At 37.1% G+C, this 121,896-nt stretch overlaps 1 protein-coding gene and 1 long non-coding RNA gene across 7 annotated transcripts; one reads left to right on the forward strand and one right to left on the reverse strand.

Annotated features, from left to right (window-relative positions):
- Nucleotides 1-39,914: 39,914 nt before the first annotated feature.
- MUSK (muscle associated receptor tyrosine kinase) lies at nt 39,915-115,021 on the forward strand. Of its 6 annotated transcripts, XM_037494376.2 has the most exons (16): nt 39,955-40,033; nt 48,055-48,181; nt 50,261-50,412; nt 52,394-52,521; nt 54,156-54,297; nt 72,635-72,664; nt 77,309-77,433; nt 88,352-88,511; nt 99,756-99,762; nt 102,977-103,240; nt 105,882-106,057; nt 106,727-106,750; nt 109,877-110,078; nt 111,059-111,250; nt 112,381-112,529; nt 113,675-115,021. In XM_037494376.2, the coding sequence occupies exons 1-16, from the start codon at nt 39,955-39,957 to the stop codon at nt 114,355-114,357; spliced, it is 2,640 nt and encodes an 879-aa protein (XP_037350273.1). In that variant the 3' UTR covers nt 114,358-115,021. The 6 variants fall into 6 exon arrangements, with proteins under 6 accessions (XP_037350276.1, XP_037350278.1, XP_037350279.1 ...); XM_037494379.2 differs by lacking the exon at nt 72,635-72,664 and having other exon boundaries at nt 39,915-40,033; XM_037494377.2 differs by lacking the exon at nt 106,727-106,750.
- On the reverse strand, nt 98,590-110,038 carry LOC129144882 (uncharacterized). Its single transcript, XR_008549679.1, has 3 exons — nt 109,875-110,038; nt 108,751-108,832; nt 98,590-98,710 (listed from the first exon to the last, which is right to left on the reverse strand). It is a non-coding gene; the product is annotated as an uncharacterized LOC129144882 (long non-coding RNA).
- Nucleotides 115,022-121,896: the final 6,875 nt, after the last annotated feature.

Raw genomic sequence — 121,896 nt, forward strand, 5'->3', positions numbered from 1 at the left:
TTCATCCTTTCAGTCCAATATTCATCAAACAGCTGTGTCTGGATACTATGTTAGTTTCTGCAATGAATTATTAATAGCTTTAATATTTTAAATAAAATTTAGCTATCATCCTTAGATACAACTGAACACCCATCTTGTAGCATTTATAACCTAATTCATCTTCTACATACTAGTCAGAATTATCTTGGTAGTATTAAAATTATACGATAAAGTTCAATGTCTCTAACATAGTTTATAAAGACCATTATGGTCTCACACTTGCTCACCTCTCTGGTCAGGCCGCTGCACCCTGCTCTCCAGCCATGCATGGAAGTCCGGCTTTGGAAGGCTGATTCCAATGTCCAAAAGTTCTTCCTTCTCTCCTGGCCTCTTTCCTTGCCCCTTTATTTTCTAGTCTAAACATTTTCCCAGTAAAAACCTCCAGGGAGTAAAACATGGTCAGGTGAGCCTCTTATGAATCTCATAACACCTGAGCTTTTCCATCAGGTCACCCCTAGCAGCAAGTTATCTATTGGTGTGTTTTTTTGTAGAGTGTGTCTACACTCTACACCTGGGGAGGTCAGGTGCTACTGCTCTTTGCTGGAGAGATGTCAATATGTGCAATCGGTCCTCGGCACATGGATAGCACCTTAGCACAGGCTGTTGATAATTTGCTGAATGAGTAAATGAAAAATTGGAACCTGTATTCTTCCCATTTTTTTAAAAGATTTATTTTATTTATACAAGAACCAGGGTACAGTCCAGATGTGTGGGAGGTTGAGAGGATTCACCAGAGACAGAGCAGGGAACAGAAAAGGCAGAATGACCGAAATACACTGCTGAGGACTGTATAACAATAAATAAATCTTTAAAAAAATAAAGTAAGTCAATTATTTTTTAAAAAGAGAAATATTTGATGTTAAATGCACACATCTAAAAATATTCTTTCTTCTCCCATATCTTTTATTATAATTTATTGTTAAAGCACTTTATATCGACATCAGTAAAGCCCCAATCTTTCCTATCTAGATTAAGTGGCTTATTCTAGGTTTGAGGTACTACAACTCAAAATACAAGGTTGCTCCAAAGGTAACTTAAATCCCTTTTTTTGAAAGCATGATAAGAAGTAAAAATTACGTAATCTAAAGAAATAAATACACTCTTATTAAGGCAATGAGAACTGTGTTAATCTGGATAAACTGCTTTGAACTGTACAATACAGTTTTTTTTTCTATTTTTTAAAATGTATTTATTTTCTCACATCATTGTTAATTTTCGACAGCATTTCATTTCTCCCTTCAGATATAGTCCCCATATTTCTCCAGAGTAATCTACTTTTTAAAGCTTTATTTCAGTGGTATCTTACAAAACATTATTGATATGGGTATTTCATGCTAATGTTATAGTGTGATTTTAAAGCTTTATAGATTCCAAGATCAAGTCTGTAAATTAAATAAATATCTATGCATTTTGACTGGAAGGAATTGCATGAGAGCGAGAATGAGAGAGAGAGAGAGAGAAGTAGATATGGATATTCTGTAAGCTTCTTGATAGTTTTAAAATTCTATAATTTCAAGACTTCTCAATTATCATATGCAAAAACATAGGTTTCAATCCATACTAGATACAGCAGAAATTCAAACAGAAATGTTGTCAAATGTTCTTTCACAATAGAAATAATTTATGAAAATGTTTACATATGACCTTGCTCACAATGAAAGTGAATGTTTTGCACATAAATAAGCCTCAGGAGTGCATGAATAAATCCATCAATTGGTCAATGAACATGTATGAACAAATCCATCAATTGGTCAATGAACAGAAAATAAAGTTTGTGAATTAAAATGCTGTCTCTGCTGCCCTCCTGTGGCTAGAAAATTTATATCTGAAAGACTTCAAATGAGAAAATCGGTGTCCTTTAGGGGAGTCTGAAAGTTCGGGCTTGGTATTTTTCTTAGAGTCTCTGAGACAGATATTATCTTAATCGATCAAGGCAAAATTCCCAAGAACTAATGCACTATCCATCTCTTCCCACCTACAGAAGAAACTAAGTAATTGTTACAGATGGAATCAATAGTCACTAACATTTGGGTAATCACAGTTTATGGAAATTTTTCATTTGTGCTATCACATAAAATTCCTGCTAAGAATAGGCAGTGATAATAATGATAATAATTGCAGCTCTTTTTATTAGAAATAGTCTTTATAATCTTCTATATTTTGGTTCACTACAATTTTGCTTCTTTTCTCATTCACTATGAATATAAGAGATGCAGTTTACCTCTTTTTAAGTCTTATCTTCTCCCCAAATTTACTCTTTTTGAATTAGTTCCTTACATCCTATGCACATTTTATATTCCCTTCCATGAAGTTAGTATTTTTTTTTAGTATTTTTATACTTAGGGTTGATTTTCTTTCTCTGGGAATGATTTTTAGATCTGATACCCAATTAGTCTTTCTTTCACTCAGTTTTTTTTTTAATATTTTATTTTATATAATTTTTACATCATTTTTCATCTTTCCACAATGTATGAATTTCATTATGGTTATATTCCCCATACAATTGCAACCCCCTCCTTATTTTAACTCTAGTCCTTCCTCTCCCCGCCCCTCCCCCTCTTGTGTGTCTCTGGTTTATAGTTGCTTGTTGATTTTGATTTTTACTTTGTATTGATTAGTCTTTTTCCTGGTCTCTTATTTAAGTTTTCTAAATTCCTGCTATGAGTGAGACCATCCGATATTTTTCTTTTTCTTTCTGGCTTATTTCGCTGAGCATGATCCCTTCTAGCTCCATCCATGTTGCTGCACACTGCATGCATTTATCTTTTTTGATTGCTGAGTAATATTCCATTGTGTATATGTACCACATCTTCTTGATTCAGTCATCTATTTTTGGGCATTTGGGTTGTTTCCATAGCTTACCTATTGTAAATTGTGCTGCTATGAACATAGGTGTGTAGGCGCCCTTTGGAATTAATGTTTCTGTGTCATTTGGGTAAATACTTAGGAGTAGAATTGCTGGATCATATGGAAGCTCTATGTTTAGTAGGTCCAGAAATCTCCACACAGCTCTCCATAGTGGTTGGACCAGTTTGCACTCCCACCAGCAGTGCAGGAGAGTTCCTTTTTCTCTACAACCTCGCCAACATTTGTTGTTGCTAGTTTTTTTAATATGTCTTTCACTCAGTTTTTTTTTTTTAAATTTTTAAAAAATTTTTTAAGATTTATGTATTTATTTATACAAGAACCGGGGTACAGGCCAGGTTCGCAGGAGGGTGAGAGGATTCACTGAAGACAGAGCAGGAAGCAGAACAGGCAGACTGAAGAAATACACTGGTGATGGGAGCAGCGGGCGAGACAGGAGAGGTCTGCTCGCTATGTGGGACCCTCGCCTGCCAGCCGGGATTGAACCGGTGCTGCAGAGGCTACAGACAGCTTCACAGCGCGGCATTCAACTGCCTGAGCCACCAGGGGAGGCCCTCACTTAATTTTTAAAGGTCTGCTCTGGCTTTCCATGAATACTTCTATCAGGAATGTGATAGTTCACTGTGTTTTTGGTTATAATTTGAAGCTTGAATAGTCTCTTTTACTAGAGTTTTGCATGGTTTTATTTGTTCTTCTGACCTTTTTTTTGGGGGGAGGGATATGTTGGGAGGATTGAATTATATCACTGTCATGCTTGAGTGTCCGCAAATTTCCCTAATTTAATTTTTAGTGTTGGATTTTAATATATATTGTCATCAACTTAATTAAAACTAGCTTTTAAAATAATGTATTTTTAGAGCAAAAATGTTCACAAACCTGAATGAGATGCTTCTCAGCAAAAGATATGTTTTAGTCTTCAGGATTATAATCATAAAGGAATTGCTATTGAGATACCAAAATCACTACTAATGATTTTTTTTTTTTTGCTTATCACCATTTTTTTATGTTTTATTTTTTATTTTTTTAATTTTATTTTTATATTCCCCATACAATTGCAACCCCCTTATTTTGACCCCAACCCTTCCTTTCCCCGCCCCCCCCCCATAGTATGTCTCTGGTTCATAGTTGTTTGTTGATTTTGATTTTTTCTTTCTTATAGTTATTCTTTTTTCTGGTCCCTTATTTAGGTTTTCTACATTCCTGCTATGAGTGAGACCATCCGGTATTTTTCTTTTTCTTTCTGGCTTATTTTGCTGAGCATGAGCCACATGGACAGTTGCAATATTGCAGGAGGTTAAATATGGTTGAACTTTTCGCAAAGTGAAAGATGGATTATGGAAGATAATTTTTAATCTTGAGACTAAATAGGGTTATCAATGATTATTTCGAAGGTGGTTTAGAATTGCTAAACTGAAAAACTTCTTGAGCATGCGTTCATTGTGAATAAAGACTTCCAGGTTAGCTAGACTATTTTTTTTTTTTGACAGAATGGACAGATTTGGGAATTATTTAAAGGTAATGTACCTGGAATTGAGAGGACATTTTACAAATCTTTCATTATGTCAGTTTGGACAAAAGTGGGAAAAGATAAGCTCATTCTGATATCATTATAAAGTCCTCTCTTTCTTACTGTTTCCCCTAAGTTATTACATCTCCCTTCCTGTCAACTATTCACTCTGCCACATACAAGGGCCCACCTTCTTCTTCACTGCAATACCCTAGATATTTGTCCTTATTTGTTTCATGTTTATTTTTGTCCCAACTCTCATCTTAACTCTTTTTCCCATTTATGGCTTCACCTTGAGTTTTGGAACTATTCATTACAATCTTCTGGCTAGCAAATACATTTGGCTAGAATTCATTTTTTCTCTTCTATTCCTTCTACAAAAAGGGTTGACTATAAATTGTGATGATAAAACTTGTATAAAATGAAGAGATACATGGGTAGAGTCCATATTCGGATTCTGAAAACTGTTTTAATGATATCACTCCAGAGTTAAACTAAGTAAATTTCACGAGATTTCTTCTTATATGTTCCTCTATTATCATAAATATCTCATAATATTTAATTGTGATAAGTACCATTTTGTTGTTTTGAAGAAACACTCCCAGATGATCAGCAGATGGCACTGCTAACTTGAAAAATCAATTCTTGGAGGCACTGAAATTTGGACACCTGCCTTTTGAAACCATTAACAGACACTAATTTTTCAGTGCATATGTGTTTTGTAGAATGATGAAAAAATACAGGTAAGCATATGGAAAACATTTAAAATCATCCATAATTGCAGATAAAATCACATTGAACATATAAATATGTTGCCAAGTTTTATTTTCACATGTTTAACAAAAATGGAATCTTTTCTATAGGTTCTGAGCAGCCAAGTTTTTTAAATGAACAATGAATTGTAAACCAGTTGCCATGTCGTCTTTTTCAGCAACATGGCTTTTCATGGCTATTAAGTTCTACTATACTTTAGTTAGTCAATAAGAAGTCTGAAATTCAGGTTATTTCCAATTTCTTACTCTTATAAATAATGCTGTCATGAACATCCTTATTCATAATTCCTTATTTATAGGGTCACATACTTGATTGTCTCTACTGGATCACTTTCTAGAAGTAGAACCTCTGCTTTAAAATATATCTATATTTTTAATGTATTCATTTCATATTGGTCCCCAGATAGGACATACTTATTTACACTTTCCTTTGATTTTTATACAATGAACATTATATCAAAAATCATTTGCTCCAATATAAATGTAAAATATAACTTAAAAATTGTCTTTGATTAAATATTTTCAATTTTTTAGTGTTATGATCTACTTGATTTTTGGAATTTCTTATTACTATCTTATGATCCTTTAAAAAATGGAATAATTCATGATATCTCTAATTTTGTAAGCATGCTCTATCTATTAAAGTTATCATTGCCATTATTGTTATTCTCAACATCCCGATGTCATCAAACCAAGAGTTATTTAGAAGAATATTATTTTACTTTGGAAAGAATACATTTCTTCTTTTTGAAGTCCATGTATTTTTCCTTTGAGTGTAATTTTATGATCAAATTTAATAAACATGCATAGAGACTATGAAAAGGATTAGTCTATATTTGTATGCCATGGAATTCAAATTTTACATTTCTGGTTTACTTCTCAAGTTTTCGATAGAATGTAACTTATTTTTTGACCACTTGATTTCTCATAGAGTTGCTAAAATTTCTAACCATTATGTTTCTTTTCCCTTACATTTTTTTCTTTATATATTATTTTTTGAAGTAACATAAGTTTACAACATTGTATATTATGTTTTCATTGTGGGTTTACATTTTGGCTTAAAAAAGCTCCTTGCCTTTTTTCAGTTATTTATTCCTTTTTTCAAAATTCCAATTGCACCCAGTATACTTTGTAATTAATGTGTCAATTATCGCTTCTCGGCCTTTTGGCTAAGATCAAATGTAATTAACGTGTCAATTAGTGTGTTATTAGTGTATCAATTAATAGATGGTTGTAAAGTGGTGGAGAAGCTTGATCTTTTCAGTAGCTTTAAGCATTTTACTCAAAGTCTTCTATGTTTTTGCAAAGGCTCCCACAGGCCCATGTCATCACATATTGTAGATGAATCGGGTCTTGAATTCCATAGTATAAATACTGTAAAGGAGGACATGTGTGTCTCTTACGTAATCATCGTTTAGAAAGCTGCCTGTGATACAGAGTTGTTCCCATTTAAATTAATGGCACTTTAAGTATAATGGTCTTTCACTTAATGACAGGGTTTTCAAGAATAACTTAAAATCTTTAAGCAAAGGATAGGTGTATTTGCCCATCAAAACACTGTTGCTATTTATGCTATTACTATTATTATTATAGCATTTTAGAAATGAGGGAAGAGAGATCAAGTTACTTGCCCAAAGTAAGACAGCCAGGATCCAAACCCACACACAAAAAAATCTGAGTTTGTGCTTTTATGACCACAATCATGCCAGAGAGAGAGAGGGCTGCAAATAAAAAATGAAAGTGCTGACTTTGTTTAAAACTCTGTAAGATGGTGGTGAGCGATGCAGTATTGGTTTGCTATGCTTGGGTGCCTAGCAGCTGCCCAGGCCACTACAGTGATTGTTTACACAACTTAGGGAGTATTAGAAGAGGTTGGCTTGGCAGGCGTGGTGAGCTCCTTACAGTGACCAGGAGAAGCAATGGCTGTAATGGGGGCTCCCACAACTGAGATTTGGCAAGATCCTCATTAAAGGAGGGTGGGCAAGAGAGGAAGAAAATAGCAGATGTGGAGATAGCTGAAGAGACTTAGTTGTGAATTCAAGAGCAACCTACTGACCCATCCCAGGACTTCCAATGGACATGATAGGACCTATTGCCACATGAAGAAATGAAGCTGAAAGTAGAACATTTTGCTTGTTTCTTGACAAACAGTCCTTTTACCTGTGTGCTAGCATGGCCTAAATAAATAGTATTCTTCTAAGGGGAGAAGGCAAAGGCAATAGAACCCAGTTGGCAGGAGACACATCCAGAATATTAAAGGATGGGTTTGCACTGGGCATAGCTCAGGCCAAGCCAGCACGGCTTTACAACAGCCTAGATCCAGCAAGCCTGAACCTGAACCCATAGTCCTTCCCCCCAGGGCACCGAGAAACGACAAACACAATCTGGGAGGACAGTTACGCAAATGCAAGATTTAAAAGAATCACTCATCACTTACACACTATAGTGTTTTATGAATGACTACTAAACTCATGCAAGTGTTTATGGTTTCACCTGCAGCCTGAGCTCTGTCTGCTACCCCAGCTTTGCAGATCTCAGGGAGAGCACATGCTGATAGCCACGGTGCAGCCACAAGGGACAGATCTTCCACGTGACGCTGACCTTCAAATTCAAGTTCCTGTCTTATTGGTAACACTAGTAAATGCTGCACATGAACAGACATTCTCTTACAATTTGCCAATGAGAAACAGCAAACCAATTCTCATTGGTGCATTCTTTGATAAAACTTAACATCAGGAATTAGGACATTCTTACAGTCACCAGTGGCTGATTGGCAAAAGGTGTTCTTTATTTTCACAATACCATCCACACATAAGCTAGCAGATCCTGCTTGTCTCTCAAAGATGGAACTATAACATAAAAAATGTCATATATGCATGCATGTTTATTATTTGTATTTCTTTGAATAATGAGATTATGAGAATACTGAGATTATGAATACAGAGATTATGAAACACCTTAACTAGGTGTCTGAAACTCTGTGAGTTTTCCTTGTCCTTAATTCTATTTTCGGTTAAATTTTTTTCTTATTAATTGATATAAGTTCCTTGTGGACTATAGTGAGTAGCGCATTGAAATTTCTGTAACGAATATTTACCCAATGGTTCTACCTCGCTTCTGATGTCCATGAGTGAATTCTACACACATAGATTCCTGGGCATTTTCTGGCTATTTATTTCTGAGAGAAAGCACTGTGATACTGCCATCTAAGTGATAACTTTGGGAGGAAAATGCAAACAGAGACAGGCCAGCATGCTTTCAATTGTTTTTCTAGCTGGAGAGCAATCTCCTCTCCCCCTCTCCCAAGGAGACAAGAGGGACAGGTTGAGTTTTTTCATGCCAGGCATTTGAGAGTGGGAGGTTCCACAGGTGAGGGCCAATGTTGGTCCAAGGTGATCCTGAAAGAGTGGCAGTATCTGCCTTATTCAGGGCCTGTATATTAGTAATTTCCGCTGTCTACCACTGACCAGCAAAATTCTCCCAACATTAGCTTAATAACAATAAAAGTGACATTTGACCTCCATCTATGATTCATTACCTTTATATTCAATTGGTTCATAAATTGGACAGAGTAGAGAGGTACTAGTATTTATTTTCTCTTTGGTGTTTGCTTCTTAATGATGTAGTCTTCATAATATAAAGTACTTCAAATTTTGTGAAGTCAAATTTATTGCTGCTTTTCTTTATTCTGTATGTGGCTTTTATCCTTATAAAATCTTTTCCTCTGTTAAGAACATCCAGAATGATCTGTTTTCATCCAGCGTTTTCACAGTGTGATATTATTAAATCCATGTGAAATAGTTCATGTACATCATGTGAAGATTTCTTTTCCAGATAATTTAGAAAACACACTGTCGTGACATTTTGGATTATCCTTGTTTACAAAATTGCAATAACTTTATCATAGACCACATGTGTCATATAATCCTCAATCCATCAAGATCTGGGAACTGTGGGGGTAGGGGGAGATTAAGACCTGCAGGGCCACCTAAATGGAGCCAGAGAATATTTTTCAGAGACCAGGACATCTGGATAGGGAGTCTGGATGCTTGCTTGTGGTCCTGGGACCTAAGAATGATTGGGGAATCCTAAGGATACCAACTCAAGTCTCAGATAGTGAGACTGTCCTTCTGCCTGCAGGGAGGACTGGGTGCTGGTGGGAAGAATCAAAGCCAGCAACAGCTGCAGCACATACAGATGGGCAGAAACATGGGGTGGGGGAGTGGTATAAGGACAGCACCAACCTCAGGTCCTCTCCCGTCAGCCAGGGGTGGGTAAGCATTGGGATGGATGACCTTACAAGCTTGCTCATGGAGAATGAGGGTTCCAGGTACCTCAGATCTCCTCCATCACGCACTGTGATGTTTTCCCCCAACATCTTCCTGACAGACCCAGTATATCAGATCAAATCAGGTACTGAGGCACTTGTCACTGTGATACCAACTCAGGGTCCCAATTTTTTATCTCTTTCCCCCAACAGGAGGCTGCAGTCATGATGAAGAAACATGGTGGATCTTTCCACCATCTTTGGCAGTGAAGGATCTGTGTGGTGTACAGGTATATTGTTGGTGTAAAAAAGCAATCAAAAAATGCATATTATGTATATATGTGTGTGGGGGGGTTATATACAGACTAGTATATGTCATTTCTCTAGACTGTCAGCTACATACCCTTAATTGTTCATTTGTTTGCCAAAGTTCTATTTTTCAATAACCATCACTACATATTTTTTCATCAAGTAAGGAGAGTTCTACTTTGCATGATATGAATATGTGATAATGTGCTATCAAAAAATATCATTTTCAGCTATCAAGTTTACAAGTGAATGTTAATTTTCTAAAACAAGCTGACTCTTTTTTAAGTATGATATTTAAACATCACTCATGTGAGTGAAGAATGAGGACCCTACTACCTGGGAGTCAGGTCATAGGCTGCACTGTGGATTGTGCTACCAGCTGGCCTGTTGCATGACAGGGAATGGTCACACTAGTCACACTAGTCACAAATTACATCTGTTTATGCTTCTATTTGTTAGACAATCTGGCACCAGCAACAGCTGAGAAGAAAGATCTGAAAACAGCTTGTTTGATTGATGTGTCTCAAGTTATCACGAAGTCCAAATAAAATGTTAAGTGCTATCAAGAAATCATAAATCAGGCAAGTGTCTCTTTGAGCCAGGGGAAGGTCTTGCTAAAGCTTGCATGACACCCTGTGTGGCTTGGATTCAAAAAAAGAATTTATAACTGCTGTTCCACACAATTAATTAGGTTGCATTTTGAACCTCATTGAACTGTGAAATGTATCACGGGGCCTAGTAGTAAGTGAGTATGATGAAACTATTGGTTTCAATCAGGTAGGAAGATTATAGATAGCATCAACCAAGAATGCAGAGGGTGACTGTAGCAAGGAGTATGCTGGGAGAGCTGCTGTGATCAGATCTATTTATGGGTGGCAAGACACCATTCAGAATAGGTAGGAACCATGCAGGGTAGCTAAGGACCATCCAGTAGGATGTCAGCTTGGGAAAGACCCCAGAGCTGAACCTTCATGGATTGTAAGAAGTTTTCACATTTTTGTATCTGTGAAAAAGCTAAATGCCCATGAGAAAGCAACTATACATCTTCATCAGGCAAAGCTTTTAAACAATGCCCTGTTCTGTTAAGTTAGATGCCACCAAATAATTCCAGCTCTGCCTAATTTAGGCTGAAAAGTAATTACTGGGGAAGCTCTTTAAGCTCACAGAAAGGCTAAAGAATCAAATGAAAAATGAGTAAGAACCAAGGAAATTTAGGCTGGAGGCACTATATGAAAATTATGGCCCAGGAGCAGTTGGTGACAACTTAGCACCTGTGCTTCCAACCAGAGGCTGCCATTTCCATGTGCCTTTTGCTTTTGCTGACTCCTTCAAGACTCTAGGTCATGGCCAGGAGATTCTCATTGACTGATTGCAGCCATTGCCCAGCACCAAGAAGAATCTTGAACCTTGGACTCCTCTAATGGAAGGTAGTGCCTTGAGTTCTTAGCAAGACTCTGATAAGAGTGGGAGGGGAGAGAGTCTGGATGTTGGATCTTAAAAAAAGGAAGGAAGGGAGAGAGGAAGAGAGGGAAAACTATATGTAAATATACCAACAATGGATTTTCCTGCCTTAAATTTCAACATTTTAAATACTCTTAATTATTATTAAAACGTATTTGTCTAACTGTTTTTAAAAGTATAGCTCCGAAGATCTAGTTTTTACACTTTTGGTGTAAGAAATCACTAGTTTATCATTTCATAAGGATCTAGAAATCTCATTGATAATTTCCCTAGAAATAGGGCACTTAATATTCCTCTGTATTTCCCTAAACTTTACTTGGATCTTTATAAAGCAGGCTGCTCTCTGGTTCCTTGATCCAGTAGCTCAAATTGAGTGCAGAGGAGTCTGGGGCAGTTGGCAGTCCTGGCTGGTAAATTTCCAGAAAGTTTCTTTTTTGTGACTCTCAAAACTTACTCGCCAGGTGCCACATCCTCCATCCCGTTCCTGGTGTACCACAAGTCTAGGAAAATTGACATAAGCGTGCCACCTACAGGAGACCATTCCCTATTTCTATTCACCATTCACCGCATTTAACACCCTGAGCAGTTGGTGGCCTGGCTCTTGACAAAATTTTTCTGATGTCAACAGGCCAGCACCCAGGTCCTTGATAAAGCCCAACCATGACTCAGACCTCTCAGGACAGCTACTCTCAAGTTCTGTTAGATTTCCCTGAAACACCTCCACCACTGAAGCCAGTGATCAGCAGCTGCCAAAAGCTCTCTAGAAGGTAGATTTTCAGTGATCTGATCGTCCACTTCTAATTCAAGCCCTAAACCATATAAAATAATGTATGTCTACAGTATTCAGAAAGTCTCCTTAATTTTTGAAATACTCTAGCTTCGAAGGCAAGAGTTTTGCAAATGAGTCCTGATACACGTTCTGTGAACAGGTCTCACGTACTCTGCAATTTACAAATTCAAATATTTGGATAGGAACTTTCCTTAGTTTTCTTTTCTTTTTTTTTTTTTTTTTTAAGATTTACTTATTTATCCACACAAGATCTGGGGACAGGCCAGAGGTGTGCGGGGTGAGAGGATTCACCAGAGACAGAGCGGGGAACAGAGCAGTCAGACTGAAACACACTGCTGAGGGGAGCAGCGGGCGAGACAGGAGAGGTCTGCTGTGCCATGTGAATTGCTCCCTGACTGGCCGGGGATCGAACTCATGCTGCAGAGGCTGCAGATTGCTTCATAGTGCGGTGCTTAACCCCTTGCACCACCAAGGAGGTCCGTTTCCTTAGTTTTCTATATGACTGTAGTTGTCTCCACTTCTTGGCTCCCTTCTCTAGTTACTGGGATGGGAAATGCTAGACATCTGTTGTCAAGTAGCCACCTTCCCACAGATGGCAATGAGAACCACAGTTGTTCCTTTTATATTTCATTTCACCCCTTCCACTGAATTCTTGTCTCATTACTCTCTCTTTGGCATTCATAGATATGAGGCAAACAGAAATTAGGCAAGAAAAGAAAAAGCACATTTCTCTGATAGCCACATATCTTGGAGAGACGGTTTCCTGTGACCTCTACTGCTCTCTTAGCTCTTACATCAACCCAGTTAACTACTGCTCTGCTTAAGTGTTATCCTCTTGGGTGTCGTCTCGGACTGTCCTCACCATGACCTGACCCCTGTCAGTGGCTACATGCTATTCCCCCAGAGTGCTCTAAACATGTGTCTCTAACATGTATTTCTTTCTATCATAATTGTTGATGTATTCACCCATCTCCCTAGTCAGACTGAATTCTCAGAGAGAAATTTACCCATCACTGTGCCCCCAGGGTCAAATTCAGTTAGTTAAGTGAAAGAATAGGTTTAGAAAGGAAAAAGACAAGAAGAAACATTTTCTTAGGACCTCTAGATTTTTCCTAAATAGGTGACATTTAAGACCTCTCAAGCTTTGTCGAACCAATTTGGGAAGACAGATGAAAAAAAAACAAAACAGAATTATTGAGCTGATAGCTACTTTTGTTTATATTCTGTTAAAAGCACAGTGTCTGTGTTAGACACTGACTTACTGATTGTAAATAACTGTTGATAGTGAACAACTATATAAACATATTTTTGATAATAGTTCCTATATCACTGTTTTTATAAGTTTCTGTGTCACGTTTTTACAATAATTGCACTATTCTGCACTGCTAGAAACACTAATTGTTAACTGTGAAAATGCTACCCACTAACATCTCTGTCCCTAAACAATACATGGTCTTGTCCTTTATGGTTCTCAGCTGCATACTGCTTGGAAGATACTTTAGATATGAGCCAACTTTTTACATCTAACAAATGCCCAGTAAAATGTACTTAGAATTCCAGTTGGACTGAACTTGCCCCTTCTCCAGAGGGCACATAAATGAATAAATACAAGGAAATCCCCTCCCGTGGTGTGCACGCATATGCACGCATGCAGCCCTCGGAGCAGCTGTGTTATATTATAAATTGGAGGCCTTTTGTTAGTTCAGATGTTTCAGGTCGGCAATGGCACTCTAGAGAAGAAATAAATCTTATGAGTAAGTCTCCTTTCCATGCTTGTAGTGGGGAAACACTTACTAGCACAGTTTACTACAGTTTTATACTAAAACAATCTCGTAAAAGAATACCAGCATTACTCACTCAGCACATGACTGCTAAGACAAGATGGTGTCTGTTTGATTCCTTAAATATTCAAAAACATGATTTCATTCAGACTCTTTCCCAGATGGACATTCTTTTCAGTAAAACTAATCAGAATAATCAAGGATCATGTGCATGAGAAATCTATTTTCCTTTTGCATAAAGCATTCATCCTTCTTTTACTTTGCCAAATATTACATAGCAACAAAACTTCACAAATGAGATCAGATAGAAGTATTTGAATGATCAAAGGAAAGGCAGGTTGAAACAGGTGGGAAATCAATCTGGAATCCAGGTTATTCCATGTAAGAATTTGGTCTTCTGCTTTGAAGGCTCAGAGTCTGAAGTTGACAATTTTTTTATTTAAATCAAGAAGAGCATTTACTGGAGACTGAGATAAATGCAAATTTGATTCATTGAGGAGAATAACCACAAGCTACAATTCTATATGATCACTGCATTCCCTTCATATTGTCAAACTATGTGTGTAGCCAAAATATAAGATAATTTAGTTAAGGCCTCCCTGGTAGTGCAGGGATTAAGTCTCACCAATATCAAGCTATCACCAGCCACTGTGGCCTGAGTTCAATCCCCAGCCAGGGAGCTACCCACATGGCACAGCAGACCTCTCCTGTCTAGCCCACTGCTCCCCTCAGCAGTGTATTTCAGTAGATCTGCCTGTTCTGCTCCTCACTCTGTCTCTGGTGAATCCTCTCACCCCTGCACCTCTGGCCTGTACCCCAGTTCTTGTATGCATGCATGAAATTATTATTTAATGACAACAAAGTCAGAACAAAGGTACATGGAGATATTTATTTCAACCAAGAGCCTGGTATGTCCTATGAGGTCTTGTCAACAGGATTGGAAACATCTTGCCATGCTCTTCCCCAAACCTGGTAGCTTCTTTCCCATTCTTCATTAACTTTTACTAATCCAGCCAATCTTAGCTTAATTATTATTTCTTAGAGCAAACTTTTCTGGTCTTCTCATCTAAGAAAGGTCACCCACTATATATATATATGTGTGTGTGTGTATATATATACACACATATACATACATATATATGTATATACATATACATACATATGTATTTATATACATATATAATATGTAAAATAACATTCTGTAATTTCCATTTATAGCCCTTTCCTTAATTTTTCCTTAGACTTGCTTATTGCTTGAAGTTCTTTCTACCTCTAGAATGTGACCTCCAGGAAAGCAGGCACCATGTTTGTTTTGTGTCCCAATAGGCTCTCAGAACCAAGCCCACTGTCTGACACATCTACAAGCATGCATATTTGTTAAAATGAATAAATTAATGTTAAGGAGCTGCATGGGGAGTGTCTAAGAGCACAGGTGCTGGAATCAGCCTTCCAATGGAAGACCTGGATCTTAATGGTTATGTGAGCTTGAGCAAATTAGAAAATAAAATCCTTACACATAAAACCAAACCCAAACAAATCCTTAGAATCTGACTCCAGAACTGAGGCTACTAGAAGGGGAAGTGGAGAGTGAGGAGCAAAAATGGGAGGAAGCCCAGTGAACCAGGGTGCAGGATTATTGGTGCTTTGGCAGTAGGTGTGGTGTGATTACAGAAGAGGTGTGAGCCTGCACCCCTAAAACATACAGCATTGTAAACCAAATTTACAGAGTTGTAAACAACAATTCAATAAAAAATAAATTAAAAAAGATCCCTTACTTGTAAAATGAAGAAGTGATAGTGTCTACCTCATAGCACTCTGAGGATTAAATCAGTTAATAAATGGAAAATAGAACAATGACACACAGAGTAAACACTCAAGCAGATTAAGCTCTTGCTATGATCTTACAAAGAAAATTCTAGAAAAAATGGAAGCCTGTATGCTAAAACTTAATTTCCCTAGGATATTACTGGGAGGGGGATGATCAATGCTAATCTCCAAAAATATTTGTTGCCATGGAATACTAAAATCATCTTTTTAACAAAAAATTCTTTAAGTAAATATATTAAAACAGATATCTTTGTCTTTCCAAGCTGGAATCCACTTTTTCTTTTTTTATTAATGTTTCATCCCTGTATGGATCCCTTATACATGGGTGTCAGAACTTGGCTCTGATGGCAATGGTATTAGCCTTATTTCTGAATTCTTGGGATGGACATCTCTGTAACAGTGAATTATGGACATCAAAATTCACAGAGGAAATTTTATAAAATTTAGAGAGGAAAAAAGCACATTCCTATGGCATTTTTCATTGAAATAGAAGAAACAATCCTAAAATTCATTTGGAACCATGAAAGACCCCTGAAGTTAAAGCAATCTTGATCAAGAAGAGCAAACCAAAAATAGATGACTGGATCAAGAAGATGTGGTACATATATACCATGGAATATTACTCAGCATTCAAAAAAGATAAACACATGCAATTTGTAGCAACATGGAAGGCGCTGCAAGGGATCATGCTCAGCAAAATAAGCCAGAAAGAAAAAGAGAAATACCAGATGGTCTCACTCATAGCAGGAATCTAGAAAACTTAAATAAGGGACCAGGAAAATGAATAACTATAAGAAAGTGAAAATCAAAATCAACAAAAAACTATGAACCAGAGACACTATATGGGGGTTGGGGGCGGGGAGGGGAGGGATTGGGGTCAAAATAAGGGGTTGCAATTGTATGGGGAATATAAAAATAAAATTTATTTAAAAAAATAAATAAAATAAATCTTTAAATAAATAAATAAATAAATACATACATATAAAATATATCTATCACATATATATGTGTATGTCCAGGTGTGAAAAAAAATAAAATAAAATTCATTTTTACTTGTAAAAAAAAAAAAGAAGAGCAAAGTGGGGGCATCACATTTCATTATTTCATTATTTCATTATTATAGCTCTACTCTAAAACTTTAATAATCAAGTTATTATGACATTGGCATTAAAAAAAAAAACAGAGAGAACAACAGAGACCCCCGGAGGAGACCTGCACACAGCCCCAGGCCTGATGGTAAGCTTGCGCGGAAAAGCGGCGTGCTTGAAAAGCAAACGCGGATCGGGATCGCAGCTGCCCAGGTCCCCGTGCCTGCGACCTAGGCTTGCGGGGAGACATGCGGGGACCCTCATTGAGGTGAAAGTCCCTCACTGAGTAATCAGGAACCAGGCACCCAGGCACGGGAGTGGAGGGGGCAAAACACGCCATTCTTACAGACATTGAACAGGGCTATAGCCCGCGTCCTGGACCTGAGGGCTTTGGAACTGAGACCCGGGGCACAAAATTCGGGGCGTGGGTTCTCCACGACGGTAGGGCATAAGGCAGACACAGCACCCCAAAGCCATTGAGGTTTACCCTACCATTCCCGCTCTGTTCCCTGTCCCACGGGGTGAAAAAACAAAAACAAAAAAAAAAACCAGCTCACCAAGGGCTCTAGGAGAGATCTCTGGCGCCACCTAGCGACTTGAAACCAGCTGGGAAGTTAGCCCACACCAGGCCCCTTCCGACCAGTAGTCTGAGCCCACAGTGGGAGCGGGCACCCATGGCCGGGGCAGACTGGGCGTGCAGAAGAGTGTGCCTGAGACCGGACGCGCAGGGAGTGTGTCCCGCATCACCATTTTAGAACAGGGACACTTCTTCAGTAAAGACTGCCTGCAGAAAGCTCCCTCAGGAGCCAGAGGTGAGCGGGGGAAGTTCGCCCACGCCAGGCCCCCGCTGGCCTGCAGTCCAAGCCCAGAGGGGGAGCGGGAACCCACCACCTGGGCAGACCAGGCGCACAGGGGAGTGTGTCCCCACATCGGCATTTTAGAACAGGGACCTTTCGTCAGTAAAGACTGCTTGAAACTGACAGATGGCTCCCGGAGGAGCAAGAGGGGAGCAGAGAAGTTCACCCAAGATGCCGGCCAGTCCCAGCAACACAGTGTCCCAATGCATACGACAAATTAGAAAACAGACAGTAGGGAATAGAAGAACCACACGCAACCTAACAACTCCTCAGGAAAAAAGCACACCATAAAAAGAAAACCACCCCCCAGATTGCAACAACAGTAACTTGGAAGAACTTCTGAGCCTTCCAGAAAGAGAATTTAAAATTGCCGTGATTAAAAAAATGACAGAACTCATAAAGGAAAACAATGATCAGAAGAAGGAAATTGAGTCCCTAAGAGGGAAAACAAAAACTGATGGAAGTCATTAAGGAAAACAACACTCAGAATAATAAAATTGAGTCCCTAACTGAGGGAAGTAAAAGAAATGCAAGAGATCAAAGAATTAATAGAGGCACTAAAGAACTCTGGGAAAAGCAATGAAAGCAGAATAGATGAAATGGAAGAACGAATAAGTACTCTTGAAGACACAGAAATAAAAAGAACCAAAACAGAAAAGGAAAGAGAAGTACGAAGGAAAAAGAACGAAGAAAGACTTTGGGAACTATCTGACACCATGAGGAAAGGAAATATTAGAGTTATAGGAATACCAGAAGGAGAGGAGAGAGATGTAGGAACAGAGAAAATATTCAAAGAGATAATTGAAGAGAACTTCCCAAATGTGAAGAAGGAGCTGAAAATTGATATACAAGAAGCAAGAAGAACACCAAACTTCCATGACGAAAGGAAAAATACAGCAAGACACATAATAGTAAAGCTCCCAAGAATCCAGGACAAGGAAAAAATAATGAAGCTGATAAGAGGGAAGAAACAGATAACATTCAAAGGAAAGCCAATCAGGCTGACATCAGACTTCTCCGAAGAAACACTACCGGCAAGGAGAGAGTGGAGGGACATGGTCAACAGACTCCAAGAAAACAGATGCCAACCAAGAATACTCTATCCCGCAAAGCTCTCCTTCCTCTATGAAGAAAGAATAAGGACCTTCCCAGACAAACAGAAACTCTGGAATTTCATTACGACTAAACCCCCACTCCAAAATATACTACAAGGAATCCTAAAGCCAGAACCTCAGAGGGACGAATAACAACGAAAGAAGGCCAAAAAAAAAAAAGTTATTAAAAGAATAAATAAATAAAATCAAAGGAAAGACAAACACAATGGCAAATACAGATGCTAACATATCAATATTAACTCTAAATGTAAATGGACTAAACTCTTCAATAAAAAGACACAGAGTTGCAGCCTGGATTAAGAAAAAAAACCCAACCTTTTGCTGTCTCCAGGAAACACATTTAGCTACAAAAGATAAAAATAGACTCAAAGTTAAAGGATGGAAAACAATCCTACAAGCAAATGGACCAAAAAAGAAAGCAGGAACAGCTATACTTATATCAGATAAAACAGATTTCAAACTCAAAAAGATAAAAAGAGACCCCAATGGTCACTACATTATGATCAAGGGGACAATACTTCAAGAAGAAATAACACTCATTAACATACTCACCAAACGAAGGAGCACCAAAATATATCAGACAACTGTTGTCATCTCTGAAAACAGACATCAGAGAAAACATATACGTAGTGGGAGACTTCAACACACTACTATCAACAATGGATAGATCAACAAGACAAAAAATAAGTAAAGAAACTAAAGCTCTAAATAAGGACTTAGAGCATTTGGGCTTAACAGACATCTACAGAACACTAAACCCCAAAAAAATCTGAGTACACATTTTTCTCAAGCGCACATGGATAATTCTCCAGGATCGATCACATACTGGGGCACAAGACAAACATCAACAGATACACCAAGATTGAAATCATACCAACCATCTTTTCTGACCATGAAGGCATCAAACTAGAAATTAACCATAAAAAGAAGGCAAGGAACTCTCCTACCTCATGGAGATTAAAAACCACACTACTGGAAGACCACTGGACTAATGAGGAGATCAAAGAAGAAATTAAAAAATTCTTTGAATTGAATGACAAGGAGGACACCAATATCCTAAATGTATGGGATGCAGCAAAAGCAGTAATAAGAGGAAAATATATAGCAATAGAAGCTCACATCAAGAAACAAGAAAGAACTCAAAGAAACAACCTAATCTCGAAGCTCAAAGATCTAGAAAAAGAACAACAAAAAAACCCCAAAACCAGTAGAAGAAAAGAAATAATAAAAACCCAAGCAGAAATAAATGAAATTGAAACTAAAAAAACAATCCAAAAGATCAATGAAACCAAGAGCTGGTTCTTCGAAAAAAATCAATAAAATAGTCAAACCCCTAGCCAGGCTCACAGAGGAAAAAAGGGAGAAAGCACAAATAAACATGATCATTCATGAAAGAGGAGAAATCACAACAGACACTGCAGAAATCAAAAGAATAATCAGTAACTATTATGAATAGTTATATGGAAACAAGTTCAACAATCTAGAGGAGATGGACAAATTCCTACAACTCTACAATCACCCAAAGCTAGATAAAGAAGAAATAGAACACCTAAACAGACCAATTACAAGCAGCGAAATTGAAATGGTAATCAAAATCCTCCCCAAAAACAAAAGCCCAGGACCTGATGGATTTACAAATGAATTCTACCAAACATTCAGAGATGAATTAGTGCCTATCCTTCACAAACTCATCCAAAAAATTGAGAAGGAAGGGACAATACCAAACACATTCTATGAAGCCAACATTACACTAATACCAAAACCGAACAAGGACAACACAAAAAAGGAAAACTACAGGCCAATCTCCCTAATGAACACTGATGCAAAAATCCTCAATAAAATTTTAGCTATCAGAATCCAACAATGTATCCATAAGATAATTCACCACGACCAAGTAGGATTCATTCCAGGGACACAAGGATGATTCAACATCTGAAAATCAATCAACATTATCCAACACATCAACAAAAAGAAATATAAAAACCATATGATAGTATCAATAGATGCTGAGAAAGCTTTCGACAAAGTGCAACACCCATTCATGATAAAAGCCCTTGAAATTCTTGGGATACAAGGAACATACCTCAACATCATAAAGGCCATCTATGACAAGCCAACAGCCAGTATCATTCTCAATGGTGAAAAGCTGAAAGCAATTCCATTAAGATCTGGAACAAGACAAGGATGTCCACTCCCACCACTGCTCTTCAATATAATACTGGAAGTCCTAGCCAGAGCAATAAGACAAGAGAAAGACATACAAGGAATCCAAATAGGAAAAGAAGAAGTCAAACTATCACTATTTGCAGATGATATGATAATCTACATAAAGAACCCCAAAAACTCTGCAGAAAAACTAATTCAACTCATCAATCAGTTCAGTAAAGTGGCAGGATACAAAATCAACACGCAAAAGTCAGTAGCCTTCCTATACACAAACAATAAATCTGAAGAAGAACAAATAAAAAAAACCATCCCTTTTATTATCGAAACAAAAAAATCAAATATTTGGAAATAAATCTAACAAAAGAGGTAAAGGACCTATACAAAGAAAACTATAAAACACTGTTAAAAGAAATAGAAGAAGACACAAAGAAATGGAAAGACATCCCCTGCTCATGGATTGGAAGAATAAACATTATTAAAATGGCCATCCTACCAAAAGCAATATACAGATTCAATGCTATTCCAATCAAAATTTCAATGTCATTCTTCAAAGAAATAGAGCAATTATTGATGAAATTCATATGGAATCACAAAAAAACCCCGAATAGCCAAAGCTCTCCTGAAAAAAAAAGAAGGGAATGGAGGCATCACACTCCCAGACTTCAAACTATACTGCAAAGCCATAATCATCAAAACTGCATGGTATTGGAACAAGAACAGACATACAGACCAATGGAATCAAATAGAAAATCCAGAAATAAATCCACAAATTTATGGTCAACTAATCTTTGACAAAGGAGCAAAGACTATGCATTGGAGCAAAGAAAGTTTGTTCAATAAATGGTGCTGGGAAAACTGGGTCGCTACATGCAAAAGAATGAAGCTTGACCACTACCTCACACCATACACAAAAATCAACTCAAAGTGGATTAAAGAACTAGACATAAGACCTGAAACCATAAAATACATTGAAGGAAATATAGGCAAAACACTACGTGATATGCACATCAAAGACATCTTTACAGACACATCACCCAAAGCAGTGATAGTGAAGGCAAAGATCAACAGCTGGGACTACATCAAATTAAAGAGCTTCTGCACAGCAAAAGAGACAATAACAAAAACAAAGAGAAACCCCACCAACTGGGAGAACATTTTTGCACACAACACTAATGATAAAGGACTGATCACAAAAATCTGCAAAGAGCTGATGAGACTCAACAACAACAAAGAAAATAAACCAGTCAAAAAATGGGCAGAAGAGCTAAAAAGAAACTTCTCTGAAGAAGAAATGCAAATGGCCTACAGGCATATGAAAAAATGTTCAACATCACTTGTAATCAGGGAAATGCAAATCAAAACTACCATGAGATACCATCTCACACCAGTGAGAATGGCACATATTAAAAAAACTAGCAACAACAAATGTTGGCGAGGGTGTGGAGAAAAAGGAACTCTCCTCTACTGTTGGTGGGAGTGCAAACTGGTTCAACCACTATGGAGAGCTGTGTGGAGATTTCTGGACCTACTAAACATAGAGCTTCCATATGATCCAGCAATTCCACTCCTAGGTATTTACCCAAAGGACACAGAAACATCAATTCCAAAGAGCACCTGCACGCCTATGTTTATAGCAGCACTATTTACAACAGCTAAGCTTTGGAAACAACCCAAATGCCCAAAAATAGATGACTGGATCAAGAAGATGTGGTACATATATACCATGGAATATTACTCAGCATTCAAAAAAGATAAACACATGCAATTTGCAGCAACATGGATGGTGCAGGAAGGGATCATGCTCAGCGAAATAAGCCAGAAAGAAAAAGAAAAATACCGGATGGTCTCACTCATAGCGGGAATCTAGAAAACTTAAATAATGGACCAGGAAAATGAATAACTATAAGAAAGTGAAAATCAAAATCAACAAAAAAATATGAACCAGAGACACTCTATGGGGGGTAGAGGGCGGGAGGGGAGGGATTGGGGTCAAAATAAGGGGGTTGCAATTGTATGGGGAATATAAAAATAAAATTTATTATTAAAAGAAAAAAACCAACCACAGATCAATGGAACAGAATAGAGTTCAGAAATAAATTCGTGCATGTATGTTCAACTAATTTTCCACAAAGTTGCCAAGAATGCACAATAGGGAAAGAATAGTATCTTCAATAAATGGTGTTGGAAAACTTGAATATTCATACATAAAAGAACGAAACCAGACCCCTATTTTATATCACTCGTGAAAATTAACATAAAATGGGTTAAAAACAATCTTAATGAGAACTGAAAGTGTAAAACTCCTGGAAGAAGATATAGGGGGAAAGTTCCATGATATCAAGCAATGCTTTTTTGAATCTGACACCAAAAGCAAAGGCAAAAATAAGCAAGCTGGACTACATCAAACTAAAAGGCTTCTACATAGCAAATGAAGCCAACAGAATGAAAAGGCAACTTATGGGATGGGAGAAAACATTTACAAAACATGTATCTGATGAGGAGTTAATATCCTAAATACATAAAGAACTCATACAATTCAACAGTGGCAAAGAACAGAATTTAAAAACGGACAGAAGCTCTGAGTCTTCCCAAAGAAGACATACAAATGGTCAACAGGTACATGAAAATTTGTAATAATCAGTGATGGTGAAATGTAAGCAAAACTTCATGCCTTGTGCTTCAAATTTTATTCAACGTATTTTCTAAGTATGTAACAAGAAAGAAGTTGTGAAGCATACATCGTAACAATGTTAATTTCTATGTCTTGACACTACTATTAAATGATTGACTTTTCATATTGTTCACATTTTTTTATCGCTGCTTTCTTATGGCTATAATTAGAAAAAGATTTTTTTAGAATATGAAAGATTAAAAGTACCTTAAAATCACATCGGGGTTTATTGCAGTCCTTTAATATTTCCTGATCCAGGATGATAAATCCAACAACTTTCACCAGACTATTGCCAAAGAACCATCTCAAAAATCTTCCTCCAGTCATGAAGACAGAAAACCAGTGTGTCCTTGGGTATGTATTGTAAAAATGGATGCAGGCCTGTGTGACTCTCTAGGGCTTTCCCTAGTTAGCACAGTTCTATCTGGTCCCTGCCCTCTGCTCACCTAAAGCAACCTCTGCACTGGTTGGTAGGTCACATACCCCAGCTTTGAGAAAGCACCAGTAGGGGTGATTTGCCTCCTTTAATCCTAATGATTACTAGGACATTACAAAAATAAGACTTATCTGTGGGTTTATATTGTTATTAAATTAAATCTCCTGAGAATGTCAGAGTTATGCATAAACCATGGTTATTAATCCTTGCATCAATTCCAAAAGATCACTGCAAAAATAGACTGTGAATAAACCTACCACGTCATACTGATTCAGAGGGCAGTGTCACTTTCCTCACATTATAATGTGCTGCTGAGCTGCTGAGCTGTTGAGGGACGAAATGAAGGTTTCTTCTTCCCTGAGGTTCTATATTTCTCAAAACTGGAAAATTCCTTTCCAGCAGCCTTGTCATTACTACACACTTCCTGAGGCTTTATTTATCCAGCATGGTCACTATAAGAATAGGGCACTATTTATAAATGTTAGAAAATGCTCCTAGCATCCTTTTGAATTTATTCAAGACAAAGAAAATCCATCACATGAGGAGATGCACTTTCATAATTTGTGCAACTGGCAAGGAGAAGGGAGAACCATCTGCATTAATTGTCTAATGTTTTAGTCGCTTTGAAAAAAAAAAGAGGGGTAGTAATTTTAGGAAGTAATTTGCAAAGCTACTTTAAATATGGTGTTAACAATTCAAATGCATTATGTTTCAGTTTTCTGAAATGAGTCCATAAATCAAATTAAATCAAATTAAATCAAACTGAAATTGAATAGAGCAGGATCTCCAAGATTTGTCTTGTGAAATGTTGTGTTCAGCCTTGTGTTTCTGTGCTTATGTTAGCCCTTAAATCTTGGAGCTTGTATTCTTTCTGTCAAGGTCACCAGCAATCACCATAGGACCAAGTCAGATGGGCACTCCCAGGCCAACACCTCTCATCATCTCAGCAGCATTTGACCAAGCTGACCCCTTTCTCCTTGAGGAATAGCCTCCTTCCTCTCACAATCAGCACACACCCGATTTTCTCCAATTTCTCTGGCAAATGTTCTCATTCTGCCTCATTAACTCATTAACTGGCTCTTTCTCAATTCAGTCTCTAAAAGTTGCCATTACTTACATCTCAATCTTGGAGCCTCCTTCTTGCTCCATCTTACTCGCCCATGAAATCTGTGTTGCCTAATGATTAAACATCAACATGCTGAAAACTCCCAAATTTATACTCAAGTTTCCTTCTGAACTTTGGATTTCAATCTGACTTTCTTGGCAAACGTTTTTATTTGGATAACACATAGACATCTCAAACTGCACATCCAAATCCCAAATCATGATTAAGAACATTTTCCGACTTAAACTGTCTTTTTTTTTTTTTTTTAATACAATCTTTAGCAACTGAGTGAATGATACCACACCATGCAGGTATTCAATCCAAAAACCTGGAATCATTTCTGTTTTACCTTCTGCCTCACCAAGTCCTGTTGTCCTGAAACCCCAGATGGAAACAGCAATCTTTTTATAACCTAATCTTGGAAGTGACAGACCATCACTTCTGTTATGTTATGTTCACTAGAGATGAGTCATAAATCCAGACCACACATTAGGAATGGAGATTCCACATTTGGGGGTCCACATTGAGGCAGCCTACAACACTCCACCACTGTCCTAACTTGGCCAGGACTGCTCTGCTCCTGCTGTAATGCTCCAAGCTTTGCCAGTAGTGTCTCTCCTTACATGGCCTAGTGGAAACAGTTGTCGATGTTTCTCTTGGATTGCAGCACCTGGCATAGGGCCTAGCAATGATGTACTGAGTTGAATGGAACTGTCCGTCTCTAAGCCATGGTTAAGATATATAAATGGTGCTGATGGGTGGAACGAAACTGAGAAATAATACTCGTAGGTCCATGTTTCCTTTGGAGGTGATCTAATGCATTGTTTTCCTTTCATTTCCACAGTGCTTTAAAACCACCCCTCTGATTTTTGAGGAGCATGCTAGGCATCTGGAACACTCATTAATGTAATGAAAGAAGAGACAGGTAGTGAGAAATAGGCATGAATTTGTCATCCTGGCAGGGGTTTAAATGACAGTTTTCTTTTCTGTGTTTCTTCACAATTTCAGGGAACTCTCAATGAGGCCCAGAATTGCAGCAGGGAGATGAGATGAGGACACAGAAGGAAAGCCACAGGGCACTCAGGCACCAGTTGTATTATAAGAGCAACCAAGGAAAGGCAATTGCTTACCACTGCCCTCAGGTTCCCAAATAACAAAGGCCAGAAAAGGTCCAAATTAAACTGACTCCATCCTTGTAAACAAACTTTCCAGAGTGCCTGCCTGCCATTTTCCCCGTAGTGAGCCTTGTAAATAACACAGATAATCTCCTTTCACCTCTTCCAAAAGCATAGATTTCAATTACCTAGCAACACGCAGCGCCAGTTCTGCTTCCTTTCAGTGTTGAGTATGCCTCCAAACAATTATTTTCAAGCTACAAAGCATAACTGCATATGAGCTAACATTTTAAATACCACTCAAGAAGATAAAAAATAAGACGTGAGAGTAAGTGCAGAAAATCTCTTTCAATGCTCCCCTCTTCTATCAAAAATATATGGGGTCTCCCCGGTGGCGCAGCGGTTGAGCGCTGGGTTGTGAAGCTGCCCGCGGCCTCTGCGACGCCGGTTCGATCCCTGGCTGCTCCCCGGCCACCGGAGGAGGGTCCCACATGGCGCGCAGACCTCTCCTGCCGCCCGCTGCTCCCCTCAGCAGTGTACTTCGGTCCTTCTGCCTGCTCTGCTCCCCGCTCTGGCTCTGGTGAATTCTCTCACCCTCCCGCGCTTCTGACTGTACCCAGTGCTTGTATAAAAAAATAAATAAATAAATAAATAAATAAATAAATAAATAAATAAATCCTAAAAAAAAAAAAAATATATATATATATATACCGCCAAAGCCTACATTCCTAGGGAAGAAGGGCATGGTTTCATTTATTCACTCTTTCATCATAAAGTAGGTAAAGGTTTCCACTGCCTCTGAAAGTACAGCATTTCTATGAAAGCTTTCATACGCCAAAAAAGCAGAAGCAGTTACCGTGAATGCATATGGAAAATTTTTCAAGCATTCGCAGATCCCCAGGAATAGCAAACCAAATCATACCAAATAGTACATAAAACTTCACTCACATATGCTAAGAGCAGGGATGATGTCATACACATGCAGCCTGTATGACGTCATACCCCAGCAAGGAGCTGGGCAGGTCGCTCTCACTGCTTGGAGTACCCGGCGTCTCCGTGCACGTTGCTTTAAAGCAAACCTAAACATGGCGGCTGCTTTTCCATCTTTTTAGTCACAAATTCTCTTTGAATTTAGTCGAAAATCCTCTTTGAATTTCTTTGTGCTGAGAAAAAAGGTACTAACCTAGGCTTTTTTATAAAAGTGAGATGGCATAATGTGAATTTTCAAAAAGTAGGGGATTGGTGTAAGAAGCTCTACAATACATGAGAGTTCCGCTAGCTATGGGAGTCACAGCGATAGAAGACAAAAAACTCAGTCTTTCATAGAGAGATGCAAATACAGAATGGCGACAGAGAAGAAGACATCCCACTTGGACTGGGGATGAAATGAGACATCTCAGGGATGTAAAGAGTAGGAGGAATCTTAAAGGACAGCCATGAATGGATAAAAATAAACAGGGGGACTAACATTCCAGCAGATAGAAAAACAGGTTGAACGTCATGGAGGTCAGACAGAGCTTGGTGCTATCAAATCACTGCAGTTTTGCCTTGAACAAAGAATGTGAGGAAGTGCAGACAGGAGGAGCAGGAGGAGCGGTAAGCAGAGGATTGTCATGTGACTATGTGTGGAGTTTATCCAAACAACAGCAAGAAATTATAAAACATTCCAAGCCAGAGAATGCTGTGTCAGATTTTTATAGTAGAAGGAGCTCTCTAACATTGGTGTGGAGAAATGACTGGCAGGGAGAACCATTAGGGGGCTGTTATAGTAAAGAGCTAATAAATTAATGAGTGCTTAAAATAAGACAAGAAGGAAGGGATAAATTAGAAAGGCCTTCAGAATGTAAACCTGATAAGACTCAGATTAAATACAGGGTTAAGAATAAAGAAAGCACTGGAAGGGATCATGCTCAGCGAAATAAGCCAAAAAGAAAAAGAAAAATACCGGATGGTCTCACTCATAGCAGGAATCTAGAAAACTTAAATAAGGGACCAGGAAAATGAATATAAGAAAGTGAAAATCAAAATCAACAAAAAACTATGAACCAGAGACACTTTTTGGGGGTGGGGGGGGGAGGGGAAGGATTGGGGTCAGAATGGGGCGTTTGCAATTGTATGGGGGAATATAAAAATAAAATTTAATATTTAAAAAAAATAAATAAATAAATAAAAAAAAAAAGAATAAAGAAAGTCGTCAGGATGACTCAGTTTAATGGCTCAGGAAGCTGCATAGAAGATGATGATAGTCACTGAACTGAGATCAAGGAATTCCTAGGTTTCAGGGAAGAAGATGTGTTTGCAATGGGCATACTGATGTTAGAGGACTTTGGATCAATTTTGTCCGGTACCATGATCTTGGGTTTATTTAAATTAAGACACATTTTTCATTATTTAAACTCTAAATGTTCAGAAAACATTCTAAATCAGATTTTATGATCTCTGAAATTATAATACCTTCCCAAGTTCTCTACTACAACTCCCTATAATAACATCCCTCATCCAAACAGGGATGACATAGCTAGAGGAACAAATAATGGAGACTATCTTAGCTTGAAGATACAGCTTGCCCTGTTGGGTTAGCTGTTCATTTCATACTCTCTTATATAGGACAATCTTGAGCCATGTAAATTTGGAAAAAAACCTGAATTTTACATGACTTTTACTTATTAAATGTATTCCACGTGCCAGTCCCTATTTAAAGTGTTTGCTTTAACCAATAAGAAGCAGCTACAAGTTGCTCTCTTTTAGTATCTAAATTTTATTTCCAAGGGAGATTAGCACTACAATTATGAACTCTGACTATATGCATGTAAAATTGAGGTCCCAATGGAAAGGGAAATATACTCTTTTCTCTGTTTAGAAGAAAGCAAACCCAAAATCCTGTCCACACATCCAACATTTTAGATACTGATATACCAAGACAACTAAGATCCCAAAAAGTTCATAATTAAAATTGTTTTGTAGGCAAAGTGATAAAATCCAGTCATCAAGTCTCCCATTCATAATCCTGCAAGTTGCAACAGTAATGTGAACCCAATAGTAATAATTCAATAGAGAAACTCTCAGGTTTCTAGAGTCAATAGTTCCTGATGCTATCATTGCCTGTCCTTTGAAAGAAGTCATTACCTCCTATATCACCATAGGTAACTGGAATACTGAAATATTGTCTGAATAATGCCTTCAAAATTGAAGGCAGTTAAGTCCTGAGGTTTTTTTCTTTACTAAGGACCCAGGAAGTAGAAACCCTGCATGAATTGTCTGGTCTCCTAGAGTTCAGGCATACTTAAGCTGTGCTTGCTGGGAAAGTAACTTTTGGTCCCAGATAAAAGGAAGCATGTACTGACCTGCCACCCCAAGTTTAGATTAAGTCCCACCAGAACCCTGACTGATCTCATCAGTAACTATGCATATATATTTGTTCACCCTCTAAGCCAGGTTTCCTGCTAAGATTATTGATATCAATTTGTAAAGAATCCCGGACAACTCATTCACATGTGAAAGAACATATTCACTGTGGTCTTTGCAAAGCACACACCTCCCCTAATACTGGATAACCTTGTTGGCTGTTTCCCAGAATTCTCAGTTGCACTCATGAGAAGACAAAATCATCACTTAACTAGTTTAATCTCTACCCTTGGTTGGTCATTCAAACATCAGTCTATAATATGAAGTGTATATCTGAAATTTAGATGCAGTGGTTTGGGGAGAAAAATTAATACTCAGTGGTCAGATGGACTTACATGAGAATTCTGCCTCATCACTTACTAGTTATGAGATTATGGACATCTCTTAACCTGTCAGAGTTTTAATTTTCTTGTCTGCAACACAGACATTTTTTATTGCAATTCATAGAGAATGACTCTGGTTAATTTGGGAGAAAAAGAATTATCCTTTTGGAAGGATAATAGGTAGTGTATGGAATCGTTGGAACACTGGAGGGCCAGGCAGGAACTAAAGACAGTCAGGTGGCAAGCACTATGGCCAAGATCTCAGCAGAAGAACAGCCTGGTCAGGGTGACACAGCTCTGCAGCTAGACACTGGGCCGAGCCAGTCACTGCCATCTCCAGTTACTGGGTACTGCGCCAGCACTGCCACAACTGTATCCTGCTCTTGGCACTACTGCCAACAAACATTTGATGCCACCACCACAGCAATGAATTCTAGCCCCTTCATTGTGTCCAAAGTCCCAGCAAAGGCTTCTGCTTGTCTGAGGTTTGGTCACTTATCCATGTCCTGCTAGCAGGGTTCACAAGAATAAATATTCACTTGCTCTTTCTTGTAGTGAGACCAAGGAGCTGCCTCCTACTGAAACTCACACAAACTTAGGAAGAGGGTAAGAATGTTGACTTTGGCCTGTATGGAAGACAATATGGAAGTTTCTCGATTAAAAATAGATCTACCAATCAGATCCCACAATTCTACTTCTAGGTATCTACCTGAAGAATGCAAAAACACTACTTCAAAAGGATACGTGCACGCCTATGTCTGTTGCAGCATTATTTATTATAGGCAAGTTATAGAAACAACCTAAGTGCCCAGCGACAGGAATGGGTTAGGAAGATGTCGTGTATATATACACCATGGAATACTACTCAACCATTAAAAAAAAAAAAACAGATTAACTCTTGCCATTTGTGAGAACGTGGATAGAACTGGAGGGGAGAATGCTAAGCTGAAAGAGAAAGACAGTGTATGGTTTCACTTATTTGTGGACTAAAGAAAAACAAAACAAAGGGTCAGACAAAACCAAGCCAAAAACCAACCCTAGAAATCTGTGTGTAAAATTGAAAGGGGGGAGAGGGATAGCAAAACAGGGAGAGGGGCAAATGGACCACGGTGCCTTGGTGGTGTGGCAATGTATATCTGAAGAGGTGGAGCCTATACCTGTGCTCTGATTATTTGCCTCTTTCCTCCCAGCTCCATCCACCCCAGAAACCACTAATCTTTTCCTATTGTCTTCATAGTTTTGCCTTTACATTGTTGTAAACCAATGTAACCTCAATGGAAAAAAACAAGAACAACAAAACTTCACTATAGAGGATCATACTTTTCTTTCAAAGATATTTTTATGACTTTTACTTGATCATAAAATGACATCTGTAGTTGTTGACTATGTGTATAAATATCCCTCAATCAAAACATGAATTGAATAATATTATTGTACCTGACTACATAAATTCTTTTTTTAACTTATTTTTTAGAATAGATGACTGGATCAAGAAGATGTGGTACATATACACAATGGAATATTACTCAGCAATTAAAAAGATAAACACATGCAGTTTGCAGCAACATGGATGGAGCTAGAAGGGATCATGCTCAGTGAAATAAGTCAGAAAGAAAAATACCAGATGGTCTCACTCATAGCAGGAATTTAGAAAACCTAAATAAGGGACCAGGAAAAAGACTAATTAATACAAAGTAAAAATCAAAATCAACAAGCAACTATGGACCAGAGACACACTGGGGGGGGGGGGAGTGGAAGGATTAGGGTCAAAATAAGGGGCGGTGCAATTGTATGGGGAATATAACCAAAATGAAAATGCATACATTGTGCAAAAATGAAAAGTGATGTAAGAATTATATAAACTAAAATATTAAAAAAAGAATAGTTTTAAGTTTACAATAAAACTGAGAAGGTAAAGAGATTTCCCCTTCACTAACTTACCCCACATATGAATACCTTCTCCATTACCACATCACTCACCAGGATGGTACATGTTTTACCAAGAATGAATTTGCACTGACACATTACAATCACTCTAAGTCCAAAATTTCCAGGGTTCATTCTTGGTATCATACATTCTATGGGTTTGGATCAACCCATATAGCCATCATTATATCATACAGAGTATTTTTACTACCCGAAAAATTCTGTGTGCTCTGACTATTCACCTCTTTCCTCCCAGCTCCACCCACCCCCAGAAACCACTGATCTTTTCCTACTGTCTTCATAGTTTGGCCTTTTCTACAATGTCAGGTAGTTGAAATCATACAGTTGCAAGCCCTTTCAGATTGGCTCTTTCTCTTAGTAATAGCAGTTAAGTGTCCTTCACGTCTTCTCAAGACTTGATAGCTCATTTCTTTTCAGCAATGAGAAATATTCCACTGTCTGGATGTGCCAGTTTAATTATTCACTCACCTAGTGGATCATTGCTTCTCTGTCAGTGACTAATTGAAAACAGTGTTTTGGTTGCTTCCAAGTTTTAGCAATTATGAATAAGGCTGCTATGAACACCTATGTGCAGGTAAATACCAAGGAACATGATAACTGCATTGTATGGTAAGACTATGTTTAGCTTTGTAACTTCAGCATCTTTGAACAGTAGCTACATTTAGGACTTTGCACAGAATTTTCAGGCTGATTTCTTGATATTGTCAGTGGGGCCGGATGAATCAGAAAGAAGTGCTGATTTGAGGACAAGGTAAACAGGTTAGAGGTCTCAGAGAATCGTTTCACTGTCCCTGTAACACACTGGAGTATCAAATAGACAAGGGTGGTACCTAGAGAAGCAGTGTAGTCCATCTGTGGGGGCAAGAAGAGAAAGATGTGAAAATGTGACATGCTAAATGAATGACTCAAAAAATAATTGTTGTGATGAGTGGGAGTCCTGGCACACCCCTCTTATCTGCTCGTTAGAGGCCAATTTGGATCTTCTACCATTTGGCTGTCAGATCCCCTTCTTCCTGATTTATGCCTATGGTAACTGTTCTATGAACTCATCTACAGGCTCTCTTGCCTTCCATTGGGTCTGGCCAATGCCAGAATTAAAGGTTCTCCCATGATGTTACTGTATTCCTCAAACAAAGATCTTAGCTCCTATTACGAAGCTCATCTCAACACAGTCATCATTGCCTTCAGTTTCCAGTAACTGGTTTTATGGAGGTGGTTAAGAGCAACTGTTAGTAGTTCACAGCTTCTGCACTTTTTCTTGAGTTCTTGGCATCTTCTACCTTTGTGTATCTCCCTTCATTTATTTGAGTGGGTCATCTACTTAGTGTTGGGACCCAGACAGCAGGCTCAAGACATACAGGCTATAAATCAACCATTTCAATAGGCAGTTTTTCTTTTTGGAAGTTCCTGCTAATATATAATTAAATACTCCACTTTCTACATGTGCTCATTTTTCACATTGGAAATCTGGTATTCATTTAGACTTTATGATCAAGTCCTTCCGATTGATCTTTGCATATCTGTCTCAAATCCATCTTCTCTCCATCAATTCTATTGCAACCCAGTGTCCCTTGGGAACAAAGACAATGGCCTCACAGCTGGTCTCCACTCTGAGAAATGAGCTTAACTATCCATTAGCAAAATGGCCCCAGGTGACCATTTAGGCTATGTTCCCATGGAGAACTCCCAAACTGGCATAAACCTGTTCCCACTGCTGAATCACTCCCTTTACAGCCCTTGCTTCCATTGTCCATTTCCCCACCTTCTTTATCCTGCCAGTATCATCACCTGTTGACTGACTAACTCTCTTCTCAATACATCCACTTGGCTTGCTAGTGTCATGTTTCATTTTCTCTTCTGGAATGCTACTTCCTTGGACTTATATATCACTAACAAATACCCTTTCCTCCCCCAAACCCCAAAATAAACCTAACCATTCAACATCTGTCATTTGGGAAGTTGAGAAGTTCCCAAGGGGGTAAAAAACCCACACCAGGTTATATGAGTACAAATCAGTGTCAATATAACTTTATAGCAAACAATCTCAACTGTCTGCTCTCATCCTCCATAATAAGTTTGAAAGCTTCATTTCACCTAATGCTTTTTAGAGATAGTAGAGGAAGGATCAGTGAACTCTGCCATCCCGTCAACAAATTTCCCTATTCATCCTTTCCTGACCATGGTCCATTATAAGACCTTATGCTCAGATTCCAGTCACTCCTGCCTTCCTTGAGAACTTGCACTATTATCTCTCTTCTTTCCTGTGTCTATAACCTCCTTCATGGCACATGTTAAAAATAAATAAGGGCCTCCCTGGTAGCACAAGGGGTTAAACACAGCACTGCGAAGCAATCTGCAGCCTCTGCAGCATGAGTTTGATCCCCAGCCATCCAGGGAGCTAACCACATGGCACAGCAGACCTCTCCTGACTCACCCACTCCTCCCCTCAGCAGTGTATTTCAGTCAGTCTGCCTGTTCTGTTCCCCACTCTGTCTCTGGTGAATCCTCTCACCAGAGGATTCTGGTGAGAATCCTCGCCCCTGCCTGCACCTCTGGCCTGTACCCCGGCTCTTGCATGCATAAATAAATAAATCTTTTAAAAAATAAATGAAGATTTCTGTCTTCATCCAACCTCTCCCTCTAGCTGCTGCTAAACTTTGTCCTGTCCTTTATAGTCACTCTTTTACAGAGAAATATATTCACACGCTGTCTCCATGCACACGCCTTATTCTATCTTCAATCTATCTACCACTCTGGTTTCTCAGCACACTCTCCATTTCTCCCTGACACTCCTTTTTATCAAAGCCATTACTTTATATGACTTCTGTGTTGCTTTCTCACAGGAGAGAAGAGAGATAATAATGCAAGTTCTCAAGGAAGGTAGGAGTGACTGGAATCCTGAGCATAAGGTCTAGTAATGGACCATGATAAGGAAGGGATGAATAGGGAAATTTGTGGACGGGATGGCAGAGTTCACTGAACCTTCCTCTACTATCTCTACTTGACCTCTCAGTAGCATCCAACATGCTTCTGGAAAGCATACTTTCCTTCTGAACATGGCTCTTCTTTTCCTTTAGCCTTGGTGACATGTTACTTAAGTCTCTGACTCACCAGCTGCTATTTATCAGTCTGTTTTTCTAGTTCATTATTTTTACTTATTTTTAAAGTCTGCAATGTTAATGGCTCAGCCACATGGCTTGCTCTCCTTCCACCTTCTCCCCTAAGCATAATTGATTCACTACTTTATAGCTCTAATTGTATAGCACTATTTATAGCTCTACATTCTCATGGCTTTTCACTGCTCTTAGGATGAAGTTCCCACCGAGCCATACAAGATCCTGAATGGCCTCCCCTCCCTGCCTCTGTGGCTTTTACCCTTACTTTCTGTACTGCAAACACAGTGACCTTTCATTTCCATCACATGGCCCTATTACTTCATGTCCTGAGTCATTTCCACATTCTTTTCCCATTACCTGGTACGATCCACTCCCAGACCTCCCAAATTTGGCTGCCTGACTCTTACTTATCCTGCAGGCCTCAGCCTCAATCACACTTACTCAGGGAAGCATTTCTTGAGCCTTCAGACCAGGTTGAATAATTCTTTAATATATTTTTAGAGTACAATGTATCTCTTGAGAGTATAACTTAATTTTTCATGTGATTTTTTTAATATTCACTCCTTCACTGGACATTAAACTCTATTGCATGTTTCTGAATATCCAGCAATGCATTCACTCCTTGAACAACAAATTTCTTTTAAGAGTTCCTCCCAATTTTATAAAGTGTAGGCCCCCAAAATATTGATGTGCTTCTAATTGCTATGCTAAAATTTAATGGGGAATGCCATTCTATTTTTGAAAAAATAGCTCCTCCAATTTTTGGACTCCACAGGAGTTTTTTGGAAAGGGCAATCCATATGACATGTTTGACCCACTGTCTGCTGACCAGTGAGAAAGAGCATTAGGTCACTGCCCTTTGTGATAACAGGAAGGAGCCCTTTGTGTGAGAGGTGGTGCCGGCCAGATGTGTGAGAGGTGGTGCCAGCCAGCAGCACTAACCTGGCAACATGCTGACTCCAGCAGGAATGAGTCTGGTCTCAAAAGCTACTGTGCAGCCAAACCCCTATGCCTAGTTCAAGATGCGGCTCAGAGTGGTGTAACTGGCTCTCTGAGCCTACGTCTCAGCATCCTGGCCAGCTTCTGAGAGAAAGCAGCACAGATACCAAAGGTGGGAAGGCAAGCTTAATTGCTGGCAGAGTGTATTTTATTAAAGCGGAGAAGCCATCAGTCCCGATAGCTTCAGAAAGAACCCAAATAACTGGCTGGCACCCAGTCCCCACTTGCTGCATCTGAATCCACCTGCTATTGTAAGGAATAGATTCCTTTGTATTATGGGATGGAAAGCCATTGGGTTTCTGCTGCAAGGAACAGGACAGGCCAGCAGCCTCCTGTGGCACATGTAGGACCTACTGCAGTTCTCATCATGTCTACACGGCACTCTCCATGGGCTTCTCTTGGCCAATGATTATTTTTGAACCAACACTCTCCCTCAACTTCTGGTTTGATTTTTCCCTCAACAGAGTTCAGTTCTCCTTAGCTTTGCCCAGTTCCGTTGTCACCTTCAGGCTCAGGTTGTGGTGGAATTTGAAATAATGGATAATTTCCCAGGGTCACTGGTCTACTTAAAATTAAAAACAATGGCCACCATCAAGTCTTGTTCTATATTTTAGGGAAAAGGGAGAAGATGATAGACAAGACTCACTCACTATTCCTCCTTCTTGGCATTTGAGTGAAGAAGCCACTTGCGTGGCTCACTTTGGGCTTCCCTTCATGGAGGGTTATTACTGATCCTGAGTTGAACTTCAGCTCAAAAACTTACAGTGATATCAAAATTTCCAGGAACTTCACTGACTTAGTGCTTCTTATGGAAATGACAGGTATGCATAATGTTCATCCTGTTAATGTCCAAATGCAGGATGCTAATCTTACTGATATCTAAATGTCATAAACTTCCCATGAAATACACAACATTTACAGAATATTCTTAGAGGAGAAATCTATATTGCTTCTAGTTAAATTACATTAGAATAATTTTGATTTCAATTTAAGGACCCAGACTCATACCAGCCAAACATATCCCTACCCCAACTTTATTAATTTTAAAAGCAAGGAAGTTTGATTAGTAAATTTGGTCTTGCACATTATTTTTGTTAACAATAGGTGAAGGACACCAACAACCCTAGTTTATCTGGTCCTAACAGGTAGTAATCTAAGAGGGAAGAACTTATTTTCCATTAGGTCCAATAAAAGATCAGGGAGATCTTGGATTGGCCAGTTTGAGTCATAAACCCATCTCTGAACCAATCACTTACACAGGTAGGAAAGGGATTTAACATAGAAAGTTTTTGCAAAATTCATAAAAGCATAATCTATACCCCAGGTATTAAAAATGCATGGACTTTAATAAGTAAAAAAGAAAAAAAAGGAAATAATATCAAAGGGTATGTAGTGAAAAATTAATTTTGCTCTTGCTCTGGACACTGAATATTTTATTACCCAAGGCAGCAGTTACTTACTTAGAAAATAAATATATTTATAAAATAAATGTTAATTTATATTTGTAAACCTATCAATCTAACCACAATAAACATGTTACTTACTTTAGTTTTTTCTAAAACTATTTTTCTATGTAAGTTTCTCCAATGACAGCTCAGGGTTTAGCATAGTAACATATGCAATATACTATTTCCCTGAAACATCATAATAATATATGAATTTGTATGCATGCCAATTTATTCTTAAGTTCACTTTTTACATATCAAAGTGATATATAAACATATTTTTAAAGTTCTCCTTCATTTCCTGCTCCTAAATGGGGACTCTTTTTAAAGTATTTCCCTTTTTTTGTAACTCCCTTTATCTAGATTGCTTTCTTGATTTTTAACAATGAAACATTTTAAACTACCAAATGAAGTCAATGTACTGTGTCCTCTACTATTTTTTTTGTCTTTGTGGATTTGAATTAGGGAGAGAGTATTTCCTTTAGTACTATTTCAAGAAAGACACATTCAAATCACACAATCTTCAGGAAGTGTGTTTATGTGTAGAAGGTAAGGGAGAGGGGAAAAAGGTAAATTCTTGTCTTCACAGTAGGAAGTAATAGCTAATGCCAAGAGCTGGAAAAAAAAATCAAGAAATAACAAGACAAGCATGCTGTTTAGGAAAATGCAGGTAAGCAGAAAAAAGACGAATTAACCATTTTTGCCTCTGAGACTTTAAAATAGACTATCAAACACTCCTATAATATTTTTAGCCCTGTCCCTATCCCCACTTCCAGAAGTACCTGTTACTTCCAGTCCCTGGGCTCTCTGAAAATTCTATTGATATGGTACCAGCAGGTTTCCCCCGGCTTTCTCCAAAAGCAGCCCAGGGTTTAGCATGATCAATTCTGCTAAGTCTTTTCCTATTCAGCCACGTTCTTGTAAGCTTTCAACCCAAAATTGCTACTGTGTCCTCTACTATTCTTTTTGTCTTTGTGGATTGAATTAGGGAGAGAATATTTCCTTTAGTACTATTTCAAGAAAGACACACATTCAAATCACACAATCTTCAGTTTTATCTGCAAATAATTAACCTGATTTTTCAAGTAACCCCTTGTTGTGAACTATCTTCCATGCTATTAAATATTTTTCTGCATCATGACTTGAAATATTTTAAATGTTCCATTATCTAGATGTAATATACTTAATCTACCTCCATTGTTGACTATTTCCATTTTCAATTTTTGATATGAAAAATTACAACCAAATTAATAGCTGAATTCCTATAAATGAATTCATGAAGCCAAAGAATGAAGAGCCACAATCACAGGGAGAAAATAATCTTAAAACAATGAGGTAAGGGCAATGATGGAGGTGTGTGCAATTTATTATGGAAGCTGAGGAGGCAGATTTGATGCATCTTTGGGAAGGTATGGAATTTTTGGTCTGGGATGGCTCCTAGGAGGTGATGATAATTAAACTGAGATAGGTGTTAACTGGTGGGAAGGAGGGGAACAGCATTCCAAGAGGGTGGAATAGTATGAGTAATTCATGGAAACAAGGAACTATCAGTATGTCATTTTAGGAAGGCTGGAGTAAGTTTTTCTGTGATGACAACTTCCTGAAGGCTTTGAGCAGGACAAGCTATATGAAAAGAGATCCGAGGATGATGAGAACAAGGTGGAAAGAACAGACACAGACTCTCACTGTCATTCAGTGACGAATGTTTAAAAAGGAGGCTGGGGCCCTCCCTGGTGGTGCAGTGGGTTGAGTGCAGTGCTGTGAAGCTGTCTGCAGCCTCTGCAGTGTGGGTTCAATCCCGGCTGGGCCAGCGAGAATCCCACATGGTGCGGCAGACCTCTCCTGTCTTGCCCGCTGCTCCCCACAGCAGCGTATTTCGTCAGTCTGCCTGTTCTGTTCCCGGCTCTGTCTCTGGTGAATCCTCTCACCCTCCCGCACCTCTGGCCTGTACCCCAGCTCTTGTATAAAAATAAATAAATCTTAAAAAAATAAAATAAAAATAAAAAGGGGGCTGGGATAACATGATAGAATCAAAGGAAGGGGAGAAATCAAGGACTATACACTGGCACAATCTGTAGGAATTGGCAATGGGTTGGATGTGGGGGATGGAGTGAGAGATGAGGAGGAGTCACAGTTAGAGACACCCAGGTTCCCAGGTTTCTGGTTTGAGCACAGGAGAGGTAGTGAACTGAATCAAAGACCTGGAAACCTACACACAGGGCAAACAGTGACGGTTGCAAAAGGCATCTGGTATTGTCCTTCTGCCACTGTCTTAAAAGGGATTCTAAAGGGATTTTCTTTCCCTTGTTCCTCCAGCCCTACGCTTGCATTACCAGCCTAAGTGGACACTCACCAGCTGCTGGTGTCCATCACTGCCGCCAAGTCTGAGAATTCCTGATTATACTTAGAGCCGGTGGAGCTGCTGACACAAACAGTCATTAGCAGACGACCCTTTTGGAACAAACTATGCTTTAAAATGTAAACTGTGGGGGCATTTTCCTTGCATTGTCCAGAAAGAACTTTCTCCTGCCTGAGTCTGGATTAATCATGAGAGAGCTCGTCAACATTCCACTGGTACATATTCTTACTCTGGTTGCCTTCAGCGGGACTGAGAAACTTCCAAAAGGTTGGTCTGAGCAATCTTGTCTTCTTGCTGCTTTGTCACAGTCTGAAGTGCTTGTGTGTGCTCTGATCACAGTGGATTGATCTATGGCAGCCTTGGGCTTTATGTGGGGAAGTAGGAGTGGAATCCGCGGAGAGGGTGAAAACTGTATAAATGCACAATTGATCAATGATCTCCTTTCTACTGACATTCCCTTCCCATAAGTTCTGCAATTGGAAGTCTAGCCATGCAGTGCATGCAGAGCCCTCAGTTCTAGAGGAAAAATAAGCAGGTAGACTGCAAGTTATCAAGGTCTGTTTTATGTGTATGTCAGAGTGCAGGGTGGTCTAAATGGATGATGAAAACCATTTCATGTCAGGTTAACTAGGAACATAATCAAGCCTCTCCCAGAGTGTTTTCTTCTGAACAAAAATAATTTCTACTTTCAGATTTTGTTTTGAAGAACTCTTACTAAATATCTTAGTTCTTAAAAATTGAGAATTAGAGAAAGATACACACAATTTGCCTATGTCCTAGCAGCTTAAAGACAACGGGCTCGATAACTTTGAGGCTGGAGTCATGATTTGGCTTGGCAAGAGATTGCAAAAGTTTTTTTTCAGAGTCTTTGGAATGTACCGGAAATAACACCACCTCAGGGAAAAGGAAAGCAACTTAAGAAACCGACAAACACCTGTTGCAGTAGCAAGAATGTCCACAGTGACATGGTTTCTGGCCAACGTATTATGAAACTGAGACTAGTATTTCAAATCAGGAAGGCTGATTTGACCAAGGCTTCACTGAAATCTTTTTTAAAGGACATGAGAAAGCAGACTGAATGGTATCAATTAAAGAGTTTTCAAATTAAATGTATTGTAGTAAAGTAGAAAAAGGTCTGTGTTTTATAACACACTCAAGTTTCCCTTTATATTACCTACCAAAGAACTGTGTATTGTGTAGGTAAGTGAAGGTATCATCTGCATGGGGACTGGAAACATAACTTAGATTTTGTGGTCCCCAAACTTTCTGGAGCCACAGGTCAACAATTCATATGCTAGTAAGACATGACTTCCTCCTCAGACAGTTTGGCTTCACAGATTTGTGTTTGTCTTCTTGCTTTCTTTTCCTATTTCACAAGAGCAGAATGGCACCTACAAATGTAGTTCAATGTTTAATTGCCTACTAACACTGGTATCTCCAGATAAAAGAGAATCTGGATCTTTCCAAACATCTAATAATAGTCAGAAAGACTTAACATTGGCTTCCTGATCATACAGCGGATGTCCGGTAAGGCAGCACCTGGGTGTAGGATTTATGGATTGTTCTAAGTCGTGTTGTATGTGTGTGTGTGCCATTCTAAATAATGAAGTTACATAAAAATAAGACGGTTTAATGCTAAAAATTTACTAATATTCAGTCTTAGAAGGAGTAGGACAAATTGGAACTTGGTACACACATTCACACACAAAACAACCTCCCCGGAGGAATAACTCCTAACTTACATGATTATATAAAATGGTATTCATTTCTCCAAACTTTATAGCTAAAGCCCCTAATTCAAATGCACACTATCCCTATTTTGAAAACTTTAAAATATGATGGCATATAGGTAACAAAGTAAATATCCTGATTTCTAAATAATCATTTTGTTAATCAGTTTTGTTTATAATTTATTTACTGCTATGGTTAGATTGTAAAATCAAAAAAAACTCCAAGGCAGCAAAACAAACATTCATTTACTATACATGAGTTCTGAAAATAAACTTTCTCATAAAAACACAATCCTTTTAATTTTAAATATTGAAGTGCATAGGATATATTGGTACAAAATCCCACAATAATACGCTATTATTTTAATACTATTAAAAGTAATGTTAAAATTTCCCACAGTTGTTATCTCTGGGCAGAAGGCAAAAATATTTTTTTTTAAGATGTTCTAACTTTTTCCCAAGTCTTTTATCATGAACAAATCAAGGAATTTGCACAGTAATGTACTGCAAAATAGACTCACAGATTTAAAATAGTGCAAAAGCATTCCATATTCTTATTTGTCAGTACCACTTCCTCTACAAAATTAATAATTTTGTAGAATTAACAGTTTGTTGCTTTAGTTTTAGTTTAATGAGACTGCTAATGTTCAAAGAAAAGGAGAAAACTGTCTCTGAATGGTTTTGATCAGGGATATTTTCAATGACAAGCTCAATGTCACAATCCACAAGAAGGAGAATTTTATAAGCACTTAAGAATGAAAGTAGCCAGGTTTCACCAAAAACTCACATAATCCAATAACCACATAATCTAACTGTTTAATAATTTATTGGGGACTATTAAGTGTATGGTGGGATTTAGGTTCTTGAAGGTAGACGAGTTCTTGTGAGCAGTAGTTTGCTTAATAGGCATGAACTGTCCAAATCCCACATTTGAAATGATCCCATTTATTATCACATCTAGACGCTTTTGACTCCAAATAATGTATCATTAGATATATTTGAGTAACCTCCTCTTCTGCATTGTATGTTTACAGACATAGGATTCACATGACTAACTCAGAGCAGGCACAGCTGTTATTGAAATCCAGGACACCAAGTCCTGGGTGAAAGTTTTAAATTGACATACATTGAAAGAGTAACTCATTGTTTGTTTGGAAAAACATAGTTGCTTTAAATATCGTTGACCTTAGAGAACAGAAAAAAGACCAGAAATGTCGAGATTTCAATCATATTTTTAAAAGTGAAGTGAGCAACCGGCCTTGAGTGGAACAGGCCTTGAGGTCACTAGGGAAGTAACAAGTGAGGAGTGAGTAGAGGGCCAAGTGGTCCTAATCAGGAAGATCAAGAGGCGTGGACTAAAGAATGCCCAAGGGTTACCCCGCCAGCTGAGGACCCGGCTGGAGCTAGGGGCTACACCTTTCTGGTGGTCCTGGTCTGTATGGTTGTTCTGCTTTATCCCACAAAGTACTAACATGCACATAGGAGCAAGGACATATGATTTGAATAATTCAGAACTGGGACATTCCAGGGTCAGTTCAGGTAAAGGAGCAGAGTAAGGAGTTAAGATTATATGGGAACATACCATGCAGGCTGGATTGAATAATACAGAAAGTGAAGCAAGGACATTTAAGGTCTGGAAGAGAATGTTAATATCAAGTTCCTTTTCCTACTCTCCAATGTCCTGTGTGTCCTGAGGTCAAGCACTAAGTTACTGTGAGCCTTTGTGTCCTCATAAAATAAAGAAGTGTTTTCCCATGCTCAACATATAATGTTATTTATGACGTTAAGGGTTGTCAATCATTGGTGTAACGATCACTCCTGGGTAACATGCACATTTTAGATCTGTCATAAAAACATATCAAAACCTAAAGAAATGTCCCAGGACAGTCAATTCTAGAAATTTGAACATGCTGAGCCAGAATTCCTACTTACCTGAACCCAGTGCCGTTCCTGAATTCCAGGACCAAGAATGTGTTCTATGACAAAGAATTAATGATACAGAATTAGTAAATGATTATGCAGATTACCAATCAACCATACAAGTTAGAAGACAAAAACGCCATAAAAAATGACTTATTTTATTATATCACCAGTAGTATAAATCTGCCAGTTTCTAAGATATGCCAAGTGATAAGCAAGACAGAATATCTTCTTTCTTTGCGGAGATTTGAAAAATTTCCAACACTGAAGTATTGTCTCTTGCTGAAAAAACAGTACTGTATTCATGATGTTAGAGAAACATGAATAATATTTCAAGTCTGATCTCTAATTTTATCAAAACAGAAAGGAGAAAATACACCTGACTACATTGTTTACTCAATCCTTTGCGCAGACATATCATCAAATATTCGATAAGAAGGTGGTAGTCAATGGCCCTGAATTAGAGCCCATAGAATACAAAGAAACATCATGTCCTTTTCATCAAGCAGCTAGTATTCAAGTTAAGCTACTCTTGATGTTCAGAGAAATGTTGCATTCATTTTCATGTATTTGTTATTCATGTGATCCTTGGATTGAGGGAAGAAATAGTGCCCTAGTTTCAAACAGGCTCTGGCTGAGATGAAAGCCGGATAGTAGAATGAAAGTAAACAAGAGGCAGTCTGCTGAGTCAACAAATGTCACCAAATAAAACTATGTGACTGTGTCAGTAAAAATTTGAAAGTAAATTAGTTTGGATAATTTTGGATTATGGGCAAATTGTCCTGAATAAACTATATTCTGCCTAGAAAAATTGATGTTGATGTAAATCTTTTCTCCCATTTTTAGCTGAATCAATACTATGCTGAAGACATGGTGTAGCTCAGCGTTAAAAGGAATTTTAAACCAACTTATGGGCTTGTAAAGTTCAGCTCTACTACTTCCTATTTTTGTTATGCTTTGACAAGCTTATTTACCAATTTTAGCCTCCACTGTTCATCTGCCAATGAAAACGACAGAATGTGCCTTCATGCTTTATTGGGAAATTTAAAGGAGCTAATGCAAAGCACACAGCAGATTCTTAATCAATTTTAGATGCTAAGATAATTGAAAACAGTGTTAAACCACACATGAGGCTGTCAAACCACTGAACATTATGGGAGGGTGTTCACATATTTCTCTATACCTAAGTTCGTCAAGACATTCAAACAATTTATTCCTTTGATCTTAACTGGTTGCAACAGAGTCGATGACACCTTGGGGAGATAATATTAATAGCATGTTACTTCTGTCACCTCTGGATCTATGTATTAGAAGGAAACTAATGAATCAAATTTATATTTATTTATTTTATTTATGTATGCATACAAGAGCTGGGGTGTAGGCCAGAGGTGCAGCTGGTGAGAGGATTCACCAGTGACAGAGTGGGGAGCAGAACAGGAGGTTCTACTGAAATACACTGCTGAGAGGAGCAATGGGTCAGCTTGTGGGTCAGCTCCATGAAGAGAGATTGAACTTAAGCCACAGTGGCTGGTGATAGCTCGATAGCGCTGAGACAAACCCTGCACCATCAGCGAGGCACAGGTTTATTTTTTTAATAATACATCATAATTAAGAATGATTTGCAAAACACAAAATACACAAAAGCTTAAAATAAAGAAAGCCATCTATTCTTCCAGAACTATTAACACGTTGGTACATTTTCATCTACTTTGTCTATATAATCCATAAAAATGCATTAAAATAAAATTATTTATACAATTCTACTGCCTGCTGTTTTTAATACTAAAGCAAGAGCACGTTAAATATTGGTGCTTTTCTTGCCCCTTTCTTTTGGGTGCAAGTCATTTCCTATAAAGATCACATATTTTAGTAACTTTATTTATCCATGTCTTTATTTTGTCTTCATTTAAAAAAAATGATTATCTAAACTGGCTATAGAATTCTAGGCTAACAGTTATTTTATTCTTAGACTTTTTGAAAAAGATATTAGTCCACTGAATTTTGGATCAGTTGTCGCTAAATAATCTCAGATCAGCCTAATTGACATTCTTATAAAGGTAATTGAGAGTTTAAGATTTTATTTTATCTTTAATTTTCTATAGTTTTAAGCCAATGTTTCTCTTTCTGTTTATCTGCCTTGATGCAAGGTGGGATATTTCAGCATCAACATCATCCTTTAATTTTAGTTTTGAAAAATGATTGGCTACTTATTCCTCCATACATTTTTTTTCCTACGACATTCCCTCTCTTCTGTTTTACTGGAACTTCTATATTCTATACTTTATGTGCCTGTCAATCTATACTTGTTATCTCAAAACTGTTCTTTAATGCTTTTAATTTCTTTCTATGTACTGCAGTCTGAGTATTTTAATGGTCCCCTTAATATGGGGGACTTGATGCTTACCTAGAAGATACCACTTTACTTAAAAATTCTTCTCTCTTGTGTCAGCTACCCTCTTTCAATCCTTTAAAAATGTATGCCTCTAGTAAATGCTTGTGAAAATCAAATTTGGTTCATTTAAACAAAACATCAGTGTGCAAACCCTCAGGATAGAAAGGGTTATGAGGCATAGCCCCTGACCCCAGAGCTCAAGATTTTTATAATTGAGGGTGGGACAGACATAAACAGATCATTTTACTAGTGACTGTATGAAAAGTGTAAGAATGACATATATAGGATGACCTAAGATTAATGAAAAGGACAAACGGTTCTTTCCAGTAAACCAAGGAAATGGGAAGAGATGATGCTTAAATGGATCTTAAGAAAAGAGTCAACTAATTAAGAAAAGAGTAAACTAATGAGGATGAAAAAGCCACCATCTCTCTCATGTTCAGTTAGTGAATTTGCCTTTGAGTTTACTGAAAAAATAAGGTTTGTTCAGAAAGTAGATGCATCTTTTATGGCCAAACAACGTGCTAGCTGTTTTATGACTCTATTCAACCATATCATCAATATTGTGGATCATTACAAATTAGAAATGTGCTTCACATCTTTGTGTTTCTAAGCAACCCAGTGCCTGCTACATGGAAACAGTAAATAAATCTCTGATAAGTAATAATAATGACAACAAAGCAATGATGATGGTAATTTTTTAAATCAGATTATGCAATGGGGTCAAATTTCAGACTCACCCAAATCGATGCTGGCACTTTCCCCCTTCATTATCCAGTAGATTCATAGGACTGTGAACTGAAGAAGGGTGCACCACATTACCAACTCTTCTTACCCTTCTTAACTTCTTTTTCCTCGCCTGCCCTTCTAATTCAGATGACACAGAGTTCACAGGGGTTGAGAAGAGAGAAGAGATCATTTCAGTAACTTTATCTTTCTTTCTGTGATGCACCCACACACACACATACACACAGAGATTTATTGAGATGCATTTCCTATACCCATGAACCTTATCCCTTTCAAGTTATAACCACAGAGCTGTATGTTCATTATTATCATCAATTTCATAACATTTTCATTGCACCTTTCAATTGGCATATTAGTTTCCAAGGTTTATCCACATGGCAGCATGTATTGGTAGTTCTTTTCTTCTTATTGTCAAATAATTCCATTATATGAATATACCACATTTTGTTTATCCAGTAATCTGTTGACAGGTACTTGGGCCGCTTTTACTTTCTGATTGTTGTGAATAATGCTGCTATGAACACGGGCGGACAAATGCCTATTTGAGTCTCTGTTTTCAAGTCTTCAAATATACAATGTACAAATCTTTGCATATACCCATAAGTATAATTACTGGATCATTTGTAATTCTATGTTTATTTTTTTGAGGACCCACCATACTAATTTCCACCATAGCTGGTCCATTTTACTTCCCCACCAACAATGCACAAAAGTTCTAAGTCCCCACATCTAACATTTGTGGTCAGCTTCTTTTTTTAACTACAGCTACTTCAGTGGGGATGAAGTAGTGTATCTAACTGTGGTTTTGTTATGCATTTCCTTATTGGCTAATAACATTGAACAAGTTTTCAGGTTGGCCATTTTACACCTTCTTTAGACAAATTACAGACCCCTTGCCCATTTTTATTTGTATTACTTGTCTTTTTATTATTTAATCTCTTTCTAATCTACTTATGGGCAGATATGAATTTACATAAATATGATAAGCTTAAGTTTCATAGTCTCTCATTGGGTAAGACCCTCAACCAACTCAAGCAATGTGTTGACAAGAATATACATTTTTACGAAAATTTTTAAAACAGTACTTGTTATGACCGCTAATTTTTTCCATTTTGACTTCCTTCAGTCACCGTTCCCTTCAACTTCATTGTTGGGGAGAACACAGACAATGTGTATACATAATTTCATATGTTTTTCCTTAAGAAGGGCACCCCAATCACACAACTTTGGACCTCACAAAAATCTGGATCTGCCCCTATGTACATATAATAAATTCTAAGCCCTACTCTCCCAAAAGTCTTATCTTTTGCTTCTCAAATGCTATGTTAGGAAGTAGAAACAAAATTCTTTGCATAAAATCTTCTTTCCTTTTGGCAAATTTCTGCTGTGGGGAGATATATTTCTCATTCATGTAGGTGGTGGCCTCTGACTGCTTAGGAAAGGACTGATAAACAACATTCTAGTGTGTTCTCATTGGTCACATCTGGTTTGCCTTTCAGCTCCTGTCATCACCACTCCTCTTGAAACAGTGGATGCTTTAGTTGAAGAAGTGGCTACTTTCATGTGCGCAGTGGAATCCTACCCTCAGCCTGAAATTTCATGGACCAGAAATAAAATTCTCATTAAGTAAGTAAGCTCTTATCTGGTAAGAATGCCCACTGCTGCCTTGCAGTTTCTGACCTTGATAGTTTTGAGGATTACTGGTCAATCAGTTTGTAGGATGCCCCCTTATTGGAATTTGTCTTATGTTTCCATGATAATTAATTTAAGTGTATGTCATTGGGGAGGAAGAACATAAAGGCAGAATGTATACATCATGTTGTGATAAGGAATACAGTAACAATGTTATTTCTCAGTTGATTTTGACCTTTATCACCTAGTGAGCTAGTGTTTGTCAAAACTATCAAGGTCAGAAAAACAAGGAAAGTTTTAGAAACTGTCATACCGATTAGCCTAAGAAGATATGATAATTTTAATGTGGTATCCTGCATGAGATCATGGTACAGGAAAAAGATATTAGGTAAAAACTAAGGAAATAGAAATAAACAACAACTAATCAATAATGTGTCAGTGTTGGTATATCATTAATTATTCATTAATGCACCACATAACCTGTTTATAATTGGAGAAACTGAATGGGAATGGTCTATCTTTTCAGTAATTCTATAAATCTAAAAAGACAAAAGACCTTTTGTCTGAAAAGGTCTATTTTAAAAATTATAATTACATGAGTGTCTCTCATACTCCAAAAGGAATTTATTCTGTTGCTCTAATATAACAGATCAGAAATCTTTCAAACTTTGTATTTCACAGAATGGCTGGACTCCTGGTCCACAAGTGCATCTGATAAATATGCCAACATTCCTGTTTCTCTATGAAACCTTACATGTAGCAAAAAATAAAGAGGTAAAAATTACACGAGTATCTTGGCTACCCTCAGTTATTTAATGTGATTTAACAGAGTGATTATCATCTCTCTGTTCCTCTTTGGGATCAATATGTCATAGAAGCTACCTGTCAAGATTAGAAATCAAGAATCCACTTCCTTACCATTTTTGTTTTCCCATTGTATTAGTTTCCTATTTCAACTGTAAGACATTACCATAAACTGAGTGGCTTCAAACAACACACATTTATTATTTTACAGTTCTGGAGGTCAGAAGTCTGAAATCTGTGTGTGTTTGGCTAAAATAAAAGTGTTGGCAAGACTGCACTTTTTCTGGAGGTTCTAGAGAAGAATCTAACTTCTGGCCTTTTCTAACTCCTGAAGGAGGGGTGCCTGCAATCCCTGGCCCTTCCTCCATTTTCAACACCAGCAATTAAGCCCCTAGTCCTCTGCTCCCATTGTCAAAGTTTCTTTTCTGATTCTTCTGCCCCTTTTGCATCTTTCAAGGACCCTCTTGATTGTATTGAGCCCATCTGGGTAATCTTTGACATTCTATTTTAAAGATCCTTGACATTTGCAAAAATCCCTTTTGTCATTGAAGGTAATATATTTACAGGTTCTGGGGATTAAGAGATGGATCAGTCCTGGGTCATTTTTCTGCCTAAGGAATGCATTTTGCATAACAAATCTTTATTTGGTAATAAAACCCACTTTTATGCTCATGCCTCCCCTCAAATTTCTTTCTGTTGCCCTAATCCTCCTCTCAACAGTTTGCATGTAATTTAATATCTGTAAGATATATTTTTACAGTTTGAAACTGTTTTGCATGCTTATGTATGCAGGACTACAGCTGTGCCTGGCACTGTTAGTGGGCACTCAGCAAATATTTGTTCACTGAATGAATAAATAGTTAATTGTTAGTTATTTCCACAAATATTTAAACCTTTCTGCACTTCACATTTATGTGTGTGCCTGTTCATTACCTAGTTTCTACATCTCAGTAAATATGGAGAGAAGATTCGTATACCTTGGTGATGATACCCTTTCCTGAGTAACTTTTCATTTGGTCTTATCAGTAGTCACCATCTTTTGGAAGCATTTTTGTAGGACTCAGTGATGATTTGATATTTGGAGCTTAGGAAGCTCAGAATATAATGTTAGCTTATTGCTACTAAATAAGGTTATTCTGCTATTCAGAACTCACTCGAGCTTCCTCTTAGCTTTAATCTATTTCTTTCTTTGCCAAGTGGCTTTGATCATTTAATCACACCCAAAGATCACAAATGAGGTCCTAATCTGCCCTTTCCTCTGACCGCCAGGCTCTTCGATACTCGATATAGCATTCGGGAGAATGGCCAGCTGCTCACCATCCTGAGCGTGGAAGACAGCGACGACGGCATTTACTGCTGCGTAGCCAACAATGGCGTCGGAGGGGCGGCGGAGAGCTGCGGCGCTCTGCAAGTGAAGATGAGTGAGTGGGAAACAGAATCATTTGTTGTCTCTAAAGTTGACTTCAGAACACTGTACAGTAGTCAGTAAACAGAGCCTCTTTCACACATGGAGGTTCAATAGCCAGACTAGTTCAAGTTCAAAACTGTCAACCTTGGACTACATTGACCTTAATTCTCCCCTCTCTGACACCACACTACTGGTGGGAAGATCACACAGACATGCATCGTGGCACCATACAAATGAGTGGAATCTAGTTCCACCCACGGGCACTTTTGCTCATTTTCTTGTTGCTGATTTTCTTCACATTTCTTTTATCTATTTTGCTGGTGTTTTGCTGGAGGAAGTCATGACTGTTTCTACTAGGGTGTAAGCTCCCTCCCCAAACTCCTGTATGGTCCATCAACTGAGGGCTCAGTGCTGGCATTGCAGGACACTCCAGAACACTGCTTTGAGAAAATGACTGGTTCTGATTCATCAGGGACCATGGCTCCCCCTGAATCATATTCCCTTAGAGGGGGATATCCATGTTTGCGCACCCACACTCCATTCCTGGCTTACCTTACACTCAATGTCCAACAACGATTCTCCAATTGAGATGTCAAGACATCTGTATCACTAAGAAGTGAGGGGTTATTTGCTGTAAACAAAGGTTTTCTGCATAAGATGTGATCTGTGACACAGGCTTGCCATAGGAATCCATTTAGATCCATAGGGAAACCCAGTAGAAGAAATCGTTAAGATTCTTGACCGTATCATAGGAATAGCAATTCCTAAGCCAAGATTTTGTCAGCATCCAACTTACAATTGAGGTCCTTAGCCACTTTCCAACCGTAGGTATTCACTATTGTTAATTAGAAGAAGAGCTGTATGCTTTAGCTAGCAGGAAAAGTGACAAAATTGAACATGTTTTAAAATCTGTCTTTCCACAATGCAAGGATCATACCAACTCTAAATGGTAATAAATATCTATATTAAAATTCAACAGACCATGCAGTCTGTAAGTACCACTTATAACCACACCCCCATGCAAACACAGTTGAAGTAGAAGGGTAAAAATTGCTATTTCATGCTCTTCTCTATCAACGTAATAAGCGATCATAGAACTTGACATGAAAAAAATCAAATACATCCATTTCTCAATAGTTTTTCTGCAAAGAGAGTCCTTTGCTTTATATCTCTAACATCATAAGATGTAGCTTTCATTATCTTACGAATGTTTCAGGTAGTAAAATAACTGTCATCCTAGATGTGTCATTTCTCTTATATATTGGATTTAATAACCTTTTCCTCTGAAAGCTCAATACTGGAAAATAAAAATTAGCTGATATAAACTATTTCTTCTGAAAGAATTAACTTGAGTGTTTTACAGAACAGTAAATTACATAAGACATCTTTGCAGCATAGAATTACCTTAAATTGTAAGACAGAATTTCTCTGACTGGATATAATAACATATTGCTTACATTTTAGAGATTAAGTATCTCTAATTTTAAAACATCAAATTTTAGTCAAATTAATATGGAAACTAATGGTGTAACAGGGTGGTCCCCAGGGCCCCTCTCCATGTCCTATAACAATGGGAAAGAATGTCATAACTCAGAATTACATAAAAATATAAACCTGTATTAAAAATTTCTTTTCAAATATTTGCATATCTGTCAATATGATTTAATAATATTGACTTTTATATGACAACTTATTTTAACCAACTCCTTTTTACTATATTTTGAAGTAAAGAAAGCTATAGCTTAAACTCCTAATATTGTTCATGAATTTGCTTTTTTCAAATAAGACAATAATAAAAGAGATAACCTAAATTTTTAAAAAATTATTTCTGTTTGAAATTCACTAAAAGCTCACCTTAACATTTGGTGAATTCTGTAATGTATTTTGCCTAATATTATTCTTAAAATGAGTATTTAGAATTAATCAGGTTATAAATTTTTTAATTTAATAAAGCCATATCACCATTTTAATTTTTAATTTTCCTTTTCCTTTAGAACCTAAAATAACTCGTCCTCCCATAAATGTAAAGATAATAGAAGGATTAAAGGCAGTTCTTCCATGTACTACAATGGGCAATCCTAAACCATCAGTGTCCTGGATTAAGGGGGACAGTGCCCTCAGGGTAAGTGATTCTTATGTTAAAATATGTTTATACAAGATATTTTTTAAAACAATAACTCTTTGCAAACTCAATTACATATTGACACCCCTTTAGCATAATTTCTTTCAGTATGGAACATCTTTGTAAAGATGGAATATTCCTGTGCCCATATATGCAAATTGTAAGTCACTCAGTAGGGGAAAGATTGAGAATCAGTCATACAAGGGATGAAAAGGAGGCAAAGTAAAAGCAAAGATGGAGTTGTTTGGGTTGGTTGGTTTGTGGATGGCTGGTTGAATGAATCATTTATATTTTACCCTTCAATCTTTGAGACTTACGGAACAAAAAAAGATGTAACTGAAATACAGATTTTTGAACTAACAGTTTCTGGGAGGAGAGAGAAATGAGGCTGGTGAGAAAAGGAATGAGACATCTGGAGTGGCCTTAGAATGGGAAGACTCAAAACTGTGAACAAACACTTTGACAAATAATACCTCTATCACAGAGGAATCGAATGAAAAAAATTATTTACATGTTTATTTTGTACTGCTTTTGTATTTTAACTCTATATTTACTGATTTTTTTTTCAAATTATGTTTATCAAGGTTAAGTTGGCTTATATCCTTATATCCATGAGGGTCATATGTCTAAACCTCTACAAATGTATGTTTTCAATACATGCCACCACCAATGTGATAATTTTGTGGGTGTGATAAATTTTTATAATGCATCATCATTGTCTCTTTCCATCCTTGATCACTTACTGTGAACCCAGTAAGGTCACAGACATATTTTTCTTGTTACTATTCTCAGAATATTCCATGGGGAATACAAAGGTGTTGATCAATTAATTATGTCAATTAATTAAACTGTAAAATGGGTTAGGTTTCTTTAACATCCAGCAAGTAATCTTAAATATTTTATGATAATCTATGTAATTCTCTGATTTTCCTTTGTTATAAATAATGGTGCACATCCTACAATAAAAACAAGGTGACTATGAGAACAAAATCATGGTTACCAGATGGGAAAGAGGAAAAGGAAGGATTTTTAGGTAAATCAGATAAAAGGGATCAATTGTATGGTGAATGGAAGTTAGGCTTTTGGTGGCAATCATAATATAATAATGTTTACTTACAATACTATATACCTATATAATGTTTTAAGCTAATATTATAGCAATAACACTTATTTAAAGACCACTGTGATTTTCTGTATATTACTGAATTTAGAATCCAAAAAAATAATATAACTATAATATTTTCATTTTAAAGACAAATTTTTGTATTATTTTCAGAATTTTTCAATTTTCAAAGGACATATATTCTCCTAAGGACACCATATAGGTAGTGTGGTAATATGGCAGTTAAAAGCACTACTTTTAGTTAAACAGACTTGGGTATAACTTTTGGAAAATCAAATAATCCTTGGTATCTTCAAATGATGAAAGAAAATAGGTATAAACTATATGATATAGGATCATTGTTAAAGTGAATTTGTGTAACCTTGTACTATTTAATTTAATGTTGCATATTATGCATAATAAATTCTGAATCGATGTTAAAATGATATTTTTGATGATAACAGGAATGACTTCTTGAAATGTAGCAAAAATGTCACGGACCTTCTCAAATTCATGTCCCTAACCCTGGCAGGAAAATTCCCGCATTGCGGTTCTTGAATCCGGAAGTTTAAGGATTCATAACGTGCAAAAGGAGGATGCTGGACATTATAGATGTGTGGCAAAAAACAGCCTCGGGACAGCATATTCCAAATTGGTGAAGCTGGAAGTTGAGGGTAAGGAGCTGCATTTCTTCCCCTAACAGTATTGTCAAAGAACTCGTATTCTACTGTGAAGGTTGTACTTCAATTTGCAAAAGCAAAGATGTTGGTAGTTCAGTTCCAGACATTAGACCCCTAGGTCAAGAGTGTGAAAAGAGTTAAAAGAATCTCATTGGTAAAAGCTCATATTCCTTCTGTGGCCCACAATCTCTGGTATTTTTGTCCCACACAGACCAAATTTTCTGTAATATTAAACAATAGGACACCATTTTAAAACTTTTGCCTGGTTTTAGGACAGTTCTCCCTTTTTTAAAAATAAAGAAGCGCATTTTATGTTTTCATTCAAGGACATGACTTAAATACATATATATATATATATATATATATAATTTTTCAAGGTTGTATTCCATCAAAGTGTTGAGAAAAATAAAATACTGATTCAAAAATGTACAACAAAAAAGGGTACTAGTACTATATGCTACACTGTCAAAACATTTTTACATTTAAGAATGCTTGTTAAAAGTTAACTAAAAAATAATTGTGAAAAAGGTCTTCACTGAGAAATCAGAATCCAGGTAAGCCTAGGTGTTCTATCCATTTAGTCTTTGGAGCCTTCTTGGCCTAAAATTACATCACATTTTGCTTAAGAAATAGAAACTACCAGGCACCTATGCTGGGTGGGTCAACTGAGTACAAAACTCTTTCCAGCTCTCCCTGTTACAGGAGGTAGAATTAACCTCTCTGGCTGTCAGTTTCCTTACCTAAAAAATAGGGTGTGTTGTGAGTATTCAGTGAAGTAAGGTATTGATTGTATTTAGCACTGTCTGGCCTTTGAAAAGACTCAAGAAGTCTTGACTTTGAGCATGAGTCTTTTTTTTTTTTTTTTTTTTTTTGCCTTGCTTTGCTCTGATTGATAAAATGATTGGGCTATCACATGCTGGTACAAATCACTATTCCATCAAAGAAGACTTCCAGGGTTCCCCATAGCTTATTTTGAGTCCATGCTATTCCCCTTAGGCCAAAATATGTTTCCTTCCATTTCTTCCTTCTCAATCATAGCTTTCTATTAGCTCCTTTAAGATCTTTTTTTTTTTTAATTTCCTAATCTTATTTTTATTTCTCACAATTTTCCCATACTTCTAATTGAGGAAGCATATTTTTATTATGTCATTATTTCAATTGCTCATGAAGTTTCCATGAAGTCCTCCTAGAAAAGAATGAGATTGATGGGAATAGTGGCTGTCAGATATTAAAAATATATTATGTTTTTCATATACTTGCTATGATTTAATATCTTCTAAATTATCAATGTTATTTAAAATTCAGTATGTAACACCAGTGGACTTATTCAGTGAAAAATAAACATACAAACACAGTCACATTTAGACACATTAAACATCTGACTGGATTCAGTCATTCCTTGAACTGCATGTGGAATGATACAGCATTAATATTACCAATTATGCATAACATCATAAAGATTTTCCACTTAAGATATTAAATATGAGCCCTCTGCATAATAATATATGTAATGCTGATTATTTAGGTCACTGTCTTTGTAGATGTTGATGCAATTTGTTTTAGCTTTGACCTACAGGAAATGATCACAAATGCAATAAGTTGGAATCCAATTACACAATCTGGTCTTGCCTCGTCATTTAATTTTGTGTCACGCCTCTCAGTAAAACTGCTGTCTTCTTTCTTCAGAATTTTTAAATTGTCATGTTGTTTACCACTTTAAAAGTTACTATATGCTAGAGATTTTATTAAACTTGCTGGTATGGAGAGCTCATAATACCATTTGAAGTTACTCTAAGCTAAGATGATCAGTTTATTTTTTCAAAGATTTACTTTATTTACTTATGCATACAAGAACTGGGTATAGGCTAGAGGTGCAGGGAGGTGAGAGGATTCACCAGAGACAGAGTGGGGAGCAGGCAGATCTATTGAAATACACTGTTGAGGGGAGCAGTGGGCAAGACAGGAGAGGTCTGCTGTGCCATGTGGGTTATCTCCCTGGACCGAGATCAAACTCATGCTGCAGTGGCTGGCAATAGCTTGATATTGCTGAGACTTTAACCCCTGCACCACCATGGAGGCCCCAAGATGATCATTTTAGCACACATGACTACTTCTATTCCACTTTAATCCCTATTAAAGTAGCCAGTATATATGGAAATATGTTTTATGCTTAGCACATAATGCTTAATACCCCATGCTGGTACATAATATTCATTTAATAAATGGCATCAATTCTAATTGTTACTATTAAAATATGAAATTTTCAGCAACAGTTTTGTTCTTAAGTCTCAAAGGTTGACCTCCTCTTAAAGAAACATTGTAGGCACTTTCAAAGCTAAAATTCAGACATGATCTACTTACAGGAAAGACCAACTAAACCTACCCCTAGGTTTAGGTAAAAAGGTGACCGAGAAACAACAGGAAAACCCCAAAAGTGTCTGTGAAAGCTCACCAGTTTGGCAATGAAAGGCCTGAAAATGAAGCAGGGCCATGGCCAGTTGAACAAACAGCATTTGTTATGTATCATGTCAGTTACTCTGCAAATTAATTTGAGCAAATTATAACAAGAACTCCATAGTGCCATTTGATGCTGGGTGACACCCAGCATAATTGGATATGCCAGGAAAAGATAGAGTTTTGTCCACCATTACAAGGTTTCAAGGAAGGAGGACCAGCAATGCCAGATCCTGGATTGTGGACAGTGTGTTCTCTAAATCTTAGTTGCCATAACAAACATGAGAGGAACACTCTTCAAGACAGAAGTAAAGCTTCTGTGTTTAAAGCTCCCTTCCTAGATTGCAGCCTCCGGCTGCTGGAATCAGGAATGACAACATAAAGACATCCCACCCATTCTGTCTTTTCTTCAAACACTCAAATAGTGACATACAGAATTACCGACAGAGGCATTTAACTCAAGCAGGTAAACATGGATATCTTTCTAAAAGAATGAGCAATGAGGTGGTTACTTAAAAATGCTAATTGCTTTGTATGGACTATTTTCTTTACTCCTCATTAATAATCTATGAGGAAGACTCAGTCATAGTTCTATCGTAGGAAACTGAGGAACAAAGAGACTAATTAATATACTAAGTCTGTACAGTGAGAGGTGTCTAGGAAATGTGATGCTGAATACTATTGAAGAACAAGGTAATTATACATGTCACTGTCACTAGCATAGTCAAAATAGGCATGAGAGGAGCCAGACTTATGTAATGACAGTGAGAGCTGAAGGAAAGAGAGTGGTTTATGTACATTTTTAAAAATAAATTTGGCAGAGAAAGGTGAAAAGTCAGAAAGTGAGCAGTAGCTGAAGGTATATATAGCAAGCAGGCACTGCTGTTTTACAAGGTTTCTCTTTCTAAAGCATTAAAATATTGAAAAATATTGAAAATGTTAAGTTGTTCATTAGAATCAACCCATAGAGAAGAAAATTTTGAACACACAGAGTGAGGGGAATAGTCAGGGGAACGTGCTCTCAAGACTGCAAAAGGCTTAGATTCAGGGGACAAGTGGAGCAATAAACTTGATACAGGGGGTGACTGCATGTCCCTGTTTGCCCAGGACAGTTCAGGTTTACACCTGTTGTCCTGGAATAATTATTAATAGATTCCCTCTTTTACTTTCAAAAGTCTCCAGGCTTTGATGATAATTTATATGATCCTGTTCTTAGACAGGAAGAGGGAACTTCCTTCCTTGTTATAGGAAGAAAGGAGAAAAGTGTCATGTTTCAGTACAGATACTGCATAAGTTTAGTGGGTGGAATTGAAGAAAGCTCTGTTCTGATGGCTTCTATTTCCTCTAAGAAGTAGGAAGGAAGGTTGTCTTCTGAAAATACACATGTAAAGGTGGCAGTGAGACGGATGGGGAGAGTGGAAATATTTTTAAATAGCTGTGGGGAATGGGGGAGATGACTCACAGGGAACCTGTATTCCTGGACAATATTAAAGTTTTGGTTGAGAAAAGGACCTACAGTGGAGTAGCGTCTGTTTGCATAGCTGACGCTAGCCCCCAGGATTGCTCAGCAGTACAGGTATAATTTCAGAAAGAAAAAAAAAAGCTAATTCCAAAGGCAACGATTGGAACTTTGCAGGAAGGAAAATAGAGCAAAGGATTCAAGAACATGGCAAGAGAACATTTAAAGTGGTAAATCACTGAATCTTTATGTAACAAAATATACAAATTTTGTATTAAACATTTAAAGCTCCAGCAATATGACAGATAGTATGAAAATCTTCCTACTAAGAACACCCCAGGATGCCAGGTTACTTGTATAAATCCTGAAAATAAAGTGTTAATATTCAAGGGCCAAGAATGAATAGACATTGGAATAGAGCCGTAAACTCATGAGCTGGTCCTGCCCTGTCCTGGAGGTAGTGAAATAGATGTTCATCTCTATAGTCTAGAAGATTGGATTTAAGGCTCTTTAAAGGACAGGAGACAAGGTCTTGGGCCCCTGTGAAATGGAGGTTAGCACTGAAACACCTGTATAAATAAGGTGTGAAAAGATGAGCTGGAAAAATCCCACCCACAGGCAGAGAAAAACAGCACAGAAACTCTGTATCTGAATTCTAAGTGTGTGGAGGAAAAAAAAGTCTTATGAATGAATATTCAAACTCAGGACTATATCTCACAAAGGAATATAGGATTCATATTGCTAGGATAATCTGGAAATCCCTAAATGGAAATATTAGTATAAATATTAGTCCAGGCCAAAAATGTAACAATAACTTAGCTCAAAAAAGAAACACCTTACCCAAACTTACACTGATAAAATCAAACAGAGGATAGTTCACCATGCAAGATAGCAGCATCCATAGGAAACATCAACTCAGCCTGCCTTGACTGAGTAGCTGACACAATACACAAAGGGCTTAAAGCCCCAAGAAATTCAGTTAATAAAAGAAAAGAATAGGACTCTAAAATAAATATATTTAATTAAAGACACAAAAGGAGGAACAAAAAAAGAAAAATATGCTAGAAAGAAGAAAGTTCTGATAAACAAATATTTTTACAAATGAAAAATATGACTGAATTTAACCAGGCAACAAGGAAGTGATGAACCAAATTTAGGATGTAGGGCAGCCAGTCTGGGTTGTCTTTTTTTTTTTTTTTTAATGAGTGAATGACATGGAAAAAGGAGGAGTCTTTTATACTAAAGGAGATTAAGAGACATAGCCACCAAATAAAAACAATAACCCATAAAAAAATGACTGAAATTAGATCAGTGCATTAGAAATGAGATAACTAACATTTAAGTCAATGCTTCATAATTAGGATTCTATGCAGAGAATTGGGAACAATGAAATTAAAGAAATAATGATGGATATGAGTTACAGAGAGGACAAATATAGAAAATCTGAGATTATACTCAAAAGCATAATGAATGAAAACATGCCAAAACTGGTGAAAAACAAATTATTATATTTGAGAAACATATATAAATGTTGTGTGTTTAAAAGATCTTTAAGGATGAGTCCCAATCAGTAAAGGTAGTTAGTAGACTTATAAACATTTTCATATTTGGATGTATTATAATGAACACCTAAAAGAGATGATCTTAAAATATTAAAGAAAAGACAGGTGTACTGACAATGATTACAGCTACACTAGAGAGTATGTGAGAAACCATGCTTCCATCTCTTCTTAAAATTTGCTGTAGCCCAACAGAAAGCTATTTTTTTAATGAAAATTTAACTTTCAAATACATAGATTTGTCTTAATAATTTAACTTCTGATACTTTATCTAAAGGAATTATTTATACAAATATATGTCTAAGACTATCACAAAGCTGTTATAATAGTAAAAATTTTTAAAGAATTTAAATATGCATCAACAGGAAATAGACAAAAGACATCATGAAATATGCACCCATTTTAAAAAAGTTGATTGTTATTTATTAACAGACTTCAATCTGCTTGTCATCTTTGTTAGTTTCCTCATCTAAAATAGGAGTAAAAGTAGCAATTAACCTTTAGGTTGTCACAATGATGAGATAAATTAACATAGGCACACAGTAAATACTGTGAAATTATTTGCTGTTTTACTATTTCACTTATTGACTGAGTACTTGTGCAGTATCTTACCAGAAGATCCTGTTCTATTTCTTTAGAAATATAAATATGCATTCATATGTGAAAAATCAAGTTAAAAAGCAGTATGCTATGTATTATGTGTTGGAGTTTATATACCAAAGTTTTAACAACATCATCTCTGCATATAAAATTGCATGGGGGTGGTAATTTCTATCATATACTCTATGTGGCTCTATAATTTCTGAACTTTTATATAGAGACTTTTATATTTTGGAAGAATTAATGCATGTACTAATGCTTTGAAAAAAAATTATTTCTTTAAAATGGTATCCTACCTTGAAAAAGTGGTATCAGCCTTTCTGTTCATTGTTTTGATACATTATTTTTGCAGTTCTCTTGCTCCATTCTACTGTAAAACAAAATCTGTTTGGGGAAAATTTGGTCAAAAGCTATGGGTCCCCACATTGAATAGTACCCCAACACTTGGCTACTGGCTTGACTGTGGGGCTGTGGTCCTGATGAACAGAACATGAAACAACATATCATTTCCTTAGGGAAGGAACCTACATATAAGGACAGTAAGCTTGAGGCTCACACGAGGGAATGAAGGAGCCACCTCAATAGTATAGGAAATAAAGGGGTCCAGTTAGCAGTGGCTACTGGTGGATTCAGCCTCCATTTGACTCTTCTAATTCTTGGCAGAAACCTGGAATACATGACAAGAGTGCCTTGGAGGATCCAACACTAAAATTTGATTTGGGTTCTGATTTCTCAGTGAACATTTTCTACACTTGCTTTGGTGTTATTAATGCATAGAGAGAGTAAAATAAAAGTGTAAGTTCCCATAGGAAGTGAAGCACTGCCAGGCGAGAGCTACAGGAATGCTGAAATGATATCAACAGGGAAATCTCTCTGGTTTCCCCAATTCCATAGTCATCAGGAATGCAGAAAAATTTCTCAATCTCACAACTGTGGCGGCTCTTCCTATGGAAAAGTTAACCCCTATCCCAACTCTGCTTTCACATTGGGTTTTAGGATAGGTTTCATGGCAGGAAGTGAGGAGGGCAGGAAAATGTACATACCATATTTCACAGACTCTAAGATGCTCAGTTTATAACATTTGACCATATCTGGGATTGATCTTGAGGCTCTGGCTTCTTAAAACCACTTTAGCTCACTTTTGTTGTATATTTTAACATCTTGGAAACTGGCCTTTGTCTTGCTATCTTAAAGGCATTCACACTCGACTTCTGCTAGCATCTTTCCTTAGAGGTCTCCAAAAAAGAAAAATAAAGATAGATCATTTATGTTTTCTCACAAAGACATCCTTATATTTAACTAAAAATATTCCTTTAACTCCTCTTAATTAGTTCCTCATAGAGAAAAAGACATCATTTTTAGTAGCATGATTCAACGTAAACCACCCCCGCCCCCCGCCCCATTATATTTGCTACATATTAGGTGAGGTTGAAAAGAGAGACTAAGTGGCCTTTCAGTGTCAGGTAGAAGGAATCTTCTTCTCAGTTAAGAGTCTCTTTCTCTAATCTGTTTCATGTTCTACTTTAGGTATGATGTGCATACAAAGAATGATTCATACTGTTTCTCTGATGTATCTTCACTGAAACAGTTTTCTCCTGAATACCCCTAAAGGCCAGGAAGCAGATACTCAGTGACAGTGATATGACAGTGTGCTGATTTGAGTGCAGGGCTGGAGTTTTCCTGGAGAGGCGCCATCATGGAGACTTTGGAGAGCAAGATTCTCATCTTACTTCCCTGTTCTTGGCCGGAGAGATGTTCTCCCTTAAAAAAATGTGTTAATAAACACTGCAGAATTTAAGTCCTTTTATTATAATGAAATTCTTGTTGTTATAGCTGGAGGGATCATTGTTATGTTTTTTAATCATTGGGAAAGATCTATTAAAAAATGAACAAATGTCAGATTTCTTTTCTATTTTCCTAGAATTGTGAGAAATGAGTCTAGAAGAACACAAGAACAAGCCCTCCTAAAGAGAGGGTTATTGTAGGCTTCCCGGATTTTTAAACAACTCCTTGTTTCCATGGACACAAAAGCATCAACCCTCAGGGGAGGCATTTTAGGGAGTGAGGACAAAAGGAAAGTCATTTGGAAAATTTAAGTGAACTCAGTACATGAGTCTCCACCACTTGTCAAAGCACTTGGATGCTGTCGTTCCATTGCTCTGCAGTCCAAAAGTACCCCGAGGTCTGACCGGGTCTATGGAAGGGCTTTTTTTCTCTTTGAAGAATTTTTGTAGACACATGCAATACAGACAACAAATAGAACTCCAAGAGAGCAAAAAAAAAAATCTTAACTTATAGAAATCCTATCACAAATATATAATGTCCATATGGCAAGTGTCCATATATCGAACTATAAAAGATTAGCACTGTTTAAAAAAAATGTTAGTTTTCTGGCTTTCTTCCGTCTAGAAATCAGATTTCCTTATTGCATCTAGAAAAGTGGAAGTGATCATGAAATATTTACACAACCTTTGATTTGAGTTTTCCTTTGTTTGTGCTGCAGCTCTTAACATGACAAATGCCACAGAGAGAGGTATTTAAAACCCCAATGTGTGCTGTGCTGTCACTGATTGCAGTTTTATAAAATTTGCAGTGGTCCTGTTCCCGGCATCAATTCCACTTGTTTGATGCCACTAACAGGTTTGATTTGCTGTCATGAGTACGTTGTGTCTTTAAAAATCAAACAAATAAAAGAAGTCCTAGATCTTTGATATCCTTGAGGCTAGACATCATTGGGAAAATTAAAACTGCATGATTAATAGAGTGCATGCTTTCAGTGAAAAGTGTGACTCGTGGATTTCTTGAGGTGTATTATGTTGCATTTTCATCCAGTAAGTTCTGTAGTGCTTTCAAGAAACAATGGTAAAGAGGTTCTTCATTCAAATTGTCAGTAAAGTTGTTTAAGATAAAAAGGTACATGGTGATTATAACATTGAATACTTCAAGTTAATGAACAAGTAGGCCCTCTTTCATTGCAGATTTGAAGAAAAATATGCTTCCCAGATTTTCTTAAATCATTTGAGATAAAGGAATTGTTTACTATGATGTTAATACATTGAAATGGAAAATTATTATGAGCTAAAATGTGTATACTGCACATGGAGTAAGCTTTCATTTTAATTTTTTAGGAATTACAGTAACATGCACAAGTTCATATGTACAAACACAAAAAAGGAAAAATTCTTTGTCTTCAATGCATTAATTCATCCAACAAAGAAGATTCCTTGGGTGTTGTTCCAGACACTGCACAAGACAGAGGGTCATACTTTCCCCTTTTAATTTCAAAATCGAACTATTTTAAGTCAAGTAAAGAGAACATAGGAAGTAATGAGAATTCTGTGGCAACAAGGAATTTGAATAATAATTCAGTTATTTCCTTCAGAAATCAAGTATATGAGTTGCAGATTTAAATTTGTAATCTAGAATATTTAGTTCCACAAATACTAAACTATACAAGGCTATACACTCAAGAAAACTGCATGGACTCAAGAGTCTGCAGCAAATTGCTCGAGTTCAAATCCTGCCTCCATCACTTAGTACTTGTAACTTTAAGGAGATTACTTAGTCTCTTTTTGCCTTTGCTTCCCCACCTACATAATGAAGTAAATAGTACTCTCTTCACAATTTGTAGAAAGATAAATTTAGATAAATATATTTAAAATTCTTATAGGTGTGCCAGGCACAGAATAATCACTGAAACAATTGTTGCCAATGTAAATTCTAGGAATAACGTGACTTCTGTGCACCAGAAACTGATTTAAGCACTACTGAAGACAATTCTAGTTCTTTATGCGATGGGTCATCTTTATCTTTGTGGTAGAATAACTTCAGTGGCAGAAACTAAATTTTTATTTAAAACAAAGCTAATTTGTATTAACCTTGATCAATCAGAAGATTCATCATAGACTTCAAAATATGGAAAATTCTAAAAGTCATAGAGTTCAAGTACTTATTTTGCACATCAGGAAACCAAGTCCAGAAAAATCAGTATTTTGCCCAAATTAGCAAGAAACTTAGGTGTCTTGATTCCTAAGCTAGAGCATCTCCATTACTCATTCTTGAGTCTTTCATTTTTGTGTTTACACAGACCAGCACTCTGCAGCAATCATGTGCTCAGGTTGACATGGGTGTTAATCCTGACTCTGCCACTTGCTGGTTATTCAGGTTGGATATTTTACTTAAGCTCTGCAGGTCTACTTTCACCCTTGTGAAGAGGGACAGTATTACTCAGAGTTCTTCTAAAAGATGAAGATAGACTCTCTCCAGTGTCTACATGTGGCTCTGGGATAAATAATGGATGTTGTTGGTATTGTCTGTTGTTTACATTGTTATAAAGCTGGATGACTTCTACTCAGAGAACAGTACTGGCTAGGCTTCTCAAATTTCACAAATAGAAAGCCAGCATTACCAAATGACTCAACTTGCTTCCAAAGAACATAAATCTACCCTCAATCAGCAATGCTTTGCATTCTTGCTCCTTGTTAGAGATTATAACTTTGGTTTGGCCCCACTGTGTCAAGTATGGGAGGAAGCTTATCTAAGGAGCTATGTGCAGATGTACCTTTACTGGCAAACTGCAAATAGACATTTATAGTCACCATATCCAAGGGAAACTTTTATGACAGTGAGAAAGTCAAAGCAACCTTAGTGCATATCCTGAGTTTACATCATATTTTACTCACTACAGAGATGGTCATTCCCCCCAAAATCTTGTTGAAATTGTTGCTTGTTCCATCACTGGCTGCTCTAAAGTAAATCCCAAGTGAGAAATTACTTTTAAAATTTAGTTCATTGGTGGGGGGGTGGGCAGAGATTGGTTTCTCCTGGGAAATTAGCATTTTGTTTTCTCTCATGAGAACCATACACTTTATTTTCTTTTATCTTACTTTTTGCCCTACCAGGCTTGTATTCCAGAATCCAATTCGAAGTTTAGTCATAGTACCTTTTACACTAACCTGACCAGAAATTGCCTTTTTCCTAATATTAATGATTTGGCATTTCATTTGATTTATGGTCTTATCTATCATTGACTATACTCATGTCAAAGCTTCTATGGAGAGAGAGAGACACAAACAAGTGAGTTGATGGATTAGTGGAACTCTTCCTCCAGGTAAAGATGTTTAAACATCATTGTATGTCCAAAGCAGTTGGAGATCCTGATTGAAAGACATAGCTCCAGGGTGCATTCCTCGGGAACTCACACTTGATAGGCTTTTAACCCCTTCCCAAATAATCTTTATAGACAGTCTATGAACATTACAGGTTTACCTGGAATGTCTTTATTCCAGATTAAACTGTGAAATTTAAGAAGGTTAGTTTGTCTGTATATAGAATAAATACTAAGATCATTTCAAATTTATTCATTTGTTGAGTCCCTTCTGTGTATCCATGTAATAAGGTAACCATGAAGGATACAGAGATAAATAAGACATGGATCATTTCATGAAAAGTTTTCAAGTTTAGTGACAAAGAAGTGGAGTTATGACTAACCTCCAATATATTTGTGATAGTAGAAGTTTGTGCAGGGCAGGGGAGATAGTGGATGTTCTGGGAAAGTTCCAGAGAGGTGAGTTCCCATAGAATCTTGATTTGTGGTTAGCAACTCATAAATCAGAGACATTCTGCAGGGCAGGAGGAGGGAGGGGGATCAAATCAGGGGAGGGAAGAGTATAAGGGACTATGGTGATGGTGTACAGGTGAACAGGTGGTGGGAATTTTATGGGGTCTACAAAAATGAAAACTGATGTAAAATATATTTAAATAAAATAAATAAATATGAAAATACTATAGATACCATTAAAAAAAAGAAAAAAAAAAACAACTCATGGTGCAGATCTGATCTCGGTGAGGGAGAAAAAGGAAATGGACAGGAAAATGTAGACTGACTCATCAGCAGGCAGTAAAAGACAAGAGAGTTTGGGACATTTCTTACTAGTGGGCTATAAAAACCAGAAAGAGCTGCTATTTAGCTGAAGGTCAAACTAAAATATATATGAAAATTATACTCTAGCACCTTTCTTGGACATAGTGTTTAAAGAGTTATATATTGACCATTGTGTCAGCATCAGGATTTATAATCCAGAGGCCTCCAGTCCTCTTTGGGAATCTGGAATTTCATCTCATGTCAAAGGCAGAGAAATGTCTCTAGTCAAAGCCACTTTAGACAGACAGGATACTATGGTCTCACTTAAGATATAGGTTAGACCTCCTATTTTTTTTTTCAGCTACAATTTCTGGCTAAGTTAAAAAACAAACAAACAAACTAGTCTTAATAAACTTTAGCTTATATGACTGCTGTCAGAGCTTGGGTATCTTCCTTGGCATGAGATTAGGTCAAAAATGACTTTCACAAGTAAAGTTAAGATTTGATACATTACATATCCATGGTCATATAAGACGTTAACTCATTAAAGGAAGTTGAGTGAAGGGTACATGGAAATTCTCTATACTATCTTTGCAATTCTTCCATAAATTTAAAATGTCTTCAAAATAAAAACTAAGATTTTTAATGAAGTATCATTGCTTTATAATTTTCTATAGATTTTAGGTGCATAGCATTATAATTTGACATCTGTATAGACCACTAAAGTCTATTTTTCACTCATCACCAGTTGACACCTTTCACCCAATTTATCACCCCCCCCCACTTCCCCCTTCTCTTCTTGTAAACACCATTTCTTAAACAGGTAAACTAAGAACATCTGACCAGTAATCAGGAAGTCTGACATCTCCTCCCGTTAAAACCAGGAAATGCTTTTTTTTTTTAAAAAAAAAAAAAAGAACCACAACTGATGTCCGACTTTTGTTTTTTGGCTTATGGCTAAACTCCTAAGCTATTTACGCTTTTAACCATTTTAATAGTTGCTCTACCTATATCTAGGCCTGAAATGAAACAAGTTCACTTCATGTGGCTCTTGTCTGATTTACTAGGAAAACACTTTTTGCTCATAGTCATTAGTCACCATATTTACAAGCTGGGAGAGTGTTATTAGTGTGTGGAAATGGTCCCAGGCCAGACCACTTCAGAGATTGGCGGTATCACAGCAGCAGACTTCAGGGGCTGGGAGAATAGAGTGACTGTTTGTGAGGGTTCTGTGTGTTTTCTAAAGAAGCTCGCATTCAGATTCCTCCAGAGATGGAGCCACAGCAGATCAACCTCCACATACATCACTCTGCTTTAAAGGAGTCAGAAATGTAAACAGCGGCAGCACAGCCAGGGTCAGATTTCTTGCTTTACTTACCAAGGAGTTGGGAAAGATCAACTAGTGTTTACTTCGGTTCATCGTTATTTTTGTCAGAATTTCTTTTATTGATTGGCAAACGAAACAATCTGTTGACTAACAAAGTACCACAGAGCCTCAATAAGAGTACTTTTTAACTACCCTGGGCCCAATTTTTTTTTTAAATAAAAAACAATTGAAGTGACTCTTTTTATTCTTCTTAGTGCTTTTCTTGTAACAGGCATCTCTGACTCAATAGTACTTAAAATAGGATCCTAGATGAGACAAATGTACTATTTAAGAACAGATTCAAATAATCTAGTACCAATTAGCACTCATGTTTTAATGAGTGATTCCTCTCTTATTTGATAATTGCATTGAGGATGGATTTGAGCACATATTTTGAACACCTTGAAAAGGGTCCTTGGCACGATCAGTATCTGGGGTGCAGTCAACTAAGGCAGGTTGAAATTAAAAAGAAAGATTTCAAAATATCACCAGTTTTCAATTGTGAACGAAGGAAGAGGTAACTATTGCTTCCACTCTTGCCTGTAATTCTAAAGGCAGTTTCATTTTGCTATATAGTATAAATTGACATAGTAACAAAATTAGCTATAAAAAAACTTACCAAAATAGAAAGTTGTTCTTCCCTCTAACTTGACTTTTCAAATATCATTTGAGATTTCTAATACTTTATGAGAATTCAGTTGGTAATAGTATTAAAGATTTATATTTATATAAATATATGTATATAAATATATGGGAATATATATCTATTAATACAATTTTGTGTCCTTAAACAAAGTCCTAGAATTGTGTTTTCAGAGAATCAAATGATCAGAGATTTCTTTAAGATATTGACTCTGAAGAAAATAATAAACAATTTCATGAAAAGCCACTGAAAATATAAACAGTCTTCAGGGAAAAGAGAATATTTTTTAAAGACATAGTGTTTATGTAAATGGGACGCTTTTTACATTTGTTTCTTGATACATGCCATACTTTTAGAAATTTGCACCTGCTATCTTTACAACTGAATTTTCATCAAATATTAGAAAGCTCAAAAAACACATTTGAAAAGTCAGTTTAGAGGGAAAAACAAGTCAAACTAAGAAGTGTTTGTAACTTTCTATTCTGAAGTTACTTTGTAGCTAATTTTATTTTCTATTTCAATAAATTTATACTGTATTAAAAATGAAATTACATTAAGAATTACAGGCAAGAGTAGAAGCAATGGTTATTTTCTTTCTTTCTTAAACAACTGAAAAATTGTGTCATTTTGAATGTTGTCTTGTCTTATAAAATAGGTTATTTGTCCTTCACAATAAACTCTCAATAAGGTCCTAGTTAAAAAAAATTCAACATTGTGTTAGTAGTATTTCTTCCAATATCTCCTCTTAATTCTATTAGTTTGGGTTTTATATGTCTTGAGATTATATTATTAAGTGTATACATGTTAGTTAATTATTATTGTAGCTCCTGTTTTAGGGATTGTGTTTTCACCTTTAGGCAGTGTTCCTATTCATCCTTCCTGAAGCATTTTTACCATCAATTCCATTTTGTCTGATACTAATTGTTACCACATTTTTCTATGTTATTTTCCTATGTGTTTGGTTGGTATTTTTCTGACCTCTTCTTTCCAACCTTCTGGCTATTGCATTAGCAGAACATAGCTAGGTTTTCTGTAATCCAATAAAAAATCCCGTATCTTTAATATATAATTCAATCTTTATATTTATTCTGATAGCTCATTTCTATTTTTATATATATGTTTCTTATCACAACTTCAGTTAATCATGCTATTTCTTTTCTTAGCTTCTCTTTTATTCTTTTTCTGCCTTCTGGTTGATTAATAATATGTATTTTATTCTCTATTCCCACCTCAAAACACTGCTGATTTTGAGATTATAAATTTTTAATTTTATATATTGGTGATTATCTTTATATTTTATATATATGCATAGTGCTATAATTCTAACAAGGTTTTTAAAACCATGCATTATTTTCTCCAGTCTTGTCAACCAAGGAAAGATCTTATTCTTCAATACCACATCTAACATCACTTACCCTCATCCCCTGCCAACTCCCTGGTTTTGTCTAACTTTCATTAATCTTTAAAAATTTTAATTGTTCTATAGTCCCAGTTACTTAGTTCTACAACATATGACATCTATTTCTGTGTCTACCATTCCTTTTTTCTGTCATTTTTTTCTTTCAGTTTTCTTATTCCTGAAATATATTTTTCTTTAGTACTTTCAGTGAAGAGCTATGGATAGCAGGTTCATTAGTCATTACATGTTTAAAAGGTCATTAATTTACCCTGATAATTTAGGTGAGTAGTTAATTCTTAGCTGACAGTTATTTTTCCTAACCATTATCCTTTGTTTCCTTGAACCTATCATTGGTTATATCTCCAATTTTTCAATAAGTCTCTGATTCTCTATGCTAAATGCCTTACTGAACAAATCCAAGAAAGCTGGGAAGAAAAATGTGTCACTAATCCAACTTATTTTTTAAATTACTTTTTTCTTTCTTCTGCAAGAGCCTGTTCAGGACACTAAGGGAAAAAGTTTTCTCCCCCTGCCAAAGAGGATTACAAATCAGTTTGGAAGATAAGACAAATGCATTATACATAAAGCAGTTAATGAAAATTTATCAATTAAATGCGAATGGCATGGAGTCAGTAACTAAAAATTGGTAATTGGTAAAACAACATGTTTAATCAAGACACAGCAAAACTAGGACTACGGTGTGACCTTGAAATGACAATCTCATATATTCAATGAGTACACTCAAGCTTAAATAGGTTTTAGAAATTATTCTCTCACAATTTTCTCTGATTTCACGTATCCTCAATTGTGTGTGCATATGTGTGAATGTGTTTTCATATTTGTGCATATTGATATATAACACATAAGCATATGTACAAAGATATATATTTGCATTTGTGCACAGAAAGAAATTTTGATAGTCTGTGTTTGAAAGTCTATTTTCTTTTAGAAATTTTATACTTTCTCCTAGGAAAAGACAAATTTTAGACAATCTTCATCTCTTGAGTTGATTCTTTATCTCTGCAGTGAAAGCAATGGGTACATTCTTTCAAAACTGTGCACTGCTTCCAATTCCAAACAAACCAAGCCAGATGAGAAATAGTAACAATAATAACAACCATGTAAAGAATAGCAAAGGAAAATTAACACTGTCCTCAAAGTACTCTTTGAAGTCCACTCCTGGAAAAAATCAGTTGAAAGGAGACCCAAAAGTTATCTGCACTTATTCAAGAACCCTAAAAAGAACAGTGGGCGAGAAGATTTTTACTCAAAGCTTAGAGACTCTTCAGCTTCAGTGGAATGAAATTTTGAAGATATATGTAGTATTCCCATGGGAGACCCTTACCCATCTCAGGGTTCTCTCTCTCTCTCTCTCTCTCTCTCTCTCACACACACACACACACACACACACACACACACACACACAAACACAGGTTACTTGACCAGTGGAAAAAATATTTTTTCCAGGCTTGAAAAGAAGAGCAATTATGCTAAGAAATGAGAAAGCCACGCCCAGTCCGAAAGGATTCAAATGTATTTTTCAGGCCTAATCTGGTCCAACCAAGGGCCTTCAATTATTTCTTCTGATGAACATCTGTGTTACAAACTGGGAATCTGTAGAGTTTCCAAGCATCCAGATGACCAGTTTTTGTCAGAAAAAAATGATGTTTATTCAAAACCCATACACTGTTAGGGGTGTTAAAAAAATATTTCAATGTTTAGAGATAGATAACCTATAAATCTGCTTTTAGCCACAAATATATTCAATTTCAGTGTTTTCAGTAGTCCTTGATCTTGGTACTAAATACAACCAGAATGCCACTGACTTAGTTGATGGAAAATTCAGACAGTAAATCTAAATCTGAAATTATAAATTCACTTAAATTGAAGAAGACTAGGTATTCAGTGTAAAAATAAACTTTTCTCTCTACAATGTTAAATTAGAACAGGAGAGTTGTCTGAAAACTGGAGTTGCATTTCTAGTCCTGCCACCTGCAGCAAGTCTTGAATCCCAGATGCCTTACTTGTGACTTGAAAAACATAATTTATTTTCAAGGCCCAGGATATGGTGAGGGCTAAATAAGATAAAGTACAATGTGTGTGAAAATATCCATAAGCTGTGAAGAACACTTTGAATATATTCTTATTAACAGAGCATTGCTATTTTACACTATAAACAAACACAGCAGTGGCTTATCATTGATGCAAAGAAAGGTCTAAGTTGACATGAATGAACAAACCCTTAGGAAAGAAAAAAAGAACTCCATGTGGATCTGCACCTGATAGTGTTATATAGACGTTTTGGAACAATTAAGTTGACTGTTGTCTTTTTTCTAGAATTTTTTGAAGTTTATAAGTTCTCCATTTATACTCAGTTTTTCTTTATAGCTTGCTTTCCTGGTAGCTTCATAAAAGATAATGCTTTGCTTCTCTACTCCCTGAGCAACCCCGGGTGTTGATAGAGAGGAGGTCTCTGTTGGTGGTAGGCTCTGCTCATAGAGAAACCCCCTAATCCTCTGTTTACCACAACACGAGCCTATTGCCATAGAAATGATAGCTGAGATCCCAGATTGAACATCACTGACTTGACAGCAGGGCCTCATAAGAGAGACATGGAACCACAACAAGAAACACAATTTATCAGAATAGTAGGCCATCTGTTGCCTTGAAAAAAGGGGGAATTGTCAACATTAAATAAGAATGCATGAATGGGCTGTGGTGTTGAGTGTGCTGTAGATTATTTTGTGACTAGTACTGCCTGACTAAAGTAGTAGTTTGAAATTTTATGTCATCTGATAATTTATTTTTAAATGGTCAATAGTTTCCCTGATTGCATTGATTTCTTGTTGAAATAGGAAACAAGCAGATTCTAATGAATCTTGTTGCACAACTGATGTTTTTGTGGTCAAAGATTTCCCTTTTCATGATGTGCTATTTTTGTTTGTGTGTGTGTTGTGTTTGTTTGTTTGGTGGTGTGTCTATTAATAGAAGAAAGTGAACCTGAGCAAGATACTAAAGGTATATTTTTTCTTTCTGTGCATCATCTTTTCAAATGCATGGTTCTACTCAGTTGCTTATTTTTGCTGACCTTATAAACAGTGCTAGTGGCCACTAGCTTGTTAAGAAATAACAAATGACATGAGGAATACTGTCATAGCATTTAACAGAATGTCATTAAATGGGCTTTTATTATATATTTATTGACCATTTGCTTTTATTAAAGAAATGTTGAGTCAACAGGACAGTTTAAGCTTGGTATTCCAAACTGAAAATGCAAAGAAAATGAAATAACATAACTTATTTGTTTGTTTGTTTTTCTGTTGGGGGGGGTTGTTTACAAATTTTGGAGAAATGTAAAATGTCATGGACCAGCTCAGGTTTTTATTGTTATTACTTCAGGAGGACAAGGAGTATTATACAATTACTCTAAAACAAATCAAATCCATGAAATCCATGAAAATTAAATTGATTGTACACAGACCTATCTATTTAGTGGGATATGTTTAGAGAAAAGTAAGAAATAAAACTGGTTTGGGAAAGAAAAAACCTACCTAGAGAAAAATTTTAAAAATCTCTATTATAGAGAAAAGTAAAAATATTTGGGAAAAATCTTACTGTAGAATGAGTTTTCCTTCAATAAATATACATTTCATCCTGATTAAGACTTAAATTGTAGGCTCCTCTAAATTTTTATATCTTGATAAAATTTCCAAGTTCCTATATGATACAGTTTTTATTCTAGGAATAAATCTTCAGCTAGTATTATTTGAAATAGCACCTCCTTATCTTAGTGTCTCAAATAAGGTATTTTGAGATGTTTTCCTATTTCTAAACATCAAACTGCTCACAACTAAATTTAGATAAAATCATTTCATCTGCTCCTGTTAGTTGTTTTTTTTAACTTTTTGTTTATTTTCAATTTATGTCTATCAGTTACTGCTAGCTTAAATCAAGTAAATTAAAAACTTCTTTAAAGGAAACTAGGAAATAATACATATAAAAAAGAAGCAAGAGAAATAAAGTGTGAGCTCATGTGTCCTTTGAAATAACAGCTTAGAAACAGAATTTATAAGGGGCTTAAGTGTTCCTCTGGTCCCACTTCCTTACCAAGAAAAGAGATGTACTTCATCTCAAGCCAAACTACTCATTCATTTCAGGACTTAATTTGTGTCCCCTGTCTGTGAGGTTTTCTGTGACACCAGCACTTCAATTTCTGAGTGAAAAATGACTCTATCTCCTTACTACAAATTCAGATTATCTGTTAAAATGACAATAATAAACTGATGATGTATCTGAAAGTGCTTTGGGTGGTGGGGGAGGAGTACAGTGAGGAGGAGAGAGGAGGAAGGAAAGAAAACATATTACAAAGGTTTTGGGCTCACTGGCTGCTTAAGCCCAATTTTGATTACAAGATTCTCAACCTGGATCTCCCCAGTGGTGCAGCGGTTGAGCTGTGAAGCTGCCCGCAGGCCTCTGCAGCGCCGGTTCGATTCCCAGCCACCGGGCGAGAGTCCCACATGGCGCGCAGACCTCTCCTGCCATGCCCGCTGCTCCCCTCAGCAGTGTACTTCATCAGTCTACCTGTTCTGCTCCCCACTCTAGCTCTGGTGAATTCTCTCACCCTCCGGTGCTTCTGACTGTACCCAGTGCTTGTATAAATAAATAAATCTTTTTTTAAAGAAAAAAGATTCTCACCCTGCAGTTAATCTGCCAACATGCCCAGGAGAAATGAAAGCCCTGACCTCATGAATAGGTCCAGTGACCGAAAACCTGGGGATAAAATACTACTCATATCTACGTTCCACATTGCTAACAACAACTTGCCTGCCCACAAGAAAGTGAATGGAAAAGAGCTCATAGTGATTGCACCAGGGCAGCTATCAACCAGAGACATTCTTAGTAGGGGAGGGGGAAGAGGATCAAAACAGGGCTGGGAAGAGCACAAGAGACCATGGTGATAGTTCACAGGTGAATGGGTGGTAGGAATTTCATGGGGACTATAACCGAGATGAAAATGCGTACATTGTACAAAAATTAAAAATGATGTAATAAATAAATAAATAAAGCTCATAGTGAATTGGAAAATTATAGATAAACCTATATATAGAAGGAAGAGTTATATCCTTTTTTAAAAAATCCAAATAAAAACAATTGTAAACATTTTCTAAATTACTAAACAATTACATGTCACTTCTATTATATAGTTTATGTGACAAAAGCATGTCTATATTTTCTTTCATGCAAATAAAATGCAGAATAAGAATGCTCAATGCCTGTATTACTTGATAGGAAATGTACCACATTACTTTTTAAACTGGTGACATAGAATGTATTTCCAGTTTGTTGCTACCACTAAAATAATGGGAATTTATTATTGAACTCCATCTGAGTTAATTATTACAGGTGCATTATTTTCTCAGGAGGATAGTCTGGCATTTATTTCCAATTAAAAATGCCCCTTAATGTTTTCAATGCTTGTTAAATGTGTTAGAACTTTCATCATCCCTTCATCTGTCATGTTTGGAAATCATAACAGATACAGATGGATATAAAAGTATCAATTTTGTTTCTGTTTAAACTGGATTCAAAATAAAGCTTGAGTCCCTTAGCCAAGAATTACTCTATATAATTTCTGTTTCCTCATACTCCTCAGTGCCACCCTACTCGTCCACATTTCAACTCCAGATACAGGATGGCAAACTGACCTCTGACCTGGGGAATTACCTGCTGCTCATTACCGCTTATCTTGTGGTTTCAGGGTAGCTGGGAGACTAATGTCTTAGATACAGATGCATACTCATAGGATGTCCATTGCACCATTCCAAGGAGTCACTAACTCATTCATTTATTCACTTAACAAATGTTTTTTGAGTGCCTGCCATGTGGCATGCATGGTTCTGGATTGATCTATCTATCTTATCTGTCTGTCCATCCTCCCATCTATCTATCTATCTATCTATCTATCTAAAACCTGTTTATCTATCAATCAACCTGTATTAATAAGCAAAGCATCTACCCTTGGATGCTTACACTCCAGGGGGTAGAGGCGGCCAAAATCAAACAAGCAAATCAATAGTTAAGCCATGATGGTAAGTTCTATGAAGCAGCATAAACAGGGGCTGGAGAGGGGTGGTGAAGGCAGCACTGTGACCAGGAGACATCTGAGTCAAACCCAAAAGATATTTGCAAACTCCTTTGAGGAAGTAAGACTGGCAGGAAACTACCTTTTGACAGTTTGATAAACTTAAAAATGGGGAGGGGGGCCAAGTTTCCATTTTATCTTTTGACAAGTATCTGAGAGTGCCTATTTCGGGCCTTTTTCCCTCTTCATCCACTGGACTCAACAATGGAGCCCGTGATCAGTCACAGGTGTATCTGCACTCTTGGAGCACAAGACCAGCAGTTTGTCAGCACAGTCTCACATCCATCAGACCACCTGCTATGCTGTTGTTGCTCCTTGATGTACCGTCCTCTGCTACCTGACCCCCAAGAAGGTCCTGATGACAGAGAAGTGTTAAATTAACTCTAAGGTGCATTGATTTTAGAATGATAATTGACTATTTAACATTTTACTTTATACTTAACTGTGCTGTGCAAAGTAGATCATCAGAGGTTAGGCAATGAGCCCAAATAATATTCCCAATAAATAACACCAATGGGAAAAAATGCTGTAAGTTAGAACAAAATAAACCCCCTCATTACTGAATTTCCAGAAAAATTTAAAGTCCCCAAATGAAAAATTTTGCCTTTATGACTTAAAGCAGAAAAAATAATTTAACTCTTATTCTTCCCCAATGTTTCACTCTTCTCACCTTCAGCCAGACAGCTCTCATTCAGGTTCAGGTATATTAGTGTTAGCTTCAGTAACAACTGTCTACACTTCCAGCACCTACGGGATTAAAATGATTTCACCCTCAATCTCTCAAGGATCCTGCCTTTTTTCAGATCCTCAGAAACAATGGCACCCAAACATGATCACGGCAGAAATCTCACACTCAAAAAATGTAGGCTGCAGCAAAGCCCCAAGAGCTACCAAAATTATTTCAGTCATCAAAAGATGAAGATAGACTCAAATATGCAGTGCAACCCAGGTCTTCCTTCTTGTTAGCAGAAAACACTATGAAGAAAAGAACTCCTGTGCATCCTTGCTAGGATGCTAGTCAGTCTGAGTGAGTTGTCAAGGACCCACCACCTATGAACTTTTGCAAAGATGGGAGAACAGCCTGTCCAGTGGTCAGATGGCACTGCATTGCCACTCTGTCCCACCTGGAGGAAATGTACACTGCCTCCTAGCAGGCTTGTCATTTTGAGGTTAGAATTTCTACCTAGGACAACCTCCATCATCAATTCTTGATTGTCTCTTCCTTCAGACCCTGCTGTATGAAGAAGGGGGGAGCGGATATGAGTGCTCTAGGGAAGGGACAGCATGGTCAAGTCCCTCAGTTGGGAACCAGTTGGGGGTATGCTGGAGTGGTGAGTAATCAGGGCCATAGCATAAATGACTTGGAGGTCAGGGCATGGTATGTGAGATTATCCTTGAGACAGAGGGAACACAGAAGGATTCTACACAAGAGAACATGATTCGATTTGCATTTTTTTAAAGACCACTCCCCTGAAGCATCCATATAAGAGAATTACTCACCACGTCTGTTTTCTCAACAGTTTTTGCCAGAATCCTGCGGGCTCCTGAATCCCACAATGTCACCTTTGGTTCCTTTGTGACCCTGCGCTGTACTGCAACAGGCATCCCTGTTCCCACCATCACGTGGATTGAAAATGGAAATGCTGTGAGTGCATCTCTATTGGACCATGTCTGGGGGTTGATGGTGATTTTCAAAATACATCACTTATTTGTAGGGGCCCTGATGTCAGACATTGGTCCCACTTGTACCTCCATTTCCTAAAGTCATCCAATATTTTCATCCGAGAAGTGACTGCCACAGAAATTGAACTCCATGACTTTCCTTCTTTCCCTGTATCATCAGGAGGAGTAAAAAAAAAACTCATTCATTTATTATGCTTCTGCATGAAAAGGAAATAAGAATGATTTCTTCCCACACAAGTTAATTTTCATAAAACTCATCAGTAAAAAGATTAGTCCACCACTAGAAGCTACTCCGATGAAAAATATATAGAATTAGAACTTACGCCTGTCAGTTCAACATTCTTTTCTTCATTTTTAATATTGGTAATAACTGCTGTACATTAAATGAATCATGAGCCAGACCTGTTCTAAGCACTCTCTTTCTATAAACTTCCATTTATTCATTCATAAATATTTATTACACATCTCCTAAGCATTAGACACTATTTTGGGCATTGTGAAAACAGAAGCAAAACAAACAAACAAACAAACAAACAAACAAAAACAGGTAAGTTTTCTGTCCTAAAGAGTTTACATTTGAAGGGCAGAGACAGAAAAGAAAACAATGGAAGACTACATTCTCTATGTCAATAGTGTCAAATGCCATGGGGGAAAAAAGTAGGAAGATGAGATAGAATGTGCAACCTCATGAGAATATTCCATTTACAAAAGTGTCAGGGAAACCCCAGTATGATGAAGACATGTGAGCTGAAGTCTGAGGTTCTGGAAGGAGTGGCTGTGTAGCTAACTGGGAGGACAGCTGGGCAAAGACTGAGAAAAGGGCATACTTGATATGTCAGGGAACAGCAAGAGCTGTATGGGCTGGAGTTAAGTAAGCAAAGAGGAAATAGGTTAGGGGTGTGTGGAAGGGTTGTAGATCATATAGGTTTGTGTAGATCGTTCAAACAACTGACTTTCACTTGAATACGATGGGAGAGGTCTGTTTCTGTTTGTTTTCTTGCTGATCCTTGTTCATTATATTGGTTTCCTTGTGTGCCTATTATCTTTGAAGACATGCTGTTCATTGTTTTGAAAAACAAACACAAAAACACAAAGTCAGGAATTAATTTGAAGTCTAGATGAGGTACTTTCCTCCAGAGAGAATTTTTGTTTCTGCCAGAGATAGAACAATTTATTTCTATTATTTATCTCGGACTACCTTAAACCAAGTTCAAATCTGGAAGTTTTTTGAACATTCCAGAAAATTGTAACATGGTCTGAATTCTTTATGTTGGGTTGTTTCCCCTGTGGTTCACATTGATAGCTCCATGATGTCTCATTTTTTGAGATGTTACTAGATTTTCCACCTCAGTAGGCCTTGAGTTAGTTTTTATTTCTGTCTCCTCATCCCTAAGGTCATCATGATGAAAAGTAAATGTCTTCTAGGGCAGGAAAATCCTCTTAGGAGAAATAGGAGCTTTAAAATTTGTTATATCTGTTAAAAATTATTCTTCAAGAATTTTATTTTTTTTTTTCAGTGTGAAAGCCGGTCTGAATAGCCTTGCTTACCAATACTGGAAACAAGAACCTATCATAGATTGTTTTTATAGATTTTAGCACTTGTCTGCTATTGTTTGACTTGGGCTCAGTTTCTGGTGCCTAGCACCCTTTATGAGATTAAGAATAGTTATTTATAATCTTGTTAAATATTTTTATATAGATATATTTGAAAGTCAATAAAATGGCTTATCATCAATTATATCAACCTTTTGATGAATATGTAGTTTTCATTGTAAATTGAAAAGCTTCTCCTATGCTGGACCATTATTTCACTCTTTTAATACACGAGTTTTTTTATTTAATTGTGTTATATTAATTTGTGGTGATTTTATTTAGGATTATTGCATCTACCTTCAAAAATGGGAACTGTCTATTCTTTGGTATGTTATCTTGAACAGGTTTTTTTAACAATATTATGTCAGCTTTACAGAATCCCTTAGTAAATTTCCATTTTCCTTTCATAAAGTACTGGAGTTGAGAAACTTGAGATAAAATTCCCTCTTAATCACAGGGACATTTTCCCCCATTTTATTTTCAATTACTGCTGCTTTCTTCTCTAAACTGCCTCTACTTAGAATTCCATTAAATGGATTTCTTTTAAAACTACATTCTTTCTGATCCTTATGATCTGGAATACTTTTGTGGCGGGAAAGAGTGAGTCCTACTTAATCTGTCAACTTTTTCTCAGGCTCTAATGCCTTTAATTAATGTCTACAACAGGAACCCATTAAAGAAAATCTCATTCACAAGCCCCAACCCACAGACAGATGTCTTAGCCTGATGCTATATGCATACATAATAATACCCAAACTTCCCAGCTACTCTATTTGTACTTACAGACCTACTCGCTAAACTCTGGAATTTTCCAGTCAGGAAAATTCACCCATTATCAGCCATTCAGTTAATCTTTTCTTTTGTGTTAGGTTTTACCTACTTAGTTGATTAATTTTTGGTGATTAATTTGGTGATTTTTTTAAAAAAATATTTATTTATTTTATGCATACAAGAACTGGGGTACAGGCCAGAGATGTGGGGGTGAGAGGATTCACCAGAGACAGAGTGGGGAGCAGAACAGGCAGATTGGCTGAAATACACTGCTGGGGGGAGCAGTGGGTGAGGCAGGAGAGGTCTGCTGCGCCATGTGGGTAGCTCCCTGGCTGGCCAGGGATTGAACTCGTGCTGCATTGGTTGCAGACATCTTCATGGTTGCATCTTAACCCGTTGCGCCACCAGAGAGGCCCTAATTTGGTGATTTTTGGTTTTTCAATTTTGTTTCAATCAATCCAATGACACTTCTTTGTATGTTCCAGAAATTATTCCATGCTTCTGGTCTTTGACCACCCTCCCATCTTTCTATGAATTTATATTTCTTAATTTTTAATTTTATTTATCTTTTGGTACTTCTGGCAGAAAAAGGAGTTAAACTTGCGGGCTAAGATTACTATGATGATTGTAACTTAGGTGTTGAACAACCATGCCTTACAAGTAACACTCTCTTATTTAATAATTTATTTGCCCTTTTAAGTTTATACATCAGGGAAAGTTCTTTTCCCACCCTCTGGGGAAGGCCTCAGGAAGGCTTTGTGATTTTTCTTCTCTTTTAGGTGATTTAAAACACTAATATCAACCCAATTAGTCATTTTAAGTGTTTGATCCTAAGGAATAAAACCTCAACTGCATCCACCCGAGACCCTCCTCTCTTCCCTTTCTCAGGGCTACGGCTCATGCGCTACCCATTTTTATAAAAGGTTTGTTACTTACTCCTTCATTCTTCCTCTGCTTCCTAACAGATATTTATGACTCCTACAGATTTGCGCTGGGAGGAAAAACAGTAATCAGAGCAGAAAATTCTAATTTAATTGAAACTGTTTTGCATTGACTTTGCGTCTCTATACCTGACACGTATTTAAAACTGACTCACTGGAAGCTCATCTTTAGCAGTTTGAGGAATCTCCACACAGCTTTCCATAGTGGTTGGACCAGTTTGCACTCCCACCAGCAGTGCAGGAGAGTTCCTTTTTCTCCACATCCTCGCCAACATTTGTTGTTGCTAGTTTTTTTAATATGTACCATTTGCACTGGTGTAACATGGTATCTCATTATAGTTTTGATTTGCATTTCCCTGATTACAAGTGATGTTGAAGATTTTTCATATGCCTGTTGGCCATTTGCATTTCCTCTTTGGAGAAGTTTCTTTTTAGCTCTTCTGCCCATTTTCTGACTGGATTATTTAAACAAGATGAAAATGCATACATTGTGCAAAAATGAAAAATGATGTAAAAAATTTATAAAATTTAAAAAATTATAATAATAAATAAAAAAAGAAATTAATCCATATTTAAAAAAATAAAACTGACTCACTGTGGATATGTTTATGATTCTTCTGGAATCAGGAAATCTTGAAGATGACACCAGTGTTGCCTTTTTCTACAGAATAGCCATCTCCCTCTTAGCCCCCAATTTGTTAGTTCATGGGGAGTCTCTATTGGAGTCCCAGCAGTCTCCCATAAGGTCCTTGGGGGTGGAGTGAAAATGACTCCAAATCTGATCTCTAAAACTTCAGGTAGAAAAAGGAGTTAAACTTGTGGGCTAAGGAACCCATTAAAGAAAATCTCATTCAAAAGCTCCAACCCACAGACAGATGCCTTAACCTGGTGCTATATGCACGTAAAACAGTGCCAGCTACTCTGTCTACTCATATTTACAGCCCTAATCACTGCCCTTTTGAGTTTTCCAAGACTCTGCAGGGAAAAGTTAGCCGTTGTCCTCGCAGAAAACCTTTGTATGTGCTAGGTTTCACCTACTTAGTTGAGTAATTTTTCTATCAAGTTTTGTATCTACAAATTCTTAGATCCAGTCCATTAAAAAAGCTATTGCTTCTTCGATCCTTCTAACGAAGCTGCTAGCAAGCCTGATTCTGCCATTTACATGTTGTAAATGGGGTTTATGTCTAAATGGGGTAAATGTCTAAAGGTGTGCCAGGGTCCCCAAGACCACCCTCAAGTATGATGATTCTCTAGCACTCACAAAATTCTATACTTATGGTTATAGTTTAGGACAGCAAAAGGATACAAATTAAAATCAGCAAAGGGTAATGATTTGTTCTTTCCAGTGGAGTCCCATGGAGAATGCTTCATTTCCCAGCACTGACATGTGACGACATGAATGAAGTGATATACCAAGGAAGCTCCCCCAAGTCTTGGTGTCCAGAGTTTTTGCTAAGGATCAGTTATATAGACAAGCAAAGCTCATGTGACTGACCTTAGCTGGTCTCCAGCACCCCCACCCCAAAAAGGTCCTCGGTGAGCAGAAAAATAGGTATTCACTATAATTTACATTTTTCACATAAACTATCTGGCATGACCCAAGTTCTTAGGCATAGAAAAATCACTCTTATCGGGCAGAATATTCCAGGGGTCAGAGGATATCTTCCTTTTGCACATGCCTGGTTTGAATCTCAGGCCCACTGAGTTACCACTGTAGTATGTAGCAGAGGATATACAGCAACTTTCTGGGTAGCCCATTGAGAACTTTTTTTTTTTTTAATCACTTAAGGAAATGGGATGAGTATGGCTCTTGATATAACTAAATAGCTCAAACCTTGATTAGGCATCTAAAAAGGGTTCTCAACTATTTTCTTTCCCTTCAGATAGCCTCTCTCCAAGTTTCTGATATCTTGGCTGCAGTGTCCATAAATGATGTGATATTTAAAAGTAGCATTTTAAGGTCAATGGTGTGTTCCAAATGAGGCAAAAAGAGTGGCAAGAGAAAGAGGAGAACTAGTTCTAGCCATGGGAAAGCAAAGAAGGGGAGGGAAGAGGAGAGAAGGGTGTGGAAAGCAAAGGGTGACTGTGAAATTTGGGTGGATGTTACAAACCACGAAAAAAATTGCCAGATTTGAAGGCTACCCCAATACACGAAGACTGTGGTGGTGCTATAGCACCCTCCAGGGCTTACACTTCACTACTTTTGTTCTCCCTATTGTTTTTGCTAAAGGGATTTGTTTTTCATTTTTGATACTTGAACAAAATCAGTTTTCTTATAATTTCTTATTTAAATAGGTTCATCTTGGTTAACTGTACATCATCCAACTCTTTAAAATATAGCAAATAAATAAATTTATGCCAGTTTCTAGGCTTGTAACTTGAGGCATGGTAGAATGAAATTTAAGTTATAAATGCCCCCCTGGCTAATGTGATTTGGAAGTAGAGGTTCATTACCTCTCAGATATTGATCTTCCCATGTCTCTAATGACAACAATGTCTTGTGGCTAGAGAAAATGATCTCTGATTAGACATCAGGGCAACAGTTCTCTAATTTTGTTAAGCTACAGTAAACTAACATGTAATTTCGTTCTTTAGATTTCTAACCAGATTTCAAGTGTCATTTACAATTTAAATCTTACTTGGCTACGTTGTGTGGCTCTTGTGTAGAAGCTGGTGTATTTGTCTTAAGCCTCTCAAGATCGTGTAATGATATGCCCTAAGAAACTATGGGACTGACAATATGACTTCACTAACTTGTTTTATTCTGTGAAAACAGTAATAGAGAAAATGGAAAGACATATGCTGTAAAATGTTTCTGTTTTTAAAAAGCTGCCTCCCTGGTGGCACAAGGGGGTAAGCACTGCACTATGAAGCAATTTGCAGCCTCTGCAGCATGAGTTCGATCCCCGCCGGCCAGGGAGCAACCCACATGGCGAGGCAGACCTCCCCTGTCTCACCCTCTGCTCCCCTCAGCAATGTACTTCAGTCGATCTGCCTGTTCTGTTCCCCACTCTGTCTCTGGTGAATCCTCTCACCCACCGCATCTCTGGCCTGTACCCAGCTCTTGTATGCATAAATAAATAAATCTTTTTTAAAAAAAAGCTCACATGAGTTGAGAACTAGAACATACAGGATTATTTTCTGCTATACTTCAGGAGCAGCAAAAATGTCAGATGTGTTGAGTTAGTTTTGGTCTTATTGAGACCCCAACTTAATTATTCAAGTTGTAATTCTCAAAAAAAAGAGGGGAAAATCAATACACTGCCTCAGATTCTAAAACAGGAATAAAACAAACTAATAGTAGCTTCCCTCCTGGAAAAAAGCAAAAGTACAGCCGCAGTTCTTATGGTCAGAGAGTGTGTGTTATTCTTACAGCCAAGTTTTGTTCTTGGTAATACTACCCAGGTCCAAGTCAAGATGACTGCCCATGCTGACGTAAATCACAGAAAATGGAAGAAATTTGGGGCATTTAGTGTTGTAATGTATCAAACCAGAAAGGTCTATTGAGGAAAACAGGGAAGTACTCACAGCTCACATATCAGTTTTGGGGGATGAACAAAAATGAATGCAGAGTTGAGAGCTCAGAATTAAACAAAGTTTAAACTGTAGCTCTTCACTAAGTTTGCTAAAATCTACTGAATATAGCTACTTCTCTAAAAGTTGTGAATGTTCCTTTTCTCCCTCTCTCTGAAAATGCCAGAAAATCACAATCCTAAACAGAGGCAAAAACAAAACAAACAAACAAATAAACAAATAACCCCAAGATAAAGGCAAACAATATGCCCCACAGTGATTAAGAAATATTTTGCTTTCTTCCTATGGAAATACCATCCATTTTTCATGAAAAGTCATTGTCTTATTTGAACTTCAGAGTTAGCAGCACTCTTAAGTGAGCAGCACTCTTATTTTACAATGTTGAAAATAGTAGTTTGCATAGGTAGATCAGATTTACTTTTCTGAAAGAAAATATCATTGTATTTGTATAACTAGATTTATTTAAATTTTTCACTGATAATATATCTATTACTTTGGCATTCAAATAAAAATGTAGGAAAATTGCACGCTTTTCCTGGTACATATAGTACCTAAAATGTTTTTAAGTTGGGATTACTTAATTTATTAGAAGAATATCATGAAATAATTAGCTAAATCACCTATGTTGAAGAGTATGTTCTTGAATTTTCTTAAAGGGAGTCTTGCCTATATTTTAAGAGATGGTATTTTTGGTTCAAAGTACATGAGCTTTAGAGTCTGCTTACCTTACTGTGTAAGCTAAACTAATTACATACATCAAGTGCCATGTGAAATAGTTTAGCAACCAGATTGAGAGAGACCAATTGTTATGTCTATGTTGATCAGAAACAATACACAGCATTTTCTGTTATTACCTCCTTTTCCATGATTCATAGACACACATGATTACAACTCCCTGAATATGGATCATATTGGGCCACATCCTAATAGTGGAGGAATTCCCAGCCAGATGGAACTGTTTGCAAGACAAAGCTGCTGAATCCAGGAAGCTTTTCAAAGGTCTTCCTGTACTAAGGTCAAATCTTGATGAAGTTACAAAATTCTCCTTGAGAGCAGAGTCTCTCAAGACAGCATTATAAATATATTGATGATATATAAAAAATATTCCATGTCTGTACTGCTTTGTCACCTTCAAGAATACATTATTTCAGGTGTGAACTCTTATGACTATTTGATAGAACTACCTCTTTTTGAGATCACTCTCAGAAAAGGAATCCCATACAGAGTGCAAAAAGCTGTTTAACCTTGAGGTCAGAATGCCTGGGAGAGTTGGAGAATATAATATATTTACCATAAATACCAGATATAGTCACCTCAATGAAGGATTTTGCCTAAGCACACCTTGATCAACACTCACAATAATTATTTGAACCTTTCCTTTAATCTCTTCAATCTGAGAAGCAAAAAGATCAAAATGGAGGTAAAGGATTGTTTTTATTTTGAGGTCATCAAAAATACTAGACTGTGGGTCATAATGATCCATGAAGAAAGAAAAACAAATTCAAACTATGACTAACAAGGCCTGCTGTGCATGAGTCACAAACTGAACCAAGCAAGGCCTCTGGAAACAGGAGGAAAAGCATTTAGGGACCACATCATGGAGCCCGATGAGGTAGTAATTTGTTGGTCTGTTTGCTGAACTATTTCAACACCTGGATGAAATCCAGTAGCAGAGATCACGCCATTTAAAACTCACTTCTCTTTCCTACCAAGAATGTTTTCCATGACCTTGAGGAGGCATTTTAGAGTGACTTTCTTAGGTGTGAACATGAAAATAGTGTGCGTTTAGTCAGCACTGGGGGATGACTCATTTCTAAGTTTTCGCCATGACATTGAGACACCTACTTCTTAAAGGAGGGAATGAACTGCAAAAGAAGAGGGTGACCATTCTGCAGATTTCAGTTATATAAACTGGAAAGGGATTGTACTTATAAACATAAGCAAGGCCCTTCTAGCCAACCAGTATCAGTAAGTTAGCTGCGTAATCATAGGAGTTAGATAGTCAAGACCAGGAAATCCTGGCCCAAACCATCAAAACCATCCAGTCGACCAAGGTGGGGTTACTGAGCAATCCTCTAGTATAAGGTACAGATAACAGAAAGGATAGTGATTGAGCATAGAGGTTGGAGTCTTTATTTTTTTTTCTCATTGTTGCTTTGTATTAAAATTCCAGGAGAGACCAAAATTGTGTTTCAAGCTGTTCAGTCCTTTTGATCTAACTTGGACATTCAAGTTCATAAGAAAAACACGATAATGATGTATTCAATTTGAATTCCCAACTAAGTGTGTGTGTGTCTTAAAGATATTTTTCTCTCTGCATTGTCAATTTCTCATAGAGAAATTGCTCCTTAACTGGGGAAAATGCCACAATACACGATCTAACCTGGGAAGTGCCTCCGTTTAAAGTAAAATCATGTTTACAGAAACCAGTTCTTTTAATAAAGGTGGAGAACAGAAATAGAGGTTGAGAATAAAAAGATTAAGAAGCTAATTGAACAAACACTCACTCCTAACTTGTTTAGAGAATGTTTGGTTCCAGGGCCGATCCCCTGTTAACAGAAAGAAGAAAGCTGTTATCACCCCAGGACTTCCTTTGCTCTTCCTGTGAAAATCCTCCTCCAGGTAAAACAGTAAAATAATGAACTCCCCTATTTGCACCCTAGCTTCATCCCTGATTACCAAAAACACAGACTCTTTCAGGTCACCATGGAACCCACCTCCACTCCTCCATGACATGATCAAAGCAAACCACTGGTGGACTCCTTAGTTGTCATTCCATTCAAATTTGCTTCAAATTGGCATTTTCCCTCAGACAAGCAAGGATAGCTAAAGAATAACTATTGAAAAGAGAGTACAGTGCTCAAGAAAACAGTGAAGAAAGCATCACTATTTTGCCACCCCCTCAGCAGTAACATCTGTCAGGCATTTGTCTTGCTCTCGGCTGGTTTCTTGAGGTTATTATTCTTGTTTTCTAATTTGCTCTTATTTGCTCTTTCTTCTAGAATGAGGGGAAAGCACTATGGACAAGGATGCAAAGCACAGGCTTTAGGGTCAAGCTAGGGTAACAATTCTGACTCTGCAGCCTGACAGAATGTGCTGGGTGGCTGTCTTTCCCACTGAGTTGCAATGATGATGACTAAAAAATAAGAACTGACGTAAATTAACCTTTCAGTTACATGCTAATAGTGCATGGGTGTCCTGCCTATTTGAGGACAATTGATTTTCGGGTTTAAGTAGCATGGTCTGATGTATGCCATGCCATAAAATTTCCTTCACAATCATTTTTCATGACAACCACCCATCTATATGATGTGCAGTTATGAGAAACTGAACCGGGGTCATGTAAATAAGCCAGGAGGCCTGCAACCTGTCATAACGGACTGTCTCTAACTTCTGACAGGGAGAACACATCTTGAAGACGTACACAGTATATCTTTCATGTCTTGCAGTAGTCACCTATTGCTGTATCACTACCACCTTATAGCTTAATGGCTTAAAACCATAGCCATTTATTAATAGACCCAAGTCTCAAGGTCAACTGGGTGGTTTTGCTGATTTGGGTGAGGATTTTCTTTTTTGGGCTGATTTAGCTCCTGTGACTGGAAGATTGACTGACTAATGCTAGTTGGCCTAGAATGGCCTACTTCATACATCTGCTGGTGTTGCTGGCTCTCTGCTGCTGGAGCAGTGGGATCACTGGGTCATGCACGTCTCATCCTCTGGTAGACCAGCTCTGGCTTATTCACAGGGGTGTCACAGTTTCCAAAAACAACAAGAAAACAAGCCACAATGTTCAAGAACTTTACAAGTCTCTGTGTATTTCTAAAACATGTCATAAGACAATTTAAATTCCTGAGGTAAGAGCTACCAAGTCACATGGCAAGATCGTGGGTATGGAGAGGGAAAAGTTTGGGGCTATTTTTCAATCTACTACATGCTTTTTGATTATAATCCTAGTCCTTTTTCCTTCAAGTCTTCTAGTGTAGCAGGTTAGTAATTCCCTGACCTAATTCTCCCTTCTGCTTTCCCTTGCTCCACCAGATTTCTTCTGGGTCCATTCAGGAAAGTGTCAAAGATCGAGTGATTGATTCAAGGCTGCAACTGTTTATCACCAAGCCAGGACTCTACACATGCATAGCCACGAATAAGCATGGAGAGAAATTCACTACTGCAAAGGCTGCCTCCACACTCAGCATAGCAGGTAGGATGGATTTTCATATCTGCATTGCTCAGGAGAGGAGAGAGCTGGCACTATTCTACAATATCTTGCTTTGGGGAAATCGTTCTTTTATCTCTTACTCCAGTCCCCTTGGGGTGACTTTCTCCTCCCTAGGGACACTCCAAAGATTAACCTATATATTGATTTTGGCTCAAAAACAAAATCCTCAAGTAACTGCTTTATGGAGGTAACAGTGTCTGGGAGTTCATTTTCTTTCTACCTCTTTTTCTTCTTTTCTTTCCTTCCACCCGCCCCCCCCCCCTGCTTTCTTGGTCTTTTGTTCCTCCCTCTTTTCTTTCTTCCCTCTCTTTCTTTCCTTCCCTTTCTCTTCTCTCAATTCTTCCTCTCCATCCTCTCTCTCTCTTTCTCTAGGTTAATCAAATTTTCCCAGGCTCTCCAAGAGTCCATTGGCAGCTACTTAACATGTTTGTGCCAATTTCTACATGGCTCTTTCTTGAGGCCACTGTGAGTATGTGATCTACCTTGTGGTCTTTCCCTTTCCTGCAAGTGATGGCAGGATTTACAGTGTTTGTAAGGAAAAGGCCTTCTAGGATTTCTAGGATATTTATGTTGAGTTAAAGGTTTATTTTAAAAATTTAAATGTCCCAAAGGCTTCTGAGAACATTTGTGGAATTCTTAAAGATGGAAATAAACCCAGTATCAGGAAATGCCAGTCATGTTATATTCATAGCATGCCTGTTTGCCACAGGGTCAGCAGAGAGATGCCTGGCCTCACTTGGAAGGCAAGCACGGTAGAACCTGCACCCAGGCCAGCCCCCAGAGTCCACTTCATATTACAGTGTCACCTCTTTGATCTTCCCTGGTAGGAAATTTCCAGTGATGTTCTGATTTTTAATATGAGGTGAAATGAGGCCACAGAGTAATAAATAGGGAGCATTAGACAAGGCTGGCCCTCTGAGGTATACTCATGAGGGAGAAAAAAAAATTCTAAAACCAACGGTCCCTTCTTCCTCCTCCTCCAAGGATCTGTCTCTCTATAATATCTTAAGGTATCATATCAGTTCTTCTAGAATTTCCACTGATGAGAAATCATTCCTCCGAGAATCCTAAAAGTAAATTAAACTTAACTGAACAAATGATAAAAAAAAAAATGTGACTATTACTTACACATCTCTTTATTGCTTATAAAGCACTCTTATCTGCATTTATTAAATACACTGAATTTAGACTATTGTGTTAGGTAAAGGACACAAACAGAGTAAACAAATGGTATAAATAGCAATAAGCCCCTGCCTATCAGGGACTCTTTAATCTGGGAAGGAAATCAATTCACCATATGCATTTGAGAATATGTTCATTTGCGGAAGCATAGACAAAGTACAGCAGAAGAACCAGAGAAGGAAAGTTTAAGGGGGCATTTCGGAAAGAAGTTGCATTTGCACAGGAGATAAGAGTATGAAATGAAAAGGTTGGATTTGGTCTCGAAAACAGTAAGTCAACTGGCAAGGCAAGAACATGGTAGAGACTGGGGCTGAGTGGAGAATGGGGAGAAAGGCATGAAATATGGGTTATAGCAGACTCTTCTAGAGAATCTGAATAGGCTGAATGTATTTTTCATACAATGGGAAGTCATTTAACTATTTTAGAATAGAGAAGTGATTAGTTCAGATATGACTCTTATCAGGTGAACAGATATTGCAAGTCAGAAGTTGAGGGCTTGGTGAGCCATCATGAGGCTGTGTCAGGAGTTTCAAAGTTAATGAAAGGGGAATATAACCAAAATGAAAATGCATACATTGTGCAAAAAAAGAAAAATGATGTAAGAATTATAAAAAATAAAATAAAATATAAAATAAAATACGTGATAAAAAATAAAAATCTATCCAGATTCTGCAATCAAAAAAAAAAAAGTGTCTGTAGAAAAGCTATCCAATTGTATTTGTGGGAAAAAAAAAAGTTAGTGAAGGTTTGAACAATAGCAGTGACAGCTGGTACAGAGGGGAGAGGAGCTATCAGGATAGAAATAAAAAGATTTGAAGTGTTTGAATGTAACGATGTGGTAGAAGAGTGAGCTGAGCTTTTGAGTGTCTGAACTTTTAAGGAAGATGTCTAGGAAAATAACATAAATCAAAACCTAAGATCTTGATAAGATTCAGGAGATAATAACTAAAACTTTGGTGACTTTGAATTACTTGAAACTATTGCCTTCTCAAAATCTTATGTTTTAGTTGATATTTGATCATGACCCAATTTTAATAAATAAATTATAGTTATACCTGCACACGCACATGTATGCACACACACAGAGAATTGTTCCATGAACAGCACAGGTTTAAAATGCACAGGTCACTTAAACAAGGATTTTTTTGAACAAATACATTTGAATTTGGGAGTTTGGGTGGGGATTTGGAACAATTTGAAAAAGCTCACAGATTAACAAAATAATCTAGAAATAGGAAAAAAATTAAGAACGAGTTAGGTATGTCATGAAGACATAAAATATATTGTAGCTAATAGTCTATTGTATCTTCTACTACCATAAATATATAAAAATTCATTGTAAAAAGTTAAACTTTATCAAAACTTATGCATATGAACACTTAAAGATCATTCACAGCTGAGAGAAATGTAAACAAACATCAGTTTGGCTTCCGTCAAGAGTAGGCTATTAGTAATTAAGTTTTGGGGAAGTCAAAATTATACATGGATGTTTGACTATGTGTGGGAGGGGTGATCAGCTCCCCTATACCTGTATCACTTAAGGGCCAACTGAATATATCTATAAAAAAATGGTACAAAGATGTGTATAAAAGTAGTGCTATGACCAATCAGGAGGAGAACCTAATAAAATGATTACACCTACCCCACACAAAGATAGAATCATCCATCACATGAATATGATTTCCAAGATACTAAAAGGATGACATAATTGCCATTATATTGTATATAGCAATTTATCCCTTTCATCCCAGTCCTAGCCCAAATGAGAACCTGACCCAACTCCATTAATAAATGGAATATACCAACAGAGAAAGCTTTAATCCTCAAAAAAATAAAGGTATTTTCTGGTGGCATAAGGAGGCATAAGGGTAGACAGGCAGCATAGAAAGGCAGCATCCCAGGATAAGGGAGAAGTGGCCTTGGACATCAATGTTGAGAATAGACCACAATGAAGATGGTGGTATCCATCACTGGCAGACCAGGGGAAACAGTAGTAGAATTACCTTTTGGAAAGAAATGGTGGGAACAATGCATGGGCTGGCATGTAGAAGCAGAGATGGCTTAAAATGTGCTGCAGCAGCAGAATTAAATCCAAATGAGGAGCAGTGATCTCAGCAGGAGCAATAGTTGCATAACTTGGAAGCAGCAATGGCTTGATTTTAGCCAGTAGTCTAGCAAAATTTTAGCCAGTGGTGTAGCAAGTCTTAGGTATGAACTAATAAATGTGAGTCCTTCTGTACACAGAAAAAAAAAAAAAGCTTCTAAGATTAGTAAAGAGGGATTCATAAAAAACTATAATACTCTACAGGTGCCAATGTCATCACTGAGAAAATGGCCTCCCAAACCTAGACCAACGTTCTAGGGAAGTGAGGACTCTCTGGTGAAAAAAGGAATATTGGAGCCACTTTAATTCAGAATCATTTCAAAGAAGCATGGTCTAATGCTCCCCAGACCTCTCAGCACTTGGATGTAGTTTCAGCTTTCAGTCCTTCTTTCATTTGTCCTTTAATAGGGCAGGCCAGAGTTTTGATACAGACATGATGCCTCCCCCTTGACATTCTGGCAATCCTTCCTTACCCTAAACTCTCATTTCAACCATCCCTTATTCTCCCCTAGTGTTCTGTAGTCAACAGACTCCTTTGTCACATTCTTTATGCTTCACTTTGAAGCCTTTGCTTCATCTGTTTATTTACTCATCCCAGCAGGAAAACTGGAAATGGAAAAATCTTGTCTAGTGTAAAGACTATGTCTAATGATATTTCTAGTGCTTGAGGGACAACAGAAAATAAATATCAGCTTCATTTTCCCAAAACTCTTATACATGTATGCCCATATTCATATGCATTATTTAAGAAATGTGATATACTTCTTTCTGACTCATTTGTTTGTGGTTAGTCATCAAAGCATTCAGAAAAAACTTTTGGAACCTCTCCCTACGAACTGGATAGTTCCATTTCCCATCCAGTCAGAACCCCAAAAGGTTCAGGTTGCAATTTAAACTAACCAGGATGCTGGAATTTGGCAAGAAGCCTTCTGTCATCAGAACACTTGGTCCTGTGGCAGAGCCCAGCAAGACAGTCCATGGTCCCTATAATGATCATAGTCCTGGAAGAGCCAGAGGTCATCAAAATAGACACAGGGATTAATTCTACCAAACATTTAACGAAGAATTAAAGCCAACCCTTTTCACACTCTTCCCCCCCCCCAAAAAAAAAAGAATAAGAGAAGGGAATACTCCCAAACTCATTTTATGAAGTCAGCATTTCCCTGATACCAAAGCCAGATGAGGACACTACAAGAAAAGAATACTGCAGAACAGTATCCCTGATGAGATAGATGCAAAAGTTCTCAATAAAATATTAGCATTATTCAGCATAATTAGCTAAATCCAATAGCACATTAAAAGGATCAGAAACCAGAATCAAGTAGGATTTATTCTTAGGATACATGGATGGTTCAATATATGAATTTCAACTAAAGTGACATACCACACATATTAATAGAAGAAAAAGCCATATGATCATTATGTTAGATGCAAAAAATACATTTGACAGGGCCTCCCCAGTGGCACAGCAGGTTGAGCACAGTGCTGTGAAGCTGTCTGCAGTCACTGCAGCGCTGATTCAATTCCTGGCCAGCCAGGGAGATACCCACATGGCGCTGCAGACCTCTCCTGTCTCTCCTGCTGCTCCCCTCAGCATTGATTTTGGTACATATGCCTGTTTTGCTCCCTGCTCTTTCTCTGGTGAATCCTCTCACCCTCCTGCGCCTCTGACCTGTCACCAGCTCTTGTATAAATAAATAAGTAAATCTTAAAAAAAATACATTTGACAGTACTTTCCTGATTAAAAATACTCAAAAAGTTGGGCCTAGAAAATGCATGCTTCAACACAGTAAAGGTCATATATGACAAAACTAACATATTTAGTGGTGAAAGGCTTAAGATTTCCCACTAAGATCAGAAAGAAAGGCAGGGTTCCCTCTATCAATATCACTTCTAGTAGACTATCAGTACTGGAAGTTCTAGTTCAAACCATTGGAGGTGGAGGGGGGAGAAATAAAAGTCATAAAAATTGGAAAGGAAGAAGTAAAATTGTCTTGGCAGATATCATCTCATATATGAAAAATCCCAGATTCTACCAAAAAACTGTTAGAACTAATAAACAAATTCAGTAAAATTGCAGCAGAAAAATCAACTTACAGAAATTGTGTTTCTAGACACTAACAATATCTGAAGAAGGAGTAAAGAAAATTTTACTCACAATAGTACCAAAGACAATAAAATACATAATAAATTTAACCAATGAAGGAAACCTACAAGGCTCTTACAAAAGAAACAAAAAGCAACATCAAAAAAAAAAAAGGAAAGAAATTCATATTCATAGATTGGAAGTTTTAATATTGTTAAAATGTATATAGTTTCCAAAGCTACTATATATTCAAGGCAATCCCTGCCATAACTCCAATGGTGTTTTTTTCACAGAAACAGAAAAAAAAATCCTAAAACTTTTATGGAAGCACAAAAGATCATGCTAAATAACCAACACAATCCTGAGAGGGAGAACAAAGCTTGAGGTGTCACTGTTTTCAAACTATACTACAAAGCTATTATAATTGAAACAGTATGGTATTGGCATAAAACAGACACAGAGACCAATGAAACACAAATGAAAGCATAGAAATAAGCTATCTCTCTCTACTCTCTTCTCTCTCTCTCTCTCTCTCTCTCTCTCTCCCTTCATGCTCTCTCTCTCTCTCTCTCTCCCCTTCATGTTCTCTCTCTCTCTCTTCTATACAGTCAATGAATATTTAATAAGGAGGCCAAGAAGACACAATAGGGAAGGAGAATATCTTCAATAAATAGTGTTGGGAAAACCAGATAACATCATAGAGAAGAATGAAATTGGACCCCTATCCTATACCATAACAAAAATTAATTCAAATGGATTAAAGACTTGAACTAAAGACATGAAACCATAAAACTCCTAGAAGAAAACATAAGGAAGAAGTTACTTGATGATGGTCTTGACAAAGTAAAAGGACACCGATAGCACAAGCAACAAAAGTAACAATTAGTAAGTGGATCTATAGCAAACTAAACAGCTTCTGCACAGCAAAAGAAACAGTCAACAAAAAGTAAAGACAACCTGCTGATGGGAGAAACTATTTGCAAGTCATATATCTGATAAGCAATTAATATCTAAAATATATAAAGAACTCACACAACTCAATAATAAAAATATCAATCCAATTAAAAAATGGGCAGGGGAAATAAATGGACATTTTTCCAAAGAGGACATACAAATGGCCAATGGGTACATAAAAAAGATGCTTGATATCACTAATCATCAAGAAAATACAAACAGAAACACAATGAGATATCACCCTATGCCTGTTAGAATGGCCATCATCAAAGAAATAACACCTGTTGGTGAGGATGTGGAAAAAAAGGAAACCCTTGTGGAATATCGATGGGTGTGTTAGTTGGTGCAGCCACTATAGAAAACAGTAAGACTGATTCCCCAAAAAGTTAAAAATAGAATAACCATACAATCCAGCAATTCTGCTTCTGGGTATATATCCAAAGGAAATGAAAACAGGGTATTGAAGAAATAGCTGTACTCCCATGTTCACTGCAGCACTGTTCAAGACAAGGAAACAACTTGTGTCCATTGATGAATGAATAGATAAAAAAGATGTGGTACACATACAGCAGAATATTTTCAGCCACGAGAAAGAAGGAAATCCTGCCATTTGCGCAGGATTATGCTAAGTGAGATAAATGAGGCAGAGAAAGACAAATACTCTATGGTATCACTTATTTATGAAATCTGAAAAACCAAACTTAGACAGAGAGTTTCTGTTACCATGGACCTGGTGTAAAGAGAAATGGGGAGACATTAGTCAAGAGGTATAAATTTCCAGTTACAAAGTGAATTAAGTTCTGGGGATCTAATGTATATGTGGTGGCTGTAGTGACTAATATTATATCACATAGTGAAAGTTGCAAAGAGAATAAATATTAAATATCCTCACCATGAAAAATAAATGGTAATATGTATTGTGATGAAAGTATTAGTTAATGCCATATTGGTCATCATCTAACCATATGTAAGTGTAACAAGCCAACACTTACTTTATACACCTTAAACTTACACAGCTGTATGGTAACTATATCTCAATAAAGCTGGGGCTTCGGGGAAATAGACACAGGGATTCAGTCAAGGAAAATACATGTTTGTTTTTCTAAATTCTCCACGGCATTCATAGGTCCTTCATGAGAGAATCAGGTCCAAAGTTCTGTCTCTGCTTAGCCAGTGTCAGGTTACAGGAATGAGTCTGTGGTCATCCCCATCCTCTAACATCAGCCATTTTCCATTGTGCCAAATCCCCACCTCTGCAATGCCTCATCTTTGGATTGATTTCAGGGTGGGAGTTCTGGTTACTAAATTTAAAACCCAGATGAACATATGTAGCATGACCAAAAATTGGCAGTCAGGTGAAATCTGATGTGGTAGTACTGGAGTTGTTTATCCCCCCAAAAGGGACAATATTGTTTTATTTTCGATATTCTAAAGGCATTGATCTTTCACGCTGTTATAGAAAAAATTTAACTCTGTATTTCCTAATTGATATGGCTTATTGATACACTACCATGTCTCATGCCTTCTCATGTCTTATAATCACAGTCCTCAACCCCCCCCCCCAATTAGGAAACAAAATGAGGTGGCAGGAACACACAACCCCTTTTATACTCAGTGATTGAGCATGACAGATAGAGAGTATTCTTATCCACAAAACAGACACCACCCCCTAGCATTTTAGGGTAGTTTTATCTGATTTTAAATTGATTAAAGGTGTTTAGTTTTTGTTCTTAATAAAGAGAAAATGAAGAAATGAGTAACAGCCAGTAGCCACACTAAATGACCACCAGCTGTTCTGCAATTAGGCATAAGTGGTAAGCATTATTTTTTTTTTACAGTTGGGCAGCTTTCTTATATTAGAGTCAGTGTGTGTCTCAAGAAGAAAGCCAAAGTTTCACTTACTTTTCCAGATAATTTTAAAGAAACTGTAAATATTGATGACTGTGGGAATTTTTTTTTATCTTCTTTTCACTTTTTTAAAATTTTTATATTCCCCATACAATTGCAACCCCAATTTTGACCCCAATCCCTCCTTACCCACCCCCACCAAGAGTGTCTCTGGTTCATAGTTGTTTGTTGATTTTGATTTTTTTCTTTCTTATAGTTATTCTTTTTCCTCGTCCATATTTAGGTTTTCTGGATTCCTGTTATGAGTGAGACCATCCGGTATTTTTCTCTTTCTTTCTGGCTTATTTTGCTGAGCATGATCCCTTCCAGCGCCATCCATGTTGCTGCAAATTACATGTGTTTATCTTTTTTGAATGCTGAGTAATATTTCATGGTGTATATGTACCACATCTTCTTGATCCAGTCATCTATTTTTGGGCATTTGGGTTGTTTCCATAGCTTACCTATTATAAATTGTGCTGCTATAAACATAGGGGTGCAGGTGCTCTTTGGAATTAATGTTTCTGTGTCCTTTGGGTAAATACCTAGGAGTGGAATTGCTGGATCATATGGAAGCTCTGTCTTTAGTAGGTTGAGGAATTTCCACACAGTTTTCCATAGTGGTTGGACCACTGGACTAATGAGGAGATCAAAGAAGAAATTTAAAAAATACTTTGAGTTGAATGACAAGGAGGACACCACTTTCCAGAATGTATGGGATGCAGCAAAAGCAGTAATATGAGGAAAATATATAGCAATACAGGCTCACATCAACAAACAAGAAAGAACTCAAAGAAACAACCTAACCTCACATCTCAAAGAACTAGAAAAAGAACAACAAAAAAACCCTAAAGACTGGGAATTTTTAAAAATCTGCTTTGGAGATAAAAGCATTTGTTTATAATGGCAAGGTTCTTGGAACCCTTCCCTGATCTCCACACTCCCCCCACTCAAAGAAAATAATGGGAGAGCTTTCTGTAAGAAATACATGAATGTCCACTGAATAAGGGTATCCTCTGCTTCTCTTAACATTCTTCAGGTGACCCAATATCATTAACTAGACTTCATTTATCTTGGTTTGCTTGTCTCCAAAATAGAAGTCTATCAGACCTTATCTCCCCCCAATTATCATGGCTAATCTCTGTGATATTGAATCTTCCCTTTACATCTTAAATTAAGGGCTCCTTTGTATATATAACCTTGGCTTCCTAATGTTTAACAGCTGTTTCTGCTCCACTGCTATTACAATCTGCCTTGACCTTTCCAAATTACATACCTTTTTTCAGCAATTCCACGTCTAGATATCTACCCAAAGGACACAAAAACATTAATTCAAAAGGACACCTGCACCCTATGTTTATTGCAACATTATTTACAATAGGTAAGCTATGGAAACAACCCTAATGCCCAAACACAGATGACTGGATCAAGAAGATGAGGTACATATACACAATGGAATATTACTCAGCAATCAAAAAAGATAAACTCATGCAATTTGCAGCAACATGGATGGAGCTGGAAAGGATCATGCTCAGTAAAATAAGCCAGAAAGAAAAAGAAAAATACCAGATGGTTTCACTGATAGGAGGGATGTAGGGGATCCAAATAAAGGATCAGGGGGGAAAAGGTAACTATAATAAAGTGAAAATCAAAATCAACAGGCAACTATAAACCAGAGACATTCTGTGGGTTGGGGGAGGGGAGGGGAAAGAGCACAAGGGACTATGGTGATGGTACAGGGTGAATTGGTGTTAGGAGTGTCACGAGATGATACATGGTATAAAAATGAAGACTGATGTAAAAAATATATAAAATTTTAAAAAAGAAAAAAAATTACATACCTTTTTCTCTGGAGGGATTTCATGATGTCTCCTTCCATCTGTTCAGTCCACAGGGGCAGGTGTGTCAGAAGGTTTGAGTCATCTAGGTCTCTTGTGTAGGTTGGTTTCTAAGCTACATCTTCAGACTCTTTGATTAAAAAGTTCATAAAGACATCAATAATTACACACTCAAGATTACAACAACCTCATAGTCACCAACTCTGACTAATGTGAAAGGGAATTAGTTGAAATATAAACTCGTTTACAAGGTTTTTACAAGATGATTGACTTGTCAGAGGAATTCTTTTTAGAACTCTTTAAAATGCCAACAGCAGAGCACCCAAATGGACCCAAAGCCTTTAAAGGGAATTGGACCTCAACATTAGCAGAGCTTGTAATAAGGCAAATTGGTTTTAGACAAAGTGTATGTTTTACTTCTTACTTTTGGGGGTGAGGGCACAGGAGGAAGTGAATGACAAAGTGCTTGGAAAGGAATTTGAAGTTATAGATTTCCATAAAAAAAAAAAAAAGAGATGGGATCATTCAGAAATGCTGGTGACAGTACACTCTCCCAAGGGGACTGATCTCTTGAGAGAGTCCCAGTTGGGGCCATTCATGCTGGGAGCCCCGTAATTCACAAGAGGAAAGCGCAGTCCCTTCCTGCCTCGAGTTTTCATCACTGTGGACCTAAAATGTTGGACCCAGGACAAATTCAACATGGGGGACCCCTTCTCAAAAAATTAAGTATTTTAAGATGGTGACAGCAGATGCTGTGTGCACAGGTCACTGAGCCATGAAGCCAGCATGTCTGCAGAATGACTGTCCTGTCACCCCCACCCACCTGTCTTGCCTCTCCCAGTGTAACCACCTTCTTTATACAGAGTCCCTTTGTGATAATAGAGTAAAATTAGGAGCTCTGACACTACCTGGGCTGATGATGCTTATAGCTGACTCAATTTAAAAAGAAAAATTCAGTCACTGGAGACACTCAATGTTTTCTTAATTTCTTTCTCTAAATCAGCCTGTTCAATACAGCATCTTGCCTCCTGGCAAAAGCAAAGAACTTTACAGAAACTTAGCTCATAGAAGTATCAAATTATCTCTTGCAAGCCATAAGATAAAAATGCACTAAATTTTGTTTCTTTTCTCCTTTTAATTTCATTTCCTGTGGAAACTTTCTTTCCTGTCAATAGAATGGAGGTAAGATATTATTACTATATTGTTTTATTTTGTGTTTGGCATGCTATTTATTTTCTGAATACTGTAATATTTTGGATTATGCCTAATTTCTAAGCCTTTTACTATTATAAGATGATACTATTATAACACTATTATCAGATGATAAAGGTGAAGACAGGTAAAGTCCATTGAGTACCATGTATCAGGCACTGTGCTAAATGCTACATGTGTGTTATTTAAATCTATGCTTAATGAAATAGCAACAATGTTTTATCCCTATTGTACAGGAAAAAAAGGAAGAGAATGTCTTTGGATTGTTTCAGTGACTTATACAACTAGTAAATTACTGACTCCTAAGCTGTCCAATAGCTGTAATCTGTAGATAAGAAAGTTTTACTCTTTATATAACATTTTGCAAACTTAGAATGTTTTCCTTGCATGAAATTGACTTTTATAAAAATCTGTGAAGTGCGATTAACTATTTTTATCTAACTTTATCAATGATGAAACTGAGATTCAGACTGATTAATCAATAGTAGGAATAACAATAAGAGCAGATGATTTTGTGTTACATTTATAAGCACCACTTTTCTCATATTATTGTTTCAGCAACTTTATGGGGCAAGAACTACTAATGTTTTTCACATGAGGAAGTTGATGCAGCAAGAGTTGCCCAGGCCACGTAGCTAGCAAACTACAGAGCCTCTGCCTGAGCCCAGATTGAAAAACTCAAGAACTCAGATTCATAAACTACATTAATCCAGATCCGTAGCACAGCTGAGCAAGACCTAGAACTCTTCCTATTGATTCTAATTTCATGAAATGAAATAATTGCATAAGAAAATTTGATCTAAATCTTATCCAAGTTCATATAGTCTCAATGCCTTGATTTATCTGACAATAGGTATTGAGATTTATGTGGCTATCAGAGTTCTAAAAGACATATGTGGGGTTCCTACTGGATTAGTGAGGTTGTTTTAACCCCCAAATCCACCATTGAACATCTGGCTGTATCCTTGAGCAAAGGATTATTTGTTCAAAGGAGTAAAGGTCTCCCTTATCAAAACTGCAAGATGACATTTTAAAACGTTCTACTGAATGTGAATGGTACAGTTTAAAGCAGAGAAAAATAAGAGGGAAATGCATAGATTCCTTTAAATATTACATTTAACCAAGGAGAGTTATCTGTTATTAAAGAAATTAAAAGAGGGACTTGGGATCAAATATCCACTGTTACTTCTAAAAAGAGAAACCTTACAGAAAGGGAGGTCAGCCAGGTTTAGTTTGTCAGGAGGCAAGAAAGGGACCGGCTCCATGTGCAATATTAACTAGCATTTTAGGAGATATTCTGGCAGATCATTCCAAAATAACCAGCATTCTGTGACCAGATCCCTGTGACCTCTGCCCCACTGTTTGAATGAGAAACAGGACCAGCTGCTTCTTTCTGGTCTTGCTCCATCAGCAATCCCAAGGGCTGCCCTTAGAGAAACAAGACTTTAGGTGATTGGGGAGGGGTCTTATCATTTGCAAAAGGCAGACTACCTCCATAACCCATTGTGCTCCCTCCCACTTTGTTCCCACCGCTTCTCTCCCCCTCTGGTAGCCTCAATTCTACAGTCAAATTTCTAGGGTTTGTGACTAGTTTGGCTTTATCTGATTCTGTTTAATTTCTCTGTATTCCATAAATAAGTGACACCATTGGTTATATGTCTTTCTCCTTCTGACTTAATTTGCTTATCATAATTTCCTCCAGCTCCATAAACTTTTGTCACAAATAGCAATAGTTTATCCTTTTTAATAGCTGGGTAGTATTCCATTGTGAATATATACCACATCTTCCTGGTCCACTCATCTCTTTTGGGGCACTTAGACTATTTCTGTAACTTGGCTATCATAAATAGTGCTTTTTAATTCTACAAGGTGAGAGACAGGATTATTTATATGAGCTCTTTATTCTTTCCTGATGTGGGCCTGTATTGCTACATACTACCCTCATAGTACTTCTTTTGCTGTGTCCTATAAGTTCTGGAAGGCTGGGTCCTCATTATCATTCATTTTGAGGTATTTCTTAATTTCTTCATTAACCCAATAGTCAATTTGTAATGTGTTGTACAGTCTTCACATATTGGAGGTTTTCCCTGCTTCATTTTTGTGGTTGATTGATAATTTGATACCACAGTGGCCAGAGAAGATGCTGTCATCTTGCAGTTTTGATGAGAGAGCACTTTACTCCCTTTGGACAAAAATTCCTTTGCTCAATTTGTTCATACTTGTGACCCAAAATGTGGTTAATCCTGGAAAATGACCCAAGTGCACTTAAAAAAGAATGTGTATTCAGCTTTTTGGGGCACAGGCCTATACATTTCTATTAATCCCATGTGGTCTAATTCTTTAAGGCTATTGTATCATTTATTTTCTGTCTAGCTGATCGGTCCATTGGTAAAAGTGGGGTGTTAAAGTCCCCAGTTACTAATGTGTTTTGCCCAGTATCTGTTTTCAGATTTGATATTAATTGCCTTATATATTTTGATGCTCCTTTATTTGGTGAACATATGAGTATTATATCTTCCTGATATAGTGCTCCCTTAATCCTTATATAGTATCCACCCCTTGTTCTTGTTACCTATTTTAGCTGGAAATCTGACTTCATGCTTTCTCCTTCCTACATTTTTCATTTTATTCTTTAATGGAATGCTGGAAAACAGTTTAAATGAAAAAAATATGAGTCTAGAAGTTGTTGCAAAGATGTATATGTGCTACAAAATTCAGGTAGTTAACTCTTATACCAAATAAACTGTGTTCATAAAGCTACAAGCTTTTTGAATAAAAGTAAGTATACTCAATCATTTATTAATCATCATGATGAATGTTTTCTAGATGCATTTATTTGCTTATGTCAAATTAGTTTTAAGAAGTATGTGAGGCAGCTTAAATAAGAATAGTCAAATTCATTTACAATATAAATAATAAAAGTTCCCAGATCTATTCAGCTCTTGATAGTTTCTAAATCTTTCTACATCTGTTATCACATATGCTCTTCATAATAGCTCTCTGGAGTAGCCAGAGGTGATATAATTACAGCGGAAAATGAAGACAGTATTCACAGGGAATGTTTCAACCAATTTGTTAGTACAATTGTCTCCTATTTCTGTGATGCAGATGTGGAAACTGGAAAGAAAAAAAGACAGCTAAGAAATAACATGTGATTGGAAATATTGTTCATTGCTTCTTTCAGTAAACCACAGAAAGATAACAAAGGCTACTGCACCCAGTACAGAGGGGAGGTGTGTAATGCTGTTCTGGCAAAAGATGCTCTTGTTTTCTTCAACAACTCCTACACTGACCCCGAGGAGGCCCAGGAACTCCTGGTCCACACTGCCTGGAATGAGCTGAAAGCAGTGAGCCCGTTCTGCAGGCCAGCTGCTGAAGCTTTGCTGTGTAACCACATCTTCCAAGAATGTAACCCTGGAGTAATACCTGCTCCTATACCCATCTGCAGGTAAAATTTAAAAATACAAATAAATGTAAATATTGCATTTGTCTATCTGCAAATAGGAAGTGTTTTAAAAGAAAAGTTGTCATGTGCAATAGTAAAGGAAATAGCTAGCTTTTATCCAAAATAGCAAGTAAATAATTGGGCAAAATTCCTACCATATCACTATGATAGAAGAGCTGTGAGTTTCTAGAAAATGTCCTGAAGGTATAATATTTCATTATCCTTGTCATTATTCACATTATCATCATATTTATAAATATCACTGTCTTCTATGAAATACAAAATGAAATCCCAAACTAACATGGATCTCATTGGTAAGCCAAGATAAAAAAAAAAAAAAAAGACATTGCAAGTGTTACAGTATTATTTGCCAACAAATATGAGATCATGTTGAGCATTTCAGAATATTATTTTCAAATACATTTCACCCAACTATTCTAATTTAGATATTGACCTCTTGCCTCACTTGGGATTAAAGGGTGGAGTTGGGGGAAATAGGTTATAAATAGATACCTCTTTAAAGCCCCCAGACTCTTCAAACTTTGAAATTCATAAATCTACATTCAATAATTCTTAATTTCATTAATAAGTATAAAAAACAGGAATCAATATGACTTTTGAGCCAGAGAACAAAGTTCCAAAACTGTTTGTACTACTATCTAGATGTAGATGCGATAATGGCTCAGTTTCCTCACCTGCAAATTAGACTTGAAGGGATTATAGTATTGCACATCTATGATATATAGTGAAAATGGATATTATTCTTAAATTTTCCTTTGAAGAAATAACATTTCCACCTCTGTTTTGATAAAACCAGGAATGATTTGAATATTATTTACAGTAATGATTACAATATAGTTGCAGCACTGGTTAGACTGTTCCCAAAACCTAGTGATGCACTTACTTCCCATATATCTTATTTTTAATAAAGGTGCTATTAATTTCCTGAGATTTTACATGTTAGAGTTGTATTATGTAATTTGGGAGAGGATTTTAATCAGATTTTTGAAAATATGATATTTTTATTGTGCTATTTAACTGAAAGAATTATGATTTACATACACTAAACTGTAGCTCTTTTAAGCATATAATTCCAGGAGTTTTGACAATGGATTCAACTCCCTACATAGCCTCAATCAACACAGTATTTTCAATACCCATCAAGCTCCCTGGTCCTCATTTCTTATCAATCCCCCATTAGCTCCTGGAATCATACAATATACACTGTTTTGTGTCTGTCTTTTTTTGTTCCACACAATGTTGGATGTCACCCACATTGTTGCATGTAGAAATGGTTTGTTGTTTTTTGCTGCTGCTTTTACTTGTTTAGATGGTTGGGATGGAAGTAGAGGAAGCTGAAGGAATAAGATGGGCAATTCCTCCTGATACTGCCTAAGAATCTTCAAGCAATTACTGTGTATGACCACAGTATGAAAAGGAAAATTGTTATAGAAATATCAATTCAAGTTGACTCACTCATTAACGACAATAAAAATTAAGCCCCATCTCTAGGCACAAACGAACATCTAAAAAATATATATTCTTGCAGTTGTTGTTATTTCCAATTTTCTTTGCTATTTGACCTCCTAGTTATTGAGAGAAAATGAGTCTCATTAATCATGACTCATTAATCCTTGTCAAGTATGAGGTAATTTTTCCATCTTATTTGTTGACAAGTTTTTACTAGTATACAATAAAGCTATTGTATTTTATTATACTTATCTATGTATCAACCATTTTACAGAGTTCTAGCTGACCTTTGACAAAAGGTCCTCTGTCAGGCTATAGTGCAGTCTATAAGTGATGATAATCAAATCTCTTCTGTCCTAAATGAAATTTAGGATATTTTTACCAAAATTAAAATTGAATTTTATCTTTGCATGCTACCACAAAATAAATTTATTGAGTAACTTTTATGTCCTAGATCAGTTTACATGCAGATGTCCTGGTTAAGGTTAAAAATAACTTTCCAGTTTTGTTTCTTTAGAAAAAAATCCCTTTCTTTGAGATTTCAATATTAGAAATATTCAAATAGTGTAGCTAAAGTGTCCAGAGAACCTGACTTCCACTAGTCCTGACATTGTAGGAAAATCTCTCAGACTGGAAACTGATTGACAATAATCTGTGACGTCTAGTATGCGTGAGTATGTTTGTACCATTGTGTACTTATACTGTAGCAATCATTTTTTTATTATGCTTTATATTGAAGTATCATCTTTTCCATCCTTGCTAGTGTTTGACAGTATAGTCACTGTAACCCCCCATATTCTCCCATCAGGGTGCACTGTGCTTTCCCTCCACCCCCACCCCCATGGTGTAGTTATTTTAACATGAGGTTGAAATGAGGTATGTGGGGATTCCTGATGGTATTTCTAATTCCCTTGGAACTTGAAAGTTCTTTTTCCCAGTAGCATTAAATATGTTTTAGAAATAAAACCAGATAGCGGTTCATCTCACAGGAAAATATGCTGTCTCTCAAAAAGTCTTACATAATTTACAATAAAAGGATCCTTTCAAAACTCCTTTTACAAAAACAGACAATGTCCCATGATGATGTTTTCAAAATACAGAATTTAGGCTCTGCCACGTAGTTGGCTTAACATGCTCTAATTCATCAAGTTTTGTTATCCATAAAATATTTCAGGGAATACTGCCTGGCAGTGAAGGAGCTTTTCTGTGCAAAAGAATGGCTGTCAATGGAAGAAAAGCCCCACAGAGGACTCTACAGATCTGGGATACATCTGCTCTCTCTGCCAGAATGCAGCAAGCTTCCCAGCATGCATTGGGACCCCACAGCTTGTACCAGACTGCCTTATTTAGGTAACCGAGTTCTTTCCAAATTTTGGAGGTTACGAGAAATCTGCTGTTCTCAAGAGAGCAAAGTGTGAACTTAGATCTCCTAATATTTCTAGGCATTTCTAATTTTTGTTTTGAACTCTGCCTTCTTTAGCTACTTAATAACAGGATCCTAATGCTACCCTAATCTCACAGGTTAGCCTAAGGATTGGCTTCATTTGTTCTAAAAGAAATTGAAGAGCACTTTTAACTACTGCTTGAGGTCTTACCTTATTTCCTAACAGATCTTGTGAGAGAGCGTGTAACATTTTCTGGAATGTGCGGTGAAAGAGCTAAGATGTCTTATATATTGTCAGAGAGGAAGAATAAAGTAATAAAATCCTCTCTTAGCCAATGGAACAGATTTTCAAGCATGCTAAAATAAGCCACATGTTTGAAAACGCTGACCTCACAAAACAAAGCTGAATCTCTGCATGTTGCTTTCATGAACTCCTTTTGTAAGAAGCTCTGCTGTCAGGCCTAACAGCTGGTTTAATTTCAACAACGCAATCCTTTCACATTCGAATGCAAAGAATGTTTTCCAGTTGTATATGAAAAAGCTGAAAGAGAACTTGCATTGCTTAGCACTCTCCACAGACTAGAGGAGGTATCTGAATGCTCATTTAAAACCACTTTTTATCCTTTCCCCCTCAGATTATAAAAAAGAAAACCTAACAAGTAAGTAATTTCGTTTGTGCCCTTGAACCCGATGTGTATGTAACTGGATTCGTGCATGTGTATTTACACTCACATTTCCTGATCTCAGGAACAGAATTTTCGACCATTTGCAAAGAAGTATTTTTACTGTTCTCACCCTGGGTAGAACATGAGTGAAGATCACTGGAGAGCTCAGCTAATCGTTTCTAAGTAGCCCACAGAGATCACCATATTTGGGAATGATATAAATAATACCTCCTACCTCGAGGTGATTAACTTGCTTTATCTTTTCTACGGCTGGAATGTAAGCCAAATCTATCACCTTTTGACTTTGTATTCATGATTTTTGTATCATCTCATTATTTAGAGCTGAAAGCAAATATTTATTTCTCCATTGATCCAGTTCACGACCTTTGTTTGTGACAACAGAGTCTTCTTTTGGAAAAAGAGGTGTTTTTTGAGACAGCTAATCTCCACTATAAAGTCCACAGGGTCAAATCAATTGGTTTTAACTAGAGGTCTTCTCAAAATCTGTAGGAAAGAATTGAAGAAGTTTGCTTGACAAGAGATGTCCTACAACTAACTAGTATCGGATGGTGCTTTAACCCAGCAGAATGCAGAAATTGTCAAAATGAAATTAGAAAAGGTTATCATGCCAACTTCCTCTAATTTGAGTGTTTCAAGGCTTAACTCAGCTGCATTTCCTGTGATACATATTCCAGGGCTAATCGCCTCTGCACTTGAAGTGCCAGGATTTGTTCCCACTTACTTAAGAGGCTAAGTAGTCAAAGACGACTTGCTACTGCTACCTACGGAATTGCTCAGAGTTAGCGAACCAGCAGTTATGGAAAACCCTAAAAATTGGTTATTCTGGAAATCTGTCAAATAGTTATTCCTAAATTGAAGGAATAAAAAAGAAATGTTTCGGTTGTTTGCCATATAAGCCATCCAAGTTTACCAGGGCTAGACTTGTAATTGATGACTGTGGTCTTTTTTTCACACTTCTATGCATTGCTCATTCATTGTCAAGCATTCAGTGAGGTTTACTGTGTGGAAGGTGCTGAACTTTAAGTCCTAGTTTAGCCAGGAATAACACACACACACAATAGCCATATCCCTGCCTTTTACATTCACTACAATGAGCAGCATAAATTAGCTACAAAAATGAACTTCCTATCCTAAAAAATAGTTTTATGAAATCTTTGGTACATGTAAGCAAATGAATTCCAAATGTCATTTCATCATTTCATCTGATCATCTAGAGGGGAATGTCTCAAAGTGTGATTCAAAACCACCGGCTTAGCCATTGGTGCTCAGGGCACACCTACTGATTCCACACTTGAACTAAGAAATCCCACATGGGTAACCCCTGGTCATCTCTGCTTTCACCAGTATCCTATTTCAAATGAATTTAGGCATCTAGTGCAATGAAAGTTTTCTCTTGATCTTGTGATGTGTTTATTATTTATGTATTTTAAATCATTTTTCTCTTGCTACATGGTAGTCGATTGCTAATATTTTCATTTAAGATCCTTTTTATCTATGTTCTATAATTTACATATGCACTTTTGTGCTAACACTGTCAGGTTATGATATTAGTATTATAATAACTTTCTTAAATAATTTGAAAGATTTTTCTCTTATTGGAACATATTATAAAATAGGAACATTATATCTCCTGAAAGATTATATCCATAATTCGATAATGACTTTCATATTTCCCAGGTATGACAATATTCAAATTTTCTAATTCTTCAAGTTTGGTGCTTAATGTGTCATTTTCCTTAAGATGTAACTGCATAAAATTTTCATTTTCATTGAATTTTGAATCTACTGTCATAACTCTTATCATACCTAATTTTGTATGTCTGTGATTTTCTTATCTTTTTTAAAATTAAAATTCCACTGAATAGACTACTATATATATTAATAAGATCTATTTTTTAAATTCTGTCATTTGTGATACGTGTATTCTAACTTATTGATTTCTGCTTGTATTTGGCTGTTGTTTTATCACTTACCATTCTTTCTTTTCTGTAGTTTTTGTCTCTTTTCCAATGCCATGGGTAAAATATTTAGTTCATTCACTTTAATTCTTTTTATCTAAGGGAAAGAGACAATGCTATGAGTTCATCATTCAGCACAGCTTTGTCCAAATTGAATACACACTATTAGGAATTCATTTTCTAAACTGCAAGTATTGCTACTTTTTACTTTTTGAAAAGTTACTGAATTTTTTTGGTTTTAGATGACCTATTGGATTTCATTTAATCTCTTGTTAATCATATTGTGATCAAAGAATAGATCTGCCTAGACTTTGCTTTCTATTGAGATTTGCCTTTCTGACCTGAGAAAAGATTGTCAGTATTCACCACAAATATTTGAAAGCAAGGTTTATTTTCTCTTATTAGGGTACAATTTTTCATTCTTAGCTACTAAAGCATTCTTGTTAATACATTGTTAAAAAAAATACTCTGTCCATGTTTTTGTCTTTAACCTACCTATTAAAAGGACTTAAAATATAATTAAAAGTTTGTATAATAAATATACAATGGACTTTGTTACCAACAAACAGTTATATGAGTATCATGTTTTGTTCTCCTGTAGTTGTGCAGATTTTACCTTGTTTTTATATTGCATTGACCTTTTTAGTAGGAATTCAACTTTGGATGGACTAACTTCTACTCATTTGTGTCCTAATATTTCCATTTTTCATCTTCCATTGTTTTTATTCTGTTTGTAAATTAATAGTAAGTGTGTACAAAAGCTCAGTTTTGGACAATCCTGACCTCAAGTGTCATTTCAAGAAATTATTTTATTTAATTACTTAATAATAATTTGTATGATTGGTGTCAGGTCATAAACCATATGATGCAATGGGAAAAGCATTCATCCAGGATCCAAATTTGTCTTGGAAAAATTGTTTCTTTTCTCTGAGTCTTACCTTTGAAATTACATGATCCTATAAAATAGATTTATTTACAACTGGATCACAGTAGATGCCAAAAGTTGGACTTTATAGTATCTAACCAGGGAGAATCTGACACATAAGCACATTTTTAAAATTCAGTTTGCTGCTTATTTAAATACATAAATTCATTCTGAAATGTTTAAGAGCGAATGAAAAGAATTCTTGTTTACTTACAGCATTCCCACCAATGACATCCTCAAAGCCAAGCGTGGACATTCCAAATTTACCTTCTTCCTCCTCCTCCTCCTTCTCTGTCTCACCTACATACTCCATGACTGTAATAATCTCCATCATGTCCAGCTTTGCAATATTTGTGCTTCTGACCATAACTACTCTTTATTGCTGCCGAAGAAGAAAACAATGGAAAAATAAAAAAAGGTGAGATTCTAGTTTTGCTATCATATTTGAATATGTGCTAATTAATATTGGAATTGGGGGTGGAAGGAATATATAAATATATTTTAGTGCAAGCACAACCAAGATGGGCAGATTTGCTGTATATTCAGGGAGATGGATCAAGAGAGTCAGGAGACTTTGGTGGATGTTACAGGCCTTTTAATGCTCGAATGGGAAAACAGGTAGGAAGGCTGGCATGCAAGGAGGCAGGTGTCAGGGTGGAGTTAGACAGGGCATGAGGAAGGCAGCGGGGCCGGGAGGCATGGGAGGCAACCCAGTCCCCAGCACCCCCGCAAATCTTTGTACTCTTTCTCTAGCCTCTCTCTGGGATTCTCTCTCTCAGTGTTAGTCTCAGTCTGTGTCTCGTGGGCTTGCCTCAGAGTATTTATTCCTCCTGCTGTGCAGCCACTGCTACTTTACCCTGCTCCTCCAGGTGTGAGAGCATTTACACATGCGCACACTGTGCTCTTTGTCCATAATAACAGGTGCGGGAGTCCCTTGCCCACGCCTCTTGGCCAGGGTGCAAAAAAGTTTGATTCACTTCATTTACCCTACAGTATATATGCCCATCTCACTGCCTTTAAAATTAAACACCCCATTATCTTCAAAAAATATAGCAATGATTTTTTTTTTTTGCATGAGTTCATGTGTCCCAAGGTTGATTTTTCATTGCAGATAGAATCTAAACAGTAATCTAGAAGAATGAGTATCTGTGCCTTCACCTTCTTTCTTAGCCCCATCACCACTATGAGATTGGAGATGATAAAATTCCTGAAAAAATGTGCCTTTTGACTCCAGACCAAACAAAATACTTTCTTGCTCTAAAACTAAGGATATATGTCTGCTTTAGTATAATTGTCATGTTTCCTCCTAAATGCCATGTCTCTTTAGAACTTTAGTGGACACACAAAGATCTCACCTGATCCTGAGCTCATTATTGGTCTTATCTGTCTTACCTGCAGAGAATCGGCAGCATTAACCCTCACTACCCTCCCTTCTGAGCTCTTGCTAGACAGACTTCATCCCAACCCCATGTACCAGAGGATGCCACTTCTGCTGAACCCCAAATTGCTCAGCCTGGAGTATCCAAGGAATAACATCGAATATGTGAGAGATATCGGAGAGGGAGCATTTGGCAGAGTCTTTCAAGCCAGGTAGAGTTACCCATGTAAAAAAATATCTCCACTGAAATGTTTGTCTCAAAAGTTGCCAGGCCATTTCCATAATATTTACACAATATGTATTAAGATTATCAAATTAATTTGTCATGTCATTAACCTCATTTGTATTGAGCACTAGCCCTAAAATCCTAATAATTTCCCTCTTCTGCTGGAAAATAGAGTTGTGCGTAGAGAAAGAATATATAGTTTTACATTTAAAAGAAAGAGCTTATAGGAAATATAAGTATATCTTCATTTATACAGTGTTCAAATTACAAGCAGTTAGCAATAGCTAAATCCTATTGCCTTTTCAGAAAAGAATATTGTCCCACAGTTTCAGTTATCATTTCTTACATTGCTTTTAGAAAATAATTCTGATGTTCTGTTCTCCACTTCATTTAGTTTACTTTGAAGTAGTGTTTCCATGTAAGACCTCACAGCCTGACATATAGATATTAAGCAGATGTTCATGGAATGACAGAACAGAAAAAGGGAAAATATAATTTTAAATGTTGGAAAACAATGGCTTTAAGAAAAGAGTCCATATTAAGGCCATGACCAGGCCATTTAGTGTCTTTGTGTGAATTGCAATCAAATGCTATCTCTGGATGCAGCCCCACAGAGAGGCAGCTGGGCAAGAGAATGTGGACTTGGTTTGAATCACCAATAGTCACTTTGGCCTGGAGCTCCTGGGCAGGAGGCCACCATATCTCACCTCATAGTAGGACTGGTATGGAGATTACATGCCTAAGGAAAACCAAGTACTTATACTGGGAATCAGAAATATGTAAGATACCAGTTTAGCTCTTTGGGGCTATAAAGATGAATTAATCATGGTCCCTGCCTTCAAAGAGTTCAGAGTCTGGCCAGAGATTAAATAAGGGCTTAGGATGGTAATGATCTGTACCCTTTAGAATTCCTGTAATTTATAAATAACTCTAGTGATTCTTATTAATGAGAGTCAAGAATTTTAAATGCAATTTGCGGTTGGCATCTTTATGATTCTGTGGTTCTGGGAAAGGTTGCATTAAGTGGGGTGATGTGTGTGAATGTGAGTAGGTATAACGTGAATATATATAATGTTCCTTACTTTTACTTTCTTTCTAAATAAATTGATCTCTTAGGGCTCCGGGTTTACTTCCCTATGAACCTTTCACTATGGTGGCGGTGAAGATGCTCAAAGAAGAGGCCTCAGCAGACATGCAAGCTGACTTTCAGAGGGAGGCAGCCCTCATGGCAGAATTTGATAACCCTAATATTGTGAAACTCTTAGGTAGGAAAATACAAGTGAAGAAATGTATTGAATCAGAAAACAGAGGCATTTTGCATTTTTCCTCCTTAATACTTCACTCATGCTTTTACCTTCACCCCTTGATCAGATATATATATATAGACATATATGTTACATAATTTTGTGTTATCAAGAAATGGAACATTACATTATAGAATCTCCATTCAAGAAATTTCAATTGTCAGAAAATGTACTGTCATTTCTTTAATTTTCTCTCCAGTACAGGCAAGTATACTGAATGTTAAAGTCCTTGGAATTAAAAACTAACCCTAAAATAAATAAGCCAATCTATGAAAATTCTTTATTGCTCTCCCTGTTTGAACAGACTTCTAATTTTTACCTAAACAAAGAAGCTCTAATAAGCTATTTTCACAGTGATGTGAACTTGTGCCCATTTGATCTATTATTTCAAGTTGTATAATTTCCATCTCAAATACAGCAAGATTTTAAGATTATCTAATGTCCTGTTGGCACTAAATCTGAGACTATATTAATTTTTTTCATTCTTTCTAGAACGACCACTATAAAATCTAAATTTCAAAATGTTTTCCTGCAGCAACCTGAATACTTAATCTAAGCTCTTGGATTGTTTTTGTTATCCTCTCTAAATTTCATACTCCTTTCTTATTATCCTTCTTCAGAGAAGCAAGCAGAAACACGGAGCAATTACCTTATATACTCAAAACCAGCATCCACTCACAAATCCATTCACCCTGTTTTGAGCACTTGCTGTGCCAGACAAGTGGGAGGTATGCAGAATTTAACAAAAATAAGGTGTGACCTCTGCTTTCAAAGTGCTAAATTGTTGGGAGGAAAATTTCTCATCAGTGGATGATTAGAACATACCGTGGTAGGTACTTGGCGATAGGCTGGTAGAAGGAAAATCTAACTGATAACAGGTGAGTCTGTCAGTAGCTGAGGCTCTTTAAGGGAAACCATAAAAAAGCTGCACCTTACAAGGTAAATAAGAGATGTTTACACAGAGAAATGGGGTCAGGTTTGACTATGACGCTGTCAGCAAAAATTAGGGTCTCACATTTTCTGCTCGGGTCCCTACCTTTGGGAGTACTATTTGCAGCGTGTCCTTTAGAAAGCCAACCTCACAAGGGATGTTACTTTGTTTCCAGGCGTGTGTGCCGTCGGAAAACCCATGTGCCTGCTCTTTGAATACATGGCCTATGGCGACCTCAATGAGTTCCTCCGCAGCATGTCCCCTCACACCCGGTGCAGCCTCAGCCACAGCGACCTGACTATGCGGGCCCCGCTGTCCAGCCCTGGCCCCCCGCCCCTCTCCTGTGCCGAGCAGCTCTGCATTGCCAGGCAGGTGGCAGCCGGCATGGCCTACCTCTCAGAGCGCAAGTTTGTCCACCGGGATTTAGCCACCAGAAACTGCCTGGTGGGTGAGAACATGGTGGTGAAAATTGCCGACTTTGGCCTCTCCAGAAACATCTACTCGGCGGACTATTACAAAGCTAATGAAAACGATGCTATCCCTATCCGTTGGATGCCCCCGGAGTCCATTTTCTACAACCGCTACACCACGGAGTCCGACGTGTGGGCCTACGGCGTGGTGCTGTGGGAAATCTTCTCCTACGGCCTGCAGCCCTACTACGGGATGGCCCACGAGGAGGTCATCTACTACGTGCGAGATGGCAACATCCTCTCCTGCCCTGAGAACTGCCCCCTGGAACTGTACAATCTAATGCGCCTGTGTTGGAGCAAGCTGCCCACAGACAGACCCAGTTTCGCCAGCATTCACCGAATTCTGGAACGCATGTGTGAACGGGCCGAGGGAACTGTGAGTGTCTGAGCCCGAGAAGGTGATAAGATGGGCTCTCCCCCAGACTCTGTAGCCAGGGGCACCTAACAAGACGCAGCTAGGAAAGAAGAATAGCAGACCGGGAGAACTGCGTTGTTGCTAAGGAAAACTAAAGCACATTGCTCTCGGGGTAGCCCGACCTACTGAAAGTCAGTGATTCCAAACGCAAGCTGGGAAATGTGTCAAATTGCAGGAGATTATCATTCTTCTTCCCGGGGAACGTCTGTATCGCATATTGTAGAAGAAAGGATGTCATCTTGGTCATTTCCTGCATTAGCTGGCAGGAGAGTAAGACTCTGCTGTATTAAATTTTAATATGAAATGTAGCAGTTCAGAGCTTCCTTTTTAATAGAGTTCATTCTTGTTCATTGTGAAAGTATATCTTCCTGTAGGAAATTTAGGTAAAGTACAGAAAATTAAAAAGAAGGAAAAACCATTCATTGTCTCCGCAGCCAAAGATGGGTGTTGATTGGTTTTTAATGGAATTTCTTTCTTACCTTTAGGCATAATTTTATATTTGTTTGTATGCTACAGAGTTGTGGTTATACTTTATTGATAGGGGGCTTAAGGAATGAAATGACAGATCAACAGGGTATATTCTTATTCTGATTTGTAGTTTCCTTTTCTGTCTTTGTCCATCTTCTCAAAAGTTTTCCTTTTTTGTGCACTTGTTACAGTTTTAATCTGATTACTTTATTCCTGCTGCTTTGCTGCAAAAAGTGTTTGTATCTTATTAACTTGCCCTTTTCTTTGAAAACTTTATTGGTATCTTTTTCTTTGCTCTAATCTTTATTTCTTACTGTTTCCAGGACTTTCTGTCCTGCTTTGGTTAACTATTTTTTTCTTTTTATTTCATACAGACAATAAACACTATAGAAGAAAAAATAATTTTTTTAAATATCATTGTAGACTCATATGTATGTATCTTTTGCAAAGTATTAACATTTTCTTCGTACTTGCTTTGGAAACCACACATTTCATAAGGTTCTTCATCTTATTGCCACAATCTATTTGATCTCTTAAATCATAGTTTATAATGTGGGATTTCACAAGATGCTCTCATGGCTCTGAGTTATTTCAAACCTGATGTTTTTGTGCATTGTGACATCTTTTTAATAAACCAATTTCCTAGGCAGTTGAATTAATCTAGTTTGTTTACCAACTATCTTGTCACTTTTTATGATTCTTTTTAAAAAATCCTCTGAAGCTCAGATTCCTGGTGCAGCTTTCTCAGTGGGGCCCTACACAGTACATCTTTACCTAAGACCAAAATGAATGATGTGTGTTCATTCCTGATACAGTGTGAACCCAAATTCTCCTGAAAAGCAAATAAACGGAAGAGAAAATAGCAGTCCACTGTACACCAGCTTATTTTAATTCAAGCTAATTGGTAGTTAGGGCAATGAAGAAATGGCCTGAATTCTTGAAAGCACATTTTCAGTTGTCTTCTGGAAGGCTCCACCTGAAATCTTCAAATCTACTTTTATGGGACACATTGTTATGGTTGCTGGTAAACCTGCCATTTCTTATTCACAGTCCCTCCAGGCATCCAAGACTAAAACAAAGAAATTACCCTAAATGTTGTCCTTTCCTTCACCCCTGAGATTCTATCAGCCACATCCCCTCCCTTCAATCAGACTGTCCATTACTCACAGTCTATCAGTGCTCACCATCTGGTCTCCCTCCATTTCAGATCCACAGGCTATGACAATGTATGCTCAGTTCTGACTCATAAGTAGGTAGTCAGAATGTAGGTTTGAGATCCATTGAGGTGCCTTAGATTAAAGTCCTAATTATAAGTCCAAAATTGAGGCAGTGATCCAAAGGGTGAGGCAGGAAGGTTGGACATGAGACCAAAACAAAAGGTCAAGAGACCAACAAAGCAAAAAAATGGGCAAGGGCTACCAGCAAGCCTAGAACTTCTGTGTCGCTATCTGTGGCATACTTTAAATTGTTCACATATGTCACATAAGTTCTGCATACTTCAAAGATGTCCTTAAGTTTTTTCAGCTGAAAGAGTTTTATTACAAAAGACCTGCTACGTTTAATTAGTCTCTGCTTCCCTGCTCACTGCAGAGTAACTGTCATTACTTGCCTGTCTCTTCCTCAAGGTTTCTCTAACCTCATACAGTGCGTGTGTGTGTGTGTGTGTGTGTGTGTGTATGTGTTTAGACTCTAGTATTCAAGATCCCCAAGGAAAAAAAAAAGAATAGAAATAAGGTAAATGCAGTGCATGTGCAAACAAGTAAATATTATGGAAACCATTCAATTGTGTTAAATACTTAAAGTAACTGTAAACTAAATTAACAAGTTGAAATTCTATTACAGTAGGAGTAGCAATAAAAACCATTCTATCAACTAGCATTTTCTCAGTGCTTACCACACATATTCCAAGCTCTCTAGACAACATCCCCCTGAGGTCAGTACTCATTTCAGCCCATTTCTTAGATGAGGAAACAGAGATGGTATAACTGGCACAAGCACAGAGTAACAAAACAGTATACTCTTTATACTATTAATATCCTACATAAGCCTTTTCATTAACTAGAAAAGAAGTATATTTTGGCACTGTCAATTAAATTAAAACATAAAATAGATGGCATGTTTATGTTATTGTAGCTCTATATGCCTTCCCATGTTAAGAGCACCATCTCATTTCATTATTGCTCTTCCCAAGGTATTCTTCCAGCTTTTTTCAGATAGGTTAAGTTGGTAGGTGGGTAGGTAGCTAGATAGATAAATATCACTTTAAATGAAAACAAGATCACACTGTTACACTGTTTCAAGCTGTGCTTTTATCACTGAATGTATCAGAAACATCTTCTATTATGTTTAAACAAGTGTTCATGTGAAACAACTCTTAATGGTTGCATAGCATATTCAATTATACTTATAATTTTTTAACTATTATTCTAGTGTTAGACATTTAGTTTATTTCCATTTTTCATTATACTATGTACAATTCTAAGAACTAATCCTTTTGCTAAATCTTACAAGCATCTATCCAGTGTGGTTTCTTCAGATACAATTCTCAGAAATGAGATTTCTAGATCAAAAAGCAACTTTCAATGCTTTTTTATTCTATTGACAAATTATTTTCCTGGATTATATTATCAACATTTACTCTGCTAGTCGGATGACCCTATTTCTTTCATCCTCACCAATACTGAGCATTAGCTTTTTAATCATTGCCAATATCATAACTTAATTTTTTTATTTGGTAGCTTATGCTTATGTTTCTTTAAATAACATATGAATAAATATTTTTTCACTGTGGTTTGCCTCCAACTGTTATTTTTCTATTGAGTGTGTCTTTCTTGTTGCTTTATAAAAACACTTTACATATTAAGGAGATAAATTGTCATACATGTTTGAAACACTTATCTTGTTAAAATGTTGCATACTTCTATTTGTCTTTTAATATAAAGTTTTATGAATGTTGAATTTTCAATCTATTAAGGTGATTCTGGCTTTTTCCCAATTAACCTGTTAATATGTAGACATGTATTAATTGATATCCTAATGTTGAAATATCCTTATGTTCAGGGAATAAACTCTCTTCTGGTGTGTCACATCAATCTTTTAATTTGCTGATAAATCTGTTTTATTTACATTTATTTTAATCAATATTTATAACTTTATGAAATTAAAAGTCTGTCATTTTCTTCTGTTAGAGTTTGGTATCAATATTATGACAGTTTCAAAAACATAGGAATTTCTTTCACTCTCATTCTGGTTAGTTTATTTTCAAATAACTGTTATTTATTAATAAAAACAATCCATACACATGGTTTTTAGAAAAACTACGAGGGAACAAATAAAAAATTAAAAATTCCCCTCTTCTGATTGATCTTTAGTACCAGCCGAAGTTCAAATCACTTTACCCATTTATCATTTCACTTCTCCTGGTGATGACCTCTGAAATTTTAACCAATACTCCTACATCTCATCTTGGATTGGCCAATTAAAAATGGTACGTAAATTCTCCCTTCATAAAAGATGGGTAGTTTTGAGCACTTTTTCTTAGACCCCTCTTCATGTCCTAAAATATGTTTTCTTATTATCAATTAAATTGCTCATCATCATAACATTAATAAATATTTTTAAAGATTACCCATTGATTCCGAACTATGCAATATGCAGTTAGAACCTCACACTTCCTTCTACCATTTTTTCCTTCCTCTCCATTCTGTCAGTCAGCTATTTTATTTTTATGCCATTAAGATTTATAATATTTGTATTTTGTACTGCAACAATTAAGATATGAATGTTTGATATTTATGCATTGTCAAACAAGTAATGGTATTCAACTTTTAATTTGATAGCATGCTTTTATATCTACAGATTCTTTTTATTTCCTTATTTTATTGATGAACTGTCATTTAAATCCTCACAGAAATTTTACCTTCTCTTCTTCTTACCTCAGTATTTTCTTCCTCCTCCTGTTTCCCCTTTTTCATGTTTATGTTTTCCACATATGTCTGGTGATTTTCGATTTACCACACATAATTACAAATGAATCATTGTTTTGACTGACATAAGTAGAAGGCAAGGGGTTCTTTTGCAGTTTTGTTTGAATGTTGAAGCAGCAGGGTCTCTCTTCAGTGGGTTCTGCACATGTGAGTCATGGGCAGGGCATAGGCAGAGTCAGAACTCCCACAATTGCCAAAATGAGGAGATTCTCTGAGACATAATACTTACGTATATTTCCTTCCCAATGACAGTGGTTATTCCTTCACCCCTTCCATTCCCAGAGAGAATCCATGATTCTCCCAAATTTCACTCTGCCCTCCTAGCTAGAGTCAACACACATACCATGGACCCTCCCTGGCAAATCGTCCAGTCTATTCAGAGAGCATTCTGTGGGGCTTCAGCTGGTGATGAAGCTTCTCAGTCTGACCTACCTGTTCTGTATACAATCCTCTCAGTCACCACCCTGGTTGACAACTCACAGACCAACCCTGCTCTCTGGATCTGCTGACTCAGAGCATGTGGTCTTCACTCATGTAAAACCACTTTCCACCTTCTGGACAGCTGGCTTGTGTGTACCAAAGCCTGCAGTTCACATTTCCTGTGCCCCGAGTCATTCATGAATAAGAACATTAAGATACTTTCCGCTCTTTAAATATTTGTCAAAGTGATGCACTTAGATTGGCTTCAGTATTTACATTAACTTATTCTTATTTATTTATGTTTACTGTCACGTCAAGGAAATTTTGGTGGAAAGGAAAGCTCTCAGTCTACCATTTTGATCAAGAAACCTCTCTAGAATAGCTGGAATAGCTTAGGAATTACCCACTCATTCCTCCTTAATCTTTTTGGTTGGTACTTTCTTCCCACCCTCTTCTTCATAGCTTCTTAATATTGGGAGTCTGCCAAAAGTTCAGTCCTGGGCAGCTTCTCCTATCTGTGTTAGTCATCCTATTGCTATTAATGTCCCCCATATGCTGGATTTTTTTAAACATCTAGATCAAACCTTTCTCCCCAGGTCCGTACTCATATTTCTAGCTACCTGGTATAGATGAGAACTTCAATTTCTCCCCCCTCCCCCTCCACCCCGAAGCCAGGCTGTCTAATCTACTTCTATGCTTGATCTAGAAGCAAAGCTGGAAACTGCTTCTGGTTAGTTTGGGTTTGTCTTCCATGTCAGGAAAGAGTCTCAGCACCTCTCCAAAGCTGAGTACACAATGAGTGTCCTGGTGCTGCTGACTTAGGTACTTATTCTCAAGAGGGCAGATGGTGTCCATTTTATTAGCTTCTGATACCCTTGCCCATTTCTATTCAGCTGGCAGAAATTCACCAGTTCTCTTCTTGATTCCCAGTGCTGATGTGATGTTTCCTTTTTAACATGGTCCATGTGTCACCCTGTGAGCATTTGGAAGGAGAAACTTGATGGCATGCTCATCCCACCACCCTAGCCAACATTTCCCTTATTAGAGGGAGGATGTTGCCTCCTCCTTGTGGATTGAGATCTTGGCAGCAAAAGTATGTCAGGTCACCATACTTGTGATTTAAGTCTATGCAAGTAGCACAATCGCCAAGATACACAGAGTAAAACTTTACTTGGTAGAGCTCACCATGAACACCGGCCCCACTCACTCAGTGGTTTTCAGTTATAGTCGACTACATACACTGAAGGCTCAGAAACTAGGACTCACAGGTAGGAGGATCTGACTACAAAAGAAAAGTCTTTGCCAGAGCATCTCTTATCATTCTAAACAAAGATACACATGTGGCTAGATGCTTGCCTTGCTGGCAAAAATATTGTGCCATCTGAATATTAAGCAAACTAATGGTGAAGAAAAATAATTACCTGACTTCTAAACCTTTGCAAGTCTTCCTTACTGGGTCTTGCTTAATTAAAAACTTCTAAGGGATCCAAGAAGGATTTTTTTTTCCTATAAATTCATCATCATACCTGCAATTACTCAAGTAGCCGTCACTCCTTCCTTTCAAACTACAGCCTCTGCAAAGTATACGCCACATTTAGATGTTTGCTCTTTGGAAGCAAACCACCTGTGCTCACTAAGACTATGTCAGAGAGGTGCTTACCACAAAACTGCAGACTTAGATAGACACTATCATTTTCTGGGTGTGCGCTTCACTATTTAAAGCTGTGATTAAAATTAGAAGTGTTGGTGTGACAAGGCTTTCTGAGTTTCTGTTTTAGCCCATCGTGGTTACTGCAGTGTTCCTTGTGATTCCTATGCATGCTTTATTCACATATGGACTAAGCATATGATTTTATGTCAACTCCACTTTTGCTATCTTGGCTCATTTACTTATTGGCATGTGCTATAATTAAGGACACCAAGACTCCCTATCTATTGTCATGTATTTATTCCTTCTCTCATCACTCCTTTAAGTCACCTTCTGACTCAGAGATCACCTCCTCACAAGACTCTCAAGATTCTCTGCCCCACATCACCTCACTCAGCTCATATTGTTTATGCGACCTGAGAAAAGAACTAACCTGACTTCAGTTCATTCTCCAAAGTACTCTCAGAAGTGATAGGCAATGAGGACTAAAACAACTGCAGGAAAGAGAAAGATCTACAGAGAAGTGACATTGAAATTGCAAAGAACCACAAGTTAATTAAATTTCTAAGAAGACACAGGAGACTGGAAAATGCTTGAGGAACCACAGTTTAAAAAAAAAAATTTAATTGTAAACCTCTAATTTTTTAGGGCAGACACCTTTATCTCAGTTTCTATGACTGACAGGCCCAGTTTCCAATTATGAGATCAGTTTTGCAAAACTATGTGAATATATGGTTTTTAACCTCTGAACAAGACAATTTTGGAAGTAAGTGGGCATCTGCTCATCCAATTCAAAAGAAATTTGGAGAAATTTTTCTTGCGAAAGATCTCTTTTCCTGTTGTAATAAATGTAAATTTATCTGGGCAGTCACCCAGAACTTTCCATCAGACAAATCATTATATCCACAGCTCATTCAAGGAAATGACTCTAAGATGCCACAGATCTAAAGGAAAACCTTTAGTTCTTGGACAAAATCTTTTACACTTAAG

The sequence above is a fragment of the Talpa occidentalis genome, unplaced genomic scaffold (assembly GCF_014898055.3).
Source record: "Talpa occidentalis isolate TD23 unplaced genomic scaffold, MPIMG_talOcc4v2.1 talOcc4.7, whole genome shotgun sequence".
Lineage (NCBI taxonomy): Eukaryota > Metazoa > Chordata > Mammalia > Eulipotyphla > Talpidae > Talpa > Talpa occidentalis.

What these genes read in the sequence shown, in the direction of transcription:
- MUSK (XM_037494376.2), top strand. Translation starts at nt 39,955, where the DNA reads ATGAGAGAGCTCGTCAACATTCCACTGGTACATATTCTTACTCTGGTT. An exon ending in GGTGAAGCTGGAAGTTGAGG is followed by an intron (nt 54,298 to 72,634) that starts GTAAGGAGCTGC and finishes GTCTATTAATAG; the next exon opens with AAGAAAGTGAACCTGAGCAA. An exon ending in TAATATTGTGAAACTCTTAG is followed by an intron (nt 112,530 to 113,674) that starts GTAGGAAAATAC and finishes CTTTGTTTCCAG; the next exon opens with GCGTGTGTGCCGTCGGAAAA.